This window comes from Mus musculus, chromosome 4 (assembly GCF_000001635.26).
Source record: "Mus musculus strain C57BL/6J chromosome 4, GRCm38.p6 C57BL/6J".
NCBI classification, from domain to species: Eukaryota; Metazoa; Chordata; class Mammalia; order Rodentia; family Muridae; genus Mus; species Mus musculus.
In genome coordinates this window covers 137142514-137259729 of record NC_000070.6, presented here as the reverse complement: position 1 = coordinate 137259729, position 117216 = coordinate 137142514, and the positions used below count along the sequence as shown (strand labels likewise).

The window sequence follows — 117216 nt, the reverse complement described above, 5'->3', positions numbered from 1 at the left end:
AGACAGTTACTCTGAGCAATTCTTGGAGAGGGCCAGAATGTAGTGAGACCAGCAAATGGGAGATCTGATTTGATGCTCGAGGTAAGGAAGGATTCATGTGACTTCCAAGCAGAGACTAGAAACCTAAGCTGGAGACATTAGCTGTGATGTTCTGTATATATATATATATATATATATATATATATATATATATATATATATATATAGCCCAGGGAGTAGCACCATTAGGTGTGGCCCTGTTGGACTAGGTGTGTCACTGTGAGTGTGGGCTATAAGACCCTCACCCTAGCTGCCTGGAAGCCAGTATTCTCCTAGCAGCCTTCAGATGAAGATGTAGAGCTCTCAGTTCTTCCTGCTCCATGCCTGCCTGGATGCTGCCATGTTCCCGCCTTGATGATAATGGGCTGAATCTCTGAACCTATTAGCCAGCCCCAATTAAATGTTCTTTTTAAGAGCTGCTTTGGGCCCCTTCTTAAAAATGGGAATAAAACACCCATGGAAGGGGTTACAGAGACAAAATTTGGAGCTGTGACAAAAGGATGGACCATCCAGTGATTGCCATATGCAGGGATCCATCCCATAATCAGCTTCCAAACGCTGACACCATTGCATACACTAGCAAGATTTTGCTGAAAGGACCCAGATATAGCTGTTTCTTGTGAGACTATGCCGGGGCCTAGCAAACACAGAAGTGGATGATCACAGTCAGCTATTGGATGGGTCACACGGCCCCCAATGGAGGAGCTAGAGAAAGTACCCAAGGAGCTAAAGGGAACTGCAACCCTATAGGTGGAACAACAATATGAACTAACCAGTACCCCGGAGCTCTTGTCTCTAGCTGCATATGTATCAAAAGATGGCCTAGTCGGCCATCACTGCAAAGAGAGGCCCATTGGACTTGCAAACTTTATATGCCCCAGTACAGGGGAACCCCAGGGCCAAAAAGGGGGGGTGGGTGGGTAGGGGATTGGGGGGTGGGTATGGGGGACTTTTGGGATAGCATTGAAAATGTAAATGAGGAAAATACCTAATTAAAAAAAAAAGAGTTGCTTTGGTCATGGTGTCTGTTCACAGCAGCAGAACCCTGACTAAGACACTGGCTTAGGACAGGAGGCGTGCCCAAGCAGGGATCAGAGCCTCACCAGGAGAGAGGGGAGAGAGGAGAGAGGAGAGGGGAGAGAGGAGAGGGGAGAGGGGAGAGAGGGGAGAGGAGAGAGGAGAGAGGAGAGAGGAGAGGGGAGAGAGGGGAGAGGAGAGAGGAGAGAGGAGAGAGGAGAGAGGAGAGAGGAGAGAGGAGAGAGGAGAGAGGGGAGAGGGGAGAGGGGAGAGGGGAGAGGGGAGAGGAGAGAGGAGAGAGGAGAGAGGAGAGAGGAGAGAGGAGAGAGGAGAGAGGAGAGAGGAGAGAGGAGAGAGGAGAGAGCTGAAGCATCTGGCAGTTCAGCCCACGTGGGCCCTCTGTGGAGGTGGCAGCAGGAGTCTTGGGGTTTCCTTGATGGCATCAGGGAGCCACTGAAGACTTTTAACAGGGGGGTGTTGTTGTTGAGCCCTGGCTGAGCTACACAGGATGGAGGGAGGGGTCAGGTAGGAACCAGAAAAGTCAGTGGGCAGCCATGGAGGGGCAGCCTGGTGAGGTTTGCATGAGGGAGATAACTGGTAGATTGTGGGGAGAGAGAAACGGTTTCAGGGAAGCTTCCAGACTTCTAATTTGTAGGTAGTACTATAAAGCCAGGAAGACTGACTTCACGCCATTAATTTTTTTTTTTTTTTTTTTTTTTTTTTAGTATTAGTGTTGAGCCTGGACAGGCACCCCCCGCCCCAAGTCATTGCCTTCCCACAGCAAAGCAGTGGAAGCCAATCCCCAGGGGCTATGTAGACAGCATCGGCCACAAACACCATGGCAGGAGAAAGAGGAGTCGCCCTTTTGCTGCTGAGGCTGAGCGCTTCCTCCAAGAGGACATTATGTCTAAGCTGCCGCTGAAAGATGTGAGCAACTGGTGGGAAATGAGGATGTAACCTCTGCTTCCTCAGGACCTGGTGGTGGGAGAGGACCTAAGTCAAAGGGGTACATGTGCTTCGTAGAGCCGGTTCAAGAAGAAGGGCAGCGGGCAGCTGAGGAGGCAGCCGAGGGACAGAAACAGGGCTTGCTAATGGAAATTTCCATGCCACCTGAAGAGATTTCTCCCTAAGTAAAGCGACAGATGATTGGACCATAGATTACTAAGGCCAATGACCAGATTTTGTTCCTAGAATCACGGAGAATGCCTAGTGCATAGTAGGCCCATGGAAATGTATTTTCCAGAGGTGAGTGCAGATTCATTTTTGAAAGGCCCTGCGTAGAAATACCTGGGACCACTAAGTCCTGAGGCGCTGGACACAGTACTTGCTATTGGGTGTGTAGATTCATCATGAGACTCTTTAGAGTGAGCAATTTGTCCATGGAGGAGTCTAGAGTTAAGTGACAAGATGTGGAGCCTGAGTGTGGCCGGAGTCACTAGTAGCTCCTGGAATGAATGCCACCGAGGAGGGACCGTAGTACTGAGAAGGAGTCCCCAGCACAGCACAGCATAGCACAGCAGAGCACAGCAAACAGTAAAGTGTGAGCAGAAATAGGACAACGTGTAAGCTGGAAACGCGGTGCACCAAGTGGTTTTCCTAGGCTGATCTCTATGCAGTGGAAACGGGAGTTAAGCTATGAGGCTGCCCTGTATGTGCTATGCAAACATTCTACTGTCTGGCTAGATTGTATTTATTATGGTGATGATGATGATGGTGGTGGTGGTGGTGGTAGTGTGTGTGTGTGTGTGTGTGTGAACTTGAGCCATGGTGCACACATGGAGGTCTGAAACAACTCTTAGAAGTCAGTGTATTCCCTGGGATCAAACTCAAGTGATCAGGTTTGGTGACCCAAACCTTGTCCACTGAGCCATCTTGTTGGCCTCCAACCCTATTTTTTTTTAAAACAAACAAACAATTTTTTATGTTTAGAAAGGGGTCCAGGTTTCCCAAGCTGGCCTTGAACCTATGCTATCAACTTATTCTCATTTAGCAACCCTGGATACAGGGGCCTCGGCAGACAGACACAGACACCTTACCTCAGCTCACACAGCACATGAGTAAATTGGTTCTAAATTCAGCCTTTGGTCCACTTGTGTCAAAAACATGTGCTATTTGTCCCAGCGGAGGCTGGCTCTTGGCATCATGAAGGTATCTCCTTCATGAAATGAAGTGTCAGGTTTGGAGAGGCCAGGGAGCCGTTTCCTTGCCCTTAGGCAACTGAGTTGTGAGGGTCCCTGTAGGTTCACACTCAGGGACCCAGGTGAGAGAGAAGCTTGGGGGAGGGGAGGGTGGCTGAGGAAGACAGCAGGGTGGGCCACCCCGAGGGGAGGGGGCATGGGGTTGGGTGTGTGCATGTGCGCGCATGTGCGCACTGTATACATCTACAGTGTGTCTATGTGTGCACATGTATATGTCAAACATGCATGCGTTTGTGTGTACCTGTGTGCATGTGTGCCCATGTCTCAGGACAAACCAGGATTCTGAAGGTGGGGGTCCTTGGCCTCTAAAGGGTGGTGCTTCCATGGACACCTTGATGATGGGCACCTGCAGAGTGACTGTCAGGCTGAGCTGCCCTGAAGAGGGCCACATGCTGCTGGTATAACTTCGGTGCCAACCTGGGGTTGGAGTGACTCCCACAGAGTCGCACAAGTTTCCTTGCTTGGGACTCTGGGCCAGGAGTTCCTGGGTGTGGCATCCTCAGAGGTGAATCTCTGAGCACCCGTGGGAGGTGGCCCTGATCCTGGGGAACTTGCATTCTGAGCCTTTGCTTCCCACAGCCCAGCTCTTCTCCAGCAGGCTCTCCCTGCTCACTGTCCCCCCGCTGCTGGCCTCCCTCCTTTGGACATGAAGTCCCAGTGCCCCTGGGCTGGGCACGGCGGCCTCCTCAGTAATCAAACTTTGTGGAATGCCTTAGTCCTCAGAAGGCGAGGCAGGGTGGAGCTGCCCAGCCAGCCGGGTTAGCTGGAGTGACTCAGCCTTGCCATGCCACTGACCCCGTGGGGATCCCACAGAGATAAAAGATCTGGGGTCCATCTCCCTGGAGCTTGTCAGGGCACCGTGAGGCAGTGCATGCAACACAGGGGACTTCCATGAGGTAAGGTTCCTAGCCCCCAGGCCCACAGAAGTTGGCGTAGTTCCTAATGACTCCCGGCTTCTTGGAGCACAGCAGGATGGCTGGCATAGGCTGGATACTCAGCCAGAACTGTGGCTAATAATAATAATAATAATAATAATAATAATAATTAGAGTGCCCAAATCCCTGCAGGGCTTCACACAGGCTGCGGGTGACATAAGAAAAATAGCAAGGTGGGTTAATAGTGTCGGCTTGACAGAATCAGAATCACCTAGGAGACAAGCCTCTGACAATGTCTGGGAGGGGGTTTCTAGATTGGGGAGGCAGACGTGGGGGAAATGGCCCTCAGTCTGAGTGGCATGCTCCAGAGATTGGGTACAAAGGAAAGGCAGGCTGAGCACTGGCACATCTCGCTCATGCATCCCTCTCTGCTTCTTGGCTGGATGCGGCATGACCAGCCACCTTGCAAACTTGGCATTATGGACTGTGCACTCTTAAACCATGAGCCAAAATATTTTCTCCCCATTAAGTTGCGTTAAAAGTCGGGCAGTTTGTCACAGCAATGAGAAAAGCAACCGATGTCAACCGATGTAACATCTTGGTGATCAGAGAAGCCTGGCTTCGATCCTCTGCCTCACCTAACTCCAACGCTACAAACCTTGAGGTTCTCTTACTGTGTGCCCTTAGCTACAACATGGGATTAGCGGGCTATCTCTGGGAGTCTGCAATCATTCACGAAATCACACCTGGGGCATTCGTCATTCTCAGGATATAACGTGAGGATGAGCGGCGCAGAGGAGGCAGATGTCAGTGACTCCAGCTCCTGGCTTAGTGATTGGTTTAGGGTTGGGCGTGGGCATGAACCCAGGCTCTTGTTCACAAGAGCAGAATGTTCTACTGTTGGGCCGCTGCCAGCTGGAATCCCAGGACCCCTTCTGGGAATCCCAGGGCAGAGATGTTTCTCTCCTGTTGCTAACTTTGTCTTGAGACCTCCTGGCAGATGTCTTGGTACAATAAGGACAGGCAGTCTTGAAAATGGCAATCCAAAGGACAGAAAACAACTGCCCCCCATCCCTCTGCCTGCTCCGTACTGTTAAGCTAAGCTGCTGGATCAAGCTTTTCCTGAAGGGCTTTTTAATCACTCGAGCCAGTAAATCATCCTTATTGTTTAAGGCTGTCTAAGTAGGCTTTCCTGTTCCTTGCAACAGAAATCATCGTGATGGGTATAGCCCATAGATTTCTCCACATTCAGCTGGCTGTCACTTCCTTTCTGTGGGTGGGGTGACATCGGCTCAGGCCACATTTCCTCCATGAGCACATGGACTGTGAGAACCAGCTGACGCTGCTGCCTGTCGGAAACCAGACCACCCAGGAGCCTCGAGATTACGGAAACATAAAGAAAACCAGAGCAGGGGAAAATCCAAGTGAGAGCCTCCCAGAATAACCAAAAAAAAAAAAAAAAAAAAAAAAAGCCATCATGGTGGCAGTTCTCATAGCAAAAATAACTACCTCGGAACTCAGGGAAGGGGGCTTGGGATGGAGTGGGTGTGTCCACGCCGGAGCCACCTGAGTGTCCTCCTTCAAGGATTGCATTGGCTTTGGCTCCCAGCACCCATGCCAGCAGCAAGGCCTCTCGTTTCCTGGAAAGATCTCAGGGGTCGATTTACTTAAGGTGGTCTCAGGCGGGATCGATGCTCCCCTCTTCTGGTTGTGAGCAGTTTGTGCCTGCCACTTCTCACATCACGTCATTGGCTCTATCCCAAGAGCTCCCAGCAGCCTCCCTGTGTAGCTGAGCGTAGCAAGGGTTCTTCCATACTGAGTTCACAGTGAAACACCTGCTGGAGGCACTGGGACAGGCAGATGGGCTGTCATTCAAGGAAGCCTTGTCAAGGGTAGACTGGCCATTCCCACGAGGCGCTGGCTAGATGCCCAACAAGTGAACTCCTAGGAAGGCCAAGTAGAGGGATGATGAGGCCCCCATCCACGGCCCCCGCCGTTTCTCCTCACTTGCCTCAGGCTCTGTCTGCAGGCTGGACTCCCCCCTACCTGCAAACACATACTCTAAAATGATGAAAAAAAACATGAATCAATGTCAGGCAGTTCCTGAATTCACATTAATTCACACACACACACACACACACACACACACACACACACACACACACACACACACACACACACACACACACACACCAGGCAGTTTCTCATGTCACCTTTAGTGAACCAACCTTTCAGGCAGATGCTCACAGCAAAGCAATAAGCTGTAGGGGTAAGCTGAGCAGATGTGTGTCTTATAGGTCCAGGTGGTTATCTGTCTATATCTGCCAGGGTCCACATTCTCTGTCTTAGGGTTGCTATTGCTATGATGAAACCACCATGGTCAAAAGCAACTTGGGAAGGAAAGGGTTCATCTGGCTTGCACTTCCATGTCATACATAGTCCATCACTGGCGGAAGTCAGGACAGGAACTCAAGCACTGCTGGAACCTGGAGGCAGGAACTGATGCAGAGGCTATGGAGGGGTGCTGCTTACTGGCTTGCTCCCTGTGGATTGCTCAGCCTGCTTTCTTATAGCATCCAGGACCACCAGCCTGTCACAGATGGCCCCACCTTCAATGGGCGGTCCCTCCCCATTGATCACTAATTGAGAAATGTCTTACAGCTGGATCTCATGGATGCATTTCCTCAATTGATGTTTCCTCCTTTCAGATAACTACGTTGTGTCAAACTGTTGTAAAACTAGCCGGGGCATCCTCTTTCTCCAGGATCTACCCTGAGAGCATGCATGTGTGTGTGCGCGTCTAGGTGCGTGAGTGTATGGGTGCGTGTATGCATGTGCATGTGTGCGTGCCTGCATTCGTGTGTGTGTGTGTGTGTGTGTGTGTGTGTGTGTGTGAACTAGCTCTATCTACTGGAAGCTGTGACTCCCATCTTCCAGTCAGAGCACTGTATTTCCTTGGGCTCTGTGATTGGCTTAGGGCTGAAGAAATGCCCATCGGAAATGCCAATGAGAGACCAGGGGAATGCCTGGCTGGCTCGACCTGGTCTCACTTCACAGACCTTCCAGGTCACACCTTTGCATGGAGTGACTCAAGGAAGCTTCAAGTGAAGAAAGAGTTCCTTAGATTTTGGCTTTTAACTCCATAGAAATCCAACCCATTCTCACAGAACTGCCTATACCCAAGTCCCAAATTACGTCTTGGGAGGACTCTAGGCTGACCCCAGTGTTGAGAGGTTCTCCCGGTGGAGAGTAGACCCTTCGAGAACTGAAGTTGTGTCTTGGTGTGAAGGGAGGGAAAGGTGGAGGGTTCTCCAGGGACAAGGAGGAGAATACCATCTCTGCCTGGTGGATCAAGGAGGGCTTTCTGGAGGAGGTGACGACAAAGAAGGCCCTGAATGATGTGTAGAAGTCTGCCCAGGGGAAGTTAGTCCGGTACCCCAGAGAAAAGATGAGGCTGGGCGGTTGGGGCTTAGGACTAGTCTGTTTGGTGACAGGAGGATGATGCTTCGCCAGGGAGGGTACGGTGATAGGGCTGTCACAGCCTGCATACTGGAGGGGATCCTGAGGTCAGATGGAGGCAGAACTCTTGCATCCTTTTGGATCTGTCTTTTGTTTTCCACTTCTTAACATGGCAAGCATCTAGCTTTAAAAGATCCAGTGACCTTTGCCCTCGCAGGTCAGGGATAGAAGAATTTGGGGAAGCAATGGCTAGCACCCCCCCTCCCCGACTCCCAAACCAAACACTGATCTATGGCTCTGCGCAGGGAGCACTGTTACTGAGTTCAAAATAAGAAAACTCTAAGTGTTGTGCTCAGAACCTACAACTCTAGTGCTTAAAGACTTAGGTACAAGAATATCTAGTTTGAGGCTAGTCTGGGCTTCATAGGGACATCGTCCCCAAAACAAACAAGCAAAAGTAAAGCAGCCATGGCTTGGGATGGAATTGGGTAGTAGAGTTGTTACATGGCTGGATGGGTTTGGCCCCAGCACTGTCAAGAAAAACAAACAAACTACCACGAGTAATTTTCTCCAACCAAAGTGTAGGGGTCACTTTGCCCGACCTCACTATCAGCTCTGCGGTCGGAACCTCCAGTCAGCACCCTTGTCTTTCTGTCCCTGCTCACACTCCCCTTCCTCCCATTGGCCAGGTGGCACCAGCACCTGGGGTTCTTGTGGCCTAGCACTGGTGTATGTCTGACTAGCCTTGCAGGGATGGCCCATGGCTGGGCCCAGACGAAGGCTCTGGTGAAAGTAGATTCTGAACTCTGGTGCTGGGTTTAACTGATGAGCCGTGGGAGCCCAGGGTACAGCATTGCTGGGAAGATCCTGGCGTAGCTGGGGATAGATTCTGGGCTCCAGAGTGGCTGAGTTACTTCAGTGCATGCTCAGCCCGTTTAGCTTTCTAGGCTCTTTCAATCGAGACTCAGTCTGCCCCTTCTTGTTTCCTAGCCTATAGCACCCACCCCCACTCCTAGCTTCCAGCCAAGAGCCACTAAGTAACTATGTAACTATGTAACGCCTCCAGTCTGCCACTGCCTGTAGGATAACCTTTCCTGAGTGAATGAACCAGTGAGAGAGTGCCCAGTATAGAACCAACTACAGCTCACTCTGAAGCCCACTGCCCTCCCCCGTGAGAGTGCAGTTCCCTTCTCAACCTAGAGGACTCTGGAAGGAAGCAGCAGGGACCTCTGGAGACGCCTCCATCCAGATAAGTTCCAGGAATGCTTAGAGCCCATTGCAGAGGTTAAGGATCGGGCTTGGACTGTCCAGTGCTCTAGCCAATGGGCTGTGATAAATGGCTGAGAAGCTAGGAGAACCCGGGCTCTGGCTCTATCCCCATTGCCCACTACTCGATGAATTCTGCAGCCTCAAGAGATCACCTCGTGAACACAGAGAGGCCCAGGTTGGAGCTCTGGGAGCTAATACCTCAAGCCAAATACTGCACAGAGGTACCATCAGCCTTCGAGGCTGCAGCTGCCTCTGGCTGAGAGCCAGACCTGATGGAGGAAAGTGCAGTTGCATAGATGGGGACACCCCACCCTGGTATCAGTGGCTCTGAGATCAACTGGTTCTGTCTGTGGGCACTGCCCAGTGACCAGCTGGGCCTGTCTCGGAATGTTGTCTAGAGAGAAGCTGCAGTCCCCGGAGGGCAGGCACTGGAAAGCTGTCCCCACTGCATGGCACGGTGGGTAGACAACAGCTCCATTAAATGGTTCCCAGGTTTACAAGTGGCCACATATATTGTTCTAAGAGTTAGAGAGACAGGCTGCTGCCATGTTTGTCTTTTGTTCTCATAAAGGGGGTCAAGACCCTGGGGGAGAGGGAGCAGATGAGCATTGGCTTTGACCTTGAGGCTCCGCACTGGCCAGACAAGGGCCCCTCTAGCTCCTTACGCCTCACTCCCCTGTCCTTGTGCGTGGAGGGAAAGGATCCTCCCAGCTTCTGAGACTGTTGTGAAGATTAAGTGAAAGGTCACGTCAAACATCTGAGTGGAGGGAACCCAAACATCTGCCTTTACTGTCGCAAACAACAAGTGTCCTGCTACAGAGCCTGGCAGGCTCATCCCCTGAAGAGTCAGCTGTGGCCCAGAGTCACTAGTGCAAGTCTGCAGGCCCAGCTACTCTGGGGCTGAGGCAGGAGGAGTCCTCGACAACAGGAGTTCTTCTCAAGCGCTAAGGTAACATATGGAAAGCCTGTCTCAAAAGAATAATAATAATAATAAAGGAAACAAAGTATCTGTCTTTGGGGGCGGCTCTGAGCTGAAAGCGGTTGGGCATAGACTAGGGATTCTCCTTGGGTGTCAGTTGCTCCTCTGTGGAAGTGGAGACAGCAGAGGTGCTGGCATGACAACCATCTGTCTCGGTACACAGGCGTGGCCTCCAGCAGGTGCCTAATAAGTGTCCTTTTCATCATTGGCTGCCAGAGCTGGCTATGGCAGTCATCTGTGTGATCCTGACCTTGGGGTTGCCAGTGTGGCCTCTTAGCTGTTAAGTGAAGACTCTAACTCTATTGTGCCACACTATGAAGGGACCACCTCCCCCTCCTCCAAGCATTGTGACGGCTGCCATTTGCCCACAGGGGGCTATGACAGGAGGAGACTGTGTGTTATGGGAGGCCAGATACTACCCCAAGCATAGGGTGTCCAGAAGGAAAGGTCATAGAGGGAAGGTCAGACCTCGCACTGCTTGGCATACTGAGGAGGGGCAGGAGCAGGGCGGGTTGTGCCTGGAAGCTGAGTGGGGAGAACAGAGCACAGAGCAGGGGACAGAACAGAGCAGGTGAGCAGAGGCCCCTCATGAGGGGCACAGGGAGGCAGAAGGGGGTTGTAGGTACTGGAGAGCGGCATAGACATCCTCAGAGTCCCCAGGGCAGACACCAGCAGCCTGTTCATGAGGGGGACACCAGAGTGTTGGGTCCTGTGTCACTGGATCACCTGCCTCCGAGACTCAATTTCCCTGTGACTCAGTCATCTCTGACCTCAGGACCCAAGGCTGCCTCTGGAGAACTTGGAAGGTTTGAATTTTCTGAGACTCTGCAGGCAGGGCCGGGGAGGGGGCTTGGCAGCCTGAGTGCTTTTGTGTGTGGCCCTTGAGTCTTCATGGATAAGGCCAAGGTCCAGATACCATACCAGTGCACTCTTTTTCAGACGGGGAAACTGAGACCCAGGGAGAGAGTCCTACAGGCTGCCTGGCCAAGACCAAGTTCTGTATCGGTGGCTCCCACGGGAACATTTGGGTTAGCAAAATCTGTCTCCAGATTCTCTCTCTTTTGCCTGCCCTTCCTCACCGGACACTTTCTGTTCCCCCTGAGCCCTGGTGTCATCACAGCCCTCAGAAGGTTGGGCTCTTAGCTGTTCACCCCTCCTAGCTTCCTGCTGTCTCTGAGATGCTCACTTCTATGCCTGTCAGGCTGGGGTCTTCCTCTCTTTTGTCTTCACCATGACCCTGATACCCATGACATCCTGTGAAGACAGCAGCTCTTACCGTCCTCTACCAACTTATCATCCTGGTGCCTTTAGGGACCTCATGGATACCCATCTGGAACCTGGCTGTTCTTTCTCTCTGGATCTTTGTCTATAACAGTCTCATACTCTCCACTGCTTGTAACCACCCAGGGCTTGGCTACCCGAGGGCTGCTTGCTCTGAGCCCTAGTGCTGAGCATGGCTCCAGAATCTTTGCCTTCCTATCTACCTCTGTGTGGCCCCGTAGGCCCCATCGACTTCACCCAATTACCTCAGAGCCTCGAGTGGTGTCTGCTTCTCTGCCCAATGGGCCGCAGGTACCCCGTTTCCTGGCTATAGGCAATTGCGACTCCATCAAGTGCTTTCCTGAGGGTCGTTCTCTCCCAAGGTCATCACCATCTTCACTCTCCACCCTCTCAGGGCCCCAGAGGATTCCCTGACACTTAGAGAAGTAACTGCTAAGGCTCCGGAACCCTGGGGGACACCCCAACCTCCCAGCTCCATCTACCCATGTAAGTGACTTCCATACTTCTGGTTCTGGGAGGAGAATTACCATCTGGGCTACATGGACTCTGCCCCTTCCTGGGGTCCTTCCTGGAGCCTTGGTCATGCACAGACCCCTCCTCTTATCCATCTCTTCCTCCACTGGCTCACCACTCACACCTATCATCATTGTTATTATTTTTGAAGCAGAGCTGGTACTTACTAAGAGATCTTAATATAGATTTCTTTTAAGCACAAGGGTGGAAAGAAAGAAATGTTCTTGACGAGAAAGCAGCACATACTCCAGGAAGATATGTGTATAGGCTTCTCAAAGGACAGACACACCCCTCCTTAGTTTATTAAGAATGCTGTCTTCTTTTACATCTCCAACCACAACCCAACCCAAACCCAACCTGAACTCAACCACAACCCAACCCAAACCCAACCTGAACTCAACCCAACCCAAACAAACTCATCAACAATCTGAATCCACCCTCAACAGCAACGGAACCTCAAGGCAACCCCAATCCTACCACAACCTCAACCTCAAACCCACTCCCCCTCAACTCACCTCTCTTAAGGTTGTTCCTATCAGTGCTTTCTAGAGAATGCTCTGTGGCACTCTCCATGATACCCTGTGGCCTGAGGGACTAATTCCATGTCCTTTGGTACGGCCCTCTAGGCTGCCCCCTGATCTGTCCCCTCTGTCTTTTTAGCTACCACGTCTATGGTTTTGGTCCTTCATTCCTCCAGGACCCTGTGTGTGTACAGGCCTTCTCCTGGATACCTGTCACAGAGAGCTGCAGGCAGCACATGGAAGCAACTGCAAGAAAAGTTCATTGTTGTCAGCAAAGCTAGACGTCAGACATGGAGCTCCAGGATTTGGAGTTTACCCTGCTGGGTCTCTGTCCTGGGGCAAGCGTATTCAAACCACCACACCCTCAGAAACTGTAAGCCTCCAACAAACTCTTCTGTAAGTTGCTTTGTTCATGGTGTGTTATCATAGCAGTAGAAAAATAACTAAAACACCTGTTCAGCAGCCGCTTTAGGATGCTGTGCTGAGCTAGCCTCTGCCTCTCTTGCTGTTCCTATTGCAGGTCTGTTGACCTCTGTGCATGACTGGCTGAAGTGTGGTCCTTTGCTGTCATCCACAGAGACTCTTTGCTGCCCCTTGTACCTTTCTTCAAGCACAGTCTCTCAGTGCAGTGCCTGTGGGTGACCCTACTGCAGCATCTGACTGTGCAGTTCTCTCAGAAAGAGGGGTCTCAGAGCTCCAGTGAGGTTCTAAGAAAGCTCCTGGGCTTCAGGGGCGGTGGCCTCCCTGTTGTGTGTCCCTAGCAGGGCTCCATGTCAGGCCCACCTAAGTATTCTCCCAACACCTGGGAGGGCACACAACTTCAGCTCACAGATTCAGGGGTCAGGATCTTAGAGTGGAGCTGAGGGGGACAGAGGGTTGGAGTCTAAACCAATTGGATTTTCATGAGTAGGCCCTGTTCTGAGCTAAGGCTGGTCCCATAGTGACCTATGGGGCAGACTGGACACTGGCCTAGAGTGTGTCTCATGTGGCACAGATGGAGTTTTGCAGAGAACTCCAGTCATGCCAGCTGGGGGTGTGTGGGCAGGAGGCAGCCAGTGTTGTCCTGACTCAGGGTCTGTGGGGCCGGGGAGTGAGCTGGATGGCAGGAAGTCCACTATACAGTGGTCCACTGCATAGCCTGTCACTTACAAAGCTCCTTGCTCTCTCTCTCTCTCTCTCTCTCTCTCTCTCTCTCTCTCTCTCTCTCTCTCTCTCTCTGTGTGTGTGTGTGTTTGCACATGTGTGAGCATGTGTTTCAAGAGGATTACAATTACTATTCATAGTCACTGCAAGCTTTGGAAGTGCCCACCATCTATGGTTCTTACTTTTGTCATCTACAAAATAGGAAAGTAAAGAGCCCAGTCCCCCAAAGTTTGGGGACACATCCTTTGCAAGGATAGCTGTGACTGAAACCTGATGGTGTCCAGAGTTTTTTTGCCCTCCTGCGTCATCAAGGCAGAGAAAGGATGTCCAGTCTCCATCTAGAACTGCAAGGGAACACTCATGCACTTGTTGCCTGTGCAACCATGAAAAGGGGACCAGATGCACCAGCATTGTCCTGAGACACTGAACTGTGCCCAGCACCTACCACTTGACTGTATGGTAGATAGAAGCTAACAGCTAGAAGCTGTGATTGGAGATTAGGATCAAGGTAAGGAGAAATTAGTTATGAGAAAATAGGTGAGGGAGAAGAATCGTGACTAGTGTCCAGGATCAGAAAGGGAAAGTCAGCTACCCGATGTCACACAGCAAGAACTCACAGCAACAGGGAAGTAGGATGGAAAAAAGGGAAAAAGGAAGTGGAGGAGAGAAGGAAGGAAGGAAGGAAGGAAGGAAGGAGAGAAGTGAACTTAGCATCTCCATTGTAACGTGCATGTCATGTGCACTGACTGAGCCCTCCAAGCCCGAAGACAGGAGGAGCGACTTGCTTTGGGTCTGCTCGCTTTCCCCTCTATGGACGCTCAGCTGGCAGCTTGCTTGTTGAGACCACACACTTGGTTACTGGGAAGCCAGCATTTGAACCCAGGCCCAATGCCAAAGCCAGTGTTCTTAGCGGCACAGCTGCCTCACACCAGACTTTGTGTGTGGTTTGTGTGAAAGAGCATAACCGTGGATGCCACTTGGGAGCCCTGGAGAGCATCAGGACAGATGGCCAAGCCGGTTGTTGGAGACCCGCTGTCAGGCTTCTCCACCCCTGTCAACCAGGTGTGAAAGCCTTCTTTTTCTGGGGGTGCAGCATTAGGGTTGGAAGATGTGTGCCCCTCGGACCTCAGTTTCCCCAGATGTAGATGCTGTTAGATTTGTGAGGGGCTGAGCAATTCCCCCTTCCTCCTGCCTCAAGGGGGTCCTGAGTAGAAATTTGTTGGGGGGGATCTTTTTGGGCCCCTCTTCTTCCTACCAAGGTGTGAGCCACCCAGGGACACGGGGCTCGCTGTCATGGCAACCTTGTGTTGCGAAATGACGTAATTGGAGTTCCAAACTTGTGAAATCAAATACAACATCCACAAACACAGTCCAGGGGTCGGCATGGCAACCATGGGGCACAGGGACAGGCAGGCGCTAGGCCTGCAGCAGTCAGTCTGGCCGAGCCACCCAGGTGGGCACGCTACAAGACCCTCTGGGGCACCCCTGCACCCCCTCTCAGCCATTGCTTCTCTCTCTTCACTTCTTTGGAGAATCGTGTGCCCCAAGGTGCAAAGACGTCAGTTTTGGCTCTGCTCTGCCCCACACTAGCTGTGCCCTTGCCCTGTGACCCTGCCTAACTCACCTGTCAAAGGGACTTGGTCATCCACCCAGTTAGGCAAGCATCAGGCTGGGTGGCTGGGGAGTTGTCTGGCTCCGTGTCTGCTGTCTGTCTGCTCCACTGCCCCTTTCTTTGTCCGCTATAAACAGACCCAGGAGTGACGGGGCCTGGAACGTGGATACTAGCTGATCCTCAGGCCCTGATAGCTTCCCCTGTGGTCTCTTACGGGAGGGAAGGCTTCTCTCTCATATAGGCCATGGCTACCTGCTTCAGTGTCACCTGGAAGCCAAGTTGAAAAATGCAGGGGTCTCTTCCACCTTAGGAGAACCCCAGGGACAGCCTGCAACAGGCACACCTGGACTCTTCTGAGAACCATCTGCCTGGCTCTAATTGGCTTTTAAGATCCGAGTACCTGGCTGTGATTGGTTGGCATGATGTAGGTGCCTGGCTCTGATTGGCTACCTTCTGGGACTTAGGTTTTGCAGCAGTGCTCCCTCCAGACCAGTTGAGCCTTCTCAGTCTTCCCTTAGTCAATAGAGTTTTTTAGCCCTGAGTGACACCCTTACATGCCTCAGTGTCAGAGGTAGGTCTTAGCAGCAGAGATCCCCTATCCCACAGACACTTAGCCCCATCACTCAGTTGCTACCATGTAGTAAAGACAGTCCTGCATCTCCTGAATTGCTGTGGGGTCAGGCAAGGATGGCAAGAACATACCTTAGGGGACATGTAAGCACCAGACACCAGGCTGGGTGCTATGCCCAGTAACTTATTTGCTCCTTAGTTCATAGTGCTTGGTGCAGGGTCCCTCCAGCACCAAGGCCAGGCACTGTCATGGTGTCTTGGCAAAGGCCTCCAAAGAAAGCCAAGCATCTATGCTGCAGTTGTCTATCCCAAACATCTGCTCTTAGCCAGGGAACATGGAGACTGGGGCCCCACTTGCTGCTCCTAGTGAGGTGGGGGCAGTTCTTCTCCACTGCAAGCTGAGGAAACAGACTCAGGTGAGGACTCACAGAGATGCACTCAGCAAGTAACCATAATGAAATCTGAGCCTCCTAGGTTACAGCCAAGGACACCCCAGCTCTTGATCCAGTGCTCTTCACGATGAGCTTCAGCCTGAGATGTGCACTGGCTACGTGCATCCTACATCTGCCTCTGACCGTTCTGAGGACCCCAGGCACCCATCCTGTCCCAGCTTCTTGGAGTTGCCAAGGTACTGCTTGAGGTCACCTCATTCTCTGGGACCACTTGTGTGATGGGATGCTGTGACGGGATGCTGTGATGGGATGCTCACCTGACCAACAAACTCCTTATGCATCCGAGGAGTCTCAGCCCAGCCCCACCCCTCTCCAGCAAGCTGTCCACGATTGGCTCAGTGGTTCTGCTCCATATCCTGATGGGACTCCCGTGAAGTTTTGTAGGACAGAGCGTAGGCCCTAGCATGGAGTGAGACTCCATGGATTTGCCTTGGATGAGGTCCATGAGAGCTCACAGACTCTGTTTCCATAGACACCCAAAGTCCCAAAGGGAATTAGCAGCACGAGCCAGTTCCAAGTGCTGAGGCTTCAGGACACTGGGAGTATGGGATTGTTCTGTGGCATTACCATCTTCCGAGTTGCTCTCTTCTGGGTGGGGGTGGTCTGTACTCTGCGTTTGTCTCCTGACATTTCTTGCACGAGAAAGATGAGTTCCCACACAGTACCCTTTGTCACGTTGCATGGTCTGAAACTTGTGAACACTTTGTATTGGTGGATTCTGGGGACTCCCTTGCAGGCAGGTGGGATGACAGTGTGACCCTTGGGTCCCTCCCAGGGCTTGGTGAACAGAAGGCTTCCCTGCTTTGGTGTGTTGCTGTGGTCCACAGGTTTGCAGAGGTGGCCTTATGTGGAGACCAGGCCATTGTTCTCTCTCTCACTGGGACCAGCTGGGCTTCAGCCTCCCAAAGAACTTGGGTCTTCTCCTAGGTCCTACCTAGCAGAGGGTGTGGCCCTCTGATGCTCTGGTATGTAGCACAGGCCATGTACCCAGGAGCTCCTTGCATATGAGACAATTACCTTAGAAGTGACCACATCACTTGGGTTTCAGAATCTCAGTGGCAAAATAGGATCTCTCCCTCTTCCTCTCCCTCTCCCTCTCCCTCTCCCCCTCCCTCTCCCTTCTCTCCCTCCCTCCTTTAAGTGATGGCCTACATTCCTTAAGGCTACGTGTTATGAATCACTTGCAGTATGCAGGCCCTGTTCAGACATCTCCCATGTGCCCGCTGAGTTAGTCCTCAAAGCCATTATGATTAGAGGTACCTCTCTCTCTTTTTAAAAAATGATTTATTATTTTTTCTTAAATTCTTTTTATTATGTAAATGCATTTTATACACCAAACATATTAATACTGTTGAGTATTTTGAGAATAAAATAATACATAAAAATTTGTTCAGCTTTCATACCCTAAAAATAATCACTAATGAACATTTAATACTATCCATAACCGAGGATCCTATATCTAATGTTGAATACTAAATTGCTTCAAAACATACAAAATATTCTTTGGGAATTAAGCATAGTAAAAGAGCATAAAATATTAAAAATTAATCATTAAGAAATATATTCAAAACCCCTTATATGATATAACCTGACATAGTGAGAGAGTATTTAAAACACGTTATATATCTGTGTTCATTATCTAACAATCAGCTTACTTAAAAAAGATTATCAGTGTTCCTAAGAGAGAAATTATTTTATCAGTAAGTATATTTTAAAGATTTTTAAAGATTTCAAGCCGGGCATGGTGGCGCACTCGGGAGGCAGAGGCAGGCAGATTTCTGAGTTCGAGGCCAGCCTGGTCTACAAAGTGAGTTCCAGGACAGCCAGGGCTATACTGAGAAACCCTGTCTCACCCCCCCCCCCCAAATGCTAATTTCAAGCACAGTGGATTGGAGATATCTCAGGCACCCATTGACAGCTAAGGAAAACTGAGGCCCAGAGAAGCCTAGTCATTCATCAGAAGTCCTTCAGCTAGAGCATGGTGGGTCAGGATTTGAACCCAGATCTCTGGCTGTGTGGTCTTTGTTCCTAACTGCTAAGGCCAGGAGGCTTTTCCTTGGCTTTTTGAAACAGAGTCTCACTATGTAGCTTAGGCCTGTTTCAAATGCATGGCCATCCTCCTGCCTCAGCCTGCCTTAGTCTGAGCTGCTTGGGCTGTCGTGCTTTCTCCACCATGGGAGACTGTGTCCTTTCAAACTATGAGTAAAATAAGTCCTATCTTATGTCTTAACTCTTTTTTTTCTATTGAATACTATGTCACATCAATGAGAAAATTCATTAATACAAAAAGTCTGGCTGCTCCAAGAGTCAGATCAATGCTGTGTAGACCATGCCACTCTGGAGCCTTTGGCGCAGGCTTGCAGGAGGCCAGTGGAAGGAGTTTAGGTCTGAGAGCTAAAGAAGCCTCAAATGAGGGTTGATCTTGATGGTCAGCTGCACAGAGCTTAGAGTATCCATGGAAACACACCCGGGTGCATCTGTCAAAGTGTCCACAGGGTTTGCCAGAGGAGGGAAGACACACCTTGGATGTTGGTGGCCCCATCCCATGGGGAATCCCATCACAGGCTGAAGAGAAGAGATGGAGTGCCCGAACACAGGTGTCATGGTGTGCCGGCTTGTTTTATGCCAACTTGACACAAGCTGGAGTCATTTTCTCAACTCAGAAGATGCTCCTGCCATAATCACCTGTGAGCAAGCCTCTGGTGTATTTTCTTGATTAATAATTGTTGTAGAAAAGCCAGACTCCCTGTAGGTGGTGCCACCCATGGTCCAGTCTGGGTGCCATAAGAAAGCAGGAGGAGCAAGCCAGTTAGCAGCACCCTTCCATAGCTCCTGCATCAGCCCCTGCCTCCAGGTTCCTGCCCTGACTGCCATCAGTGATGGGCTGTACTGTAGATCCCTAAAGGTAAAAAAACCCTTTCTTCCACAAGTTGTTTTGGTCACCGTGTTTTATCCCAGGATCCATTTTTTTTAAAAAGATTTATTTATTGTTATCTGTAAGTACACTGTAGCTGTCTTCAGATGCACCAGAAGAGGGTGTCAGATCTCATTACGGATGGTTGTGAGCCACCATGTGGTTGCTGGGATTTGAACACAGGACCTTTGGAAGAGCAGTCAGTGCTCTTGACTACTGAGCCATCTCTCCAGTCTCTGGTCACTGTATTTTATAACAGCAACAGAAATCCTAATTAAGACATGTATGCTCTCCCAGCCATGGTGGACTTAAAGTATGGATCAAAATAAATGCTTCCTCCCTAAGCTGGTTTGCCAGGTATTATGTCACATCAAGAGGGAGGTAACTGGCACATTCCAGAATGCCATAAGCTTGATGGACTATTCTGTTGGGAGCTCAGAAGACCACACTGCTGGTCGAAGTGTAGTTAGAAAGGATTGTGCTCGAGGTCTCCTAAGAGAAGAATGAGTATTGGGAAGTGGGCCAGAGGCCATGTGAGTTGCATCTCAGCAAGTCATCTGTTGTCTAGATCCTGAGAACCCCAGTAAGGCTGAATTTAAAAGTAAAGGGATAGTCTGTTTGTTGGAGGAAATCCCAAGGCAATGTTAATAGTCAGGCTGTTGCATGGTTACTGCTCACTGCCTTTAGCCAAGTTTCCAGTGATAATTCTGAGCAGAAGGTGGAGTAGAGAACAATGTGGGAAATGGGCAGTTTGTCAAGGACAGGAGAAAGTGAATTTAAAGCTGTAGACAAAGCAGGGAAATGTCTTAGGAAGGCTCAGCTGGTGGGGGGAGGGCACATGGAGGCCAGTGCAGCATGGTCCAAGGGAGGCAGGCTGTGTCTTGAATTTAGTGTCATCCATGTGGTACAGCTCTTAAGGTATGCAGAATGCAAAAATGAGGGGTGTTGTGGGGGCTTGCTTGAGGGTTCCAGAAAAAGCCTGGGGCCAGGAGATGTGCGGCAGGGTTGGGTTTCCTGTCAGAAGGCTCTGAGATGCAGATGCATGTAACTGTGAATCCTGAGGTCCAGTGGAGGGCCTAGGCTGTCGTAGATGCCAGGGTCACGAGATGTCTTCTGAGGAAAGCCGTAGGTGTTGAGGAGAGGCAGACCAGGGAGAGGGGAAGAACTGGGGGACCAGGACTAGCCAAGCCCATTGGAGCCCAGATAATGTCACTGTAAGCCCTGGATGCTAGACATATAGGTCTACAGTTTGGTGTTTTTCTCTGCTGGGATTTGGCTCTGTTTTTATCTGATCTTTCTTTAATCATCCTTTAAATTTTGAAATGGAGGTGCTTTCTGTGTGTTTCTGTATACTGGGCAAGTGTGACTTGGTTTTTCTTTTGTAGGTGTATGCTAAGAGCCTTGAACCTCAGAGAGACTTGGAAACTGTAAGCCTATCAGGGCCTTTAAATAGGATAAATGCATTTTGTGTGATGAGATGGTCATGAGTACAGGACCAGCAGAGTGGCATGGTGTGAATGTAAAATGTCTCCCACGGACTCATACGTGTGGACATCCGTTCCTCAGCCTCCTCTGGGAGAGTTTGAAGAACAATTTGGATAAGGGATCTAGCTGGCTTCTTTTACTTAGCAACATGCACTTGAGGGTCTCTGTGGCTTTAGACTGCGAACATCTTTTTATTGCCAAGTGATGTTTATTGTATGCCGGAGCCACTGTTCACCTAGCTGCTTTTGAAGAGGCGCCATGTTTGTTTCCAGTCTGGAGAAGGGATGATCTGTGAGGATTCTGTGACCGGTGGCACACATTCCCCTTGGATCACATTTCTCTGCCCATTTGGGTGAATACCGGAAGTGTGAAGGCCAGACCTGATGGTAAACTCTGGTTTCTTCTGCATGACTCTGCCAGGCTGTCTTCTAAGGTGTCTCTACTGCTCTGCGCTGCTCTGGCTGGAGCGAGGCTGCTCTGAACCCTCACCTGCACTCACTGACGTCAAATCTTAGGATTTCAGCTGCTCTAAGGGCTGGGTGAGATGGAATATCTTTTCAAATGCATATTTGCCATCTGTATCCATTTTGAAAATTCTCTCTTCCTCCCCTCCCCTCCCCCCTCTTTCCTCCTTTCCTCCCTCCCTCCCCCTTTCTCTTTTCTAGACAGGCTCTTGATATATAGCCCAGGGTGGCCTGGAACTCTGGATAATCCTCCTGCCTCTGCCTTCTGAGTGCTGGAATTACAGGCATATAAATCATCACATTCTATTTTCTTTTCCATTCTCTTTAACACTGTCACCCAGCAGAAAAGATAAAAAAATGTTTTTTATTATTTGATAATAATAATTTGTTATTATTATTACCATTATTTTTGTTTTGTTTTGTTTTGTTTTGTTTTGTTTTGTTTTGTTTTGTTTTGTTTTTTGAGATAGGGCCTCGTGTAGCCCAGGCTAAGACTAAACTCAGAATGTAGCCAAGAATGACCCTGGTCTTCTGACCTTCCTGCGTTGCTTCCCAGCTATTAGAATTACAGGCATGCACAGCCATGCCTGACTAAAGGAGGTCCGTTTTAATGATGGATCGTACGTTTCCTCATTAAAAGATGGCAGCGCTGTGTCTAAAACCTTACCTCAGGGCCAGGCAGTGGTGGCACACGCCTTTAATCCCAGCACTTGGGAGGCAGAGGCAGGAGGATTTCTGAGTTCGAGGCCAGCCTGGTCTACAGAGTGAGGTCCAGGACAGCCAGGGCTACACAGAGAAACCCTGTCTTGGAAAAACAACAACAACAACAAAACAAACAAACAAACAACCTCACCACGGAGCTCTAGGTAATTTAGATTTTTCTATGACATAAATAGAAGTGCTAAAGGAATGCTAAAGTTTTGTGTTTTGCGTTTAGGCCTATGAGCTAATGTTTGTAAAAGGTAACATAAGGCCTAGGTGTAAATTCTTCTTCCTTTTATAATGTGGGTGTACAGTTGTTCAAGAGCTATTTGATGAAAAGCTGGCTTTCCTCCATCAAATGGTCTCTGGGCCTTTGTAAAAAAATCAGTTATTTATTTATGTGTGTGTGTGTAGATATATGCAGGAGATCTTGAGTTCTAGGCTAGCCTGAGCTACATAGGGAGAGCAATCACAAAGAAGCCCCCCCCCACACACACACCAAGAACTGCCTTGTTTGTGCCTAGTCTCAGGAGGAAAGCCACTTGTTTCTGCTGAGCCATGTGATGCTAGTGTGAGCTTCAGTGGGCAGAGGACGGAACTCACCACTTGCTGACTCGCCGAGCGCTTTGCTTTGTGCACGAGAGGCTATTTGATTTTATGGAATTCGTTTTGCTCATTAGGGGTTTGAGAAGTGCTGAGTGAGTATATGTGTGCTGGTCTGCGATTCGAGGTCTATGTGTATTGGAATGGAGGAGAGGTCCTGGAGAGATGGCTCAATGCTTAAGAGAATTGGCTCCTTGTGTGGAGGACCCAGGTTCCTCTCCTAGCACCCACATAGTTCATAACCAGATGTAACTCCACTTCCTGGGATGGGGAGCGTGGGGGGGGGGAATCTGATGCCCTCTTCTGGACTCTGCTGGCAACTGCACACACAGACAGACATGCACATAAAATAAAAAATAAACAAGTGTTTTTTTAAAAAAAATAACAGAGGAGAAAAGACACGTGCTACACGCCATACATGGGCTCCAGAGCCAAACTGGGCTCACACCTGAACTCTACCACTCGGCAGCTGTCTAAATGTTACCAGGTGACTTATTTTCTCTGTACTTCATTTTCCTCACCAATAAAATAGAGATGATGATGGAGTCTCCTGCCTAGAACTGCCTAAGGATCTAATTAAGGAAGTGTCTATAAAAAGTGCTGTTATGAACACTTGGGGTATGGCAGATGTCATACTGGTGTCAAAGGTCACTGGTTGTCATTATTATGTCATTTAAAATTTTTGGTTTTATGAGACAGGGTCTCACTATGTAGCCCAGGCTGGCCTGGAACTCACAGAGATCCACCTGCCTTTGCCTCACAAATTATGTGCATGGTGTGTGTGTGTGTGTGTGTGTGTGTGTGTGTGTGTGTGTTTTGAGTAGGTGCATGTGAGTGTAGGTGCCATCAAAGTCCAGAAGATATTGTTTGATCCTTTGGAACTGGAATTACAGGTTGTGATCTACCTGACATGAGTACTGGGAACTGAATTTGGGTTCTCTCCAATGTAAGAGCAGTATCTGTCCTTAAATTCTGAGCCATCTCTCCAGCTCCCTAATTATATTATTTTTTATTAATACTATCCTACATCACGGTATCCTATTTCATTTATTCATCTATCTATCTATCTATCTATCTATCTATCTATCTATCTATCTATCTATCTATCTATCTATCTACCTATCTATCTAGGTATCTATAGGCAGTGTCTCCTGTAGCTCAGGCTGGCCTTGAACTCAATATTAAGTCAAGGACGATTTTGAACTTCTGATTTTGAACTTGCCTCTCTCTGCTGCTGGGGTTATTGGTGTATGTCGTTGGGCATGGTTTACACCAGGCCAGGGTTAGATCCCAGTGCCTGTGCTTGCTAGGTGAGCACGCTATCTGTGGGTCATCTTCAGCAAGGGTTGTTTTTAGTTTCAGACAAATTTCCACATCAGAGAATTAGTTGAGAACAGAGGGTTGGGTGGTTTTGACTCCCAGCTTGCAACTTGCCAGCTATATGACACTGGGCAAGTGACAGAGGGGCTCTTTCCAGCCCAGCTTCCAAATTCCTGCAGTAGTAAAGAGTCCCAGTTATTGGGTCACATGCCTCCTACCTGTTACATCTGTATAATCACACCTGCTCAGCAGTTACCTTCTATTACAGATACTAGGCTTTCTGGTCTCACCTCCAGCTGATGGCTTAGAGGGTCCATGTCCTGGTGGGTCATTCAGGTCTGCCCAGGCCTGGCAGAGCTCTCTCCATTACTGGAGGTATTCAAATAGAAGCGGGGGGTTTTTGGTAGGGTTTTCTAGAAGTTTCTTGCTAGGCTAAGAGTTGTGGAAGAAGTTAGTCTGGGCGAAAGGTTGGAGTAGTGGGACCTGGGAAGGCGACTGAAGAAAAGGCCTGGGTTCAGCCCTGCTGCCCTGACTCAGCTTTAGTGAGAGCCCCTCCACGCTCTCTGTTCCTGTCTGCTTTACAGTTTGAGGCTCGAGAGGCTATTTTGAGGATGTATGTAATGGCTAATCATCATTGTCAACTTGACCGGATTTACAGTCACCTAGGAGATGGGGAGGCCGCCTCTGGGTGTGTCTTCGAGAGCCGTTCCAGAGGATTAACTGAGCAGGGAAGACTTGCTCAGAGTGTGGGTGGCACCACCCTCCAGCATGGGGAGCAGATGGGATAAAGGTGGTAGTGGTGGAGAAAGCAAGCTGAACGCTGGGGTGTGGGCATTTGCCCCGTCTCTGCTTCCTGGCCCCTCCACCACCCACCAGGATAAACAGGAGCCTCTGAAACCCAGCACAGGACGCACCCTTCTTGATCCAGGGTGTTGGTAGCAGGTCTTTTTAGTCACAGCAGCAAGAATAGTGATTGCCACCACTAGGATACATTCAAAACCATTTTTGCTGAAGGGAAAACTGAGGCTGAGAGAGAGAGAGAGAAAGAGAGAGAGAGAGAGAGAGAGAGAGAGAGAGAGAGAGAGGACATTTCTTACTGATGTCATGCTTAGACTCAGAAGTTTAAACTGCTCCTAGACCCAAGGACTCCAGCTTCATAGCCTGGGGCTCATGTTACCCCAACCTTGTGTCCCCCTGCTATGGCTGCTACACCCAGCCTCTGATGGCGATATCTGTCAGATCCTTCCTCATTTGCAGACATGGGCCTTTTCTCCCCACTACTTTGGGCCGGGCTGTATGGGTGGTGAGGAGCTGCGATGTCTCCACAAGTTTGAGAGGAGCCTGCACCATCCATTAAGGTTGTACACATTCATTTATTTATCCAGTCAAGGAGTGTTTGTTCTGATCCCTCTGCATGGGACATAATGCTGTGTGACGGAACAGAGTCTCTGGTCTCATGCCTCTTACAGTCTGGGGGAAGATGAACAGATAGTGTGTGAGAGTCTTAGCTTAGTCAGAGAAGGGCAGCTTTGGAAACAAACAATGATTTCAAGGTCTTAATCCTATGGGCTCTCTGCACTCTCTCCATTCAGCTATCAACAGGAAAGGAGAGTGAGCACATAGCATCCCATGGGAATTCAAGGCCAGGCCTGAACCCTCCCCTTTTCAGCCCAAACTCATGAGCTTAACCCTGCAGATTCCAAAGAAGCCTGGGAAATGTAGTCCAACTGTGTACCCAGGAAGAAAAGGCAATGTGTTTGTCAAAGTCTGAAAGGATGTGTCTCGGCGCAATTGCTTCTGTGTTGGTGGTCAGCTGGGGGTGTCATGCAGCCTCTCTGAAAGCTTAGTAAGGTAGGTGACATTAGTAAGGTAGGTGACATTAGACGCAGAACGGGATGGTTAGGATTTGGCCAGGGGAAGCGAACGGTCCCTTGCACGGGGCCGGGGTACATGTCGCTACAGCTGTGCATGGAGTGGGAAGGGCAGTGAGCTGAGGCTGGATCAACAGCAGAGCCCAGGGGCAAAGAGCTGTGGGAAAACTGCCAGGACATGGGAGCCGAGGGAGGTGTTGGTGATCAGAGAGGTTTGCTTCTAAGGAGAGATGGACCATAGGCTGCAGGTGGGACGTCACTGTCACGCCCCCCTCCCCCCAAGTCCATGTATATGGACTTTGGTTTGGACTTTGGTATGGTTTGGTTTCCAGCAAGGTATGTCTGGGAGGTAATGGCACTTTTAAGAGGCAGGGCCTTGTGGGGGTGGTGTTTAGGTCTTTGGGGTGTAGCTTTGAAGGGAATAGAGGGAACTACTACCTTTCCTTTTCTCTCTTTTTGTTATTATCCCAGAGATGGGAGCCTCTGCATTACTACACACTCCTGCCAGGAAGTGCTACCACACTGTAGGTCCCAAAGCCACGGAGCCACGGAGACAAATGACCATGGCCTGAACGCAGCAACATGGCTCTGCTAACTCCAAAGGATTCTGGGAAATGTAGTTCCGCTGTAGGACCAAGAGGAACCTCTAGAGACCTTTTTTTCTTTGCAAATTGTTTATCTCTGGTATTGTGTGATAGAAGCTGAGCAGTACAGGGGCTTTGGGATAGTTCAGGCGCTGGGGATAGGGCTGGATGACTACAATGGCTATGGGTGGGAAGGTGGAGACATTGTATAGAAGGAAGACAACCAGGACATGGCCCGTCCGATACCAGGATGCTGCTGCTGCTGCTGCTGCTGCTGCAGGATGCAGATGAGGTGACTGGTTTAATAAGAAGGATTAGCCATACCTGGTCCATGATCTATTTGTAAACAATGTTTTGTAGAGAAGCAGTTATACCCATTCACTGATGTTTTATCATGGCTGGTTTTCCATGGCAACAGCCATTGAGCCAGACAAGAACTATGTATTTATCCTCCCGCTCTTTACAAGTAGGTGTGCGGATCTTGGACCCGTCAAGCACTCATTTCAGTAAAGTTTTAAAAATCAGTTGACTGGCTAGAGCTGTGTCTCAGAAGGTGAAGTGACTGCTACCCCAGCAGAAGGCCCAAGTTTGAGTCCCAGTACACAGGAAATAAGCCAGATGTTGTCGTGTGTTCCAGTTTCCTTTCTCTTGTTGTAATAAACTCATGACCAAAAGCTACTTGGTGAGGAAAGGGTTAGCTTTAGCTCATAGTACACAGCCTACCATTGAGGGAAGTCAAGGCAGGAGCCTGGAGCAGAAACCATGGAAGAACGCTGCTTACTTGGCCTGTTCCCTGTGGCTTGTTTAAGGAACTCTGTTATGTAGCCAGGACTTCTTGCCTAGGGATGGCACCGCCCACAGTGGACTGGGACCTCCTACATCAATCAGCAGTTAAAGAAAACGCCTCACAGACGTGACCACAGGCCAGTGTGATGGAGGTAACTCAGTTGAGATTCATTCTTCCCAGGTGACTCTAGGTTTGTGTCAAGGGAACAATTGACACTAACCATGACATACATGGTGGTGTGTGCTTATGGTCTCAGCATTGGGGATGTGAAGCCAGGGGGGTCCCTGGGATTTGCTGGCCAACCTGCCTAGCCTAATTAATGATTCCCAGATCCCCTGCCTTAAAACACACCCACACCCACCCCACCCCCCCCCCCCCACACACTCACAAAACAAGGTTGGGATCAGGCATAGGGGAATCCTTTTTTTTCATTCCAGCACTTGGGAGGCAGAGGCAGGCAGATGTCTGTGGGTTCAAGGCCAGCCTGGTCTACATAGTGAGCTCCAGGCCAGCCAAGGCTACACAGAGAAACCCTATCTCAAAAAACTAAATACAAAACCCCTTCCCTCCTGGAAAAAAGGCCAAACAAGGTTGATGGCTCTCAAGAGGTGGATCTCTGGCCTCCACACGCACATGCTCACATAAGCAGAAGCCCCACTTACATCAGTGAAGGTGTCACGGTAGGCTGCTGATGCTTTCATCTGACATTTTATTCTTTTAATTTCTAGACCTGTTCTCTAACAGCGCCCGGCCTGCCCTCCAGTGCCCAGATAACCACTGGGTAATTTTTTTTTTCTTTTTTCTGGTAGCCATGGCAGCAGCTTCAGGCTGAGGTGGCTGCTTACCCTCCCCAGGGGAAACAGGGACTGCCAACAGACCCATCCCACATCTGGCTACTGCTGCTGTTGCTGGTCTAGTTGTGAGGCTGGCCTCAGCTGAGTTGCTTTGGGGTTGGGCTGTCACATCGACATGATGCTGTCCTCAGAGCAGAGGGTGTCACTTACTTTAAGTGACTGTCCCTGGAGCTCATCTCTGTCACATGTTCTCTGTGCAGATGGAGGAGGGAACAGGTGAGCCTCCTGTGCATCCTGGCCGAGTGTCTCTCGGAGCAATGTGTAGCCTCGATCCTTTCTGCCCTGAAGACTCAGGGAACCATTTGCCCACAGCCTCAACCCCAGACCTCCTCTGTCCGGGTCCCAAGCTAAGTCCCCAGATGTAAGCAGGACAGTATGGGAATGTGGCTACAGCCACAACGAGTTTATTCCTGAGGTCAGCAGTGTAAATAGTAGAAAAATGTATTTCCTGTTCCAAGTCAAATAAGCGAGTGGCAGCCAGTTGGCTAGGGGCCACCAGCGGGATTTCAGCCATGCATGTGCCCTGCCTTTGGCTGGGGAGGAAGCAGCAGGGATGCCTGGCACAGCCTCATCCCCTTGCTAATGGCAGACTTTTTGGGAGGCCCCTAGTGTCTACTCAGGTCGGTCCTGCCGGGATGGTGAGGAGCAGCGGTGGATAGGGCTACTGGGGTGTGGCATCAGGGTTGGCTGACCAACTGCCAAGCACCTTGGCTCCTAGTGCCGTCCTCGGGTGTGTGGTTGGTGATCAGGAGAAACTGATAAACAGGGAATGCATGGGAGGGAGCGGGTGGCCTCTCAGGGGAAGAGACCAGACTCTCACATCAGCCATTGATGGGTGGAGCCACTGTCTGCTACTTGGGGTTCTTTGATGAAAGTAAAAGCTTCCAGTTGGAACAATCCAGCGGATGGCTGGGTCTGCCTTACTGCAAACTGTGTGCAGCGTCTAAGTGGTGTCCTTGTAGGTAGGTGGATGCTTTCTCTGTAGCGTGCTGGTCTATATTTTTCCCCCTCCTCCCCTTCCTCCTCTCCCCTCTCTCCTTTCCTTTCCTCTCCTTTCCTTTCCTCTCCTTTCCTTTCCTTTCCTTTCCTTTCCTTTCCTCTCCTCTCCTCTCCTCTCCTCTCCCCTCCTCTCTTTTCCTTTCCTTCCCTCTCCTTTCCTTGTCTTTTTTTTCTTTTAAAACAAAACCAAAAAAAACAAAAAACAGGGTCTCATGTGTCCCAAGCTGGCCTCAAACTCACTATGTAGCTGAGGGAGTCAAACTCAGGGATTCAGGAATTCTGGGCAAGTGCTCTAACAGAAACTGGGTACCCAGCCTTCCCCACACTCCTTTGCGGGGATGTGAGAAGAGGACAGGGATACTTCATGCCTTTACAGCCAGCAGGCTGCACTGGACTCCTTAGGCCACCTCTTTGTCATCTTTCCAATGATACCTTAGTGGTTTCTCTCACTGAAGATATCCACCTATGCTACCCCCTCTGCCTCTGTCTCCCAGCTCTCACGTGGCCTCTTGGTAGAGCCTCAACTCAGTCTGGCTGGTCCTTGTTTACTGGTCTGCATGCTTGAGGGTAGGGTCAGGTTTGGTTCTCTGTTGTACCTGTGGCGTTGGGCTCTGACTAAAGGGAGGCGCTCAGTCAGTCTCTGCTACTGCTACATGTATGACGGAGTGGCACACACTGTCAAGCAGTCACTGTTACATGCGTGACAGAGTGGCACACAGTGGGCAGACTTTATACTCTCAAGGACCACTTTCTTCCAGTCTTAAAGCCCCTTTGAATGAAGTCCAGGGACAGATTTCTCCGTCTTGAATCTTGAATATGCTTCACCAGGCTGTTTTTATAAAGAACACTGTCCTGTAGGTGGGAGACATATTTCTTTCCTTTCACTTTTTCTTTTTTTGTTGTTGTTGTTCATGAACTAAAAGCACAGAGGGTGGCTGGGCTGAGGTGGTGCACACCTTTAATTCCAGCACTCGGGAGGCAGAAGCAGGAGGATCTCTATGAGTTCGAGGCCAGCCCGGTCTACAGAATAAGTTCCAGGACAGCCAGGGCTACACAGAGAGAGGCTGTTTCAAAACAACAACAACAACAACAACCAAAACCAAGACTAAAACCCACCCAAACAAACAAAACCAAAAAATAAAAATAGAAAAGTAAAAATAAAAGCGCAGAGAGGATGCGCTGACTGAGTTGAGAGGCCATGACTGAAGTCTCCGTGGGAGCCGCGCAGAGCACTGGAGGTCACTCTCAATGTGGGAGCCGTGATTCACGTTACCTAGGCAGAGCAGGGATGAATATTTGGGACGGATCTCAGGGGGACCCCCTCTATTGACTCTTGGGTATGGTGATAGGGTCCTTTCTCCTGTCTGAGCATGCGTCCCCTCTGGATCTTGGGCCCCACTTCCTGCTTTTGAGCAGAGGCGTATACTTGTCAATTGAGCCAAAGATGTGACCTGTGACCAAAGACACTGCGTAGTTTATGGGCTTGACAGGGCCCAGGGTCGAGGGATCCTTACCGGCCTTTTATCTCCTGCGTGGCAGGACATAACTTCCCACGACTGACCGGCCACCCTCCTCCTCAGCCTCTTTAGAATCCAGCCTGCCTCTTGCCTGGGCTTCCCACGTCTGCATGGTGGAACCTGGACAGCATTCTTTTCTACAGCCTTCCCCTGCCCTGCCCCACCCCCACCCCCCGGCATCCACACACCTCTCTCTTGGGCCCGAGAACCCGCAGCAGACCTTTGGACTCAGTCACCTTTTTGGGTGAAAGATGTGCATTATGTGAGCGCACAGGAGCCCATCTGACATTGTCGTGGGTTTACTAAAGGAGATGAACACCATTTGTCTCTTGTTCTTTGACAAAATGACACAATCCTCTGTCACTTGAGATCTGTGATAGAAGGTGACGGCTCATTTCCCCACTGTCTCCTCCCCTCATCCTCCTATTTCTGTCTGCGTCACCCTGCCTGGTGCTCAGGACTAAGATGCTGCTGTGGTTGGGGCTCCTGCAGAGGGCCTGGGTACTGATGTCACACACAGGGACCATGGACACTGCTGGCTGTGGTCCTCTCTCCCTCTGCCAGTCCAGGCTGGTCACGGGCTTTCCTAAGGGAGCATCGGCTCAGACATGGACTGGACACGGGGCCTCCTGGGTGCCCAATTCCCAGCTCTTCTGCCGGCAACATGGTCCGCTCAAGCTGTGTGGCTCAAAGCCATGGGCTGTTTCAATGAAGAGCTCATAGAATCATGTCCACCGCTCAACCGCTCTATCTCCCCCGCACCCCTACCCTGGGCTTCTTGCCACACTGGGGCAGCCCACACTTCCAGGCCTTGGGGGAGCATGGTTCCAAGCCATGACCAGGGAGTGACACAGACATGATCTCCCCGTCTGGCATCTCCCGACCCTGGAGGAATCTGCCTGGAGGACAGACGCCGGCAGCTGCTGCTGGACTATGTTCTCAGCTGGAGCAGGGGCACAGCTGAGAGGATGCATGGGTCTGCTGACCGGGCTGGGGTTTGAAGTCTTGAGATGCTCAGCTTCCACGATCCTCCAGGAATCCGGGACACGGATCCTGTGGAGGGTGATAAGTCTGTGGGCTCCCAGCCACTCACTCCATCTGGGGTTGTGTGGAGTTTCTGGTGTCTGGGGACAGAGCTGAAGTGCCTGAGCCACCCAGGGGACTCCACAAGGGATCAGGAGGAGAGGCTGGCATGGAAGGACAAAGGTGACCTGCCCAATAGTATTGGCTGGCTGTGGCTTCTGCATGGTCTAATTTAATCCTCTAGGCCGGTGGTTCTCAACCTTCCTAATTCTGCATACTTTTAATCCAGTTCCTTGTGTTGTGGTGATTTCCCCAACCATAAAATTATTTTTGTTGCTACTTCGTAAGTGTAGTTTCGCTACTGTTACTAATTGTAATGTAAACATCTGGGTTTTCCAATTTCTTAGGTGACTCCTGTGAAAAGGTTGTTGCTGCTCTAGAGAAAGTTACTGGAACCTAAGACCTGGAGGTGGCTTGTCTGAGGGCCTTCAGGGGACAGGGACCTGTTGCACACCCAGGCCAGTCTCTGGCCAAGCTCCCCCTTCACGCAGATACTCTCTGTTCTCCACCCGGCTCTCTCTGCTCCCCCAGGCTGGTGAGGAATTGAAAATCCTATTAAGGTTAAATTAATGGGCTTTTCTTGTAGGGCAGCGGGCTGGAACAGAGGCTGTGTTTGTGTCTGTGTGCCTTGGTGGGCAGAGAGCGAGGACCTCATGGAAGGCCAGGCTTTCCAGGGCTTGCTGCCTCTGTGAAGAAGAGCCTCGTCCTCGCCGAGTGGCCTTTTATCTGGGAAGGGGCAAAAGTGCTGTGAACCTTGGAATTAAAATCTGTTGAGCTCAGAGACCATACCATGCCTCCCCCGGCCATGGTGTTAAGTCTATGGGAAGGCCTGGAGCGTGGTGGTTGGTTCAGGTCTGTGACCCACCCCCCCCATCCCACTCTGAAGGGCAGGAGATGTGAACCCCTACAGGGGAGCTTTGTGCTTTTCTAGGTGGTGGGAAGGGTCAGGCCTAGTGGTGATGAGTTGTGGAGTTGGCATGGGAGAAGGGGGTTCTAGAGATGCCTCTCTCTGCATCCCACCCAGACAGCAGTTCTGGAATTATATAGAATATAGTCCCCCTGTGTTTATAGGGTGCCTGCTCTGGCCAGCACTATGTAGTTTCTGGGGACTGAGCTGTAGAGCAAAGGGACCTCAGTCTAGTCAATCGAAGGCCGATGTCATGGCTGCCCTGATGAGTGTAGATGGATGAGTGCTGTGATCAGGAGGAAACTGGCAGGAGAGGTGGTCAGGGGAGGCCCCCTGGAGGAAATGGCAGAGGTGGAGTTGGGCAGAGGAAAAGGCAAGTTAAAATGTGGGGACCAGAGTAGGAGGAGGGTGAGGGGTCTACAGGGAGAAGGAGAGGAGGCAGGAAGTGACCTTAAGCGAGTCTGATTTTCTTCAGCTCTTAAGGAAGCATGGTTGTCTTGGTGTGTGTGTGTGTGTGTGTGTGTGTGTGTGTGTGTGTGTGTGTGTGTGTAGTGCTGACACAGGGTCCCACTACATAGCCCAGGCTTGACCCAACCTTGTGATCTGTACTAGCCTCTGAGTTTGGGGATGGCACGCATGTGTCTCCACACCCAGCTTGGGAGCTTGACTTCACTGTTTCATTCCGTGGTTCAGAAGGCAGTGCCCAGTGAGGGGAAGACCCGTGCAGTGAGTTAGAGGCTGGGGACCAGACCCGGGTCTCTTAATGCTTAGTTCAAGGCTCTGCAACTGTAAAGAGGGCTATTGAGCCCCATTTCCTGCCAGGCTGTTGTTTTTGGAGACAGGGTCTTACATAGTCTAAGATAGCCTAAAACTCCTTACATAGCCAAGTCTGACCTCAAACTTGCCATCCTACCCCCATGTCCCAAGTGGTGGGATTACAGGCATGGACCACCATGCCCTGCAGTTACTAAGCTCTTTACACAAACTGAGATTATTTATTATCTAACCAATCTGGTTATGTTTATTTGTTTGTTGATCGATTGATTGATTTATCGATTGTGTATGCACACATGTGTATCACAGTGTGTGTGTGACAGTCAGAGGACATTTTGAGGGAGACAACTCTCTCCGTTCACTGTGTGGGTTTTGGGGATTAACTATGGCTCACCAAGCTTGGTGGAAGATATCTTTACCCGCTGGGCCATCTTGCCGGCCCTGGGGTGGTAGATTCTTTGTATGTACAACTAGAGAGAACTCTTGAGGACCCACTACACAGAAGCTGAGGTTGGGGTACTTTGCAGAGGACACTGGTGGTGGCTGGCTGGGCTGGGCTGGGGCACACACTGCCTGAGGACTGAGCACCTCCTGTGTCATGCCAGACAGCTATGACTCCCAGCACAGACAATAGGTCGAAATTCCTGAGGAATGCGTAGCTCAGCCCTGCAGCGTGCATCTCTCCAAGGTACAGAGGCCTATGGGTAAATTCATCTCCTCAACCAGGGAGGGACGAGGAGGAAGCTATCTTGTCACAGGATCCATGCCCAATAGCAGCCCCTTTGCTGGGTTGCAGGAGAGGCTGGGGACAAGATATAAGGCTAACGCTGGGCCAGCCTCCACCCTTCCCCACCTCTCTGAGCTGCCTCCAATGAAGTTTCTGGCTCCTGTACCTTGTGTACTTGTAGAAATGTCAGCAGCAGGGAAGGACAAGGGGCCGGACAGGTGCTGTGTCCATCTCTGGCCCTGCTCTGGCTTGGCTCACACACAATGCCTGTGCTGGTTGAGGTGCCTGACTCCGAGTGGGCATCAGGCACGGAGTGGGTGTAGGGAGGAAGACTGGAGAGCAGGAGCCAGAAGGCTCAGCTGAGATGGAGTGACCATCAGGACAACCAGGACCCTATGAAGACAGAAGGGGACAGCCATACTAGATCTGACTTGCAGGGAGGCCTAGAGGCCAGTAGGAAGCAGGCACCGGAGGATGGGTGTGGTGGCAGGGGGACCTGCTCACTAAACTTTTCCATAAGACATAGGTGTGGACAGGAAACAGTAAGGTTGGCTGGCAGGAAGGACTTGGGAAGTGTGAGAGTGGGGCTGCTCACAGGCTAGGAGTACAGCAGGCTGAGGCTGAGGGGTGAGCTGCAGCTAGGGAGACAGGAGGGAGGCATGGGTGAGGGTCCGAGCATGCGCTTCCAGGTGTGGGTCTCTGGTTTCCTAGTCCTGTTTCCCTGGTTGTGAGGCAGGGAGGGTAGCCTAGGGTCCTCCTGTGCCTGCAGAGATCCAAGCCAGGGTGACTAGAAGGTTCTAGGAGCGAGGTGGATGCATGAGTCTTGGAGCCACTGGCTTCTGTAATTTCCTTTTATTGTCGATGCTGCTGTGTATGTGATGTATACATGTGTGTGTGGGTGCATGCGCCCTTGTGTGCAGATGTAGAGGCCAGAGGTCGGCATGAGATTCTCCCCCACTTATCTTAGGTTTTGAGGCTGGGTCTCTCATTGACCCTGGAGTTGGTGGCTTGGCAAGGCTGGCCAGCCACCATGACCCTGGGAGCAGGCTGAGTCTCTTCCCGGCTCTCGGGTCACAAGTGCAGAAAATCTCCACACCTAGATTTTATGTGGGTCGATCGGAACTCGGCCCCGCCTGCTCTTGTCTGTGTGCTATGGTGGCTCACATGAACGGTGCCCTCTGTCATTTGATGGTGGACCTACCTTTTTTGTCTTGTGTTACTGACAAGCTTCCAACTTCTCCTTTCTCTCCTGTGCTGTTAAAACCTTGCCTCTAAATGCTCCCTGCATCCAGAGGCTTCCCAGAGCCTGACTTCCCTCTTGGAGCGGGCATCACAAGCCGATGCTGTCCCAGGACTCCCTAGCACCCACAGCGGGAGTTTTTGTGTGACTTATCCCTGTCCACCCTTCCAGCCCCAAGTACACTACCCCACCTCAGACCTTTGCTTTGGTCACAGTCTGTTTTGCCCCGCCTACAGTCCTTTTCATGGTATCCTTCCGGAACTTTCCTCTGTGCTTCGAGGTAAAGAACCATTCTCTTTCATTAAGGGACCTCCTTTCTGTCACTACACCCACATTCTCTCCAGTGGGTACCAAACACTTCTCCCCATTCACTCAGAAGTGTTTGGTGGTGCAGCTGGGGCACCTCCCATTTAGACAGTGAGTCCAGAGTGGAGACACGGGTCAGTCGCTACTGTCTGCAAAAACCTGGCTCAAAACTGTGCTCTCGGAAGGCTCTGAGCAGACGGTGATAAACAGGCCTCGGGTGCCTGGTGGAGATCTCCACAGGGTTCAGGGACAGTCCTAGGGCATCAGAAAGGGCGAGGCAGGCACGCAGCCTTCCTGGAGAAGGTTATTCTGGTTGTAGCAAGTAAGCCCCTTTGGAAAATGTGACCAGTTCCTGATCTTGGTGTCTTGATTCTCAGCGCCTTCCTGCCAGCATGAGATGGGGCCTCTGTTAATAAAGAGTAATTATGAATGGGATTAGAGAGCTTATGGGGACAGGTGGGGTCCCTTGTTCCACCTGCTCCCTGCCAGGGGCAGGGATGACCTCACGTTGTCCCTCCCTTTTGAGATGTGCTGTGGGGGCCCAGCCAGGCTGCTCTCTTGGGGAGGGGTGGGAACCCACCCTCCCAACAGTGACTTCCCACCATCCCAGGTGAAGTCCCTGGGGGTTCATGGGACAGTTGCACCCCAAAACACCTCTTGATCCTGTGCGACACCCTCAAACCCAGGAAGGCAGAGGGAGGCTGGAGGGGAGTTTTCTGCCAGGCCCATGGGAGTCTCCTGTTTCTGTTTCACAGAGAAGCAATGCTCTGTAGAAATGGATCCTGGGTTTCAGCATAGAGGCTCAGGTAGGAAAGATGAAGGGAGGGTGAGAGGCAGAGAGGGGAGGACCTAGGATGTCTTCTGGGAAAGCCAGGAGAGGAGAAAGGAACCCAGAGGATGCAGGACAGATGCCAGAATCAGGTCCATTCATCCTGTTTTCATGTGTGTAGGGAGACAGAGACCCTCTCTCTCTGTAACCCTCCTTGGCCTCAGCTTGAAGGCAAGTAATTATCCCGCCTAAGCCTCATGAATGCTGGGATTGCAGGCGTGTGCCACCACGCCGGCTCATTTGTCTCTGAGACAGAAACCAGGGTGGGTCTGCTTAGGGGAAATGACAGCTGTGGAAATGGAAGAATTGGGGGGAAATCCCACTGTGTCTGTGTGTCCGTCTTGGGACAGAGAAATGGACGGAAAGAGCAAAGCAATCGGAATACATTGAGAGAGGGGGGCCAAATATTGTAAATTCCATAGAATGACGTAAAACACGTTAATTATGGAATCAGTAGTGATGTATCACGGAGAGGAAGGAAAACATCAGGTTGCCTCCCGAGGAGCTGTGTCAAGAGGAAGCTGAGTATCTCCTTCCCAGCCACCAACTGTCAGAAAGTCATTGAGCGAGACGAATGCAAGCTTCCTATTTTCTCTGAGAAGCTCACAGCCCCAGAAGTGGAAGGGTTGTGTGATCTGAGTTGGTGGTGGGAGCCACAAACAAGGTCTTCCCATGAAGCCAGGGGTCTGACCACGGGAGACGGGAAGCGCAAGGCTGTTCAGGGTGCATTGTGGATGTCAATCTGAGTGTTCTCAACTTGAGTTTTGTAAAACAAAACAAGACAAAACAAAACAAAACACAACAACAAAAAGGAGAGAGGGCTATATTTGGTCTGAGAGATACTACCACATGTCAGTGATCGAGGACCCAAAGAACTCAGAGTCTGAAAGGTTTTCAGTCTTTCTAAAGCAGCTGATGTTTGCCCACATGCTGTGAGAAAGCTCTCACAAAGAAGGGAAGAAACGGAGGACCAAAGCATTCAGAGTCTTGTTATCCATGTGTCTTCCAACATAAACACTGATGAATCGCTCTGAAGAAATAATTCACTACGAGAAATGAGGAGGCTGGGGCAGGAAGTGGTGGTACATGCTTTTGATACCTGCACTTGGGAGGCAGAGGCAGGCAGATCTCTGTGAGTTTGAGGCCAGCCTGATCTACAGAGTTCCAGGACAGCCAGGGATACAGAGAGAAACCTCATCTCAAATCAAATCAAATCAAACCAAACCAAACCAAACCAAATCAACAACAACAACACCCAAATAAAACAAAACCTACGAACAAACAACCACAAAATAATCAGTTGGAGTCCTGGAAGGGGAAAAAGGAGAAACAGAGGGTTATACCATTGCCCTAACAAACCATTCACAACATAACAAGAAACTAACAAGACCTGGAACATTTTTCCACCATCTCTTCATCAAAAAGGGGAGTGGCTCTGGGGAAGGGATGCTTGTGCAACATGCACAAAGCCCTGAGCTCCAACCCCAGACGCATGTAAGCTGAGCTTGGTGAACACCTACAATCCCAGAACTTGGGAGGCAGAGGCAGGAGGATCAGGAATCCAGGATCATCTTCAGCTCCGTAGTGAGTTAGAAGCCAGACAGGGCTACATGAGAGCCGAGGGAGTCGACACAGATGTCAGAAAACAGAGCTAACCACCTGATCCTTGTCACCATCTACATACAGAAAACTGCCAGAGCAGAGCTCAGAGGAATGCCCATGGCTTCAGTCTAGACCATTGTACTCCAGGTTGGATTTCTAGCTTCTGGATGATTCTCCCACCTGTCTCACCATGGGAATGCCGGGATCACAAATGCACACTAGCACATCTGGAATGCTGGGATCGCAGATGCACACCATCACATCTGGAATGCTGAGATCACAGATGCACACCATCACATCTGGCCTTTTACCTGGGTCTGGGCACTGCGTGTGGGTGGAGGCTTGTGTGCCTCATGCGTTTATCTGATGAGCTATTTTCCCAGCCCTTACTTAATTATTTTTAAGATAAGGTTTCACTCTAGCTTTGGCTGGCTTTGAACTTGTAATTCTTCTGCCACTGCTTTCCAAATATTGGGATTACGTATGTGTCACTAAGCCCAGTGATAAAGATTACTCTGAAAATAAAATGATACAATTTATCATCTCATCCAGAAAGCAAAAGAAGAGACACAAGTTCATAAAATAAGAAACAGCTATGGAGAAGCAATCCATTTCAGAAGAAATTAAAAAAAATATTCAAGGGGCTAGGGTGTAGAGGAATTTTAGTCCAGCAACATGGCTTGTCTGGATGGAATACAGACATACCTCTAGTACACATCTTTAATCCCTAACATTGTAGGTAAAGTTAGTTTGTAGAAGGAAGCAGCCATGTTGGATAGTGAAGTCTAATTGAGGGGCAGACAAAGTGATGAGTCAGAGAAAGATTTGACAGAATGAGTCAGAGATAGGATATGCACAACTTTCACCAGAACAGCATAGGAAAGACAGGCAACTTAAAGAGCAGTGCAGAAGTGGAGAGAGAGAGAGAGAGAGAGAGAGAGAGAGAGAGAGAGAGAGAGAGAGAGAGAGAGAGAGAGAGATCAAGTGCTCTGTTCAGTTGAAGCAGTTGAGTGCAGTGAGTCGGTGCAGTGGAGTTGAGTTCATACCATTCACAGTGCAGGTCAGAAGAGGCAGCTGAAGCCAGAGAATAAGAAGGAGCCAGATTAGAACAGATTGGCAGAGTTTGAGTCTAAGCAGAACAATTTAGTGAGAAACCAAGAAGCCAGTTTGAATCAGTCAGCTTTGGAGAGGAGTTTAATCCAGAACAGCTGAATGGAACCAGCCAGCCAGAGTTCATCAAGAACTAGAAAGGATGAGTTTATTCAGCAGTAAGTGTTTGAGACACAATTACATCAGGTGAATAAAAGATACTTCTGCACTAGGGAGATGGGGTAGACATATTTGCTGCTATCTATCTATCTAGGATAAAGTTGGGGGAATGTCTAATAAAGTGGTAGGAGGGGCTCTAGCTGGAGTAATAAACAAGATGGCCAGTGGCAGTGTCCAAATGAGAGTTGGAGATAGTAGATTTCAAAATTGCTCTCTCTCTCTCTCTCTCTCTCTCTCTCTCTCTCTCTCTCTCTCTCTCTGTATGTGTGTGTGTGTGAGTGCGTACATGCATTTGCACATAGATACCATAGGCCAATGACTAGTGTTTTCCACCAACCTTCACCATGCTTTCTAATGTGTGTGTGCACATGTATACATGGGGTACATGTCCACATGTGTAAGTGTGTGTGAAGGCATCTTTTCCCATCACCCTCTGTATAGTTTTTCTCCACTCAGGACTCACTGATGGCTAAACAAGATCCTCCTGTCTCCAACCCCTCAACCTTGAGGTTACAGATACACATGTCCATACTCCTTCAAGTGGATCAACACACACACACACACACACACACGACATGGGATAGAAGCCTAGAGGACAGCTCTTCTTCAGAGAATGAGGATAAGTATGTGGTGGGAAGGGTGTTGGACAGGCGCAACAGGCGCCCCTTGGTTAAGGGGCAAGTGGAATATCTGTTGAAGTAGAAAGGCTTTTCTGAGGAGCACAATACTTGGGAACCTGAGAAGAACATGGATTGTCCTGAACGAATTTCCGAGTTTAGGAAAAAGTATAAGGAGAGGAAGAAGGGTGAGAACAACAAGCCCAGGGAGAAGTCAGAAGGAAACAAGAGGAAATCCAGTTTCTCCAAGAGCCCTGATGATATTAAATGGAGAGAGAGAGAGAGAGAGAGAGAGAGAGAGAGAGAGAGAGAGAGAGAGAGAGAGAGAGAGAGAGAGAGAGCAAAGCAATGATAGCTCGGGGCTTTGAGAGAGCACTGGAACCAGAAAAGATCACTGGGGCAACAGATTCCTGTGACGACTTAATGTTCTTAATGAAATGGAAAGATGCAGATGAAACTGACCTGGTTCTTGCAAAAGACGCTAATGTGAAATGTCTACAAGTGGTGATAGATAGCATTTAATGAAGAAAGACTGGTGTGGCCTGCACATCCAGAGGATGAGGAAAACAAAGAAAACGAAGGCAGGAGGCAGCCCCTGTCATTTCTCTTTGTATATAATACTGTCACCTCCTCCCTCTTCTCCCACCCTTTCCATCCTAAACACATCCATAAAACTCTGTGCTTATCACTGTGCTCCACGGGGGAGATGTTGGTATTGGTTCTCTTGTGATATAACTGATGATCTGATTCCTACGTGTAGCCCTGTGAACGTCAGGCATTATGTCGTCCACATGCTGTGTGGTTCCCATAGTGTTCTCTTTCACCCCGATCTTTTCCTTCTGTTCCCTGTAACTTTTTGATCACCTTAGAGTCATGATCTTTGGGGTTGGTTGTTTTGGGGGATTTTATCGTCATTCATGACAATGACTTCAGTTTCTTGGTTGTTATTAGAATACACAGATGACCGGCTGGCCTTTGTTTTGACATACTGGCACAGAATGGATGTTGTCCATCTTTTAGAAAGCTAATAGCAGCAGCTTACCTGTTGCGTCTTTTCCAATCCCATTTAGCTCTGCCAGGAAGGTATAGGGTCCCTGGTGTGGTCTTCTGGGCCACTCCTGGTAACCTCACCTACCCTCCCATAACAGCTCAGTTCTCTTGAGGGTTTGAACTTTTACATTTAAATCTGTCAAGGCACTCTGTTTATCCCTCACACTTTTTTGGCCTTGTAACTTTCAATCTCCAATTCTGCTTCTGTAGAGAGGTATCAATATGCTATTAAATAATAAGATTAACTGTGGAGTCTGTAAGCTGTAGTACAGGAAGATACTAGGATGGGGCTGGATACTGTTTTTAAAAAAACCTGGATTAATAAAGAAACTATTCATACATTTTTATTTGTATATATCTTTTCTTTTTGAGACTAGCCCAGGCTGGCCTCAAACTCCTGACTTTCCTGCCTCTACCACCCAAGGGTTAGAGTTACAGGAATGCGCCTCCACACCCAGCTTCTAATTAATTAATTAATTAATTAATTTTAAAAACAAGCAGGAGAGCCGGGCAGTGGTGGCACACGCCTTTAATCCCAGCACTTGGGAGGCAGAGGCAGGTGGATTTCTGAGTTCGAGGCCAGCCTGGTCTACAGAGTGAGTTCCAGGACAGCCAGGCCTACACAGAGAAACTGTGTCTCAAAAAACCAAAAACCAAAATAAATAAATAAACAAACAAACAAATAAATAAATAAATAAAATAAAGATGAGCAGGTCGGTGGAGCACAGAACAAGGGCCAGCGTTCTGATTCCCCAGCACCCACGTAAAGCTGGTGGGCTTGGTGGCATGCTTATAGCTCCAGTGACAACGGAAAGCGAGGATCCCCAGAGCAGGCTAGGCAGACAGACCTCTGGGTTCAATGGAGAGACCTTGCCCCGTGACTAATGATGAGAGCCATCGAGGAAGACATGACAGGAATAAACATGGACCCTCTGCTGGGTGGCTCACATGCCCTCTGTGTTTTCCAAATTTAAATCTGAAAAAAAAAAAAAGCACACACACACAACTTAAAATACTTTTGACTCATTGGCTTCGTGAAACTGATTTTTTTTTTTTTTTTTTTTTTTGGTCTTTCGAGACAGGGTTTCTCTGTGTAGCCCTGGCTGTCCTGGAACTCACTCCGTAGACCAGGCTGGCCTAGAACTCAGAAATCTGCCTGCCTCTGCCTCCCAAATGCTGGGATTAAAGGCGTTCGCCACCCCGCCTGGCTGTGAAACTGATTCTTAATCCTCACCGTTTAGATGTGAGGCTGAGGATGATGGGAGTTCCCACCGTCTTTGATGTGCGTGCCTTGCTGACTAGCCATCTTCTCAACCCCAAACCCCACCTTTATAGGGTTTATATAGATCTGCATCCCAGTACTCTAGGAGCTGAGGTGTGAGATTAGAAAGTTCCAGGCCATCCTGGGCTGTAGTGTGAAACCCTGTCTCAAAACACAGAACAACCACCCCTGCCCCACCACCAGGGAACCCTGTTAGAGTTCTGCTGACCATTCGCTACCATGTGTAATGAGACTACCATGTCGGTTGATTAATAATCAGGTACCAGTTTTTGAGTTCTAGAAACTTTTGCATAAATGACATCACATGATCCTCACTAGACCATGTAGGACTCCAGATCACTGTGTCCGTTCTCAAATTGCAGATCAAGTCATGGTAACTTCCCTCGCTGACCCAGCTAGACAGGCTGGGGCTGAACTTGAACCTGACACTGCCTACATTCTCACTGGTGCCCTGGTCTGTCACACACATGTATGTGTAGGCTATGGTGACACGTAGAGGCAAAAACATGCTGGTTTGACATGAATCTGCCCCACCTACCTGCTCACTCCAAAGGATCCACGCTCTGATGCCTCTCCTCCCTGCGCCTGCCTGGCTCCCAAGGCCAGAGTTAATGACTGGGCACTGAAAGCCCACGCAGCTTGCTGGGCAGAGATGAAAGACAGAGAGTGTGCGGGCCACCGAGCAGAGAGTCCAGTTACCTGCTAGCATGGCTTCCTCCCAGGTGATGGATGACCTGTGGATGCTGCCTTATGGGTCAGTTCCCAAAGCCCTCTGTCCCTCAGTAAAAAACAGCCCTTGATGTTAGCAGCCAGGGAGGAGACTACCAGGGACGGAGGTCTCTGTGGTGCCACCTGGCTGCCTCTGTGTATTGGCTGTCTGGGAGCTGGCTGGAGTTCTTATTCCCAGGAGAACCTCCACCCCCACCCCCACCCCACCCCCACTCCCACTGCTGAGTCCTGCTACACAGTGCCTCACACTGTCTGGCTGGTCGGTGAGGCTGGGCAGAAGGCTGACAAGCGAAGTTACAGGAAGCCAGACGACCTGATCTGGAACTATCTTCCTGCCCCCAAGTCCTTGTGTGGTACCTTGTATAAGATCCTCTTGGTTTGAACTCAGACTTTCCTTGTGACATATGACCCCTGGGGATCTCTGCCCTCCCCACATTGTGTAAGACAGATTTTGAAGATCGTTGCCTTCTAGAACCCTCTTTTCCTCATGGCTTGAGCAGCCTTCATGCTTCTGAGTCCCTCCCACTCCCCTGGTCCTCCTTCATCTCCTGTCCTATCTGCTGACTGGCTCAGCTAGCGACTTGAGTTCTGGAACTGGGATGCCAGGGACTCAGGACACAGCATCCTCACATATTAGCCAGTTTCAACTCTCAAGTCCTGTTTCCTCATCTCTTTTGCCTTCCTTGAGGGCTGCATGGGATTTGTACAGGCATACTCCATAGCAGGTCTGAAAATGCGGGTCATCACGGCTGCACCAACTCTGTCCATGCTACCTGGGAAACCATACCCCATTCCCTAACTCCTGAGTAGGACATTCACTACAGCCCTTCTCCGTGTGCAGGGCATCAGCAGATGGACTCTGGCTGAGCCTTGAGGGACTCCTGCCCCTATCCCATGACATTGGGAGCAGAAAGCAGAGTCTTCTGTGTGTCACCTGCCAAGGAACCAAGGAATTCTCTCAGTACTCACCCTGTCTGTCCGCCCATCCATCCGTCTGTCCATCTGTCTGTCTGTCTGTCTGTCTGTCTGTCTATCCATCCATCCACCTATCTATCCATCCATCTGTGTATCCATCCAACTATCCATTTATCCATCTATCCATCTATCCATCAATCCATCCATCCATCCATCCATCCATCCATCCATCCATCCATCCATCCATCCATCCATCCATCTATCTATCTATCTATCTATCTATCTATCTATCTATCTATCTATCTATCTATCTATCCGTCCATCTCTTCTCTTCTCTTCTCTTCTCTTCTCTTCTCTTCTCTTCTCTTCTCTTCTCTTCTCTTCTCTTCTCTTCTCTTCTCTTCTCTTCTCTTCTCTTCTCCTCTCCTCTCCTCTCCTCTCCTCTCCTCTCCTCTCCTCTCCTCTCCTCTCCTCTCCTCTCCTCTCCTCTCCTCTCCTCTCCTCTCCTCTCCTCTCCTCTCCTCTCCCTCTCCCTCTCCCTCTCCCTCTCCCTCTCCCTCTCCCTCTCCCTCTCCCTCCCTCCCTCCCTCCCTCCCTCTCTCTCTCTCTCTCTCTCTCTCTCTCTCTCTCTCTCTCTCTCTCTCTCCATTCTAAAGATTCTAAGCTGGATCTCATGTGGCCCAGGCTAGCCTTAAGCTTACTATGTAGCCAAGGATAAACTTTGAACTGATCCTCCTGCCTCCATCCTTCAGCTTCTGGGATAACAGGCTTGCGTTCTGTCCAGCACCTTATTATCTATGCATCCACTCCTCCTACACCTGGCTACTGCCTGGCCCAGGCCACTGTCCCTTCCTGCCCAGACAATGTGGTCACTTCTCTCTTTTTTCCTACACAATATTTTTATTCATCATTTGGGAATTTTCACATAATGTACTCTGATCACATCACATTCACTTCCTAGTACTCCTAGATCTGTTCCCCACCTTGTGAAGTCCCCCCCCCAAAGGGAAATAAAAGAAAGAAAGGCTCTATTTGTGTTGCCCACACACTCACTGGAGCATGATCAGACCCCCGGTGGCCAGCACCTTGAAGAAAACTGAGTCCTTTCCCACCTGCGCCCCTGCCAGAAGCCATCGGTTGTGGAGAGCTATACTTCAACATCCTTATCACAGTATTTATGAACTTTTTATTGATTCTTTGTGAATTTCACATCATATACCCCAATCCCACTCATCTCTCCTCCCCTTCATATTCACCCTTCACCCTTACAACCCCCATGTGTGTGTGTGGGGGGGAACCTAAACCAAAACAAAGAGCATCTCTCTGTAGAAGCTGCGATATGTCACAGTTGTCCACACACTACACCCTTTTGTCCACACATCTTTACCCGCAAATGTTCATTGCAATGAATCATTGCTCTGGCTGGGGGCCTCTGGCTTCTGCTGTGCTAAACTGGATCGTCTCTGGGACTGCTCTCAGATATCCTGTTGTTACCTTGTGTCATAGATCCTGCAGCTTTGGATCTGTCTGCAGGACCAGCGCCTCCACTTGTTCCAGATGTTCATAAATGGTGCAGATGTTGGGATGGGCCAACTCAGAGCCCTGGATCTGGGCCTGGGTGGAAGCTGAGTTGGTCAGCCCACAAGCTTTCCTGCACCCGCCCCACCAGGGCCAGCTCTCCCACTTTGCGCAGGCAAGGGGCGGGGCTAGATCTCTCGTTTCCTGTTCTATGACGTTATCACAATTTTTAAGAGTTCTCTTCGATGGCTTTCTTTTGGGGGATGGGATGGGGTGGAGGTAGTGTTGTTACAGGAGACTTCTATGACTCCCTTTCTCAGCTGTGACTCTGCAGTCATCTATACCACTGCAAAAGTATCTCCCTTGCCCTTTACAGTCAGTAAACTTCCACATGAACGTCCACATGGCTTCTGGTGACAGCACAGACCATGGAAATCCATGGCCTTCAGCATCAGCACACACCAAGGACCTCATCATGGTCTCCAGTGGCAGAACAGACCACCAGCATCAACACAGCCTTCTGCAACAATGTGGACTATGGACACTACTATGTCCCTTGGTGGCAGCACAGGCCACAAACATCAACGTGACCTCTGGGGCATGGGCCACAGACACCAATATTATCCCAGCATCAGCCCCACCCATGGACATCAGCATCAATTCAGGGGGCAGCACAGACCATGGGCATCCACATGGCTTTTGATGGTAACACAAACGACAGACATTATCATGCTTTCTGCAGGATCCCAGAGATGTGATCACTTGTAAACAGACCCCTTACTTCCAGAGTTCTCTCTGGTCTGATCTAAGGTTCACAGACAAGCTGTTACTTGTCTCCCTAGACAGACACTTGGTCACTTTCATGTGTCCAACCCCCTGTTTAACATTCAGAACGATTTCTGTGCTTTCTGACATTGGGTGAGACCGAGGTCTCTACAGCCAACCCCAGCTCCAACACCAGCTGACTTTTTCTCTTTCAGCAACAGGAGAGCGGGCAGCCTTGCCTCCTGCTGCAGGGCCTTTGTACAGTCATATCTCTGATATTTCCCCACCTATCTGATCCCACACCCCTGTGTGCTGGTTGTTGAAGGCCCTTCTGCCCTTGCTCTCTGGGATTCCCATGGGGGAAGGTCATATGAACACTGTGTTCTCCGAGCAAGCCTTCAGACCTTTCTGAGCCTCAGCTATCTGTAGACCTGGCTGATAATACCATGACTGTACAAGGATGGAATGAGCTAAAGCCATGGTGTGTAGCCAGACACAGCTAGTTCAGTAGGGGTGTTGAAGATGGTGATGGTCTGTACCCCAAACCTTCCTGATGAGGGTCCTCATGAGCATGTTCTCTGCTTGCCTTCTTCCTGGAGACTTGGGAGGCAGGGATTACCCAACAAGGTCCAGGCAGGCGCTAGAGAAGGAGCCGAGAGTTCTATATCTTGTTCCAAAGGCAAACAGGAGACCAGCTTCCAGGCAGCTAGGGAAAGGGTCTCAAAGCTCACCCTCAAAGTAACACACTTCTTCCAACAAGGCCACACCTCCTACTAGTGCCAAGCATATACAAACTGTCACAGGACCTTTCAAGCTCCCTCAGTTTACCTCTTTTTGCCCTCTCTGAATCATTTGTACTTATGATGTACTGTTTGGGGTGATTGTGGGGTGCACATAGAAACATTCATATACAGAAAAATAAGCAAGCATGAGGTCTGTCTGGCTGGCGGGGGATGGACCCTGTGTGAGTGGTGTGTGCTCTGCATGAGACATCTGGCTTATGTTTGCAATTCCCCTGGTGTGAGGAGACACGTTCTGCACCGTTCTGCACCGTGGTCAGTGTCAAGCCATCCAGAGGAAGTTGTGGGTATGGAGTTACAGGAGACATGCCCTCAGTGCTGTTCATCACTGTCCCCTGTCGCCCAGGATGATCCAAATGCACATTGCACATATACGTGGGATGTCTGCCGGCCATTCACAGGTCGGGCCACTGCCTCCCACCCCTGTGATCATTCAGACGCACCCTTCTTGGCTCATAGTCTCTGATGTGCCTACGGATGTCTTCTTTCACCATCTTGCTCACACGTGCACACAGACACTACACAGACCATCCCCAAACAAGCACACCCCATTTATCTTGCACAGACATTCTCACCAGATCTGCATATACCCCTGCTTACTCTTAGCTGGCAGGGCACACGTTCAAAATCCACCCCCCACACACACACTCACACTCACACACACACACACACACGCACACGCACACGCACACGCACACCACAATGCACACACATGCTCACAGTGTCTCAGCATCATGGGAATGTGTGTCCCGGTGCACAAAGATAGATGCTCATTTTCCAGCAAGCACATAGGGGGGTGTCATGCACACTGGAACCCAGCTTTCTTCTTCATTCGTGCACTCAATGCCCTGGATACCTGGGCACCCTGCCCTCCCACCACCCCCGCGTCCTCGGCAAGCATTCCTCCCACCAAAGCCTCAGCCACTGAAGCTTCTGGGCTGGGCTAGGCTGGTGGGTGTGGCGCAGGGTGGCGGGCAGAGGAATTCCAGGCAGGCCCCTTCTACTCCTGGCCAGTGCTAAGTGCCTTCACACAGAAAAGAGCCGTCTAGAGAGGCTTTTCCGGCTAGAGATTAATGTCACTGAAAAATGCGGGTGCCGGGCGATTAATGCAACCCTCTTTGCCACACATTATCCGAGCGCACTAAAGCCAGAGGCGGCTCATTTTTGGCATGTTTTTAACCTGCTAAGATGAGTCGGAGTGGGGGGGGGGGACACTGGGAACCTGAGGGGCGGGGGACCTCTTGGGCATTGGTGTCCCAGAGGCCAGGTAGGGGAAGACTAGGCCAGTAGATATGAAGGGTCTCAGCCAAGCCGATGCAAGGCTTGAGACTGTGGTAGCAATGGTGGGTCCTGTCTGGGAGCCCAGATCTTCTGGGTGTGCTGTGGCTTGGGCTATGCAGATCTGGGAGCTGTCAGACTGTGACCCTGGCTCCCAGAGTAGCTGTGGGCGTCCAACTGCACCTTCTGGGGCCTCCTCCTGTGCACCTGTCAAGTGTCAGCCATTCATTCCTTCCCTGTGGGTGTGCAGAGGGGATGAAGTGACATCCTGTTGAGCTTCAGGGCCTGGGACACGGGGTCAAGAGGGAGGGCAGCTGCAGTGTGCGTGCACATAGGTTCCATCATGTGACTTCGGTCAACCATGATCTATCTAGAGCCTTAGCACCTTCACCTGGACAGGGAAATGTCTCTCCGGTTCTGCTGGTGGCTCCACATGCGTCTGGTATGGTGCCTGTTGCCATAGGGACCCAGAGATTGGCAGCAATAGTGGACAGAGGGGCTCAGCCTGCATCAGCAGCTGCTCTGTTGCCTGGTGGCACCTGTGGGGAGGCTGGCTGTGTTCCCACAGTCAGTCCCTGCAGGCAGCTGGGTGACAAGACAGGGTGACAGGAGAGAGACACATAGGGGTTTTGCCTCCATCAGAACTGGAGGAGGGGGAGGAAGAGGGCTGGGGCTGGGGAGACAGCTAGAGGGTCAGTGACTCAGCTTCTGAGAGGAAGGTCACAGGTCAAGCCGGGAGGCAGGATACGCATCGGTCCCCATCATCCATTTCTCTTGGAGAATACGGAGGTTTAATCTTATCTATGTGCACAGAGAAGGCAAGCTGCTGTGTTCAGGTCACACAGCAAAGCAGGGGGTAAGTTCCATTTCATTTGGTGTAGGCAGTCTTGTGATGGGTCCCATGGTCAGGCAAGCGTAGTCAACATTTGAGAGGACCTGGAAGCCACTGAAGAATGTGCCCCTCCCATTGAACACCACAATGCAGATTGGGTTATTTCTTATGTACAAGTGGCTCAAGCACTGGTTGGCTCTGACACCCGTGGACCTGTCCCTCCCTCCAGCAGATGTCCTATGGCCACTGTTGCCTCTGCCCTAGGGGTCTGGACACCCCCTTCCTGGGTTTCATTTCTCAGAAACCAGCCCTAGGTGGTAGGTTTAGCTCTTACTGTCCTGGTGTTTGGTAGGGCAAAAGCTGTCACTGTGTGAGGTGCTGGCATCAGGAACAGTGGCGGCAGGGGCATGTCCTGACCTTTGCTACAGGCTGGCCACGTGGCACGAGCCAGCCACTAAGCTCTCTCTGCATTGGCGGGAGAGGAGAAGCCAGGTGTTGGGAGGTTGGGCTGGTACCAGCATTCCACAAGGGGAATCTGGGCCCCAATACCCAGGTTTACAGTGCCAGGACAGATAAGGTGACCAAGTGGTCAGAACTGGCTGGCTGAGCCTCTCAGCCACACCCAGCAAGGAGGAGTCTGTCAGGAAATAAGCTTGACCCTCTGCAGAGTTGCACCTGCATGCCACTCTAAGGGACCCGGGAGTGGTGACTCAGGAAAGGGACTTTCTTTGGTGGGATCCTGTATTGAGAAGAGACAGGGAGGATGTCATGGCTACAGCCCCCACACAGGCGCATTTGGGCCTTGAGAAGGCGTGCCTCAGAGACCAGTGTCGGTTGTAGCAGCTGCAGGGCCACCGGAGTGCAGTGGTGGCTATGGCAGTGACTGGGTAGGGACATGAACTCCTTTCTGAGGACCCAGTACATCGAACTTAGTACACTCGGGGTGGTTTGCTACTATGCTCTGTCACAGTGCTCATGAATAAATTGTCCTTGGTACTTTGGGTGAGGGGACTGAGGACAGACTCCTCATGGCTGGGCTATGGTGGGTGTTCTGGGACACTTGAGACAGGTTACAACCTTGGAACTCCTTCCTTGAGCATTTCCTTTCCTTACCTAGGAGAAACCTGTTGGGTTACTCGGACAGTCACTCGGGAGGCATCCTGTCAACCCCTACAGCAGTGGGGAGTGTCTTGGGAGCAGATCTCTCCGTTCCAGCCAGGCTTTCCATGACTACAGCTATGACTGCCACCTTGTCTGCAGCCTAGGGAGGAAGGGCCATCCCAGAGCTGCTCAGCTGTCTGTGGTTTATGGGATCCAGGGAGACGGTGACAAATATTCCTTGTCATTTTGAGTGGAGAAGCTATGGATCATCTGTTACACAGCCACAGATAACCAGCTACACATGTGTTGGAGGGAACTGCTCGAATGCCCGTCAACAGTGGGTGGAGGTGTGATCCTGGAGGTGGAATACTATATAGCAGTGAAGAGGAACAAGTTGTCTCCGCAGACAACATGTCCGAAACTTACAAGTCACTCAAGTAACAGAGGTTGTTACTTTCAGCCCACTAAAGTAGCCCTCAGTGCAGAAGCCTGGGTGGAGGTCAGCCTTGGACAGGGCCCAGGAAGAACAGAGAATGTTGTAGGAACTTCTTGCATGCTTGCATAATTTGTGAAAACTTGTAAGCGGTATGTTTATGATTGTATTTTGTACATGAGACCTTAGGAATATGCTGCATGGAGCCTGGTGGGCTCCTAGCTGGCTGGGGCATATTTGCTGGTGAAGAACTCTGAGAGGGTCAAAGGTGGACAGGAAAGACTGGGGTAGCCACATTGAGACCCCCACCTGGGGCTTTGCCTGGAGTCTCCCCTCCCTGGCCTCCGGGCCTCCCAGAAAATGGGCAGGAAGAGACAAAGGCCTAGCACCTGCCTGGAGTTAGGGTCAGCTGAGGGCTTTCCCCGAGGCAGCAGCCAGGGCATTGGGGAGCCTGGTCTGGCTTTGTGCTTCAGAGGTTTGCCCTAATCCCAGCGCTGCCCTGTTGCCTACCTAATCCCTATTCATGGGGATGAGTGTTCCCAGCAGCCAACCTGGGCCTGAAAGCCTCCCAGGAGGCAGATCCTGGTCCTCCTGTGGGCCCTGGTCCTGGGTCAGGGTGTGTGTGTGTGTGTGTGTGTGTGTGTGTGTGTGTGTGTGTGTGTGTTCAGTGGTATGCATATAGAGGTAAGAGGGCAGTCTATGAGCATTGGTTCTCTCCTCCCGCAGTGCGGATCCTGTGGCTGGAGCTTAGGGGTTACTTTGGTGGCAGGCGTCCTGTCTTGCCAGACCCCTACTATGCCTTCTTTAACCTCTCTGTTCACCAGCTCCAGCTTCCTGCTGATTTTGTTTCCCATCTCTCCCAAGCTAATCTCTGCTTCAAGACCTTTGCACAGACTCTCTGTGTCTGATACATTTCTCCTCTTATCCTTATTCAGCCAGATTACTCGTGGTTTGGGGTGTGTGTGTGTGTGTGTGTGTGTGTGTGTGTGTGTGTGTGTGTGTGTGTGTGTGTGGTTTTGGCTCAAATGAAACTTCTAGAGGGGGACCACTCTGTCACATCTTCTTATGCCTGGGCCTTAATGTATTGCCTTCTTCTCCTGTCACTCACTGGAATGTGGGACACTAATAAATCAGGTCGTCATGCGCTGGGCTCCTGGTGTGCTGCCTGAGAGTGACACAGAGGTTTTAAAGAATGAGTGACTGATCAGCGAGGGTAGCTTCTCTGTAAGACTTCTACAAACAAGTCAGGACTGTCCCTTGTTCCACATGGAAACGATGAGGGCAAAGGGTTAATATGACCAAGACCTCATCCAGGAAGGTGACAGGGAGAGTGAAGAGGCTGCTCTTGCGTTTCGATCTTTACCACATGAGTATTTCACTCTTAGACACGCATGGCAGGCATGGGAGGAATGTCAGAAGCTGTGTTTCAACCTGCCCACTGTGTAAGTGTGGATACCAAGGCCTAAGAAGCAGGGCCAGTGTCCCCCAAGCTGCCCGGTAAGTGCCTGCCCATGCTTACTGACACAATCATTATTAAACTCGGGCACTGCGGACCAAGGTGACATGGCCCACTTAAATGACTGAGCTCCCACAGAGGAAGCAGCTTGTCCAAGTTCGGAGAGCAAGGCTGGGATTTGAACTCGTCTCGTTTGTAATTTCTTTTCTGGAACTCTTTCCAGAGGGTTGGACAGCTAATCTTGCAGCCCTTCCCAGGAGTCTCTGGGCTGGTGATCCATTAGAATACAGACAGAGTGATCAGAGGTCAGAGCTGGTACCAAGCTTGTCCACAGTGTGTGTGTGTGTGTGCATGCATACACACATACATGTGCCTTTGGGTATACATGTGTGTGTGTACGTATATGTGCACGTGCAAGTGTCTGTGTATGTGATGCTACACCCTGCCCCCCTGGAGAAGGCTCTAGCTGCAGGTTGCGGGGTACATCTTGCCGACCATGATTCCTACCTGGCTAGGTGCCACTTACCTATTCTCCCGGGTCTGTACAGGCAGAGCCTCCTGTGTCAGAGTTTGCTGCTTTGGCAATAGGTGAGGCTGCCTCCTCCCGGCCCCTCCCTGCTGGAGTCCTCCTACAGCAGCTGGGGGCCAGATGCTGACTAATTCTATACAAAAGGGTGAAGATTTGGAAGAACGTTGCTCTGTAAGAAAACAAATATTTAAAGACTCGAGGCCCAGCCCTCCTTGACCTCACACCCAGGCCCACTACCTGCCAGCTGCTCGCAGAGCCTTGGGGAGGAGTCCCAGGGTGGCACACCTGGAGGTCCCCAGGGAAACCTGTGACCCTTGAGGAGGAGTGGAGGGCTGACTGATCAGTCTCCTGACACAGGGCAGAGGGAAATGCACAGACACCATGAACAGGGGCTAGCCAGAGAGAAAGGGGCTTGGTGAGCAGAGGGCAAGGTGCCCAGAGAGCCTGCCTGCCTAGGGACAGAAGGCCATGGAGTTCTGCAAATAAGGCTCCACACATGTCCATGGCAATCCCAAAAGTGGGCATTCTCATATCTGCTACACGCTCAGGGCAATTGAGCTTCACAGGGGAGGAGCCTTATCAGACACCACATCACCCATGACAGTCAGTACTGAGGTGACCCTGGACTATAGTCACAGCTCTGTGCATGCGTGTGCATGTGTGTGTGTGTGTGTGTGTGTACATGAGGTTGTTGTATGTGTGTGTTTATATGTATGCACGTATGTGTGCACATATGTATGCAGGTGCATGAGGAGGTCAGAGGCCAATGTTCACTGTCCTCTATTATTTTAATTGTGTAATATTATTTAATTTTTGTATTTATTTATCGAATGTGTCTGCATGAGTGTATCTGCTCATGTGTGCATGTGTCATAGCACACGTGTGGAGGTCTCAGAACATCTTGTAAGAGTCGGTTCTCTCCTTCCACTGTGTGTGTCCTGGGAATCAAATTCAGATGGTCAGACTGGGCAGCCAGGGCCTTTATCCCCAACACCTTTGCTTGAGCAGGGTCTCTCACTGTGCCTGGAGCTTACCCGTTTGGCTAGGCTGACTGGGCCACGAGCCCCAGAGGTCTTCCTGCTTATTCCTTAGCAGATCTTGGATTTTAGGCACGAGCCATGGTGTATGGGTTTCTACTTGGGGGCCTGGAATTCACTCATCAGCTATGCTTAAACCCGTCCACCCATCCATCCAATTACCTAGCTCTCCATTGTCCCTCCCCCATCCCTCCTTCCATCCATTTTGATTCTCTCATATATCCATCCATCCATCCATCCATCCATCCATCCATCCATCCATCCATCAGTTCAACCATCCATCAGTTCAACCATCCATCCAGTCATTCAACCATCCATACATTCAACCATCCATCCATGCATCCATCATCCATCCATCCTCCCATCCATCCTCCCATCCACTCATCACTACCACCACAATTACTACCACCACCACTACTACCATAACTACCATCATCACCACTATCACCACCATCATCACCATCACCACCATCACCACTAGCTTGGCCTAGGCAGGATGAACAGCTCTTCATTCCCCAAGGCCCAGTCCTACATCTTGGTCAGACACATTACAGAGAATGCCAGGGCTACATGTGGTTGCTGAAGGCCACGGTGCCATTACAGAGGGAGTACAGGTTTGGATTGGGAGTGACCTGGGACCTGGTCTTGACTCTGCCTCTCCCTGCCGTGTGATTCTACCTTGGCTCACTTCCCTGTGGATGGGAGAAGTACACGTACGTCTTTCTAATGGAGGAGAGAAGAGAGAAGGGCAATGGACCAGAATGTGCTGGGTCCAGGCAGTCCATAAACTATAGTCAAAGTCACACCATGCGTGTTTTAAGGCTAGAAAAGCTAGTTCCAAGCCAGACTCTGCTTGAGAAAGAAATCTAGGGTCTTGAGCGTACTGGGCAAACGCTAAGCCCTGTTCTACCCTTAAACCAAGGAAACCTAAAAAGTCAGCTCACAGGCCAGGGCCAGACAGTCGCAAGCCACTGAGCTGTGTGCTCGCGGGGACACCCAATCTACAGAGACCGGTTTCCTCTCCATTCATAGCACCAAGGACATGATGAAGAGAAAATGGCAGGGTGGGAGAGGGTGGCATCAGGGGGCAGGGCAAAGATAATCTGGGTCCTGGTGGGCATCAGGGGACGGAGATGCTGTTCAGTGACCACTGTGACACACTGACTTCTCTGGCCACCAGTGTTTTGTACTTCTTGTGCCTTTTACCGTAATGTGTGGGTGGTGGTGGCTGTGACGGTGGTGGTGTGCAGAAGGGAAAACCGAGGCTGTATGTAGCTGGGAATTGTCATTGCTGGATGCTGTGATTCCACCGTGTGACTGGGCTGGAGTCCCATGTTACCTCCCTAGCTCAGCAGAGCCCATGGGCTGAGGGCACAGGATTACTTGCCAGGCAGTTGACATCTACGGGGTCCCTGTCCTTCAGGGCTCCCTGGGGATCCTGGCTCTATGATGGATGGATAAGAGTATCACCTGTGTTGGCTACCCAGGCCAAGGGCTGCCAAGACCCCTCCCCCCAGCCTCTCCCCAGAGGCCCAAGCACTGCCTGGGCCTGCTCTCCCCTCCCCCCTCATAGCTCACATTCCTCTGTAGCTTCCCCCCCCAACCCCCCAACCCCTGCCCAAGCCTGCAAACAGAATCAGTATGGTCCTGCTCATGGTCTCCCCTCAGCCCTTCCAGCTCTCAGCAGTGAGTTCTGGGCTACCCCTGGGGTCCCCAGCCCTACACCATTTCAAACAGCTCCCCAGTCTTTCCAAGAATTTCTCCAGATAACTGCACATGGGTAAAGAGGTGAGAGGGCTAGGAAGCCCATGTGGGACCATTGAGGAAGGCTGCCCACCCAGCTGACAGACCTTGCCAAGGCTCAGGGTCCTCATCTTCCAAGTAGAACCATAATACCTAAAATCAAGCTGCGCCAGTGAGAGCTGGTGAGAGCCAGTGGGAGCCAGTGAGAGTCAGTGAGAGCCAGTGGGAGCCAGTGAGAGTCAGTGAGAGCCAGTGGGAGCCAGTGGGAGCCAGTAGGAGCCAGTGAGAGCCAGTGGGAGCCAGTGGGAGTCAGTGAGAGCCAGTGGGAGCCAGTGGGAGCCAGTGAGAGCCAGTGGGAGCCAGTGGGAGCCAGTGGGAGCCAGTGGGAGCCAGTGGGAGCCTAATGGCTGGAAAGGTCAACACAGAGGGAATAATCTCATGTGTTTCCTAGATCTCAGGAAAGAAGAGGATGCTGGGTGGGACCTTCCAGGCAGATAGGATGGCTGTGGGAAGGCAGTGACCTGACACTGTTGGAAATGAGATGATGACAACGAATTCAAAGGATCAATGAGAAGGAAACAATATTTGATATGCAATTTTGCAGAAAGTGACCTGGCATAGAGAAAAAGCCCAATCAGTTGGCACACTGATTGATTTTGGTGGGCACACTGATTGATTTTGGTGGGCACACTGGTTTGGTGCAAGACAGTTTTTAAAACCATGGGAAGTCTCTGTTCTCTTCCTCTTCATGAGGGAACTTGTACTCCTCCCTATCTCGTTGGCCCAGGACACGAAGCCTCATCCAGTGAGAAATTTAGGACTTAAGACTTTCCACCCCCAACCCCCTCTCCAAGGGTGACATCAGCAGCCACTGGGGCTGGCTGTGCTGTAGCTGAGGCTGATTGCTAACTTCTCGGGCCTTTGCACGCCAGTTCTTCGAGGTTCTGCACAGGCCACGCTTATCAGCACGCCACACCCAGCAAAGGTGATAAACGGCTCATCCGCTGTCAGTTCCTTCTACTGTCTGTCCACTTGCGGCAATTTACTCTGTCCTATCTGAAGGGTGTGTAAGTCACACGTGAGGGCAGGCTGCTACTTACTGCTTGTGCTGGCTAGTTTTGTGTCAACTTGACACAGCTGGAGTTATCACAGAGAAAGGAGCTTCAGTTGGGGAAATGCCTCCATGAGATCCAACTGTAAGGCATTTTCTCAATTAGTGATCAAGGGGGAGGGCCCCTTGTGGGTGGGACCATCTCTGGGCTGGTAGTCTTGGTTCTATAAGAGAGCAGGCTGAGCAAGCCAGGGGAAGCAAGCCAGTAAGTAACATCCCTCCATGGCCTCTGCATCAGCTCCCGCTTCCTGACCTGCTTGAGTTCCAGTCCTGACTTCCTTGGTGATGAACAGCAATGTGGAAGTGTAAGCTGAATAAACCCTTTCCTCCCCAACTTGCTTCTTGGTCATGATGTTTGTGCAGGAATAGAAAGCCTGACTAAGACACTGCTTTTTCCACTGTCCTACTTGGACTGAGCACCCTTGGCTTGAAATGGGTCATCATTAGGGCAGTGAGGGTCTTGACACCGTGAGACACTAGCAGATGCTGCAAGCCAGCCCCTCCCCCAGCCAGAGCCCAATGTTAATGTTGCCAGCATAATACCAGCAAGCACTTAGCAAGCCCTCGGTGAGCAGAGTGCCCTGAGGTCAGTATATATGTGAGTATCTCTTCTTCAATGCCTCATCCTAGGGGGTTAGTATGGTTACAACCCCCACCCCATTTTGCAGCTTTGGAGACTAAAGCTCAAGGAAATTTAAGGCATAAAGCACAGCGGATCCAGGAAGGATTCTTCAAGTGGAGGTTTCTGGGAGAAAGGATGTTGGGGTCCCTAAGGCCTGTCTTTTTCCTAGTCTTCTCCCCACAAGGCTGGAGTTGACCTTCAAAGAGATGGTGATGAGGAGACTCAGGGGTGGCTTGCAGTGTGAACCCAGCCATGCCTCTGCCTCCTGCTCCAAGAACTCAGACACTATGGGGACTCCTGAGGGGTGTCACCGGCCTCCCAGCAGTGGTTCTGGGGAGGGGGCCGATCTGACCTCCAGCCTTGGTAGGAAGCCACCACCACAGCCACCTGTGACTTAACTGATCGCTGCAGTGACTATGTCTTTCTTGTCATCTTCTCCTGAGAGGCTATGGCCATTGCTTTGTCCTACACATGACACCCCCCCATCATTCCTCACCCCAGACACTCAGGAAGTATTGGGGATTTATCTGAGTTGTTTCTTGGCTCCCTGTGTCTGCCTTCTTCACTGGTAGCTCTTGCTGGTTCTGCCAGCCTGGGCCCTCCCTCAGAGCAGTTGGGACTCTGTCTCTGCACATACTGGGTTAAAACCATATGTCTCACCAGGTCCCCAAGGGCAAGGGTGGGGACCCAGTCTTTGGCATCCCCAGTACTTGGTCTGGGCTCTGGCATTGAGTTTGTGCCTAGAAGGAGTTTGCCAAGTGAACGCATGTCAGTAGCAGAGCCACACCCCGAGTCTCCGAGCTACATCTGTCCCTGTGGGGCAAAGCACCTGGGGTTCTGCGCATCACCTCTCGGGATCCCTGGTTCCCCCAGGCCTGCCTCTGCCTGCCCAGGAGGGAGGGTTCCAACACCCAGCTGTCTCCACCCCTCCCTGATGTGTGTGAGCGAGGAAAGGCGAGGGCCTGGAACGTTCTGGGCCGTGGCTGGAGGGGAGCAGCTAAGACAGTAGCAGGTGGAAGGAAGAATTTCCACCCCTCACCTCCACCCCCATCTTCCCTCCTCTGTCCTCCCTCCCTCCTCCTGTCCTCCTTCTCTCCCTCCCCCCTCCTCCTGTCCTCCCTCTCTCCCTCCCTCCCTCCTCCATCCACTCTCTCACCTACTCACCCACTCAGCTGCTCAGTTCTCTACCTGCAGATCTATTCTCACCCCTGTAGCCTCTTCTGAGGTAGTTTTGTTTAGTTTTTGTTTTTTGTTTTGTTTTTTGTTTTTTCCCTTCATAGTACATGAGGAGAAACTGAGGTTCTGTCAGATGTTACAGTCTGTAAGAGGCAACAGGCTTCCCTGTTAGAAGAGCCGATATGAATGTGTGTGTATGTGTGTGTGTGTGTGTGTGAGAGAGAGAGAGAGAGACAGACAGACAGACAGACAGACAGACACAGAGAGACAAGGAGAGACACACAGAGAGACAGAGGGACACACACACACAGAGGGAACATCGGAGGAAGTAGAAGTGGCTGGTCCGCTGGGAGGGCGGCCACCACTAGGTGAAAGGGATTCTGGGAGTGTTCACTGTCACCCACACAGGGTGGTCTGACCAACTCTCATTTGCTTGCTCACTGGTCTTCTCACTCTTCCATGGGGTGGCTTCAGTTTCACAGGCTGGCCAACACTGGTGTCTCCAGGCTCATCCCTGTACCCCACCCCTCCACTCTTCCCTCAAGGCCAGACAGGACATGGCAGATGCCATCTCCCTCTTGCTGGCACGCTTTGCTGAGATTTCTCTGACTTGCACGTTCTTGCACTCTTGTCATACCGTACCCTGGGGCACACGGGGGTAACCTGGTGTGCATGCCATGCCCTTGAACAAGCCCGGCATCGCTCTCCATCCCTCATACCTGGCCACCACCCCACACCTCTCCAGGCACCCTGTAAGGTCCCTGCCTGCTGGGCAGGTGTTCCCAGCCGCCCAGGCTTGCCCTGGGGGTGGGGATGCAGGCTAGGCTTGGGCACAAGGCCAGGAAGTGTTAGGTGGGCCTCTAGGGCCTGGGTGTCCACACCTGTAGGGACATGCCTGGGGCTGGTGCAGGCCGGGTAGCCTCTCCTTCCACCCCTCACATCTGGGAGGATAGCCAGTGACAGGCAGTGGGACAGCAGCCCCATGTTCCTGGAGTGTGGGAAGGCCAAGTGGTGGCCAGGTGGGCAGGCCCAGGCCAGTGAACTCTCTGCACATGCCAGGTCGCCTAGGTTCCCCTAGGTCAGCTGCCAGTCTTAGCCTGCTCCCTGCAACAGACAGAGGATGCTTTCCGGGTGGCTTGGTGGCAGACTAGCGAGGCATTCTGAGGTCTAGAGTAGTCATCATGGACTGCTCTTGGGGGGCATTTACTGCTGCCCGCCTGCTGTGCTTCAGAACGGCTGGATGCCGCTGTAACTGGTGCAGTGGCATCCAGCTGTTAAAGCTGCACCCTTGGTGGCTGTCATTCCACTCATACTTCAGCCTTACGGCAACCGCAGAGCATTTAAATCACCATTGAGAGGGATCCCTTAGTTGTCACTGCCCCTCCCCGGTCTCCACAGATGCGTCAGCTCTGGACATGTGAGTGGGTGGGTGAGCACCAGCTCACTGGCTGCTTCTCTTGTTGTGTCATCCCCTGTGGAAGGCGATCCTCCCTCTTTTCATGGCTGAGTTCTATTCTGTGGCATGGACCAAGTGCCTTTCTATTTTGTTTTCCTCATCTCGTGATGGGCAGGGGGATGCTTCTCTGCTCGTCTGGATTTGTTGAGCACGTGACCTGTCCCCATACTGAGAAGGAGGAAGACGAGGGGACTAAAGGACAATAAGACAAATATGCTCAGACTGGGGCTGAGTTCTGGAGATACTGGGGGAGGTAGCCAGTTTTGGGGTGGGGAATCTAGCACCTGCTATTGTAGGACATATCCTCTGCTTTTTGCTTATCCTGTCTCACTTTGTGTAGAGTGACAGTCACAGGTATCATAACACCAAAGCCTTTGTACGTAAAAATGCCAGCAGACCCTGCAATGAATGACTGGATACCAGGAAAATGGATGTTACGGCCCTATTCAGTTTACAGATGGAGACATCAAGCCCCAGGCTGTTGGAAAACTTTCCCAAGTCACAGAACTGTTGGATGCATTTGAACCCAGACCTACAGACTCTCTAGAGAACCTGACATGATCCCCAATCCTGCCCATGTGTCACAACATGGGGTCTCAGTTCCACCCCACCCCACACGGACTCCAGTCCACTCTAACTCCTGTGAGCTCCAGTGCATGGCAGCCAGGCTGAGGAGGGCAGGGGAGTGCCATGGCAGGGGCTAGCTGAGATTGATTAAGCCCCCACTCTACCCTGGACTCCTGAGTCCTGTTTGAACCAGACACCCTAGAAGCTGGAAGTCAGAATGGAGGAAGGGGTGAGACAGGGCGGGGTGGCATGGAAGACCTGGGGAAGATGGGATAAGGAGGGCCTTCGGGTCTTGTCCAGGTGGGAACATTCAAGATGGGTTCCCCAGGGAGGAGTCACTAATATGGATCCATATTGCTCCTGTTAGCTCCTGAGGGAGAGTGCTCCTATCTCCAGAGGGAGGGTGCTCCTGAGGGAGAGTGCTCCTGTCTCCTGAGAGAGGGTGCTCCTGAGGGAGAGTGCTCCTATCTCCAGAGGGAGGGTACTCCTGAGGGAGAGTGCTCCTGTCTCCTGAGGGAGAGTGCTCCTGTCTCTTGAGGGAGGGTATTCCTGGCTTCTGAGAAGATGTTCCTGTTTCCTAGGGGAAGGTGCTCCTGTTGCAGGAGGAAGACAGAGAGGCAGAGAGAGAAGACAGCAGTTAGGTGGTCTAGAGAGTCCTCATGGAGCTCAGGCTGTGGCAGAGGAGGCTTGAGATAAAGAGGGGTCAGATCAGGAAGGTTCTAGAACATCAAGCACAAGGAAACCCAGACCTTCTAAGGGTGGCAGGGAGGCTGTGAGATTTGAGAAGAGTGACACACACTTAAAGGTACCCTGAGTGGAGGTGAAGGTGGAGGTGAGTGAGGCCCTTGAGGAAGGAGCTGGAGAAGAAGCAAGAGAGGGTGTCTCCATGGGGCCAGGATCAAAGGTGGCAGTGACAGAGGAAGGGACTGCTGGGGTCAGGTGTGTACAGGGATGGCTGAGGATTTGAGAAAAGCTCAGGGGTGAATCCGAGGGGTCAGAAGATCCCAGAGTCTTCACACCTTGGCAGATGAGGATTTGATGAGCCGTGTTAGCCAGGAGGTGCCTCCTGGGGTCACACTGAACATCTCACAGACGTTCTAGAAGAGGCCGAGCTGACCTTTGGCAGCAGAGCTGATCCTTGTTGCTCTGGGTGAGGACCAGTGCCAGCAGGGCATGGGGGACACTTCAGGAGTGGTGACATGTTCTCTTCCGTGCTCATGGGAGGACCGGGGTCTCCATCCTGGTCAAAAGATCCAGGCATTCGTCGGTGTGAACATCTCACAAAGAAAAGGAGAGAAGCCAGAAGCTAAAGTGGGTCAAACAGAGATGGGGCGGGGAGGGTGGGGTCCTGGGTGGGCGTGGCCTCTGTGCCCTGAGTCCTGAGCACCATAGGAGGACTGACACCTCTTGGCCTCCATGGCCCAAGAAGAAGCCTGAACTCAATCAGAAGGTGGGAAGCTTCCAGTCAGCCTCCCTTCCCGTGACTCCCTGAGTGTCCCCAAGGGGTACCCACCTGTCTGCTCAGATTACTGCCTGGCGACAGTGGAGGGGTGCCGGTGGGAGGGGTGGAGGCAGTCCCTCCGCAAATCCCTAGTTAATGAATCCCAGGAATCTACAGCCAGGGAACAGCCCCTTCTTTGGGGTTTGGTGAGAAGGGTGGGGGGATTAGGGCCTGGCAGCAGGGGTGCCTCCTCTCGGGGGGCTCAGTTTTCACCCCAGGAGAAATCTGAACTGGCGTTGGCCCCCACTCACGTTTCCCCTTCGCAACAATCCCCTGTTCTTACAAGAGGCATTATCTGTCTAATCCCTGGCTGCCCTGGCTGGCTCCTGGGGTGCAGGGGTGCTGGGACCCACACCAATTTCCCTCCCATCTGTCCTCTACCTTGTGTGTATGGCATGTCTCCTCCTCAGCCCCGCTGGATAAGGCAGTAGAGCGTGGGGGGGTGGGGTGGGGGGAAGGCAGATTAAGGCAAAGTCCCCGTTCCAGGCCATACCAGCACCATCCAACTCTCTCACACCTGCTTTTACCCGCCCGGGCTGGTGGGTTCTTGGGTCAGCTGATGTGAACAGTATAGGTGGTCATTGTCCCTCACTTAATTCTGAAGGTCAGTAGGCCAGACAGACTGAAGGCTGGTACACGTGTGCACCCTGGGTCACACATATGCCTTTGGGTCCAAACTGTAGCACTCCCTGGCTACTGATTCTTTGGCAGTGTCCAGAAAGGATGCTGTGTGGAGCATAGCGCTTCCAATATGTGCCCCAGAAATGGTAGTGGGTTATCCTGACAGTGCTGTAGCAGTCTAGTCTTTCCTCTGTCCCCAGCAATACTCATGGTTTGGCCAGGACCCTGGTCCATGGTTGCTTGACTTCTGATGGGTCTCTGTGAGCTCCTCTGAGGTTTGGATGGCTGCCGTGGCCTCTGGGAGTTACCAGGTCCTGAGCATTGGCATGCTGGCGGTAGCAGCCGGTGAGGCAGATGCACAGCCAGGCCTAGCTGACACCCTAGGGCTGATGAGAGAGGACCCCAAGATGGCACCAAAGGGTCAGTTGATCTGATGGCCTCTGAAACTCTTCAGATAGTGTGGCCAGGGTGGCCAGGTGAGGAAGGAGGATGCTTCATGAATCATGACAGAGTTTGAATAGCTAGGGACAAGCATAGGCTAATGCAGGGACCAGGGTCAACCTTGAAGCAGGCTCATAGTCAGCTCTGCCATTCCCTATCTGACAGAACTGAGAGACCTCGGGAGCTCGCAGACCTACACTAGGAAGGCTCAGCCACAGCCTCAAGGCTCCCCTTCAGGCCCATGCTGGGGTGACAGAGTCAATGCCATGACAGACAAGAGATTCCTTACAGAGAGCTTCATGGAGGGGCTGCCCTGCCGTGTGACCTCCAGGGATGTCACCTCTGGATCTCAGCATCCTGACCTTCAAGGTGTGGGCAGCACTTCATTGCTGAGTTAATTCCAGCTTTTTACTCTCCCATTGTTCCCGACCCCTGATCTGGAGGATGGGGCTCAGGAGAGAGCCATAGGTTCTGCCTTTCTGAACCTCAATTTTCTCTCTGGTCAGAGAAGGCAGCCCTCACTCAGCTCAGATGCTAGGACCATAGGGTAAGAGGAAGGGAGAGAGGGAGGGCAGTGGCCAGTGGGGTGGGGTAGGCGTGGCCCTGGCTCAGGGCACACAAAGGGGCATGTGTCCTTGGTGGGCAGCAAGGGGTGGGCTGGACGACATGCTCAGGATGGGGATTTGGTCCCAGAGATGGCTTTATTATGTTTCCTTTTTAATTACAGTGTCCCGGCTCCCACAAGGATAGCTTTTGTCAGGCAGCTTAGGGGAGGGAGGGGAGGAGACTGGGCTGGCTGCTGGCTGAGGGGTGCAATGTTGCTGGCAGTGCTAACACCCCCAGGGAGGGAGGTGTGGGAGATGGGAGAGGGGGCAGCTGGTGGAGTGGGGGACGGGGAGCTGAGTTGGACCCAACCTTCCTGCTCCACACTCTTGATTTTGATAACTGCGGTATTGGGGGGGTTGACCAGCTCTTGCTCCTTGGGGTGGCTCAAGGGATCAAGCAAAGCCTTCGTACTTCCTTGACTGCTTCCATTTTCTGGGCTCTTCATCTTATTCATTCATTCTTCCTTGCTTCCTTGCTTCCTTGCTTCCTTGCTTCCTTGCTTCCTTGCTTCCTTGCTTCCTTGCTTCCTTGCTTCCTTGCTTCCTTGCTTCCTTGCTTCCTTCCTTCCTTCCTTCCTTCCTTCCTTCCTTCCTTCCTTCCTTCCTTCCTTCCTTCCTTCCTTCCTTCCTTCCTTCCCAAACACACTACTGAACAGGCTCTGTGGCAGGCAGCACTGCCAAGTCTCTGTGTGGTAGCCAGCACATGGGTCCAGGCTAAGTTCTGGGGACAGAGGGCTCATCTGCTCAGTGACATCATGCTCCAGGAAGGAGGGTCATGCAACCAGCCTTCCGCTTACAATTTGATTTGCCCCAGTGGTCTCATGGGAAACTTGTGTGTGCATGTGTATAGGTGTGCTGTGTTTGTATGTATGTGTAGTTTTTGTGTATGGCATATATGTATGTGTGAACATGTGTGTGATATGTTTGTGTGTGATGTATATATAGGTATATGTTGTATCTGTGTATTGTGTTATGTTATATATGTCTGTGTTTTGAGTGTCTGCGTGTCATGTGTGTATCTGTTTGTATGTGTGTATCTGTGTGAGTATGTGTGTGTGCATGCGTATATGTGTCTATTTGTGTGTATGTGTGCATATGCATGTGTTACGTGTGTATGTGTTTTGTGTGTGTGTGTGTGCATGTACGTGTGCTCTGTGCATTGTCACCTGGCCTGTGTGCTTTTTCTTCCTTCTTTGGAAGAAACATGAGGCACCTCAGATGGACAGAGCAAAGCAGCCACCACCCCTGCCAAGGCTGCAACAGCAAACTATGTATCAGATTTTTAAACACCTGGACCAATGTAGCTGCTCACTTTTGCATTTCTAGCAGCCCAGAAGCTGAGGTCCGAGGACCATGGGTTTGAGGCCAGCCTGGGTGACAGAATTAGATTCTTCTGCCTGAAAGAGCAAACAGAGAGCGAACCACCTCAAACCAAATTCTCCATGTTTAAAACCCAGAGCCCATGAAGCCGAAACTCAGCCAGCCATTGCTCAGGCTTCCCAAATGTGTGACCCTCTGGTAGTGTGGTCACCTCAGGCTCTATCCCTGCCCTTTGCACTGCTGCTGTGGACTCGGGGAGCAATGCTTGTGACAGCCAGTGTATCTCCTCCTGGACAGGACCCCCTCACAATGACACCCATCACCCACCTAGAACATCAGCACTCCTGCTGTACATGGTGTCCCCAGTCTGGGCCTCTACACCACACTCATGAAGCTGGACGTGTGACTTGGGCCTCAGTCCTTAACCTTCTTCTGGGCTTCTCTGAGTGGCGGGGACTGGGAACTTGAAAGTCTTAGGTACCTGGGGCCCTTATGTACCTTAAGTGCTGGACAGTGCTTTAGCTGAGGTTTCTGGACAGGAATCTTGGTTCTGCCCTGGGTTGGGAGGAGGGAGGCTCCTGGGTCCCACCTCTCATCTTCTAGCCCAGGGGGAGTTCTCTGTTCCCTTCACAGACCTTCTTGGATTACTCTAAATGAAATAGCATAACCATCCTCCTGGCTCTTGGTACCCACTGATACAAAGCTCTGAGATCTAGCAGTCAGAGCTAGAGCATGCTGCCCCCACCTTCCCAGGATGGAGATGCCTCTGGGAGGGGGCTTTGGCCCATTTGCTGCTGTGCCATAGCCTTTCAATGAGCTGGAACACTGTGCCCGCTTTATATATGAGCAAGCTCAGAAAAGGCATGTGGCCCTTCTGAGGCCACATAGCAGCTCTGTGGCAGTGCAAGCCCCCTGACTGGCTCTTCAGTGAGGACCCACTCCAGCATCTTCGTTATCAACGACACCTACTGCCTCTGCCCAGATCCAGAGACCATTCCCGTTGCTGCTGTCCCTCGGCCTCTGGAAAAGGCTGTGCCCTCCAGAGGGAGGCTGATTTAATGCTGGCCCGAGTGCTGACAGGTGAGGAGAACAGGGGCGATGTGAGGGGAAGTGCTTGCCACTCTGCCAAGAACCCCATCTGGATGGCCGGGCTGCAACCCGATCTGAAGGCGAGCTGGGCTATTTTAGGGGTTGCACAGAGGCCCAGGCACCTTGGCAGGGGGCAAGGGTTCTTCTTGACCCTGATACAGCTTGGGACATAGACTCTGGCCTGTGAGTCATTCCAGAGGGCTGAGGTGGGGTACGTCGGGGATCTTCCTTCTGGAGTTCGGTAGACAGGCTGGCCCAAGGCTTTATGGGAAGTCCTGGCTCCAGAGACCAGAGGCTTCAAAGCCACAGGTGTGGACAGAGGGACCACATACTTGGGTCTTTACTCCAACTCTGCCATAATCTTGCTTGGTGACCCCGGGGGAAGTCACCTTATCTCTGTTGGCCACAGCCCCCTCATGTGCTTCATTTGGAGGCCTCGGGTCTTACCCACTTCTAGGCTTCTAGAGTTTTGGCAAAAAAGAAAAATAAATGTTTGGGCAAAGTGGTAGGAACAGAGGTCACGCTTCAAGGTTCAAGAGAAGGAGAAGAAATCTCACTTTTGAGGACTTTATGGGTTGACAGAGCTGGGCTTATTACTGGCCATGGGGCAGCCCAGCCACCACTGTGGTGTAGAACCCAGCCCACGGGGTAGGAGTCCCTGGGACTGAGAAGAAGACAATGTCTATAAGGGTCGGGGAGGGTCTGCAGCAGGCACCATGGGCACAGGTGGACCCCAAGGCCTTGCTCTGTGGGCATTGAGCCCAGGCTCCGAGTTCTCAGCCAGACCCCGCCCCTGCTGATAGGCTGCCGAGAGAGGCAATACCCACAAGAGGCACAGTGCAGAAGGGTGAGTGTACACCGAGTCCATATAGACAGTGGGCCTGTGCCTCCTGCACCCTCCCAGCCTGAGCCAGTGTTTCCCCACCATGGCCCAGGCCCCGGGGAATGTCTCCTTGGCTGTGCATCCTTCTTGCTAAACCACAAGGTCTAAGCATGGTGTCTTAGTCAGGGTCTCTATTCCTGCACAAACATCATGACCAAGAAGCAAGTTGGGGAGGAAAGGGTTTATTTGGCTTACACTTCCATACTGCTGTTCATCATCAAAGGAAGTCAGGACTGGAATTCAAGCAGGTCAGGAAGCAGGAGCTGATGCAGAGGCCATGAAGGGATGTTCTTTACTGGCTTGCCTCCCCTGGCTTGCTCAGCCTGTTCTCTTATAGAACCAAGACTGCCAGTCCAGAGATGGTCCCACCCACAAGGGGCCTTTCCCCCTTGATCACTAATTGAGAAAAATGCCTTACAGCTGGATCTCATGGAGGCATCTCCTCAACTGATGCTCCTTTCTCTGTGATAACTCCAGCTGTGTCAAGTTGACACAAAACCAGCCAGTACACATGGGGATCATCATGGGGTCAGGACAGGCAGGGACCACTCCCAGGCCAGCCATACACCCATAGCTCATACTATAGGAATAAATGCAGGCCTCCCTGGATGCCAGTAGACAGACCAAGGGTAGTGCTTTGCAATCTCGATGGCCTTGGGAGTCTACAGGACAGAGGCAGGGACAAGGCTATGTAGAAGAAAGAATCAGCTTTTCAGACGGGCCTTGGGCTGGAGACCCTCAGCAGTTCCCGAGGCAACAGGTTTCCGGGCCATTCCCCCGACCCTCAAGTGCTAACAAGGAGGCTCCCAGTCATGGCGAGTCGGGAAGCTGGATCTCACAGGAGGAGGGAGCTGCTGGCATCATTACTACCCCAGAGGCTGGGGGAAGGTGATGTTGTCAGGGGAGAGCTGGCCCTCGGGGATGTGGAGAGTCAGCGTGCTAGAAAGTGATGCGAAGTGAGGGAGCCCCAGGATGTCTTGGGGGTTACATTATTTTAGGGTTTATGGGTGAAAGGCAGGAGAATTGTCATGAGTTCAAGGCCAGCCTGGGCTATATAATATTTTATTATTTTGAAGAGGAAGGGAGAAGAGGTGGAAGAGGAGAGAAAGGAGATGGGGGAGAGGAGATAGGAGGAGGGGGTGTGCGGGGAGGAGGAGGAGGAAAAGGAGGAGGAGGAAAAAGAGGAGGAAGAGGAGGAAGAAGAAGAGGAGGAAGGAGAGGAGGAGAAAAACAGAATATAGAAATTCAGAAGTGTCTGGGGCTGGGGATGTAGCTCAGTTGGTAGAGTACAAAGTTGGTAATATACAAAGTCCCCAGCACTTTTACAAAGCTGGGCGTGGCAGTGCATCACATGATCCTAGCACTCGGAAGTACAAGCAGGAAGATCAGAAACTCCAGGCTGGGCTGCAGAGATGGCCCAGCAGTTGAATGTGAACTGCTCTTGCAGAAGCCCTGGGTTCAATTCCCAGCACCTGTCACTCCAGCTCCAGGGACTCTGATATCCCTGGTATCTGCAGGTACCCGAGTTTATGTACATACATGTCACTAAAAATAATAAAAATAAATCTCTAAGGAAAAAAATCGAGGCTAGCCTAGGCTACACAGAACTCTGCGTCAAAGTGAAATAAAACAGAAATCAGACACCCAACTATATGGTCCGAGTGACTGCCTGGCTCAGTGTTCAGAACGCGTACAAACATTTTTGAACTGTATGGACAGGCTTTCTAACACTGGGGGAAATCGTGGACTGTGAGCAAGCCCATCCACTTTTGTGAGGCTTGGCTCTCACATCTGGAAGATGGAGACAGTGGCTCTTGTCTCGTGCTGTGCTGTGGAGTGCAAGTCATGCGAGAGGCTCGACAGGTACTTGACCCAGTGGTCATGTCCCAGAAGGCAGGGACCACTGGGATGCTATCACAACTGGTGTCCTGGGAACAAGCCATCTCGACAGGCTTCTGGGAGGAGCAGAGGAAAGTGGCTGCAGCTCTGGGGACCTGGGTAGACTTGGGGACCTTAAGCAAGTGTGGGTGAGCCCCAAGGATGGGGGAGAGGGAGAAGGAGAGGGAGAGGGAGAGAGAGAGAAGCAATTTGGGAAGGCCTAGGCTCATAGGAATTGCTTAAACCTGGGGTGTAGGAGTGGAGTCAGGTAGGACTCAGGGGTGATCTTGGACTTCCATTCACAGCTGCTGCTGACCATTGTTGGGAATTGGGCTGCAGACTGTAAGTCATCAACAAATTCTCTTACTATATAGAGACTCCCCATAAGTTCTGTGACTCTAGAGAACCCTGACTAAGACAGAAGTTGGTGACCTCACTTTACAGATGTGGGACTTAGTCCCACTGAGCCCCTCAATCAAGTGGGCTTTACGTTCTAGGGCACATGTGGGAGGCCTCACTGAGCCTCTGGCAGATCTAAGCTCCACCCACCCAGGACAGTTAGCTTGTGTGTCTATTGAGGTTCCTCGCAAGCAAAAATTGGATCGAAACATTATGTGATTGAAAAAAAAATACCTAAAAGTAATAATTTGAGAATGAAAGAAATGCAGGCTAGAATCAAGCTTGATGAGACACAGCCAGCACACAGCAGACTGCGGCTGGGGTCCCTTGGCTGTGCACAGAGCCCTGTTCCGTCTCCATGGTTGGCAAGGCAGGGCCTCCTGCTCAGTGGAGCAGCCGGCTCAGCGGTCCCTCTCTGGTCTTTATTGGCTCCTTAATGGGCTCTTGGAGACCTGGCACCTGCCTCTTTTTCTGTTCTAATAAAAGGCGATGCCCTGGGGTTGTGGGGGTCGGCATGGTGTTTGGGGGGGGGGATGGATCTGGCTCGTGGCCACACTGGGCGACACATTCCTGAGACCTGACTCAGAGGGAAATGTCTTCTTCTTCGTGTCTCCTCGGTGCTTTGGGGCCCTGCAGCTGTGGGTACATTTCTCTTCTGTCAGGGTCATTTCCCTCCAGCCAGGGCTGGAGCCCAGGCCCCCAGGGCCCATCCTGAGCTGTGGAGACTGAGGACAGAGAGGGCACAGGTGTCTCAGTGGCACACTGCAGAGTATGGGACCAAGTGTGCAGGGAAGTGGCTTTCAACCAGGTGGACTTTGCCTTCCAGGGCACATGGTAGCAACTGGTAGGATGGGTTCCTTCTTATGCTCTTGGCATTAGGAAGGAGAGGTGAGGGGTGTGGTTGAAACTCTTAGGTGGCCAGAGAACAGTTTCCACCATGGAGAATTGTCAATAGGCTGGGAGATGGGGTAGCCTGGGTCTAGGACCGCCTAAAGGGTTCCTGGGTCCAGGCCATGGACTCGCCATGTGCCTCTCCCTGTGGTAGGCTGGGCTAGGACACTGCAGGCTCCAGCCTGTCCACTGTCAGATAGGTTAGGATGCTCCAAGAACCTTCTGCTCCTAGCTGGAAGACACCAGGATTCAGCTGCATCTCTGTCAGAAGGTAAGGGAGCTTCAAGCAGGAGGCCAAAAGGTCACAATCAGAGGACACACCATGGTGCCAGGAAAGAGCACCAGACTGGACTCCACAGGCCCAGCTCTGACTGCTATGGGATGTCCAGCCAGGTGGCATTGCTCTGTGGGCCTCTGCCCAGTCCTTTGTTCAGTATGTGTGGATGTGTCTCTGAGAATCTCGGGGCGCTGACAGTTTGGGCTTCTGGGCTGCATTTGTGTGCTGCGGGAATCCATGAGACAACACAGAGGTGGCCGGCTCCTCCAAACTCAGCCTGTCTCCTGATTTTGTAAAGACATTTTCCTGACACCCATCCATGTCTCTTCCTCCAGATATTGCCTGTGGCTCCATCCACAGAGAGGGGAGTATGTCCTTAACATCCTTTGGCTTTAAGATCCAAGCTTTTCTCTCTTCATCTCTCAAAAGGACAACTTGGTGTGTCCGTGGGCTGATTTCAGACTGCAATCGTTTGTCTTTTGGGAATTGGAAGGATGCCATCGATTGGGATGTCCCGGGACAACAGGAAGGGGCTAGTTCATAGATCAGGGTCTCAACTTTGGCTTCCTCTCTTGTGCCTCAGTTTCCCCTGGAGACATGGAAATGGCCTTACCTGTCTGGCAATGAGGACTGCATTGAGGCCCAGCAAGGTGCCGGGTAAGGAGAGAAAGTCATGTCCTGGCCAAGCTGGCTGAGCTGCTGCTGTGTTATTTATGGGTTTTGGCCGGGAGGGGGCCATGGGCCTCTGGCTGTGTCTGACCTAAATTCTTACACTTACAGGAAATTGGAGCCTTCGGAAGCAGGTGCGCTGGTGGCCAAGGGTGGTATGGCAGAGGTAAGGGGAAGGAAGTGGGGGCTGGCCCAGCTCAGAGATGGAGGCAGGGCTGGGGCCGGTGTCTCCTTCCCCAGGAACAAGCATTATACCCGCAAGTCAGGCTTTGCCTTTGGTAACCCTTGCTACAGGCCTGTGCAATAAGACTGCATCCTCCATCTTGCAGATGGGGAAACAGAGACTCAAAGATGCACTCACTAGCCTGTGAGCATGTATCAGACGTAGGCTCAGGAAGAGCTGGGTAATTTCATCTCTTCTGTTCTCTTATCCAAATCACCCTGCACTCTCCAGTGAGAAGTTCACCTTAGATTCCAAAATGCTCAGGTTTGGGGGTCAGTTTGGTGGTTACTTGCTAAGTGAGGGGGGTAGGGACTATGGGAGACTGTGGCTGTCTGCTGTGAGCCACTGTGGGCTCTTAGGATTCAGGTCTGGAAAAGCCAGGCATCAGCAGGCAGAGTGACAGGTGTGACTTGAGGCCTGGGGCTGCAGGTGCCCTGTTGACACCTGTCTGACGGGAGAATGGAGAGGGCTGTGTGATTGACAGAGGAGGGATTTCTGGGCTGAGTATCTGGAAGTTTGTTTGGAGGGACTGAAAAAGAATTCACTGCTGGAGACTTTCCTCTCTTATCGGGATACAAAGTTGCAAATACCAGGCTTTCCCAGTGGAGAAACCACAACAAACCACACACTACAGCATTTTAGGGGAACAGATACCAGGACAGTGCTCAGGCCAGGAAATTGCGGTCTTTTTATTTATTGTTACAATTATTTAAAAGCATTTTTTAAAATCGTTTTTAATTGATTGGTGTGTGTGAGTGCGTGCGTGCGTGCGTGTGTGTGTGTGTGTGTGTGTGTGTAAGCATGTATGCATGTTTTTATGTGTACATAAACATGTGTGTGTGTGTGTGTGTGTGTGTGTGTGTGTGTGTGTGTGTGTGTGTGTGTGTAGCTCAGAAGACAGCTTGGGGAGTCTGCTCTCCTTGTTAAGACAGTGCTGCTCTCTTTGTACTCCAGGCTAGTTGTTTCATGAAATTCTGGATTATTCTTCTGTCTCCATTTCCATGCTCACCCTAGGAATGCTGGGATTACAGATGTACATCACTGCATCTGAGTTCTAAATAAAGATTCTAGTTCCAGGCTTTTGAAGCTAGTGTGTTATCTGGTGTTGTAGTCAGTGTTCTATTGCTGTGATGAGACACCGTGATCACAGCGACTCTGGAAAACATTTAGCTGGGGCTGGCTTACAGTTGCAGAGATTTTGTCCATTATCATCATGGCAGGAAGCATGGCGGCTTATGGGTAGACATGCTGCTGGAGAAGGGGCTGAGAGTTCTACATCTGGATCTGCAGGCAGCAGGAAGAAAGAGACACTTGTGCTTTTGAACTGTCAAAGCCCATCCCAGTGCTGTACTTCCTCAAACAAGGCCACGCCCACTCCAAGGCCACACCTCCTAATCCCTCTCAAGCACTCTCTAATAACCAAGTATTCAAATATAGGAGTTTATGGAGAGTACTCCTATTCAAACCATCACATCCAGTGAGCCCTTTTCTTGGGTCATTATTAATTGGTTTATTGAAATAGGCTCTTAACGTGTCTCAGGTTAGCCTTCAATGTAGCCAAGGATGACCTTGACCATCTGATATCCCCCTGCATCCCCCCTTCCCATGCTAAGATGACAGGCATGTGCAACCTGGTTTGTGTCACACCAGGGATGGGAGTCGGAGCCTAGTGTACGCTAGGCAAGTGCTTTATCTACTGAGCCACATCCCAGCCCCCCTCCACCCCACCTTTTCTTGCTTTAACCATCATGTGAACATATTGCTGGGGTCTTGAGAGGAGTGTGCAGGGTAAGGCCTAGGATGCAAGCATTGGTGTGGAGAAACTGGGGCAAGCACATGAGTCTTGGGACATTAATGATCTCACGGAGTCATGTTTCCCTAGGGAGTGAGAAAGACTTGGCATCGTAACAGCGGCTCAAGCAGTGTCAGATGACTACAAGAGATCATGGTGTGTGTGAGTTAGAGCACAGGGCACGTGTGAGTTGTGTTCGAGTGTGGACATGCGTGGGAATGCATGGGCACGCAGTAGCACCCACAGGCAGGCAGTGTGTACTTCTTTGGCATTCGGGTTTCGGAGGACTACTCTCTACCTGCACCTTTGCCATACAGCCACCCCACCCAGAGAGAGCTGGGCAGAGCAAGCGCACTGTGGCATTTGGTGTAGGCCTTGTGGGGACAAGCTGGGTGTGTGGAATGCACAGCTCCTTCTCTTATTCTACCCCCTTCCTCTCTGCCGTGACATGCTGGCAAGCCGACCCAGGAGCAGCTCTGGATGCTGCAGAGAGGCTGGCGTGGAGTGTGTGAGTGTGTACCACCACCCCATCCACTGTGATGCTAACCCTCGCTTGTACACAAGGGGAAGCTGAGGCCTTGGGGGGCAGGGAGGACTGGATAGAACACCTGGGACCAGGTTAGGGCTCTCACTGCTTAGCGGTGTTCATCTAGATGACGGCTGTTGGGCACTTAGTGTCGCAAGCTTTAGGCCAGACTCAGGGTTAAAGGTGGTGAGGGATCGTGGCCATTGCAGGCCTGGAGATGTGTCTAGAAAAGTAGAGGAGAGAGGGAAGGGTGTCTTGGGAAAAGGGGCAACAGTGGAAAAGCAGATGATCTAGGAAGTGGTATTCTGAAGGCTAGCTTGGCTACCTTGGCTTGCTTCTGAATGAGGGTAGGGCAGATATACCCCTTAACCCTAAAGTATGCTGACCTCCCCTTCACTCAGGTGTGGATTTCTGGGGCCTAGACCAACAAGGAAGCAGTGCCCATCTGGGCAGGTGCTGGTGCTGTTGCAGAGGGCAGAGTTTCTAGGTAGGAGAGATGCCAGACTGGTTTCCACCTTGGCCAGCCATTTCCCACCAGCTTCCCTGACAAGCTGGTCTTTTTCCACTGTGTCCAGAATGGGAGTCTGAACTCTGCCAGGAGGGCCCTTGCCTAGCCCTGGCCTCAAGTGGTTCGCTCCCTGCCTATTGGAAAAATGAGCAAGTCAAATGGGGCTAGGTAGAGACCAAGACCAAGGAGTCGGAGACTGGCCGTCAGGGCTCTGGTGCCAACCTCTGCATCTAAGTGACTTTGTGAGGGGTGTAAGACCTGTGAGTAAAGGTCCCTGCACCTCACCTACGGAACTACCCAGAGCTGTCTATGCATGGCTGTCACCTCTGTACTAAGACACTCAGTGTGGGCACCTGCACCCAATCCAAGAGTGTTTGATAACCTTCAGAGTCCTCAGCCAACAGCAAAACAGTGGCTTTGTGGTGCGGGTGGGCTTGGGATCTCAGGTGGCACCTTACTGTGTGACCCACGTAAATCTTGGGCATTTGGAACCTTCCGTCTCCTCCTCCTCCTTCTTGTGTGTGTGAGTATGTGTGTGTATGTGTGTGTCAGTATGTGCAATGTGTATGTGTATATGTCTGTGTAGTGAACATGCATATGAAGATTCTGTGTGTGTATGCGTGTGTGTATCTGTATGCACAATGCATATGCACACGAATGCTCTGTGTGTATACAGTGTGTATGTGTATATGTGTGTGTGCGCAGTGTATGTATGGTTACGTATGTGTCTATGTGTATGCACAGTGAACATGCATATGAAATCTCTGTGAGTGGGTATGTGTGTGTGTGCAGTGTGTCTATGCACATGCACAGTTCACACACATATGAAGGCTCTCTCTGTGTGAACGTATACGTGCGTGCTACTTCTTTCTTGGTCGGTCACTCTCTGCTTTATTCACTGAGGCAAGGTCATTCAATCAAGCTTGGAATGGCTAGTCTAGCTAGCTTGCCCTGGAGTGGCCCCTTCATGTCAAGTTCTGGGATTACAGGCAGGCTGCTATACGCCAAGTGGCTTCCCTGGGATTCGAACTCTAGTCCTCATGTTTTTGGGGCCTGGAAGGACAGAGCTCTGATTTGAAGTCACTTCTACCCTTTCCCTCTCTTCCACCGGCCTCGACCTTTATATGTAGGTGACAATGTCCTTGGACTCCTGATCATCCTCCAACTCCAAAGTGCTGGCACCATAGGCCTGTGTTTCCTTGGCCTAGCTGATTTAGGGACAGAGTGTAGCCTAGAACCAAGTGACCCCCTCTCCCAGGGAGCATTCCTACTTTGCTGGGGGGTGGGTGGGGGGTAGGGGGGCTTTGGGGCACTCAACAGTCCTGAGAGTTGGCTTGAGGTCTTAGGCTGCTGGTTGGATTCAGCCAAAGGGGAGGGTGGGAGCTGAAGGGGTCCATGCTTAAAGCCAGCTGCCTCTCCCCTAAGCCCTCCGACGTCCGAATGCAGCCTCCCCCCATCCCCCCTCCTGGGGCTCTAGGCTTTGTCCACGTTAGCCTTCAGGCTTTGGATTGCTCGCAGCTCCTGACCCTTTCCATCTCACACTCCGGAGCTCCTTTTCTGTGAGTGCCTTTCACGATTCCATGATCCACGGTTACTCTGAGAACCCCCTCCCCTCCCCTGTCCTCAGCTGCCCTTCCTTCCCGCGGTCCTCTGCTGGCTCCTGCCTTCCCCTTAGTTTGCTTGAGGAATGTCACTTTCAAGTCCCCGGTGGGGGGAGAGCCCTAGAGTCTTTTCAACAAACAGGACTCTGACTCCGTGGTCTCAGTATTAAACAAATAGGGCTTGCCTGATGGGGCTGTTTGCCGCCCCCCCCGGCCCCCCCAACCCTGGGTCTGAGGGAGGTTTTGCTGCTGACTGGATGGCCTGGTTTGCCCACACCACAGCTTGCCTTCGTTCTGGGGTCTTCTGGGCCTACCTTGGGTCTGAGCCCAGCAGCAGCTGATGCTTCCCTGAAGTGAGGTTATAGGGAGATGCCAGGAAGTTCTTCCCACATGTGACCACCTCCTCTCTTGCTTTCTGTCCACTTTATAGGGTTCCTCTCATACGACCTCAGCCACCCTCAACCACCTCCCATATACAAACATGCCAGCTGCTGTGGGAAGAGGGTAGTGAACAAGGAGAGAGGAGGAGGGCAGCTGGAAGCCACCAACGTAGTCAAGCTCGGAGGGGTGGGGCCTGGACCAGGACCAGGACCAGGACCAGGTCCAGGACCAGGACCAGGTCCAGGACCAGGACCAGGTCCAGGACCAGGACCAGGACCAGGTCCAGGTCCAGGACCAGGACCAGGACCAGGACCAGGACCAGGACCAGGACCAGGACCAGGACCAGGACCAGGACCAGGACCAGGACCAGGACCAGGACCAGGACCAGGACCAGGTGGTGGCTGTACAGGTGGAGAAGAGAGGCTGTTTTTCAGAAAATCTGTCCTCAGATCGGCCCTGTGCGGGAAACACTCTAGGATTCCTCAGTTGACCCATGGCTCTTGAACTTGGCTCCCTGTTCCTGTGAGACCACCCATCTGTGATCCTTCCTAGGGGTGGGCCACCCAGCCCCAAGGATGGTCAGCGCATCTGACCCGTGGTTATCCACCCTCCGTGGGGGTGATGTGTCCAGGGACTGGGCTCCCTGCTGCTGACAGCACCCTGAGCCACTGGTGCAGGTCACCCAGAGAGACCTGGCCCTATGCCACCTTTCCTTGTCGTCTGCTTTCTGCAAAGTGCCCAGTGTCAGGGACCAAACTCTGTCCTGCTCCAGCATGCAACCTTCCATCCACTTGAGAAGCCAGGGTGCTCTTAGCTGAACAGGGCAGATCTGTGATGGGAACCCAGGCTGCCTGACTCTCAGCTGTGGTCCTGTCCTCTGAGTCTGAGCCCTCCCTCATCCCTATCCAAGCTGAGGCGAGCCAGAGTAGGGTTCCAAAAACCTTCGTCCTTTCTCATCCACAGATAAATATTTGTTTCTCCCAGTGTAAATACCCCCTCGTGTTTAATGAGGCGATCCCAGGCCATTTCCTGGCACGGCCCAGTGCCTAGAAATCTCTCTCACCCCGGGAGGAATAGGCCTAGGCAGAGGGAGGGCTACTAATGAGGGACTTGGGTCCTCTCAGCCAATCTTCTTATTACAGACAGGGAATTAGCAGCTCAGAGAGTGCAACTGACCACCCAAGGTCACACAGCCAGAACCCACAAGGCTCAGCTCTTCTCTCCAGACTCGGATACTCTCTCTGATGGCCTCTGGTAGCTCCTAGATATTTTGTCCAGGGCCCAGGGTTCTTGGTCCACCCTACAGCTGTGCTGACAGCACGCAGGTGAGCCACACACCCCGCCTCTCCCTTCACTTGGCATCTCCAGTCAATGTGGCACTCACACCCCCACCCCCCGGGCACAGGCCCCCTCCTGCCATCCCACTTAAAGTGATACTTGTATGAATTACGCTTTTATGTTATTACACGTGGAGCTATAAAAGCAGTGCTCGGTGAGGCTGAGGTAAGGCCCCCGCCACTTTGCAATTTCCTGGTCTGGCCTGGCTCTGCTCCTCGTCGAGAATTTTTCATTAATGTGTGCAGGTGACGCCACGGGGGCAGCAGCAGGCCAGGTATGCTCCCACGACAGGGTCCCCTCCCAGGTTTCACTGGGCTGGCTGGGCCTGCTGGATCGCACAGTGCAGGGGAGCTCTTACCCGCAGCAATGGCATCTGGATCACGCTGCATGAACTTTCAAGCTCAAAAAAAAGATGGAATGCGTACCTCTCAGGTTAGCCTCATTTCTGTCCAAGAATCCTCTTGTCTCCCTGGTTATGGGCCCTTCCCATGAGCTCACATTGTGTGGGACACTTTGTAGTCTGTTGGAGGAAGGAAGCCTTCCTAAGCCCAGAAGTGTTGGTATCCCTATGTGTTCAAAGGAGTCCAAAAGTGGGGCGTGGTGACACAGGCTACTTGTGGGAGGCTGAGGCAGGAGGATCACAAGCTCAAGGCTATCTTGAATTATCAAGTGAGTTCAAGGCCAACCCAGACAATTTAGTGAAATCATATCCCAAAGTAAATAAAAAGAGGGCTGGTGATATATCTCTGTGGTAGAGTGCTCCCTTGCATGGGGGAAATCCTGGATTCAATTCTCGGCCCCCCAGAATCAGAGAGAGAGAGAGAGAGAGAGAGAGAAGGAGAGAGAGAGAGAGAGAGAGAGAGAGAGAGAGAGAGAGAGAGAGAGAGAGAGAGAGAGAGATCCAAATGGACACATTGAGACTGTTTTCTAGAAGGTTCCAGAATGGACAAAGCCGGAAGAGGAGTAATGGGACAGTTTGAGAGTGTAAAGTGTATGTATGCATGAGTGTGTGTATGTGAGTATGTGAATGCTGAGTGTGCATGAGTATGTGTGAGTGTGAATGTATGTGAGTATGTGTAGGTGTGAGTGCTGAGTGTGAGTGTGTGTGAGCGAGTGTGTGTATGTGAGTGTATGAGTGTGAATGAGTGTATGTGAGTGTGTGTAGGTGTGTGTGAGTGTGTGTATGTGAGTGTGTGAGAGTGTGTGTGTGTGATCTGCATAGGGCCTGAGCCCCCCCATGCACAGACCTTTCTGACCCCACCCCTACACCAGCAGGAAATCATCCTGGGAGCTGCGGGCAGAACCAAAGCTGAATTAAACACTCAGGTCCAAAGGGCCCATGCTTCAGCCTGAGCGGGTCTCCTCCGAGGCGGCTGGCTTCCACTGCAGGCAAACACAGAGTAGAGCACAGAGTGGCAGGGGGCCTCTCTGTCCTGTACTGACCGAGGTTAGCTGAGCACAGAAGGCCAGCAGATGTCCCCTTTCTGGACTTGGTGACTCATGGCCTTCCCACTGGAGTGAGGGATCCAGCCAGCCTAAGCCCGCTTGGCTGGTGGGGATGCAGGGCAGAGTTCAGGGTAAACATGCCGGTCAAGGAGGGAGGTTCAGTTGAGGGTGAAGATGAGGACAGGAGGTCTTGCTCCACAGACAGTAGGCGTGGCTATCCTAAGATAGGCGGGGCTGCTTGCAGAGGGATGCAAATGGTGCTAGAGATGCACCAAGAGGGTGGCAGTCATCACCTGGTGGGCTCAGGACAGATCTTTCCATCTTTGGACTCTGCTAGAGGGACAGGGGACACTTTCTGGGAAAGGGCTGAGTAGTATAAACTCTGAATTTTTGCAGCACACACTATTTCTGCTTCAATGGCTTCAGAGACTATAGCCTGAAAGCCTACCTGACAAATCTGACACAAACAATGTGGCCAAATTCTAATAAAACTTTATTTGTAAGCAGGAGCAGAGGGCCAACCTTACAGAGCCTGTGATATGGGCTTGTGGGTGGGGCTGGAGGCTCTGGCCTCTCTGTGGGTTCTTGGCTTTACTTATGGTGTCTCCACCGGAAGGGGCGCTCCTTGCTTCTCCCCCTTTCAGAGTCCTTGACTTCAAACTGCCCTCCATCCCCACCCCATTTTCTTCATTGTACCCCCAAATCTCTGTTTTGTCTTACAACTATGTCCACATTTCCTCACACCTGGGGATTCATTCAGCTGTTTATCTCTTCATCAGCTCATTGGTTCAGTCTTAAGCAGATCTTTGCTTAGGAACGAAGTCCTGTCTCTGTTCCATGCTCGCTCGCACTAGGAATGCCCCAAGGGAGCCCCACATCTGTTGGGCAGAACAGCGGGGACAAAGAGCACAGGGGAACAGATGAAGAGCATCCCTGGGACACAGTGTCCATTTGGCTGGGGCGTCTCTGAGCCCCTCTGGTTATGCCGAAGCTGTGACAAGCAGGACTTGGTTCTGAAGAACCTGCCATGCCAAGCTCAGGAACGTGGATGCCCCAATGCAGGGTAAAACGCAGGGGGCGTGGTCAGACCCAGACTATGGAAGCAGAGAGGGCCTGCAGAATGGGTGACTGGGATATCTTCAGCTGGGGTTTCCTCCTATCTCCTGCCCCTCCTTACTTCTGGTTGCCATAGATAGAGGGCATTGGGAGGCAGTGGCTTCCAGTGGTTTCTGGAAGCCTAGCCTGTCTGATCGGGAACAGGACATAGGAAGCAATGGCCCCACTTCTGTACCCCTCCCCTACTTCCCTCCCTGATAGTCCCTATCTGAGACTCACCCTCCCTCTTCCTGCTCCTGGGGCCTGTAGCCTGGGGCTGCATTGGCAATCAGTGATGTTGGTCTCCATGGAGGCCCAGCAGCCTCAGTTCTGAGTTCAGCCTGCTGTGCATCTCTGGGGGAGCCTCTACTCTCTCTCTCTCTCTCTCTCTCTCTCTCTCTCTCTCTCTCTCTCTCTCTCTCTCTCTCTCTCTCCTCTGTTTCCTGGATCAGTCCTCTGTTCAGACCTCAAGGAGCACACGATGCCAGGCAGCCGCTTTAACCCTTGGTAGTCGTTATCAACACATATCAGTTGCTAACTGCGGTTACTCACTGTTGCTACCGAATGACGGATAGATGGTGCTATTGGTTGCCTGGGATGGGCTGTGGGGAGATGCTGGCAGCCTGCTATGTGCTCCCATGAAATAGCTGTGCCCTCAGGTAACATACTTTAGTCACTTACTTACCGGCTGCACCATTTAGGATCTCTCTCTTTCTCTCTCTCTCTCTCTCTCTCTCTCTCTCTCTCTCTCTCTCTCTCTCTCTCTCTCTCTCTCTCTCTTTCTCTCTCTCTCTCTCTGCCAGTGAACTCCATATCCCAGAGTGCCATGTATTGAAAGAAAACAGTCCACGACAGTTTGTCCTCCACCAAGCTCAACTCCCACCTTTATTATCACAAATCAGCACCCTGTCTTGTGAGTCTGGCAGACTCAGACCTTCATAGCTGTCTCTGGTTCCTGCTTGGTGGAAGAAGAGTCAAGGCTCAGAGAGGTGGTATGCTTGCCTCAGGTCACACAGCAGCTGGGCCCAGAGATAAAGACAGAGTGACAATAGGAAGATCTGAGGGGGACCACTGACCCCCCCCTTTTTTTTTTACCTGACCCCAGTCTCAGACCTTGAGCATCAAGGTCTCTCAGCCAGTCCCTGGGCCCCTTCCCATGCTCCCTGGCCCTGACCTTCCTGTCCCACTGGGCTCCTGGTGTTCCGAGTCTGGAAAGTTCTTGAAGCCTGGGAGAGATAAGGAGTGTCTTGCCCAGGCTGTGGGCAGAGCAGGCCTGTGGCCCCTTTGATCAGAGGCCACACAGTGTTGCCAGCCAGCTGCTTGGCAAGGCAGCTATCTATGGTGGGGACAGCCTGGGCGATCCACCTGGACAGCCACTTCCCCTTGCCACTATAGCAGTGCCTGTCTCTGCAGACAGGAAGCTGTCCCTGCACTGGTGGCGGAACCAGCAGGCTTGGCAGCCAGCCAGCGCTTTTATCTTCTATGGGAAGTGACCAGGAGACTGGGCCTGGCTTGGTCCACTGGTCCACTTCCCTGGCAAGTGTGGGAGCAGGGTACAGTAGGGTTGACTCCCATACTGCACTGATGCCTAGATCCTGATGGAGGATAGACTATAGACAGAACTTCCCTGGGGAGCTCTGGCCCTCCATCCCAAGGGATTCATTTCTAAGATATATCTGAGCTGCATCCTTCTGGGCCTAGGTGCCACATTGTCCTAAGAAAGTGGCAGCTTTGGGTCCTGGCACTGCTCAGAGCTTTCTGGACTTCTGACGGCCCCCAAGCACCAACAATCCTACGGTCCTTACTGTTGGCTGGGTACATATATGCGTTACCATTTGCTTATTTATAAGGTGGAGACCCAGACTACCCATAGAGCAGCATGGAGTGGGGTGGGTCCGATAGATGAGACATATGAGATTTGCCAGGTCAATTGTCATGTTTAAGCTCCAACTCCAAACCCCAACCCTGGAGAGAGCCCCCACCATACCATCTCCAGAAGCCATGCGGAGATGAAGGACAACTGGTTTATAAGACCAGTTGTCCCCAAAGGATGTCATATCCTAAGGGACATCTCCCTGTTGCTCATTTTATCCTTGTATCCACTCACAGGACAGGATGTGATGTCCCTATGTTCACAAACAGGGAAACTGAGGCCCACTAACAGAGAAACCCAGCAACTCGCCCAGTTCTCTCTGGAGGATATCAGGTGTCCTCTTCTATTACTTTCTGTCTTATTTCTTTGACGTAGGGTCTATCATGAACCCAGAGCCAGGCTGGTTACTTGGCCCTACCCTGTCATAGCTGTTTGTACATGTGTGTGATATGTATTTGTGTCTATATGTGTGTGTCTATATGTGTGTGTCTATATGTGGTGTATGTGTGTATATGTATGTGGGTATGTGTGTGTGTGTGTCTATATGTGGGGTATGTGTGTGCACCCATGTGTGTGGGCACAGGTGGAGGGAGGTCAGAGCTGTGCAAGGGTTAATGGGAAGACAGTTTGTAAAAGAATCACAGTGTTGGTGGCACCAGGGTAGTAACAGGGGACATGGTGTTAGATGGTGACAACGATTTTGGTGATGGTACTGGGTGGGGTGCTGGAGACTTTGGCCTGGTCCTCTCTTCTGCTCTGTGTGGATGTCCCTTGGCACTGGCCTGCACCTGGCTCTCATCTGCCCCCAAAGCCCCCATGATACTCTGCTTCCCTCCTTAGGGTCAGAATCCAAAGGCCCTTCTGAGGGCACAGTGGTCCAGGTTGTCAGAGATGGCAGGCCAGAGAAGGTAAAAAATTAGTTCCAGGTCAGAAGCCAGGAGCAACATACCAAAAACTCCAGCTCAGTGCAAACCCTCAGTTGCTGGCCCCTTTCTCGAGGTCCTGGAGGAGTTCCAGGGCCCAGGACCTGTGCTAGAAAGGGGCATGGGTGGGAAGGCACCACTGTACTCTTGTCTCAAACAACAACAACAACAACAACAACAACAACAACAACAACAAGAACAACAAAAACAAGCACTCTTTGCTCTTAAAGACTCCCATCCTTCAGGAGGCAGAGCATCACCCAGACAGTGACACAGGAGGGCTGGGCAGCGAGACCTGGGAAGAGGTAACAGGGTCTATCTGCCTGGGGCTGAGGGTGGGGCTCAAAGCAGAGGCAGTACGGGGGCAAAGGCCTGGGCTTTGGAACGTGCTAGGTTTCCATGAGGCCTGATCCCAGGGTACAGAGGCAGGGGACAGGCTGGAGTAGGCTGGGGCTCCAGGAAGCAGCACCAGCAGCTTGGAAACTGCCCTGATCTGAAGCAGGTCCCTCTGCCCCCTCCCTTTCCACTTCACAGCCCTTCGGGAGACACAGTAATACCCTGCTCCCCAAATAACTGGAATTGTTTAAAAGTACCAGCAAGAATTCAGATCAGCAAGTTCTACTAGTCAAGGGATGGAGCTAGGGCCAGTGGAAGCAGGGGACTAGGGCTGGGGAGAACCAGTCCAGGTGTGGGATTTGGTGGGAGAAGGTGAAAGATCCCAACCTTGGTCTGGGGAGCAGATTTTGACAGAGACAGGACCAGATAGACTGAAACATAGCAGGAGGGGAGTGTGTGTGTGTGTGTGTGTGGGGGGGGGATTCACCTACTCTGTCACCCGGAGAAGTCGCTCACTAGATGCTAGGGATGTGGGATGGAGCAGGGCCATACAAGGGCTGGCAGGGACTCAACATGTGTGAGTGCATGGGTGCTAGTGTGCGTGTGCATGTATGTGTGGGTGTGTGTTAGCATACGTCTGGGTGTGCTAGTGTGTGTGCATGTGTATGTACATGTGTGTGTTAGCATATGCATGTGGGTGCATGGGTGCTAGTGTGCGTGTGCATGTGTGTGTTAGCAGAGACGAGTCTTTGTTTGTGGCTTCTCCTTTTGTGCATGCTTTTCTCGATGCCTACACATGCCTGGGTGTCCGCATGTACATGCATGCACACAAGATGCGTTTAGCTCTGCACAGGTGGACCCAGGCCTGGAATCTAATGTAAGCACAGCTTTCCCAGTCCTTAGCCCTATAAGGCCAGAGTGTTCGCTCTTTCATCTGTCTCTTCCTTCACTCACCCAGTGCCCGGCTCTGCTCTCTGCTATGAGCTCAGAGTCAGAGGATTCGTCCTCTAAAGAGGTGCACACATCCTGCAGGACGAGGCAGGCTTTACACCTACGAGCCGACGGTTACACTCAGATTCTGACAAGTACCAAGGAAGGTGAAGTATGTCGGGAAGGGCTGAGGTGGGGAGCACTGCTTCCATGGAGCCAAGAAGGCATTGCTGAGAGGTGATGGGTTAGAGTAACTGGCGCGGGGTGGGGCGGGGTGTGACTGACAGCCATATCCCAGATGAGGGCCTAACATATACAGAGGCCTTGTGGTAGGGCCTTGTGGTAGGGCTTAGGGGTTCTTGGGATAGCAGAGAGGCTACATGTGTGGAATGGAGGGGGAGAGAACCCACAGGGCCTCTGAGGGCCTAAGCAGGGGCTTTGGTTTCCCTTCTGAGTGTGGTAGGGTGTGTCAGAACTTCTCCTGCATGAGGGCCCTGGATGGCTTACTCTTCCTGCCTACCGGTCTTAGGGTGGTGATCACCGTGTGCCTAGAGCCTCAGGAGTTCGTAAATGAGGAAACAGAGGTGCAGAGAGGCTCATCAACTTGCCAGAGGTCACACAGAAAGCAAAACTGGACTTGACTGCATGCTGCCCTGCAGTGACCCTCCTGCCTAGGAAGTCCCCTTAAGGGAACAAAGGAGCTGTGGCTAGCCTGCCCACTTCTTGTTCCCCAGGTTCCTCCTGTGAGGCCACTGGTGTGTGTTTGAGTCCAATTTTACTAGCATGAAAAGGCTGGCTCTCAGGAGAAGCTGTGGCACCAGGCTCCACTTCCACCATCCTTGAGGTGGTCTTAGCATGGACAAGGATTTGAGATGGTTACAATGGCCATCCTGTCAAAGTAGAGTGGCCCTTGCAAGGGTGGGTTGTGTTCATGCACAGAGCTTGCATTTGTGCCTACAGGGGCATGGATGTGTGTTGCCAGGATAGGAGGTGCCCATGTAGTAGGGGCTCAATGCCCCATTTGCACCCCTTGCCCTCAGAAGGATCCAGGCTGGGTGAGGATCACTGTGAGCCACATCTGAACAGCTCTGGGAGACTCCATGATGCCTGGTGAGTCAAAGAGGAGGCTCCTGCCCCCCCTTTTTTTACTGGCTCTCCCTCTGGCTGATGTTCTTGCTTCCCTGAAGAGCCACCCATTCCACACCTGAGTGCTTGGCAAGGTACTTGCCTGACCTGGGCCACAGGGCTAGTGGCCATGGGCAAGCAATTTTCATTGTCTGTAGATTTATCGGCTCCTCTATCTCTGTCCACGCCAGTGAATGTTTGGTTCCTATGGCACAGGGGCTGCAAGGCACCTGTCAAGGTCAGTAGTTTCAGTTGGTACCAGTTTTCTGGTCTTCCAGGTTCAATCTCCACTTCTCTGGTCGATCCATCCATCTATCCATCTACCCACCTACCCACCCATCCATTATCCATCCATCCATCCATCCATCCATCCATCCATCCATCCACCCACCCACCCATCCATTTATCCATCTATCCATCGACCTACCGACCCACCCACCCATCCACCATCCATCCATCCACTCACCCATCCATCCATCCATCCATCTATCCATCCATCCATCCATCCATCCATCCACCATCTATCCATCCAGTGTATGTGCACATGTGTGGCATACCCCATGTATAGAGGTCAAAGGACAACTTGTGGGAGACCTTTTTCTCCTTCCACCATGTGTGTTTCAAGGATCAAACTCAGGAAATCCAGTTTGGTTGCAAACACCTTTGCTCATCTACTCATCTTTATGGTTCTCTCCGTCTTCCAGATGCCTTAAGGACTGGGTGCCGTGCTGGTATCTAATTTCTCTGCTTCCAGAAGGGAAAGAAGTCAGGTGTTGGGCAGCAGCATCTGCACCTGGCCTGCAGGGTGCCACCCAAGAGCGCATGAACAGTGAAAGAAGAGCGGTCCTGATGGAGCAGGATTGTAGTTCTAGCTGCTACCCTCTGGGGTTCCGGATGAGCCCACTGCTTGGCTGTGGAGATCTCTGCAGAGATCCTACGAGGATGCTGAGCCATGCTGTGCAGGCCACACTTCCAAACCATGTATACCAGGGTCTACTGGTGCAGGGCAGTGTAGGCAGACATCAGGACTCCTTCAAGCATGCCCAGCATGGCCATGACAAGACAAGGGGGCCTGGGACATGACCAACAATAAGAGAGGTAGCGTTTGCAGCACAGTGAGCCAAGTACCTGAAGGCGTGAGTGTGGTGGGACACCTACCCCCACACCCAAAATAGTCTCTGTCTCCATTTTCAAAGTCAACATAGAAGGCAGATATTGAGGCAGAATAAATGGGGTACTTAGAAGGGAAGCTGATGAGTTAGAGACAGCTGGGCCCCAGAGTACTCTGAATTAGGCATCGGCCTAAGGAAACAGACAGGGAGGCCTCAGCCATGGTTCTGGTGTGTACTGCTCGGGTTTGAGCAAGGCAGAGCAAATGGCATGGTTGCGGATAGGTGGGGGCTGGAGTAAGGGGCCATGCGGGGTACCTCACTTACTTCCCTCAGTCTAGGGGTCCTGGGGGCCAGTACCCTCTTACTGGGGCCCTCTTCTTCTCCTTCTTTTACCCCTCTCCTCCCCTCCTTCCTTCTGCTCATCCCACCTTGCTTCATGTGGTTAAATGCTCTCCCATTTTAAAGTGGCCAGTCATTCTTTTGTGGCTTCTGCGTTGAGACACTTGCTGAGGCAGATGTCCTCACGCAAGACGGCCAATGCTTCTTTCTAGTGGTCTCTGTTCTCCTCAGTCTTGCTTACCTGTTCCTGCCCCAGTGATCCCTGGGTAGACTATTGTCAGTCATTATCGATGGACAGAGACATCTTGAGAATGGATGTCTTAGTTGGGGTTTCCATTGCTGTGAAGAGACTCCATGACCAAGGCAAACATTTGATGGGGACTGGCTTACTAAACTTCTGGGTTTAGTCCATTATCATCCTAGCAGGAAGCCTGGCAGCATGCAGGCAGACATGGTGCTGGAGAAGGAACTGAGAGTTCTACATGATTCGAGGCAACCAGGAGAGCCTGACATCCTCAGGCAGCTAGGAGGAAGCTCTCTTCTGCAAGGGGTGGAGCCTGAGCATAGGAAGAGACCTCCGAAGCCCACCCCCACAGGGACACACTTCCTCCAACAAGGCCACGGCTCCTAATAGCACCACTTTCTATGGGCCAAGCGCATTCAGACCACCACAGTTAGACTGCTTACCCTGGTCAACGCCGTGTTCCCATCACTCGCATGGGAGTCACACTGTACAATCATGCTGGACAAAGAACCAGGACAGGTGCAGGACCCCCGGGGCCAAGCCTGAGTGCTGCTGAGCCAGAGGCTGCTCTGGAGCCACGCCCACAGGAGCTAATGGCTGACCCCCTAGAACACATGTACTAAGCGTTTACCTGTGTAAGCAGGTAAGTCACCTGCCTTATGCCCACCCTTGCCTGGCATATCCTGTATGTCTCTCCTCAGAACCCTCTTCTCATTAATCCATACCTGTCTCAATAAGGACAGGGGAAGAGGCCTGGACCTGGATCTGAAAAGAGATCCAGGGCTGAGGAGGTGCCAGCCTGCAGCGGAACACCGAAGCAACTAAACCCTATCAGCCCGTGCATCTCACGGAGGGCATAGGAGAGTCCTGAGCCAAGGTTGTGCCCGGGTTGTTCATCCCAAACCCTGGCAAGCACTGTCACATGCTCACTGGGATTGCAGACAGAACCCCCACAGGCCACGAGGGCTGCTCAGATAGGCTGAGGGGAAGATGATGACCGGCTTATGCAGATGTGTGACTGCACATCTGGGTCAGGAGTGGACAGTGATCACGGTCACAGATGACCCAAGGACGTGCAGAGAAACTGAAGAGAGAAACACTGAGTTCTGGACAAATCCCACTGCCTCTTGACCGCCAGTCTGGTTGCAGCCTCAGCCTTGTGAGGAACAAGTGTTACAGCATAATTTTCATAGTTTGCTTAAGGCCTTGCTCCATTCCCGGCTTTAAACCCACAATTTTCTAGGAATCTCACCCAAAACACCATTTACAGCAAGCCATGTGCTAACCTTACTCTTGTGCAACCTGGCGGCTCCTGTCTTTGTCTTATCAGATGATGATTCCACCCAAGGCACTTCCAGAGTTCCCCTCTAGCTTCACTTATCAGGAAGAAATACAAGGAGGAAAAAGAAAAAGTTGCTTAGCAACCCTTTGTGATGTGACATGGGAGTCACCAAAATGATATGTATGACAAAGGCTGAGACAATTAGGGCTCTCCATCGAGAAGCTCAGCACCACATTCAGGTATATCTTTTTTCCTTTTGTTTTAAAGGGTTGGTTTGTTTGTTTATGTGTGTATGTACGCCTTGTGTGTGCAGGTGCCTGAGGGGGCCAGAAGAGGGCGCTGAGTTCCCTAAAGCTGGAGTTACAGGCAGCCATGAGGCCTGACATGGGTCCTGGGCATCAAACTCAGGTGCTCTGCAGGAGCAGTACACACACTTCAGCGCTGAGCCATCTTTCCAACCCCTCAGGTTATGTCATAGTCTTTCCCTAAGTCTCGGTTTCTCCCAATTCTCACGCTTAAAAATCTGTTAAAAATGTCTTAATCAACTGTGACTGTCCTTTCAGAAGGCCGTATCTGTGTTCTAGCTCAGTGGCTCTCAACCCTCCTGATGCTGAGACCCTTTAATACAGTTCCTTATGTGTAGTGACCTCCAACCATAAAATTATTTCATTGCTATTTCATAACTGTAAATTTTGCTACTGTTATGATTCATAATGTAAATATCTGTGTTTTCCGGTGGTCTTAGGTGGACTTTGTGAAAGGGTCATTTGACTCCCAAAGGAGTCTTGACCCACAGGTTGAGAACTACTGCTCCAGAGCGTGTTTTGTTCTTTCCCTAGACACCTTTCTATTTGTTTGTTTGTTTGTTTGTTCATTTGAGACAAGGTTTTTCTATATAGTAGACAAGGCTGGCCTTGAACTCATGGAGACCTGGCTGCCTCAGTGCTATGATCAAAGGTGTGCCAGCACTTTCTACTTTTAATAAACTTCCAATCCTGCTTCATCCTGGCTCATTCTGAGTTTTTTTTTTTCCTGCATCAAACGGAAGGATTCCCCTTTACCCAAGTCTAAGTCCCTAAAAGAGGAAGAGAATTCATCTATCCGCTGCGGGGAGCATTGCGGAGCTACACCCCTGTTTCTGATACTGCTGACAGCATGACTTTTCTGAGCCTTAGTTTCCCCATCTGTCAAGTATGATTAAGAGCCTCTACTCCACATCACCTGAGAGTGTGAGTGTACATTGGAGAGTTCCTAACACCACTGATATAAGACACTCCTGTTTAATACATTCTGCCTACCTTAAATTCAGATGGTGTTATGTACTAATCTGACCTCGAGACACCGGACAGAGAAGTAGGCACTGACTCCTGTGGCTAGGTCTTTGTTCCTGTGAGAAAGAGCCTTCTGACACCTTCCGGGGGAGCAGCCAGGGTTCAGTAAGGTCTAGATCCTTCCTTGGGGGATGGGCTGCCCACTGAACTGGTGCACTCTGAAAACCTTTAAAGCAGAATTCACTTCACAGTCAGCCCCAGAGAGGGTGTCTCCTGCAGAGAACAGCCACACAGAAGGGAAGCTGCAATGTTAGAAATAACAGTGGTCCAGCCTTGGCATAGCAGGTCTCAGGAGGTGGGTCTTCATCTGCCGCAAAACCGTGGCTGAGCACAGGGGAAGGGGTCTGGGGAGACAGCTGGGGTAGGAGTGAGGCTGTCTGATGCCTGGACTTGGCCATGGGATCATGGGCTTCATTTTCAGGTGAAGAAACACAAAATGAACCATCTCTCAATTCACTTTTTTTTTTTCTATTTTAGTAAAAGTTCTCGTCGTGTGGGTGAAGTCTTGCTGTATTGGTCCGAACTCCCAGGGCTCAAATGACCCTTCTATCTCTGCCTCCTGAGCATCTGGAACTGTAGATACATATCACAATGCCAGCACAAATCTACTTTTATTAGTTTCCAAAAGGGTTGTAAGTCTCTCCTTACTTCCCCAGTTGGAGTCTGGGTATCACTGTCCTCTCTAGCTGAGCTGTAGCATCCTCTCGACCACACTCATTTACCCATCCATCCATCCATCCATCCATCCATCCATCCATCCATCTATCCATCCACCACTCATCCATCCATCCATCCATTCATCCACCACTCATCCACTCATCCATCCATCCATCCATCCATCCATCTATCCATCCATCCATCCATCCATCCATCTATCACCCATCCACCATACATCCATCTACCATTCATCTGTCCATCCCACCATCCATCCATCCATCCATCCTTCCATCCACCCATCTATCCATTCATCCATCCATTCATTCATGCTTTTTGTGCTCACTCATTCATCCATCATCTATCTATTCACCCACTTATACTTTTTTCACACAGGCAGCAGGCATTCATTTTTCACTATGTCCATTCATTACTCATTCATTCACTAATCTATTCACTGGTTAATTCATTTATTCATTGCTTACATCATTCATTCATGCACTTGTTCATTTGCTCACCTATCCACTCATTCATTCATTCACCTGTCCAATCACTCAATCACTTATTACTTTATACATTTATTCAGTCTACTTAGTCAAGACTGGTAAAAGACAGGAACATAGACAAATAAAACTAGGGTATATTAGCTAAGAGTTTTGAGGAAAGCAAGGGACTGAGGTAAGAAACCACAGGATCTTAATTCCAGCTGTGGTACTCAGGTAAGCCTCTCAGAGGAGGTGACTGTCCAGTTGAGACCTCCAAGGATACACAGAGCGGAAAAGCTGCTGGGAGGAGCACAGGTCTCTCTTAAGTAGGCATAGCTTGGGTGTTTGAGAAACGGTGCTCATAGTTGGGTGGAGAAAAAGGCTGGTGAGGCTGACAGGCCTGTAGGAGAGAGGCACAGCTCACCCCTTTTTCTTGGAGCCATGATAAGGCAAGACAGGTCCTTCGGTCACTTCTGCCTTACATCCCAGGCCTACCAGAGGTCTCTGTTGATGCTGTAGACGGTGAGATGCACCAGGTTCAGTCCCAAAATGTCCTTCCCAGAATCTCACCAAGCCCACTGGGCAGCTTGACAGGGTGTGGCCATGGTCATGGCTGTGGGGTGGGAGAGGGTGAGAACTCACCGAGTCCTGGTCAAGGCGCCATCGTCGGGAAATTGAGCAAGAAATCCTGCCTCAAACCCACAACCAAAATATTTCCTAAGCACCCTGCCTTTTTGTCAAGTGAAGGGTACACACAGCCTTTCAACTTGTAACCTGGCCAAGAATAATTTGTGGCAGGAAAGTCTGAGCATTTGTCAAAATAAAGTAAAAATGTTAAAAAAAAAAAAGTCTAAGTACTCAGTGTACATTTGGGTGAAAGCAATCCTGGGGAAAAGTTATTTAGGTGGTAAAACGCCTTTGCGTTTCCCTCTTGCCCTTGTGCCTGCTGCCTGGCCCCTTCCCCAAGTGTTGAAATCCAGATTGTTGGCCTATTTGTTTGGTTAATCTCCCAGCAGAGCTGAGGGGCTGCAGGCCCCGTTTCTTCTTGTTCACACAGGGACAGGCTGCCAAGAGTCCCCTTCCCTGCACCTATTCCAGAGCCAAGCATCCTTGCACCTGATCCCTGCAGGGAGAATAGGGGAACATGCCTGTCTCTGGGAGTATAGCTTTGCATCCTTGAGGCCCCCAGTTCCTTGAAGAGTACCCAAGTGGAGAGCTGAGGCCCCCTAACCCCTTGCAGCCATGGAGGTGTAGCCTGGGACCACACCTGGGACTGCCCAGCTGGGCTGGAGTGTGTTGCAGGATTGAGGTGGACAAAGGGACAGTCAGGCTGGTCTGGGTTTGAATGGCACTGTGTCCAGGATTGGATGACTGATGGCCTCTTTGTGCCTCAGTTTCTCATCTGTAAAATAAGGGTGATACTAGCCTTGAGGCATTATGGGAGGGGCTGAAGAGCCGTTGTTCTTACCCACTGCACCTGAAGGAGCGGGTTCCCAGAAGCACAGAAACCTCAGGAGGACACTGTGCCACCTCTCTGTGCAACTTGGCTCAGCTCTATCTGTTGCCCATGAGAAGGAAGTTCAAAGAGCAAAACCCTAGGCCAGTGTTGGCTATTGGCTCCCCCTGCACTGAGTATCTTCCCTGGGCTTTTCCTGTCAGATTTTATTTGGTGCGAGGCAGGGCAGAAGATGGGGCTGGGGCTGGAACCCGGGACCTTGCTCATATGAGGCAAGTGGTCTAACCACTCCATCACATCCCCAGGCAAGATGTCATATTTAAAAACATGTAGGGCTGGACAGAGGACCAGGTGGAGGGCTCAATGCTTGCCTGGTGTGCCTGGTCGTCTGGATGTGGATCTCTAAGACACACTCTGAAATGTAGGATATGGGGCTGATGGGATGGCTGAGCTGTAAAGGTGATTGCCGCCTAGTCAGAGGACCTGAACCTGCATGGTAGAAAAAGAGAACTAACTCCTGTCTTCTGACCTCCATACAAGTGCCATGGCATATCCATGTGTCTCCCCCAACTATCTGTATCTATATCTGTATCTGTATCTGTATCTGTATCTTTATCTTTATCTGTACCTGTTTCTGTATCTCTCTCTCTCCCTCTCTCTCTCATCTATATATCTCTCTACCTCTACTTATATACATCATCTATATCTACTATATACCCTAGCTTTTCATATACATCCATGAACATATATAAAAATAAATACATATTTACTATAGCTAGATATCTCCTAGCTTTTAATATCCATATATACATATTCATATACATACACATATCTACATACATGGGTTTGAATCAGTGCATACAGAAATGGATGAGTGGAGTTCTCTTTGTGTCTCAGTTACTCATCTGTAAAATGGGCACGATACCAGCCTTGAGGCATTGTAGAGAGGACTGAAGAGCAAACCCATACATGGTCTGGTTTGTGTGTGTGTGTCTGTGTGTGTGTGTGTATTAAAAACCAAATGTGGCTACCTCAGTGCTCCTATGCTGAAGTGAAAGATGGAGACAGGAGAATCGCCTAGAAAATTTCACGACAGCTAACCTGCCTGCCTGCCTCCTGAAAGTGGTTCTCTGACCTCCACCATGTGCCCTGCCCCCCCAAACACACACACACACACACACACACACACACACACACACACACACACAAATGCACATGTGCTTGTGTAATATATCTCCCTCTGAACCCTCCACCTTAGCTTTTGAGGAGATCATGAACCTAGGACCCATCTATCTGGCCTAAGGGTGTGGGCAGCAAGCCCCAGGGATGCCCCTCTCTGCCCCCCAACACTGCAGTGATAGGTGCATGTCGCTGTGCCTGAGTCTTTATGTGGTGGTTAGGGGTCAAACTCAGGCCTTCATGCTTACAAAACAAGTACTTTACTCACCAAACCATCTCCACGACCCCAAGATCTTATTCTGATGTCACAGAGGAGGAAGGGAACATGTTCTCAGGGGCCATTGGCAGGTCCCACCCTTGGCAGTTTTCTGAGGCTGAGCTTCCCTCGCATGCATCATACAGTCTCAATCCCACCTTGCTGCCTCCATTTTACAGATGATGTAACCAAGGCAGGAGCAGCTCTCTGGGTATGTGGCGTGATGGCTGATGTTAACTGTCAAACCAACAGAACCTAGAATCATCTTCAAGGGAGTCTTGATGAGGGATTTTTAAGATCAGGTTGGCCTATGGGTATGCCAAGGAGGTTTTTATCTTAATTATGTATTGAATGTGGGAGACTGGTCCACTATAGGCGACACCATTCCCTGGGCTCGGATCCTGGATTGAATAAAAAGAAGAAAGCTAGCCAAGCACAACACTCATGCACCCATCACTCTGCCTCCAGTCACAGATTCAATATGACCAGCCCCCTCAAGCCTCAGATACTGTGGCTTCCCTGCCACCAGAGTCCATAGCCTGGAACCATGAGCTAAAATAAACCCTTCCTCCCTTAAGTTGCTTTGGTCTCTCTCTCTTTTTTTTTTTTTTTTTTTTTTTTTGGTTTTCGAGACAGGGTTTCTCTGTATAGCCCTGGCTGTCCTGGAACTCACTTTGTAGACCAGGCTGGCCTAGAACTCAGAAATTCGCCTTCTTCTTCCTCCCGAGTGCTGGGATTAAAGGCGTGCACCACCACGCCCATAGCTTTGGTCTCATTTTTATCACAGCATTAGGAACAGAAACCAAGTGAGCTGGAGAGCTCACCTTTCTCCCTAGCCTGATCAAGTCTGACATTGCAGGTGTTTCTGACTTTAAACCAGAAGGTTTGTTCAGTGGTTGAGACCAGACTGGGAGAGGGGACAGACGACCACAGCAGTGGCACCACCACTGATGGGGACAGTTTTGTGAACTGGTAGGTGCCTTGTAAAGCCCATTCTACACCACCTTCCCACACATGGCTTACTTACAATCGCACAGATAGTTAAGGAAACTGAGACACAGACAGCTGGAGAAAAGTGGTTCCCTTTGCCCCTGAGCATCTGGTGACATCATCCTTGCGTTGCTCTTTGCCCACCAGCCAGGAGCCCAACGAATGGCTGTGGTGGGTGATTCTCCAATGCCTCCATTTGGTGGTGTCTGGCTCCCATTTTTCCCCAGTGGGACCAGACTGAGAGCCAAAGGCCAGATCAGTCCTGACTCACTTAGGCACACAGAGGAACAATTCTGAGATGTGTGTGTGTGTGTGTGTGTGTGTGTGTGTGTGTGTGTGTGTGTGGGGCGTGTTGCACAGAACGCCCTACCTAGGGTCCCCTGAGTCCCAGCGAGCTTTTTTTTGCTAAAATGGGGGATGGGCAAGGGTTGGAGCAGCTACTTTAGCAGACCAGGGGATAGTAAGGAGAGCTGAGCAGGGGTCTGGGTAGAAAGAAGCCCTCCCCATTATCCTTGTCTCTTCACTCTTTCCACACTGCATGCCTACCTAGGCACCACCCAGACCTATACTCTAGGCACCCAGGTGAGCCCCATCTTCCCCAGGTCCTGGGCATCCCCCTAGGTATAACAGGAGCAGTGACAGGAGTCTCTGAGGACACTTGAGGTGATGCAGACGAGAGGCTGGGACACAGACCAAAGGGGAGTTGCTGTTATCGTTATTATTACTACATCGGGTAACTGGTTGGACCACATTTTTCTCTTTCTGCCCCTGGGCTCTGCAAGAAAGGCCTCACCTGGGCTGGAAATGGCTCAGGACATAAACCAGAACGGCTCCACCCCACCGCTGCGGCAGCAGCCCCGACCTGACACGTGGGTGCTCTGTAGAAGATCCGCCCCTGCTCTGTCCTCCTGTCTGTCACCAAGACCCCAGCTTGCTTTGTAAGGTCTCAACTCTTGGCTTTGTAGGGTTTGGGGGAGCCCAGTGGGGTGAAGGATGAGGGGGTGGGATGGTCCTTGGCAGCCCCTCCCTCCGGTGCCGAATCTGGCCTGTTCACCCGGCTAGCTTCTTCCTTCACCTCCTGCTTTCTCCATTTCCAAACCATTTCAGGGGACGGGAGTTTGATTCATCAGAGTCCACACCGCGGTGGCCGCTACCATCATCTGGGGGTAGGGAACTCACTTAGTGGGAACAGAATGCCCGAGGCTGCCAGAGAGAAGCAGCGGGGAAAGCGAAAGGTATCCACAAAACTGTGAGCAGGTGATTTGCCTGCAGGGCTGGGGAGACAAGTGTGCACAGCGCCACCTAGGCCCAGATGCAGGAAGCACAACTCCTGCAAGACTTGAGGGCTGTTCTGTTTCGGAGAACCTGATGGAGCAGGTGTGGGGCAGTGTGGGGCATGGGGATGGGCACAGTCTGGTGTCGCTGGTGGAAGTGACAGAAATCGGCTGTCAGGTTCCCACAGTGCCTTGCCACTCGGTCTCAGAAAGGCCAGCGCCTCCTGGAGGACATGTGTGCCAATTTGCCTGCTGCCTTGCACAGCAGCTGAGGTGAGGAGTGGCCCGGGCACAGCGCACCACACTTGAAGCTTCGGTGAAAGATTAAAGGATGCCCCTGGGATGGTGGTCAGAATCCTGACTGTAGATGGATTCTCCCCAGGGAAGCAAGAATAAGTTGAAACGCTTGATCCTGCTTCTCTGAATGCTTCTGGTTGGCTCCTGTTCATTCATGTCTTAGACCTGGCAGATCTTCAAAATGCTGCTCGAACAATGGCCAATGGGAAGCTAGCACAGCCGCAGCCGGGTGGAAAGGTGAAGGGAGCGGTCGCTGCCTTGGACCTGCGCAGACCAGGCAGGCACATCAAGAGTTGCTCCTTCTCGTCCTCCGTCCTCTCTCAGCTTCTGTAGCAGAGCCCGACTTGTTCCTTTCATGAGCTGGGCAGCTCTGGGTGACCCGTAGTTTGGCTATGTCCTCTTTCCTGACTTCAGGCTGCCTAGACCAGGTTCATTTTAGCCACGTGACTCCAACAGTTTGCTTTGCCTTGTATTTCTGCCCCAGTTTTCCCACCCACTGCTCCAGGTGTGAATACCGAGTCTTCTGCCTCTGGACATGATGGCCTTCCTGTCCTTGCAGTCCATAAATGAGACTCTGCTGCTGATCAGAGTGAAGGCAGCAATCCTATGCATAATCTTCTGAGGCAACTGTCCAGCTGGGTCCCATTCTCTCTACATAAAGTCACATCCCAGGAAGCTACTCCCATTGGTGTTTCTAACCCCTGGACATGAATGGTGACTAATCCCACCCTCTATTAACGCCAAGGTGACACTAAGCCCCTCTTGTCCATTATTGCCCTGTAGCTTCCTCATGGAGGCCTTGGGAAGCCCCACGCTGCAGATGAGGAAAGCCACAAATCTGAGACTGGCCACTGAGTTCTGACTTACACAGTGAGAGTTCCCCGTAGGTCAGTCTGGCAGTGTTAGCTGCTTGCCTGCGAAAGCCCTCCCAGTGCATGCTTGGTTAAGGCTGGCAGAGCATTCCATCCACCACAGAGGCCAAGGGCTTCTTACATGGACTGGAACTTCCTGTATCAGGGGAGGCCCCATGGGGGCTGTATGGGGTTTCTCAGAAGGCAGGCGCTGGGACCCCATAGTTTCCACAGCTGAGTGGGCTCCAGTCCCTCAGGAATGGCAGAAGAGAAATGAAGAGGGCAGAGAGGATTGGCTGAGGACGACCCCTCACTGAAGACTGTTCTTTTAGCTCTGGGAAGAGTCAGCATTGGTGAGTTTGGGGCTCCAGGGAGAAGGGAGTGCACAAGGGCAGGGGTAATTAAACTGTGGTAGGAGAGGTGGGTAGAGCTGAAGGTTCTCAGCTAGAGGGGTGACTCTGACCCCAGCAGGTATTTCTGTTTATCACGAGGCTTGGGGATCATTCTCCCAGCACTAAATGTTGGACCAGTGTCCCCCCAAACATAGGAGCCCTGTACTTCCATGCTATCCCATCAAGGCATGGTAGATATGTTGTAGTGATGTGGACCAACACTCCCCACACTCGGCACAGAGACAGAAGGTCACAAGTTTAAGGGCCAGCCTGGACTACATAACAAGTTCTAGGCCAGCCTGGGCGTGCATAGCAAGATGTGATCTGAAAAAATTCAAATTACACAGTCAAATCCTGTCTCATACCTATTGCTAAAACTACTGTCTAGAAAAGACGCCATAAACACTGGCAAGAAGTGTGAATTCTGATGTGCTGCCGAGGAGGCAGTAAAATGTGCAGCCACTGCAGAGTATGACCAAAGGCTACGTAATTAGTCTGTTATCTGGCAGTTCTCCATTCAAGGATACACTGACCCCCGACCCCACAAACAATTGAAAGTAGGATCTCGAAGAGATACTTGTATAGCTCTATTCAGCATTAATCACAGTAACCAAATGGTGGAAGCCACCAAAGCAGCCATAGGCAGGTGAATGGGTAAGCAAGGTATGGTATGTCCACTAAATGGAATACTACTCAGCCTTTAAAAGGAAAATCTGACGCACACTGCAGCACAATGAGACTGTTTGACCCTATGTGTCATGAGTCCTAGGAGCAGAATGAAAATTAGGAAGGGTTGGGGTGGGGGTGGGGGTGGGGCTGTGCAGTGGATCCAGGTTCAGTCACAGAAGATGAGAATGCCCTGGAGATTAAGAGGAAAACTTTAGCAACATTAAACTGTAAACTTAAAGATGGTACCCAAAGAAAATTGTGTCAGGTGTGTTTTCTCACACAAAAATACACTAAGTCCCTCTTTCGCCAAAGCAAGAGTTTGAGTATTTTGTTAAGAACAGCCAGAAGTCGCAACCCTTTTGGGGTCCCATATCAGATAGCCTACATATCAGATATTTACATTACAATTCATAACACTATCAAAATTGCATGAATGAAGTAGCAACAAAAATAATTTTATGGTTGGGGGCTCACCACAACCTGAGGAACTGTATGAAAGGGCAGCAGCGTTAGGAAGGCTGAGAACCGCTGCTCTAGAAGATACACACGTGGCCTGTATATTGCCCTCAGGTGCTGTGTGAGGAAGAGATGCTGTGGGCAGCCAATGGTCTGAGAGAGCGGTGGTGACCAGAACCAGGACACAGCTGCAAAGTAGGTGGCCTAGGGGAGGGTTCCCAGATTGCATGGGGAGATGCGAGAAAGTGTTGCTCATGGGATCCTTGCTCCAGTCATCAGGGAACAGCCTGGAAAGGCTGTCCTTAACCATGACTGCATCACCTCAGCCCGCTTGAGTGTCTCAGGGGGCCTGAGGGCTTGACAAGGAAGATTTATCCTCTGCTGCACAGCCAGGGAAACTGAGGCAGCTTCTGCCTCACAGCCCAGAGTAGGACCCGGAGTGGGGAGAGCCAGGGAGGAGCCCAGCCAGGAGAAGTGGGAGTGAGCGTGGGGGTGGGGGTGTTACTGTGAAAGGGAGTCTGGACCCTGATATTGAAGTGCAGATTCAGCTCTAGGGTTTAGGCAAGGTAGTCAGGGAGGGCTTCCTGGAGGAAGGGGAAACTTGGTGGAGACCTGTAGAAGAGCCAGAGAAGACTAAGAAGCCATTCTAGAAGGTTCTGTCCTATGGAACTCATGGTGACATGGGAAGACAGGACACGGGCCATTTGTTTGTCTCTTATTCCCCCTTCTCCCACCTTGAGAGATCTCTACCTGGATGAGGCAGGAAGAGATGGAGACAGGGTTCAGCTGTTTGGCCATAGCCAAGTCTTGGTCAGACTTGTTGCTCACTGGAGGAGACCCTAATCCTGTCTCTCACAGAACACATCACTTCCCATTTTGGGGGGATGTTTCCCATAATGCTCTAGCACTGGCCTCATCTCAGGGGAAGCCCCTTGCTTAGAGTGCCCTGGTCAGGTCAGGAGGTCATGGGGAGCCAGCCATAGTAATAGTTGGCAGAGAGGAAGACAGGGGCAGGAGGGGAGTTCGCTCCATAATTGAAATCAGAGGTGGGGTTTAAGACCCGCTTTAGCTTTGATTCCTTTTGGGCAAATCTCCATCCCCCAGGCCTTGGATGGGAGGGCGAGGCACAATGCCAGCTCCACCAGACTGGGGGCCTAGGCCCTATCCTGGCTAAACACAGCCTTGAGCACTGTAGGGGTACAGTGGAGCTGAGGTTGAAGTTGCACTGGGTGCCTGGTTCTTGGCCGCACTGGCCACCACCAGGGTCCTGAGTCATCTTCCAGGCAGTGGTGACCGATCCGTGCCCCTGGCTCCCCCAGGCCCCATGACCCTGGGAGGTTTCTCAGGGCCAGGCCGTCCCAGGCAGGCAGTGCGCTGGAAATCTTAATACTGACCCAATGCAAGCGCAGGAAGTGGGGAGGGCAGGACTCAGGGGTTCCTGGCTAGGGGGGAGACAGCTGCTGAGTGATGAGCCCCTAGCCAAGCTCTCCCTTTTGGGTCACCTACAGCCCGTGGTCAGCGAAACCAGCTACTCCTCTGCACTCCAGGCCCTCTCTCTGAGTCTCCTCCTCCTCCACATTCCGGAGTCCAGGCCCAGAGAGGAGGACTCAGGCCCTGTAGACCTTACCTTTCTCTAGCTGCTCGCTCTTCCCAGATGAGACGTACACCTTCCTGTGCTTCTGTCCCCTTTCCCAGAGGGAGAAACTGAGGCTTATGAATCCTTGACCAGGATTCAGACTCAGCTTCATGGGATCTCAGGCTTGTGCTCGGCCATCTTCCTAGCTGTATGTCATAATGACTGTGATCAACAGCTCAGCTCGCATAGCCTGAATCTTCTGGTAATCACAAATGCCTCCAGGAATCATGTTGTCATGTTGAGGTTATAGATGTCGGGTGACACTGAGGCTCGGAGGAGAGGAAGACGAAGATCTGAGCCCGCCGTGAGGGATCTGAGCTGAGGTGAGATCAGTCCAGAAGGATGCACATCACTGACTCCACAGGCTGTGTGGTAGGAGGGACTATCCTGACCCAGTGCTGTCTGTCTGTGTGCAAAGAAGTCCTCAGGGGCCAACCTAACCATCAGCTTTCTGTCTCAGTGGAGATTCTGCCTGCCCACTTTCTTCCAAAGAGCAGGGTTTGGGGGCACACACGTTGGACCACTCTCCAGAGGTCAGTGGTGGCATGCCTTCCTCCTGGGTTAGGTGGGGTAGAGACCAGGTCACGTAGACTCTCATGGGGGGCCTTCCATAAGGCATCACCAATCAAACCCATCAATGTTCACCATCCAGGCATCAGCAATCAACCCTGTTGCTACGTACTTGATCTAGGGTTGCTGCTGAGGAGTTCCTGGTTCATCACGTGGCCGTGCTGAGGCGCCACAGAGAAGCCTCATTCAAAGTGGAGCGCAAACACCTTGTAGCAAGCCTGAAAGTCGCTATAATTGCAGACTGTTGACACTGGTCATGTGTACACACCTGTGCCCATGTACAAGCATAGACTCACCTGCATGCTGTTATTTTACCCACTGTGAGGTCGAGGCTAGTGCTGGGACACACACCAGCTCGTGTCATCCAGCTTCCTTTTCTTTCTCCTCCCTCAGCCCCAAACCCTAATAATGACCATTTATTGAGCGCCTACTGTGTGGCAGGCAAGATACCAGCCTGCTGATTCATCAATTTTCACCAAGGTTGTAGGGGTAGAGGAGTTGACTTTCCAAACATGGCCAAACCGAATCGATCCTGTCGATTATTAATGTCTGTGGTAGGTGCAGGAAGGGAGTGCTTCATGTGTGCCTTAATTTGTGAGGCATATAATATTGCATGCTTTCTATTTAATCATGGGTCATTTAGTAAGTTGCCCCCAAACTTTTGTGGAATAAGACTTTGTGTAACTAAGTAATGACCGTTCATTATAAATAAGTATTGAGTGATTGGACATCAGTTATTTCTGTAGGTAAAAACCTACAGAGGTTATTGCAGATGGAAAGAACTGGGTTCCAGGGCTAGATTGCCGTTAGCCTATAGAATGGTTCTGTATGTGTCAGGAAAGAATGTCTGTTTGAGGGATCGTATCTCAGAGCATAGCACAGCATGGATTTTAGCCCTTTTTACCTCATTATCCCAGGTGCTCTTGCTTCGTGGATAACTCGAATAACCATACACAGTGTTCAGTGTCCTGAAAAGCCCACAATTAATATCCTCCATGCTAAATTGGGTGCTCATTTTACTGTGTGCAGTACAGGGCCCAACCACCGTCTGGGTATTGGACACCTATTTGTGTTCCAGGATAGCTGGTGCTTGGTCTGAGGTGACATGAGAGGGCAGAAGGAAGACCGGCACTAACAACTCAGCCTGTGTTTGTGCCACACGTGGGCAGGATCCTTCTGGTGCCATTAGCTGCAGCCAGATTCCGGTGTGGGCCCCAGGTTGTGAATAGTCCTAGTGAAGGGCCTTTGGGGACCGCTGGATTCCACCCAGGCCAAAACCTTGGCCACTGGAGATTTGAGGGCGAGGCCAGCTTGGCACTTGTCCCATAAGCTTCTAACTGCTCCTCTTTCACCAGGACCCCGCTGGGCTCGGGCTTGCGCATGTGGCTGTTGCTTGGCTGAGCAAGGGGGTGCTTGAAAAACACCTCCTGAAAGCAGAGAAAGTGTGAGCCATCAGAGGGGAGGGTGAGGGCGGAAAGCAGGCCTCTGAGGCTGGAGATTTACTGCGTTCATTTGGCTAGAGCCAAGGACATCAGGAGGCCCAGGGTGAATGCCTTCCGGAGGCCAGCTTGCTGTTTCACTGTTCAAAGTCACTGTCAGCATGGTGGCACCCTTGGGGCTGCTCTACCTGACACCCTCCTATGGTCAATGAGAAAGCCGAGGCCAGAGGTAGAGGCTGCTTGCTGCTGAAACCTGTCTGGTCAGGTCTCTGGGTACTGCATCAGGTTGGATGGGGCTATCTGACTGCTCAGCCAGGCTCCAGGTCCTATGGACCACTGCCTCCTGTGTGTTCCTGTGGCTTTTACAGACCGGAATAGTGAGGCTTGGAGAGCTTGGATAGCTTGCTTAGGTTCACACAGCCCCACAATGGATGAGGACAATGGAGACCCCACAAAGGGACACAGCCTGAAGCTAGGATGCCAGCCAGGTGGCTTTGTGTCTCAGGGCCTCAACTCCCTTGTCTCTAAAGTGAACAAATGATTCCCAGAGTAGTGTGAAACTTGGCACTATGTTGCCCATATTTACACTCAGCCAGAATGGACTTCTGGATCTTCTGTCTCGAAAACACCGAAAAAACAAAACAACAACAACAACAAAATAAAAAAACAAAAATCAAAACAAAAACAAAACAAAACAAAACCCCAAAACAAACAAATAAAAAAAGAACTGGGGGTCGAGGACCTTGCTGTCGAGGGACTTCAGAGTCTACATGGTCTACATGGGGGACCATGTCCGCATGGCACAATGAGGCAGACTGTGCCAACTGTTTTGAGACAGAGTCTCACATTGGTCAAGACAGTCCCTATCAGTTCCACAGTACTTCCTTATCGTGATTTAACTCGAGTTCCAGGACAGTCGGAGGCCGATAAGGTAGCCTGGAAGTCATGAAAAGCTGTGCTAAGCAGAGCATCACAGCCTTACCTTGCTCCTTGGTGGGCTGCCTGTCTTTCCTCTGAGTTACTGCTCGTGAAGGAAACAGCTGACACTGTCGCCCGGGTTCCCAGGCCAGGTGCTAAGGGGCAAGAGGCAGAGCCGTGGATCCCCACCCTCAAGGGCCTCTCGGAGGAGGGCTGTTTGACTCAGTTTTTAAAGATAACACAAGAGTGTGCCAGGAGGCAGAGCGGTTCAGGCCAGGTGAGCACGAAGGCCTGGGAATTGCCTGGGATAAGAGAAGAACATATCCTCCCCAAGGCCTGAAGGGCGGGATGGAAGCAGCGGGGAGCGCTCCAGCACGGAAGCCCTCATTCCCCTTATCCAAGGGCAGTGGGGGCCAGGAGCAAGTTGCTTTGTTGCCACATGGAGAATGTGCTGAAGGAGGACCTGGGGGTCCACCACAGCTGAACAGCTGAGAGGGCCCAGGGGAAGGAGATGAGTGCCAGCAGCAGCCTCCGAGGGGGACCTTGGAGCTCACTTAGGTCCCTCTGGTCTGGTGGCCAAGCTGACCTCCACCCTGGCTTGAGGCCACACTCCTCAGGCCTCGCTGGCTGCAGGAGAGGGGCTTACCCTGCAACAGAAGAAGAAATATTTGCTCAGCTGTAAAGCCCAGCTCGGACCTGATCTTTCACACAAGGGGAGGACACGATCGAGCCTCCGGTGAGACTGTTCACAGAGTTGCCCCCTCCCTCTGTCCCTTCCCCTCTCTCGATGCCCACTCTGAGCCAGTGACTGTGACCCCTCCCCCCACTCCTGTTCCCTCTCTCCCATCAAACACATCCCATTCTTTCATCTTCTCCCTGAGTGACAAGGACTGGCCTTCATCTTTTATTATTAGAAAAATGTCCAAACTCAATACAGAAGACACCACCAGGCTTTGGAGACAAAAAGCTTTGAAGTTTGGGCAGCCAGAGTTGATCCACTGCTGTGTGACCTTGGGCAAGTCACTCTGCTTCTCTGAACCTCTTTGGGACTTTCTAAGAAGTCTGCTCTCAAAGGGCTATCAAGATTTAGTGAGCAAATACTTAGGAAGGCATGTGGGATAGCCTGGCACACCCCAGGTGCTCAGGACACAGAGTCAGTGATCCTCTGTCTCCAGTGCCCTCAGCATCATTGTAACTTCCTTTAACGCCATGGCACAAGGCAGTCGTGCCTTTACTATGGTCAGACCCTGACCTATGCCCTGTGGTCCTCAATTCCTGCTATCGGCCTGTTGCAGTCCTGTGCTGTTCTTGAAGAAAATAAGGTTAGGTGTTGTGACTTTGTATAATCCACAGAGGACTGTGAGGAGGGGAGAAAGTGCTTTCCCTAGAGAATAAGCCTTTATTCCTTCCTGTTCTCTTTAGACACTCAGCAAGCATCCTGAACTCCAGAGGGAGAGGTCTAGGTGGTGAGGAACAGAAAGTGATCTCTGAGCCTCAAGTGACAGGACTCCTTGCCGAGGACAGACCCTGCTGGGACACTGGGACGCCATCATTATATGCATAGATACATTTCATCTACCTGTCTCTCTGTGGGCACAGCTCCTGAACGTTTTTTGCTGTACCCAGGTATCCCAGGTGAATGACATCATTTGCAATATTTGGTCTTGGTGCCCAGCTAGTGACAGCTTTTTGGACTCTCTAGAATCCTTTCTAGGTTCTAATGAGATGGCAGGTGGCAGGGGACCTCCAGCTTTGAGGTGAGGGCCGGGAGTTAGAAAACCAGGATGTGACTGTGAAGTCAGAGTGGACCTCAGTCCCATCCCAGAGGTGAAGGAGGGCACAGACTGAGCAGTGACAAAATCAATCAGACATGTGTGTGACCCCTGACCTGGAGATGATGCGGTGGCCACATCCAGGAGATTGGTAAAGGCACTGGGGGGACTGAAGGTAGGGACACTGTAAGCTGCGCACTGCCCTATGCAGCTCGCCTGCTGCCTTGACCCTGTACCACTGCGTCCTTTTATGGGAAGCTGGTAAGAGCAAGTAATGTGACACCAAGTTCTACGAGCTGTTCTAGAATATTCCATAACTCAAGGAGGGCAGGGGCATCCAGTCTGTACTTGGTTGTGCTTGCTTGTGCAGTGGGAGGCTGGGGTCTGTGTAACAGGATGATGCTCTTTGTCCACGGTAGCCAAAGCCAGGGCTGAGGGGTTGGAGTTGAATTCAACTCAACCCAACGGTTTCCCAGGACTCCTAGGGACAGAGAAATGGCCGCTGGTATAGAAACCTCCACAGAGATGGAGCTTTCCCAGGTGGTCCTTCAAACTGTCCTGGCCATTAGATGATCCTTCCAGACACCAAAGAGTGGGGCATGGACTATCTATTGTGTGGGGAGGGTTGGAGGAAGTCACAGAAGCTGTGGATAACCCTGGGATTGGATGATGAGAGTGGGTATTCATTGTGATGGGCATCTGCCATGGCCAACTGCTATGCAGAAGTCTGGGAAGTCAGGGCAACATCTGGGGAAGAGGTACCCGCATGTCTATAGCTGATGTGGGAAGGAGGGGTGAGAAAGGCGACCTCTGAAACCTCATCTGGGGGCTGATGAGCCCCAACAACAGTGAGCTGTGGTCTTCTAAACTCCAGAGGAAAGCACCGTGTTTAGATTTTGGAGACAGGATTGTGTGATGTAGCCCAGGCTGACCCCAAATTCCAGATACTTCTGCCTCAGCCTCTGGGGTACTCTGGATCACAAGCATGTGTCCACCCCCTGGGGCAGGAAACATTTTCTACCTTAGTTTGTGTCACTCTGTGGAGGTCACATCTTTGGCACAGAGGTTGCTGGTCAAGAAATTATTGAATTCAATGATATCCCAAAGGGATTTGCTCCCTCCTGGGAAGGTGACAGGGACCAATGGACTCCTTGCTGTCCAAAGACGTCCCAGGACCTAAGGGATGTGAAGCCACCTTCTTTCCCAGCAGATGGTCTTGCTGAACCCCCAAAGAGACTGCTGGCATTTGAAATGCTTCCTGCATCCTCTTACCAGAGGTCAACAGTACCCCAGTCCCCACCCAGGAGAAAGCAGAAACAGGGAGAGGCAGGGAAGAAGGGTTTCCCGTCTCTGGACTCTGGATATTTTGGGCTATTTTGAAATGCCCTGAAGGCACACACACACACAGAGCCGATTTAAACATACCAGGAAGTGCTCCCGGGTGGAAACAGGAGTGGGAGGCATGCTGGGGCCCTGCTTGCATGGCTGCTCTGTGCCATAATCTGGAACAACTGCCAATTCAGGCCCTTCAATGCCCCACTCAAACACGCTTTCACCGGAAGGGCGTTTGAAGGTCATCTAGCTCACATCTTCTCCCTTCCTCCCAGCAGAATCCACCGAACATCTCTTGGCTATATCTGTACCTTTGCTGTGTCTTTTGGTAGAAGGGAGATAGGAGAAAAAGAAAGGCTTTCAAAGTGAGCTAAATGAAAAATGGGGAGTTCTGCTTCAGGTACAGCTGGATCCAGCAGTTCCGATGTATTGTTAAAGCTGAGTCTCTGAATACCCCCTTAGTTCTCCTGCTTCCACATCAGACTTGCTTTCAGTACCATAAGTACCATCAGCCTCAGATGCTCATCAGTCCCTCGAAAGATCTTGGCATGAGTCGTTCTCACTGACCAGTCTTAGCCATACACCCAGTTCTCTCTCTCTGACCGGCACATGTACTCTCCTTGCATACTACCAGCATGGAGCAGCTCTATCTTTGATAACTATACTCTTCAATGCTTCACGGTAACTGCAGGGTTTACCCAAATCCTTTATTCCTGTGTCTCCAGCACCTGGCGCAGGTCCACTTAGCTAAGCTCAGTAATTGCTCATCGATGATCAGAACTGGCAGGCTAGAATTCTGCAACCAGAAAGTCCACATGGAGTACCAGGCATGTGATGAACGCATTTCATGGACTCCTGTGACAGCTGTCCTAGATACATTCTTCTGTGTAAAGACACTGAGGTTCTGAAAGGTAACAAAGTTGCATTCAGAAAGGTCACCCAACAACAACGTGGCCGAGACTTCCTACCTTTTCCTTTGAGGTGGGTGAAGCAAGGAGAGATCAGGGAATAGAATGGAGGGAGGACAGAGAGGGGGGGAAGGGGGAAGGGGAGGAGGAGGGAGAGAGGAGAGGGGAGGGGAGGGGAGGGGAGGGGAGGGGAGGGGAGGGGAGGGGAGGGGAGGGGAGAGAACAGAGGAGAGGGCAGAAGCATGGAAGGCTCAAATTTCTCTTCTCTTTTAATTATTCCTGGGGCTGGAGAGATTAAGAGGTTAAGAGCACTGGCTGATCTTCCAGAGGTCCTGAGTTCAATTCCCAGCAACCACATGGTGGCTCACAACCACCTGTAATGGGATCTGATGCCCTCTTCTGGTGTGTCTGAAGACAGTGACAGTGTATTCACATATATAAAATAAAAACATCTTCATAAAAAAAAAGTTATTCTTAACTTGCTTTGCAGCCACAGTCTCCAAAGAATCTGATTCTTTGGAACATTTTAGCAGAACAGTAGAACAAAGAAGCAAAATGCATAGGCGGGTTTTTAATAGGACCAATGTCATCTGTACTGAAACATGGAGAAATAGCTGATAGCGTTTAAATCTGAGGTGCAGTTGAGAAAGGACTTGGTCCTGACAGTAAGAATGATTCCCCTTAGATGCTGCAGGGAGCTTAGTACTGGCTTTTGACGACAAGACCCAGATTTTTCTTACCTGCACTGGCTTCTTATCTTTTTATTGTTAAATACATACATACATACATACATACATACATACATACATACATACATACATGCATACATACATGTGTGTGTGTATAAATTTTTGTATGTGTACAGTTCCCATAGAGGCCAGCAGAGGGCGCTGGATCCTCTGGAGTTGGTGCTGCAGGTGGTTGAGTTGCCCAGCAGAGGTGCTGGGAACCGATCTCGGGTCTTCTGCATCTACAGCAAGCACTCTTAACCACGGAGCCATCTCCCCAGCCTAGGGTCTCCTTATTTGACCAAGACACTTGCTATTGAGCTTGATGCCAAGCTTCAGAGGTAATGAGAGGGAATGTGAGCTGCAGCTGCTGGTGTGTGTGGAGGGGGAGCTGCTCCTGGTTGCTCCTCCGAGGTCCCGAATCACACCATAACTGGATTTCCTTTTTCAATGCCAGACGGGTGGTTGTTGGAGAGCTTGCCACGGAAAGTAGGGCAGAGCCCCTGGATGACAAGTACATGTGCAGGAATCTTTAGGAGAGTAATTTTAGGATTCTTGCAGACTTCCCTAAGTCTCACAGGCATGGGTTGAGGAAATGAGCAAGATGGGAAAAGCCACTCAGACCAACTAAAGAGACAGCGCCTGACCTGCACCCAGAGCACAGGATGGGGCCCAGTGCCACGGAATGGACTGGAGAGCTGTAAGCTTATGGGGTGCTGGGTAGAGTTATCAGGATGGTCTCACCTAAGCAGTGGCAGTGGTAACAATGTCACCCGGGGCCCTCTTATGGACTCTCTAAAGCTTAAACTATCTTTGAGCAATTTGATCATGCCCCAAACAAAGATAAGCATTTTATTTTAATAGAAATACAATACGAAGCACCAGCAAAGAAACACAAGGTTAGTCAGGTACTACCCAACGAGACAATCAGCAAGAAATATGGCCAGTGAGAAGAACAGACAAAGCCATCAGGACTGACACAAACCTTAGAGACAAAGACATTCAAAGTTGTCACTCAAGGTCTAGAGAGGTGGCTCCAGGTGAAGCGCACTGGCTGCTCTTTCAGAGCATCTGAGTTCAGTTCCCACCACCCACATGGCATCCCTACAACTGTCTGTAACTCCAGTTCCAGGCAGATGTGGCTCCCCCTTCTGATCTTCACAGACACTGCATGAATATGGGGCACATACATACACACAGGCAAAAAATAATTAAAAAATTTAAGTTATAATTCTACTATATATATATGGGGCACATACATACACACAGGCAAAAAATAATTTAAAAATTTAAGTTATAATTCTACTATATATGTTAGGAAAAAAACTAAAGAGGTGTTAAGAAGATGGCTGCGTGGTAAAGTGTTTGCCATGCAAGTATGGGAACCTGAATTTGATCCCTAGCACCTGTGTAAAGAAAAAAAAATCTGGGTGCAGTGGTATGTATGTTCCTGTAATCCCAGCCTTGGGAGTGGGGCAGAGATAGGAGGACCCTTGAGCTTGTTGGCCAGGCAGGAGTATCTGGAGTTCAAGGTGAGCCTTAGACTTTTTCTTAAAGGAGAGAAAGAAAAGAAAAGAGAGAGAGAAAAAGAAAAAGGGAAAAGATCTCACAAAGGGACGGGAGAGATGGCTCAGCAGTTAAGAGCCCTTGCAGCACAATAAAGCGGGCATCCCACACACACCAGCCACCCCAGCTGCAAGGGAGAGTGGCAACTGGAGAAGGGCTGGACTTCTAGCTTCCAGCCTAGCTGAGCAAACACAAACTCCAGGTTCAGGGAGAGACTGTGCCTCAAAGGGACAGAGATGTAGCGATGGAGGAGGACGTGATGCTCTCCGCTGGCCTCCGCGCAGGCTCACGGGTGTGTGACCCCACCCCATCCTTGTTTTTAGAAAGAAGAGACAAATCTTACAAATAACTAGGGCTGGGGAAGACATAATAGTCAAGGAACAGAGAAAAAGGCTCAGCAGATTCTTCTATGGAGACAGCACAGGTGAGAAGCTAGAGGGGCCGTGTCTTTAAGGCTCTGGGAAAGCCAAGCAGTCGATTTAGAGATCTATGCCTAGACAGGAAAACAGATTTGAAAAATTAAGGTGAAACACAATTTTTTTTCCAATATGACAAAAAGCCCAAAACCCCTCATTCAGTATGATTGGCTAAAGGGTGTTCTGTAGATAGGAAAATGATAGCATGAGAAATACAACTGTATACAAAAAGTAAAGAACATCGGTGAGAAAACTGGTTAAAAATACAGTATTTCAGTGCTGGAGAGATGCCTGGCGACACTGGCTGTTCTTTCAGAGGATCTGGGTTCCATCCCCAGACCCCACAGGAAGGCTCACAGCCACCCATGACTCCAGTTCTAGGAGATCCAACTCCCTCTTCTGACCTGCAAAGGTACCAGACACACACATGATACACACACACACATGCAGCCAAAACCATCATACACATAGTTAAATCTTGAATAATTACAAGAATTCTATTATTATATAAGTCTCCCTAAAGATAATCTTTCCAGGCACCGTGGCACGTATCTGTAGTCTCAAAACTGGAGGGGGGAGGGGAAGGCGGAGGCAGGGATTCATGCTTTCTGAGGCCAGCGTAGGCTACATAGTGAGACAGTCACTTACCTCCCCCTGCCGACTCTCAGCCCACAAGTGGATTTTAAAGGCCTGACACAGACACAACTTTGTGCTTTGACAAATACATTGATTAGCTTTACTTTATCATTCCAGAAGTATGCGTGTACTAACACATCACAGTGTACATACACGTGCATACTTACAAATACAAGAAAATTCACGGACTTTGATGAAACTGTCAAATTACTTGAAAGGGACAGGCTATCAAAGATCACTCCAGGAAAGGAAGTGACGTCACGCCGCGTGCCTGTAACTCCAGCATCAGGAAGCAGTGGAAGGAGGATGTGTGTCAGTTCCAGGCTTCTAGGCAAGCCAGAGCTATGCGGTGAGACTCTGGTGGTGGTGGTGGTGGTGGTGACAGACAGATGGGGGAAGGGAGGAGGGAAGAGGGAGAGAGAGGAAGACATACATGTAAAGGTTCTATTAAAGAAACTACATTAGAGCTCAAAACCATCTCACAGAGGAAACTTCGAGATTTACTCTTGAATTCTATGAAGTATTTCAGGAAAATAACATCAACTCCATAAAACTCTTCCTGGAAACTGAGAAGGAACCGATTCTCCCTGACTCCCTCAGTGAATCCAGCATCACCTTTTGATTGTAGCCAGAAAACCACACACACACACACACACATGCACGCACACACACACACACACATGCACGCATACACACACACACACATGCACGCACACACACACACACACATGCACGCACACACACACATGCACGCATACACACACACACACATGCACGCACACACACACACACATACACACGCACGCACACACACGCACACATACACATGCACACACACATGCACGCGCACACACATGCACACACACACACGCAGCACGCGCACACACACACACGCAGCACGCGCACACACACACACGCACACACAAACACATGCACACACATGAATGCACACAAAATACACACATGCACGTGTGCTCGCAAACACACAGTGAATATCTCCTGTGACCACAGATGGGAACGTCTCTAACAAAATCTAGCCAAACCAAATCCAAAAGGGTTTAAGAGCCAAGTAGTGTTCAGTGAAGCATGCCAACATAATGGCCCGAGTCCCATCCCTGGAACCACAGAAACTGCCAGCCAGGGCAGTGGCTTCTGTTTATATTCCCAGTGCTAGGGAGGTGGAGTCAGAGGACCTATCTCCCAGGCAGGCCAGCCTGATTCATGAGCTCTGGGCTAATGAGAGCCCTGTGTCAAAGAGGATGGGTGGCTTTCCCAAGGAACAACACTTAAAGTGGTCCTCTAACCACACACACACACACACACACACACACATACACACACTTTCACATATGTGCATGCACACACATATACACACACAAACCCATGCAGACATGTGCGTATATATGCACACACAAATTTTTTTAAAGGGTCTGGGACTACTCCATCCAACAAAATAGATTAAGAGTTGTGATCTTAAATAGAGTCCTCGTGTGGCTTTTGGAAGAAAAACCTAGGGAAGTCGAAGAGGCCAGGCACACTTCACAGAAAAGAGATGTCCAAATAGACAGAAGGGCACATGCAAAGGTCCTGAGGTAGGAACGCATTGGTTAATGTAGTCACGGTGAGAAGCATGGTGTAGCTGGAGCGTTGTGAACAAGGAAGTAGGCAGAAGACAGTTCTGGCTGCAATATGGGAAGACCGTTCAACACTGGAAGGGTTCCAGCTTTCAAATGCATGCATTGGAGCCTGGAGATGAAGCAGGAGCGAGTGGACTTCTCTGTATGAACAGCTCGTACCTCCTCTGTACACAGGCGCTATGCCTTCTCCACCGGAAGTTGGGAATCAGCGGGGCTGCTCCATCCCACTCCAAGGGCCAGTGCCACTTCAGGGCCTGGGGCACGGATGGCTTCTCAAAATGCAACTTGAGGGTGGAGAGTGGGACCGACTTGCTAGAGGGAGATGTTCAGCTGGGCTGGGAAAGAGTCCTGGTATGTTTTACAGGGATGAGCGATCGAGTAGCGTCTGGAGGCGGGCAGAGGGAATGCTCGCTAGGCAGGACGGCCGCAGAGAGTGTGACATTTGCATCTCCCTGGCCTTGGCAAACGATGGCGCAGGTTGCTCTGACAGTGGACCCCTTTGGCCTTGTTGTGAGTCAGCACAGCTCACAACACCTGCACCAGCTGCTCCATACGTGTTGGTTGAATGAATATCTGAGCAAAGGAAGAAGGAAGTCGTGAAATAGGAACATGTCTGGGGCAAAGGCAAACACAGACCTCTACCTCCTACCCAGCCCTGTGAGACCCAAGCTCCCAGACTCAGGGCACCAGGCTTCAAACCCTGGGCTTGCAAGCTAATAAGGAAGCTGCCTGCTCTGTACCTCAGCTCTACCCTTAGCAAAAGGAGGCACTTTGCATGGTAATTATGGGACCAAATCAGATTCTGGGTCCCTCATAGGTGGCTCTCCATCTACCTGTTACAACAGCCCTATGAAGTAGGAAGGGTATTATGAACATACCTGGCAGAGAAGAAGCCAAAGCTCAGAGAGGTTCAACAGCTTGCTTGTGGTCACACAGTTTGTAAGAACAGAAACTAGGATTTCAACCAGATTTTGAGCACCTATTCCTTCAGGGTTGTTCTATTGTCTGTGTTTTCTCTCACCCCCCCCCCCCCGTGTGTGTGTTCTCTCATTTCCCTCCGTGTGTGTGTATGTGTGTGTGTGTGTGTGTGTACGCGCGTCTTTTCCTCAGACACTCCCAACTTTATATTTTGAGACAGGGTCTCCACACTGAACTTAGAGCTCACTTGTTAGGCCTCGGTGACAGGCCAGAGCCTAGGGAATCCTCCTGTCTTGTCTTCCTTACTGCTGGGATTACTGGTGCACACAACAGTGTCTGGCTTTTGTACATGGATACTGGGGAATCTGAACTCAGGTCTTCACACCTGTGGCTGGCACTTTCTCCAGTGAACCCCTTCTCCAGCATTATTCCAGAGTAATTGGAGACCTGCCAACAGCCTGTGAGGAAAACACACTTTTCCCCTTGGTCCCTTCTATTTTTCTTTTTAAGTCTAGGGTTATACTCAGAAATGGAACTTACACAGTGGGGTCTACTGCCAGAGTGCCCTGCTCCATTGTTTCCTACCTGGGTCTGCAGGCACCTCAAAGGGCAGTAGGACCTTCCGATGCCCAAGCACATGGCTCCTGAGCTGCACAAAGCCATTTCTACTCAAGTAGAGTTGCTTGGGGTTCCTTGAGGGTCCATAGCTTCAAGCCCCAAGAGACACTTCTGCTGGTGTGCCCTGCTTGGTCAGAGAAGAGACCTGGGAAGTGGCTGGAGATGGTGACCTGGGCGGGCCCCAGAGCAGCCATAATTGCTGGGCACCAGAGCCCAAGCCGGGTCCTCTGACAGAGACATTTATAGCTGGCCAGGCTGGGCACCATTTAAGTGGTTTTTCTCTCTGGTGTATCCCTTTAATAAGTGAGACAAGCCCTCCAATTACAGCAGGTTCTGGGGCAGCTTGGCCTCGCCATGAAGTTCTTCAGAGGTCAAGGGGAGGCTACTCTATTCACTGACCTTGAGGTCTGGACTTTCAATCTCGTGACTTTAAACTGTAGAGTCAGCTATTTGGGCTACCCAGGTCCTTGAAATCACTCAGGCCAACCAGCTGTGAGCAGTAATCCTGTGGACACAGTTCAACTCCAACAGCAGGCTTATGGGGATGAGGGGACTCACTGTCTGCTAAAGTAGCCACAGGCAAACAGTTCTTGAGACATTCTCTCTTCTTGGGGACTGTGGGGTTAATTCCCAGCTGTGAAATTTGCCTCTATCAGCCTCAGACCCTGAGTTAAGGCTATTACCTCTTGAAACTTAGCTTCATCTTAGGCTATTATCTCCTGAAACTTAGCTTCATCTTCTGCCTGCCATCTATCTATCTATCTATCTATCTATCTATCTATCTATCTATCTATCTATCTATCTATCTATCTATCTATCTATCTATCCATCCATCCATCCATCCATCCATCCATCCATCCAACCAACCACCTGTCTGTCTGTCTGTCTGTCTGTCCATCCATTCATCCATCCATCCAACCACCCGTCCATCTGTCTGTCCATCCATTCATCCAACTACCTGTCCATCTGTCTGTCCATCCATCCATCTATCTATCCATCCATCCTTCCAACCAACCACCTGTCTGTCTGTCCATCCATCCATCCACCTGTCTGTCTGTCTGTCCATCCATTCATTCATCCATCCAACCACCTGTCTGTCTGTCCATCCATCTATCTATCCATCCATCCATCCATCCAACCAACCAACCACCTGTCTGTCCATCCATCCATTCATCCATCCATCCATCCAACCACCTGTCTGTCTTTCCAGCCATCTATCCATCCATCCATCCATCCATCCATCCATCCATCCATCCATCCATCTATCCATCCATCCAATAAATATACTGTCTCAGGCTGAGATTCCACAAAGCAGACTAATGGTGAGGGTCTGAATGAAATTGTTGGGAAGGTGCCATGGGGAAGAGGAGATAAAGCCAGGGAGGCCATTGTGATAGATAGACATGCCTCAGAAGAGAGAAATTCAAGGACTGAGGGTGTAGCTTGGTGGTAGAATGCACAAACCCTGGGTTCTCCCTCCAGCACTTAAAAATAGGTAGTTGGTAAATAGATTATATCTATACCTATACCTATAGCTATATCATCTAAATCTGTATCTATATCTATATAGATGGTAGACAAATATAGAGATGATAAATTATATACAATCATGTAGATGTAGATATAGTTATAGATAGATATATCTGATGGTATATTGGTTTGAATGGAAACAGCCCCCGTAGCCCTTTTAGGTTATTAAGAGGAAATGCTTGCCTTTATGAGTTGTCTTGGTCATGGTGCCTCTTCACAGCAATGATAACTAAGATAGATACTAGATAGATAGATGATAGATAAAATAGATGGTAGATAGGTGATAGACAGAAAGATGATGGATGGATAGATAAACAGATAGGTGAATAGATGATAGATAGATAGATAGATAGATAGATAGATAGATAGATAGATAGATAGATAGATAGATAGACAGGTGAGTCCTAACTCCTGACACCTGTAGATGTGAGTGTATTTAGAAAGCAAGCCTCAGCAAACTTGTCAAGAGAAGGTAAATCACATTAGATAGAGTGAGCCTAACCCAGCCACTTTTAAGAAGAGGGAGTTGGGGTTCAGAGGCACACATGGAAGGCGGCCATATGAAGATGCAGGGAGGCAGGGAACACCATCTGACAACAGAAACAGACTGGATCCACATCAACACAAGCCAGGGATGCTAGCCAGCCACAGAGGCCTATTCTTCCACACCCTCAAAAGGGCCAACCTTGCCACCATCTTGATTTCCTACTGGCTCCCAGAGACTTCTTGGCTGTCATTTTGCAGGGCCCTGGTTGATAATTTGGGTGTGGCAACTTCCGCTGCTGTAAAATGACCTTGAGAACTGTGTTCATGTTACAGAGCTGGTATAGTGATTTACACAGGTCATCTTGTCCCTAAGAGGTGGCCCTGTCCCTCTGGGGCAGAGCTGTCAGCAGATCCTTTGCCTGGTGTGAAGATGGTGTATTTCTATGTCTTTAATTTTATGTTCAGTGCATGCATGCATGCCTGTATGTGTGTAAACATGCATTTGTATCCATGTGTAAACTGGTGTACAAACTCCTGTGACATCCTCAGAAACAGCTTCTTTGGGATACTTTCTCACTGGCTTCATGCTCACCAACTAGACTAGGCTGGCACACCAGACAGTCCCAAGAGTCTGTCTGCTTCTGCCTCCCTGGTGTTGGGAAGACAGGCATGTGTGTGTGTGTGTGTGTGTGTGTGTGTGTGTGTACATTTGTGGTATTTTCATATGGCTCTGAGGGACTGAACTTGGGTCCCCATGCCTATGCTGTGCCTGTTACCTGCTGAATCATCTCCAAGCCCCTGATATATCTTTAAACATCTTTAATTCATCAGTTTAACAGAGCAGCCTGTGTACCAGCTTGGAAGGAAGAGTGCTGGACAGACAGATGAGGCTGTGAGTGGCTGAGCCAGCCCCGTCCTTCTGAGATTGGGGGAGGGGTCCTGAGTTTCTGATTTCAAAGTTTTGGTTATGAAATTTACACCTATTGGAACATTTTTTTTCAAGCTTACATTTTTGTCAAGTAGTTTAGAGGTGTGTGGGACGTGAGATGACAGCCATGTCCCCTGTCACTGTTTTGGAATCCTTCTTCCAGCCTTTTAACAAAAGGGGGGCATGGCTACTCATTTCCCTTAATGCACCTTCCTTTGCAGGGGTCTCAAGAGAGGTAGTGTTGCCCAGTGACCTGGCTGGAGAGAGTCCCACTCTGGGGATGGCTGGGAACTCTGGGGCACAGGGTCTCTCTGTTGAGAAGAGCTTTGAACCGTCCTTAGTAGCTCTGCACCAGCTTAGAAGACTTGGACGACCTACTGGCTCCTGAGCCTGGACTGAGCGGTGCAGGAAGGAGGAAGGGAGAGGAAGGAGAGACTATGAGGTTCAGGACCTGAGCTAGGGAATCGAGTTTGGCTAGCAAGGGAGGCATGAGCCATCTGTGGGTTGGGGCAGGTGGTGCCAGGAGGGAGGAGCCCAGGGGCCTCTGCCAGCCTCCCAGGGGGCACACACCCCTTCTTGCTGATGTTCTCATTCCCTTGTTCATTTGAGCATCTTTGAATTTCTGGGTCATCTTTGGTGGGGCCACCTGGCCCGCAGGCTCTCAGCACCCCACCCATAGCTCAGCCGCACACGGATAAGGCGAGCATCTACCTGCCTTTCTTCAGAGGTTCTCAGGCACCGGCCTGCACATCCCCCACTGGATGCTGAGACCCCTTGAAAAGCATCCCACCTGGTGGCCATTCAACTTGGGCGTGTATGACTCCAGAGACAGGCAACTCACTACCTTCTAAGAAAGTTGGTCCCCTTGAGAGAGTTGTGGTGGGGGTGGGGAGAGAAAGGGGATGACATCTGAGTGGAAAGTCTAGTCAGGTTGAGTTGGAGGAGAGAGAAGGCTCAGTGACTCTCAATTTCCCCCTGTGGCTTCCTTGGCTCAGTGTTTATCAAGCTGTATCTCTCAGACTATTAGTGAGCCATGGCATCGAGTTAGTGGGTTTTGACCCCCGGTATTATGAAGAGAAAACAGACCAGCTTGGAAGGCCCTAGTGTGGACAACTGTCTTGAAAGACGCAGTCTGAGGACAGCTGTGTTGGGCACAGAGAGGTGGCAGGTTCTGTGGAGGCAGGGTCTCCAGCTACGCTGAGGGTGGCCACGAGGAACTCTCAGAAATAAGACTGTCTTCTTGTCCACTCCATCTTAGCGCTCGAGCCCAGGCAGGGGCCCCAGAGGCGGTGGGAACAGGGAGACACCCTCATCTCTCTCTGGTGCATCCCTTGGGCTGTAAGAGCCCCATAAATCGTCTGTTGGGAGCCAGGGGCATAGAACTTCGTGATTTATGCCCTGCAGGGAACGCCCCCTCAGCCTCCTCGCTGGCTCTGTGGGGCCAAGGCCTGGCAGGCT

The 117216-nt window shown here is 51.0% G+C and overlaps 3 long non-coding RNA genes and 1 pseudogene across 7 annotated transcripts; all 4 read left to right on the top strand.

Moving 5' to 3' along the window:
* Positions 1-6968: 6968 nt before the first annotated feature.
* Positions 6969-75649, top strand: Gm31820. 5 transcript variants are annotated; one of them, XR_881509.2, is made up of 5 exons: positions 6969-9806; positions 11512-16104; positions 70271-70344; positions 70468-70522; positions 75437-75649. It is a non-coding gene; the product is annotated as a predicted gene, 31820 (long non-coding RNA). The 5 variants fall into 5 exon arrangements; XR_390844.2 differs by lacking the exon at positions 6969-9806 and having other exon boundaries at positions 9828-11603; positions 12328-16104; XR_881507.1 differs by lacking the exon at positions 6969-9806 and having other exon boundaries at positions 9828-11603; positions 12291-16104.
* Gm13005 (predicted gene 13005) lies at positions 39289-40738 on the top strand (annotated as a pseudogene).
* Positions 75650-77887: 2238 nt separating the features above from the next.
* Gm46872 lies at positions 77888-88433 on the top strand. Its single transcript, XR_001784458.2, has 2 exons — positions 77888-84691; positions 85158-88433. It is a non-coding gene; the product is annotated as a predicted gene, 46872 (long non-coding RNA).
* A 6230-nt stretch (positions 88434-94663) lies between these two features.
* Gm13003 (predicted gene 13003) lies at positions 94664-100648 on the top strand. Its single transcript, NR_040443.1, has 4 exons — positions 94664-96556; positions 97835-97915; positions 99600-99889; positions 100009-100648. It is a non-coding gene; the product is annotated as a predicted gene 13003 (long non-coding RNA).
* Positions 100649-117216: the final 16568 nt, after the last annotated feature.